This window comes from Cricetulus griseus, chromosome 2 (assembly GCF_003668045.3).
Source record: "Cricetulus griseus strain 17A/GY chromosome 2, alternate assembly CriGri-PICRH-1.0, whole genome shotgun sequence".
NCBI lineage: Eukaryota > Metazoa > Chordata > Mammalia > Rodentia > Cricetidae > Cricetulus > Cricetulus griseus.
In genome coordinates this window covers 67094444-67238622 of record NC_048595.1, presented here as the reverse complement: position 1 = coordinate 67238622, position 144179 = coordinate 67094444, and the positions used below count along the sequence as shown (strand labels likewise).

General features: G+C 37.0%; 1 long non-coding RNA gene across 1 annotated transcript; it reads right to left on the bottom strand.

Annotated features, from left to right (window-relative positions):
• Positions 1–75608: 75608 nt before the first annotated feature.
• Positions 75609–131182, bottom strand: LOC118238216. Its single transcript, XR_004767983.1, has 3 exons — positions 131095–131182; positions 128786–128917; positions 75609–77039 (listed from the first exon to the last, which is right to left on the bottom strand). It is a non-coding gene; the product is annotated as an uncharacterized LOC118238216 (long non-coding RNA).
• Between the last annotated feature and the right edge of the window lie 12997 nt (positions 131183–144179).

Here is a 144179-nt window from a genome sequence, read left to right as displayed (position 1 = left end):
GTGATTAAAAGAAAATCTCACAAGTAATAGCTTGGAACTGTAAAAGTGCAATTTCCAAAGAATCTGCCCAGGGAGGAATTTAGACTATTTCTTCAGCAAGAACAATACACATTTATTATATATTTTGTTTACTCATTTCAGGGAAGTCACTGTTTTACAATGACCCAGTTTATAAATCCACAACATCGATTGGGTACTATTTGGTCTCTGAAAATACCCAGGGCAATTCCACCCCAGGAGTCTGCATTTCCTAAATGCTAGTTCAGATTTTTTTGGGAGGCTCCTACAAGCTCACATATGGAGAGCTAAAAAAAATGCTTTTATTTTCAATGTAATGCAATCAAAAATACCAATTCTTTTCTGAGGCACATTATAAGGGTGCAAGGAAAAACACTGAAAATCAGTTTTGACTACAGTGCCTTCCATTCAATTTTATAATAAGATATCCTATAATCTTCTGTGGTTCTACCACAGAATTATGAATACTGGTCAAAACATTGTTTCTTTCTTTTTTCCTCTTTTGATTCTCTCTAAAAACAAACTTGGATCTTGCACACCTGAGAACATTTAATAATCACCTCCTTTCATTAAGTGTAATTGTGTTATTCATTTCATAAAATGACATTTAAGAGAAATTGTGAAAGCTACAATTATGCAATTATGTTTGCTAAGTTACTGATGCAGTCATGGTGTGTAAAATACAGAGTTGCTCAGGCTTTTAAATTTCTGCTAAACCTGTACAAAATTATCCACATTCATTTAGGTTCCTCTCTTGTCTCCCATTTCTGTGTGATGACTTTAAAACTGTGATGTGATGCTTGTTCATTATGGAACTCCATCCCTTCAGCCCATAAGCTGGTACCTGACACATGACAGTCATTCTCCATTTACACCTGTTACTCCTCAGTTGTCACAATGCTAGGATTGCAGTCAGTAAATAAGACTAAATAAATAAAGTGCAGCATTTAGGAAAGTGGAATATTCAAAAGCATCAAAAGATTCCATGTGATCCCTGTTAGTCTGAGAGTAATGACAATTATATAATCTTATTTCCTTGACTTAAAAATGAAAACCTCAAATTGTAACCAAAAGTTCAAAAAGAAAACTCTTTCAAGGCAAACATTTACATTAATATTATTAATGTTAAAAAGGCAAGAAAATTTGGAGTACCCACATTCTAGTCTTTCCTGTTTCATATCAAAAGCAGGCCATCCTGTCATCCCTAGTCCTTCAGAATTTGATTTTTATTTTTGAGTTACAGTAATCCCTTCTGGTCTGAAATTTACTAGGTAGCCCAAGAAGATATAGAACACAAGGTCCCCCTGCCTCAGTTGTCACAATGCTAGGATTGCAGACATTTGCCATCACACCTGACATCCAACTTAACTTTTAATAAGCCTCAGTGAATTCAGTCACAGAACTGCACACTCCAATGACCCATTATGTGAAAATTTTAAGTGGCCCATTTTGCCATATTTCCAGTGAGAACATCCTCCAAAGATCAAAGGAATATATACTTATACAGGCTTCGACTTATTCCTTCTACTACAGTAAGAGCAGAGTCTGGAAGAAAAGCAGGGATGATTGAAGAATGATTCATAAAATACGGCCTCGGGAATGCTTAGGTAATTGAGTGCTAGTGCTGAATTAGGTGGTATCAGGAAGTGAAGGAATATTGATCATTGAGCAGCATCACAATTTCTACTTATATGATCTGAAGTTCTAGTAGATCTATAGAAGCCATTAAAAAGTAATAATAAATTGTGGTCAGCAGGAGGAGTCATCAGTGGGTCCTCTTATTCTATGTCATAGCTACACCATGTACTGGTCTCTGGTTTGCTGTTCCATGGTTATAGAGTGCCCCTCTATAACTTCTTCTCATGCTCTGCAGTTGTGTATGTGTTTATTTGGAAAGACAACAACCCAAAAGAGGCATAGGGGTATCAGTTTCTGAGGCCATGTTTTGTGTTATTCATGTACTATTTATACCTATTATTTTTATTTTTATTACAGATTCATACTAATAAAGATTTATCCTGCTTTTAGCGCTAATTTTACTGCTACATTTAGTGTTAACGGACTTATGAAGGTAAACTGTTCTTTCTGTGTCTGAGTCCCCTTAGTCCACTTGTTCTGGAGAAACAATCTGGTTCCTGTCACCCTAAGTTTTCAGAATCAGGAGAATGCTCATAGCAGAAGTCTGGGTGGTAGATTATCTGGTAAGCATCTTGGGTAAAATTCAACACTTATCTGACAACAGTTCATTCCAGCCTCACTGGCTGCACATTTGGTTCTGTACTATACACTTATTCATGGTGTGTAACCTTTATATTTGAAAAATAAAAAGTAAAGAGAACACACTAAATATTTTAATTAGTCTACTGGGTATTGACTTTAGCTGCAGACAAACTTAAAGGCCCAAATAATTGTCAAGCACAGTATCGTTTTGGCTTTTTTGTCATTCTGTTTTGCGTTGCACTAGATTTCACTTCAAGAAGGTTGGCTGTGGAGACACCAACAGTAGAAACACAGGTTGCCTCTGCACACAGAGTTCTTCCCTCTAATCCAGTTAAGTAGTAGACTTTCCCAATACCCTGCTTACCATCCATCATATTGTCTTCATTGCTTCCGCACATGTCAGTAGTTATCGACTACCACCACCTGAGATGTTTCTGCCTGGAGACTTTCTCTTGGATTTAGAGGAGAAACAAATTTCAAAATTGGGGAAATTACTCTCCCCTGGACCATTCTTCAATTTGAAGGTGGGTTTTATAACATTCTCCAAAATTGCCAAGAGAATGGGCCCCAAATTCCCAGAGCACTAGCTGTCTTGTTTAATTCATTCTTGTCTGACTCCCTTTCCTGGATCATGGCTCTAGCACTAAATATGCCCTTGTAAAGGGTTTTCCCTGGGGTCAGCTCATGGGAATGCAATTTAATACAGCTTCCCTGAAAAGAAGTCTTATTCATCCAGTAGATACTAGAGCATATTGAGGATACTCTGATAGCTTGTTCTATGTCGTAAATCTTCAATTTTGCTAGGAGAACTAGAATAACTAGCAAGTATATTTTTACATATATGATATGTGTCCTATGTGACAACTTATGCACATGAAGCAGATAAAAAGTGCCACATTTCTACAGCACTTGGATGTATATTAAATTTTTCAGCAGTTCCTTTCGAAAAAAGATTTTAAAAAAGATTAAAAGTATAATAAGACCCTGCTGGAGAAACCCACAGAAACAGTTGACCTGTCGTAGTGAGAGCACAGGGACCCTAGTCATAAAGCTTCAGAACCAGCATTGGACAGAACCAAACCCTCTGGAGGTGGGTGCCAGCTAGGAGGCCTGGACAGTCTATGGGATCTCTAACAGTGGAGCCAGTGTGTATCCTCATGGCACAAATGGACTTTGGGAGCCCATTCTCTATGGAGGGATACTATTGCAACCCAGATACATGGAAGAGGGCCTAGGCCTACCCAAAATGATGTAACAGACTTTGATAAATACCCCATAGAAGGCCTCACTATCCTTAGGGAGTGGGGGGGGGTGGGCTGAGGGGTGGTAGGGTGCATGGGAGGATGGGAAGATGAGGGAATGTGGGATTGATATGTAAAATAAGATTGTTTCTAAAATAAAAAAAAATTAAATGAAACACTGTGGGTCACATTTCAAACGGCAGGCAACAAAGCTAGGCATTTTGTCTGTAAGCACAGTATTTGGATTTCTTAAATTTTAGAGAGATCTGTTATAAATATTTTTAATTTGTTTAAGTTACTAATACTCTAAAAATTCTTTTTACTCATGATGTGAACATGTAAGTTATAAATATTTCTAATGTAACCACATTTACTCAATTTGAATTTCCAGTTAAGCACTAAGTCTCATTTTACTGTTTGCCTGTCTTTCCTGAACTTAGGAATTTTAATGTTTTTGTATCAAACACTGACATGTTTTTCCATGTTGTATTTTGAAATGGTTATCATTTTTGTTGGTTAAATATAATATTATTTTATTTTGCATATAAATATGTTTTTCAGATTAATACAAATCTGAATTTGAATATTAAAATTACTAGGTTGTTTGCTGTTGGTTAAAGATTAAAAACAAAGAAAAGAAATTAAAGTTTCTATTAATTCTAAAAAGAAAACTATCTGACCTTGATAAAAATTAGAAACAATGGTTAAAGCACTAATGAGCTACACGTTTAAATTCTGGTGAATTTCAGGGCAAGCTCCACTAAGCATTTTTGTTTCTATACATAATATTTTGATGGGAAGTACATCAGTAGGGGTTGCTAAATAAGTTCAAGTTCACCCCTGTGTGACTTCAACACTATTAGAGACTTGTGAGAATATATATGGAAGGCAATTTATATTCAGTAACAGAATAAAGATCTGGTTCTCCTGATACTTAATATAATAAGTATAAAAATCCTCCCAGCTAACCAAGTAGATAAATTAAGATGTTCTGATCCAAAAATATGTACATGCTTTATATCTATAGGTCACATAGTCTCAAGTTCTAGCCATTGATAAAGACATCAATAAAGCAGATTTAAGGGGATTTCAACACTCACATTCAAGTAGCCCTCAGTGTGATTAGGTAACCTGCATTCTATTGGTTAGTACAGGGACATATCATCTCTCTGCTGTATACTGTTAAAAAGAAAAAAAATGATCTTTGAATAAAAGGCATAACAAGTGTGCAAAATACAGAATGTTGAAGACTTTTTAATCTACTTACCTGTTTCCTGGGTCCCAGGGATCATTTTCCCAGTCTTTTATGAACCTGTGCTGCTCCAGCTATCTAGTAGTTCATGCTTTCTTCTCATTTAGAAAGAGATCCTGAGGGTGATACATGCATTGTTTGGGGCTTTACAGACACCAATGTTCTGAGTCTTTAAAGAATTGCCAGCATCTTCTTAATAAGCTAAAAAGAAACCAACAAATGTAAAACAATTTTAAAGTTGAAACACAAATGATTCTTTGCCACAGATCTCAGGCCAAGACCCCTGGAATGTCAGGACAGATGTGATCAAAAAGCAGTTTTGAAGAGTTTCAGATTTGATTTTGACTTTCCAAATGTCCACATGGTCACTGCTTGAGTAAATATAAACATAAGAGGAAGTAGCCAAATCATCAAATAGAATGGGAAAGATGGAGGAAGGAAGGGGGAAAGAAGAAGGGAGAAACTGGAGAGACAGAAACTGATTAGAAACTGATTTCATTCTCCTGAAATAGCTGTGACAAGCACTGACATGAGACTCCATGGGGATGAAGGAAATGCCCATGTTGAACTAGTAAGATCATTTACATGGAGCTCATCTGCAACATCATTTGGAAAAAAACTTCAATATTGTTCCTAATTCTTACATTCTTTAACTGTGTGTCCTTCCAAAAATAATCTTATTCTTTAATAGGCTACAGAGAACTTAAAATGAATCTATTCCATGGAGCTGTCCAGTCAAATTATTCATGTCAGAGGTGTAGTGGGAACATGTGCTTAATGCTCTGTTCTTTCTGAGGAAATCAGAAACACCACAGTTTACTTTAGGGGTCTTTCAAGAAGAAAGGTTTTAAATGCAACCAATCATGATAGCGCTTTTCTCTGTGAAATGTCAAAACCAAATGCAATCACAGTGAACTTCAACCAAGCTAGAACAGACTGGAGGTGGTTTTGTGAAGTTAGGGATGGTAAGAAAGACAGAACTCTGTGTCAGGTTACTGACAAACCTTTAGCACAGATTAAAACCACAACTTCAACTAACTTCTGCATCTCTGTATATCAACAACATTTCACAAGAAAATCTGGTATTTATTTAGTATCTTCTATCTTACTTTTTTCTCCATTTTTATTTAAATTAGAAATAAGATTGTTTTACATATCAATCCCAGTTCCCTCTCCCTCTCCTCCTCCCCTGCCCCCCCTTTTAGGTTTTTACCCTACCTATCCCATATCCTTCCTGCTCCCCAGGGAGGGTGAGGCTTTCCATAGGGGGGTCTACAGAGTCTGTCATATTCTTTGGGATAGGGCCTAGGTCCTCCCCTGTGTGTCTAGGCTGAGAGAGTATCCCTCTATATGAAATGGTCCATTTCAAAGTCCATTCCCATGCTAGGGATAAGTATTGATCTACTACAAGAGGCCCCATAGATTTCCGAGACCTCCACACTGACACCCACGATCATGGAGTCTGGATCAATTCCATGCTGGTTTCCCAGTGATTGGTCTGGGGGCCACGAGCTCCCCCTTGTTCAGTTCAGCTGTTTCTGTGGGTTTCACCAGCCTGGCCTTGATCACTTTGCTCATCACTCCTCCTCTGAAACTGGATTCCAGTTCAGATCACTGTTTAGCTGTAGCTGTCTGCTTCTGCTTCCATCAGCTGCTGGATGAAGACTCTCGGATGGCATATAAGTTAGTCATCAATCTCATTATCAGGGGAAGGCATTTAAGGTAGCCTCTCCACTGTTGCTTAGATGGTTAGTTGGTGCCATCCTTGTAGACCTCTGGACATTTCCCTAGTGCCTTTAAACCTATATTGGCTTCCTCCCTGATGGTATCTCTTATTTTGTTCTCCTCTATTCTTCCCCCTACACAAACTTCCTGCTCCTTTATGTCCTCCTCACCCCTCCTCTTCTCCCCTTCTCATTCTCCTAGCTGGAGTATCTTCTATCTTTCACAAGTGTTCCATGGAGATTGGGAAGATGATCTCTGAAGGGCTTTGAGAATTTCTGAGGAAGAGCACAGAACCACTCTGCAGGTGTCACATTGCCATTTATCTGTTCCAAAAGACCCCATTCAGGCATAAACAAAAATCTCTAGCAGTAACAACAAAACAATTTGCCTTTAAAAAGCAGTCCATGCTTCTTTTAGGAAGGCAAGATTGCCTGGTTATACTTTCCTAAAGGTCAATTTTCAGTTGTTTTCTTGTTATGTTTAGCAGAAGAAGCTGTTCAATGTTGTATTTTACTGATTTTATCTCTATCATCTAATCCTCATTGCAATTAAATCTTGTTAAACAACATCAACCATTACTTCTATTCTCAAGTTTCATACAAGATCAATGAAAGGGTAAAAGGAAAATAATGATTAGTATGAAATTGTTTGTCCTGTTTAAGTATCAGCTCTGAGCAGATGGTCAGTCAGGAAACACAACTGCGAAGGTTATTTCTTTGCCATTAAACTATGAAACTAGAAAATTTTTATCTCATAGAATTCTTTTAAAATATTCTTAGCATAAATTTTATTTTTCATTCAGAACATTTGGATAAAGATTATTTTTTTACTGTGTTCACAAGTCACTTGGCAATAACAACAATATCAACCTTTTTATATGCCAGGTAGGTACAGCTTTAATAGAGATTTCTTTATTTGCCAGAAATTTGTATTAACTAATTTAATCTTTACTCAATTCTCAAGTCAAATGTGGTTGTTATCTCATTTTAAATTTTAGAAAATTAGGTCACAGAAAAGTTGACAGGCAATTTCTTACAGTTTTATAGCTGAAGAAGTCACAGCTGGAGTTTGAATGGGTTTATCCTGGAGTAAAGTCCACATGACTACCACAGATGTGCAAATGTCCCTTTCTTGAGAACTTTGTGTGCCTTTGTTCCTTAATAAAAAACAGTGGTGTCATCACTCTTCTTATGTGATAGAAACTGGTCCTATCTAGTGCCTTTATCCTTTACAGAGGACATCAGTGGCAGACTGAAATACCATTTCAGTATTGGTAATCACTCATCTTCTTAATATAATAATTCAATTTAAAATATAAAATCATTTATATTGCTGTGGTATGGCATAGTATGCTGATTCATGTATGCATTATATAATGTCCAAATGTCAGTTAAAAGTATCTAGCTTCACAAAATTTCCTTGTTTATAATGAAACCTTTCAAAATCCTTCCTCCTGACTTTTTAAATATATTTGGTAAATTTTGGTTCTCTATAGTCACTCCTATGTACAACTGAACACCAGAAATTCTAATTGTAGTCCAGTATCCATTGATAAACCACCACATAAAATCTGCTATTGATTCTTCTTCTCTCCATCCTCTGGTAGCATCACTCTACTCTCACTATCTGATAATGACTTGATTGTAAGGCACATATGAATGAGATCATGTGGCAATTGTTTGCTATATAACTTTTTCCTTCAGAGTGAACTCTTACCCCTTCCCCTAAGAGATGACAAAGCTTCTTAAGACTGAGAAAGCTCACAGAAATGAAAAGGCTCAAGTAACTTATGAAGATCTCCAAAGCCAGGAATTTCAGAAGCTCACAAAGCTCCACTACGGAGTAATATTAAAAATTGCTAGGGTTGAAGATACACTACAATAAAGCTGCCTGCAACTTGTGGTACAAATACACCAAGGACACAGGTTTAATGAGTTTAATGGGATGTGGGTGGGACTTTTCGTGATCCATCTATATTTGTGTTATTCATAATCCTGTAAATAATGCCCCCCCCCAAAAAAACCTTACTGGTTCACTAAACTAGAGTCGACTGGAACAATTTCTTTAGTCTGGCATCAGTGTCTTATCCTGGATGAATAAACATTTGTTCATGTGTCTCCAGAAAAGTTACATAACATAATTAAATGCTCCAACCAGCCTCAACAGAACTAGCTTTTAGAGGGGAACAATTTAAAAGTTATTCAGTGGTTGATAAAACATGCAGCTAAGGCTGATACATCTGTGTATGGAACATCTTCGGGAAATGTGAGAATATGGTTGTGTTTCTCACATAGTGAGACTGATATGCTGCCTTATTGTAGTGGCAATTGCATGCTTGCTGTGAACAATGGTAAGACATGCAGCTGAAACCACGCTTCAGAGAGTGGAGCATCAGTGGAGCATCATCAGCAAAATCCTGTATTTTTTTCTTCTGAGGTAGAAGGTGGCACACCTCCTTGGTGAATGGGATCTATACCTTAAGGCTAGGAACACCCCCCAAACAATTGATTGACTATATAATATTCTGTGGTAAAGATTAGAAGCAGCCTATAGTGATAGTTGCATGGCCTATGTTTTAGACAATGAAATAGGACACTGAAGCTCAGCAACATAGCCCAAAAGAGCTTCCCCATATAAAGGAGCAATTACAAAGATGTCTATATTCTGTTTTCCACATTAGCCACTAGTTGGGCGATAAAAGTGGAAAGAGTGAGGATGAGGTGGAAGTGTTGTTTTGTCAGTTTGAATATCTAACAGGGTTCGAAAAGTTAAATCTAAGGTAAAGAACCCATACTAGTTTTCAAAACTGTGGATCCCCTGAAAAGAATGAGTCAATTTAAAGGAAAAGAATGGAGTACAAGTGAGAGATGATACCTCTCAGGTTCCTTTAATAGGGAGGAAGAAAAAAGTCAATGATGCTGCATGCAGACAAGGACGTTAATGTTTCAACACAGAAAACCATTACAGCTGGTATCACTGCATCTAAACCACTGAATGATGAGATATTTTAAATAAGGAATCAAAGAGCCTCTCACAGCCTGATTCCCGATAACAGGGGATTTCTGGAGTTTGTCTGAGTGCTGTGGAAAATGAGATGCTGAATAACATCCTTACCCATTCCTCCTTAAAACAAGGTTTCCATTCTCTGAAACAGCACAGTAGAAATCAGTCCCTGAGAAACTGGCTCATATAAGCCATTTGGCACATACAGTTATCATTGCCTGAGATTCCTGTGAATATCAGGGACTAAAAGACAATAGGAAAAAGAACACATTAGTAAGAGAATTAGATATATGAGAGATGGTGCTCGATGAGAAGTTTATTGGGAGAATAGGACCATGTTCACAGTAGAGTTTTTTTTTTTAAGTAATTCACTAGGAACACTATAACTGATATGGGAACTTAGTGATTTTGTTCTGCCTTTTGGTAGGATGTGATCTCTATAGGAAAGGAGAGACTCTGGTGCATCTTTGTAATTCAGACCAACATAGAAAATGGACTGATAAACCTTCTTTAAGGCAAAGGACACAGTTAGCAAGCAAAACGCCAGCCCACAGACTGTGAAAAGATATTCACTAACCCCACATCTGACAGAGGGCTGATCTCCAAAATACGCAAAGATCTCAAGAAGCTAGTCTCCAAAACACTAAACAATCCAATTAAAAAGTGGGGTACAGAACTAAATAGACAATTCCCAATAGAGGAATCTACAATGGCTGAAAGACACATAAGAAAGTCTTTAACATCCTTAGCCATCAGGGAAATGAATGTCAAAACAACTCTGAGATACGTTCTTACTCCTTTCAGAATAGCTAAAATCAAAAACACCAATGACAGTTTACTGATGGAGAGGATGTGGAGAAAGGGGAACACTTCTCCACTGCTGTGTTGGGAGTGCCAACTTGTACAGTCACTTTGGAAATCAGTATGTCGACTCCTCAGGAAAATGGGAATCATTCTGCCACAGGATCCAGCAATTCCACTCCTAGGCATATACCCAAAAGAAGCACATTCATATAACAAGGACATCTGTTCAGCAATGTTCACAGCAGCACTATTTGTAATAGCCAGAAAATGGAAGCAACCAAATGCCCCTCAACTGAAGAATGGATAGAGAAAATGTGGTACATTTACACAATGGAGTACTACTCAGCAGAAAAAACAATACAATCTTGAAATTTGCAGGAATATGGATGGAACTAGAAGAAATCATTCTGAGTGAGTTAACCCAATCACAAAAAGACAAACATGGTATGTACAAATGATGGGGGAAGTGCTTCTGTGAATGTGTTTTTCTTATTGGATGATAAAGTACTGTTTGGCCAATGGTGTAGCAAGTTAGGTAGGAATAGGAGTCAAGGAGAATTCTGGGAAATGTAGTAAAGAAGTGGTGATCCAGGCAGGAAGTTACATAGCAAGGATACTCATATATAAAAAAGGGCAGGAAGGAAGTGGGCCCCTTCTCTCTTCCTCCAGAGTCACCATGTGAGCCCTGGAAAACAGGACACTTACCAATGGTGTCCAATAAGGTAAGTCTTATAAAATATATAGATTTATGATAACTAAGACTGAGCTAGCAGATGAGAAATCCTAGTCATTGGCCAAGCAGCATTTGCACCTAATATAAGTCTCTGTGTGTTATTTTGGCCATCCATGTGGCAGGCAGACTTCAAGTTGGTGGCAGAAAGATTTATAGTAAATACAGAACTCATGTGTGGATTTTAGACATAGAGTAAAGGATTATCAGCCTACAATCCACACTGCCAGAGAAGCTGGTAAACAAGGAGGACCCTAAGAGAGACATACATATTCCCCTGGAGAAGGGGAAAGGGACAAGATCTCCTGAGAAAATTGGGAGCACGGGAAGGGGGGAGGGAGCTTGGAGAATGAGAAGGGGAGAAGAGGAGGGGTGCAGAGGACATGAGGGAGCAGAAAGGTTGAGTTGGATGAAGAATAGAAGAAAACAAGAAAGGAGACACCATAATAGAGGGAGATATTTTACGTTTACAGAGAAATCAGGCACTAGGGAAATATCTGGAAATCTACAAAGACGACACCAGCTAACAATCTATGCAACAGAGGAGAAGCTATCTTAAATGCTCTCCCCTGATAATGAGATTGATGACTGACTTATATGCCTTCCTATAGCCTTCATCCAGCAGCTGGTGGAAGTAGAAGCAGACATCCACAGCTAATCATTAAACTGAACTGGAATCTAGTTTCAGAGGAAGAGTGAAGAGCACAGTTGCCCAGACCAGGCTGATGAAACCCACAGAAACAGCTGACCTGAAAATGGGGAGCTCTTGGTCCCCAGACTGATAGCTTGGATACCAGTATGGGATTGACCATGTTCCAGACCCCAGGAAGATGCGTTTCAGTGAAGAGACCTCCGAAATCTACAGAACCTCCTGTAGTAGTTCAGTACTTATCCCTAGCATAGTGTGGACATTGGGAGCCCATTCCACACAGAAGGATAATCCCTGATCCAAGACACACAGGGATGGGCCTAGGCCCTATCCCAAAGCATATGATAGACTCTGATGACACCCTATGGAAGGCTTCATCCTCCCTGGGGAGCAGAAAGGATATATGATAGGTAGGGTTTTAGTTGGGGGTCTAGTAGAGGAGGAGGGGAGGGAGACAACTGGGATTGACATGTAAAACACTCTTGTTTCTAATTCAAATAGAAAAATCTGCAAAAAAAAAAAAAAAAAAAAAAAAAAAAAAACAAGTACTGAAGCAATCATGAGGGAATAAGAAAAAGATAAAACAGACAATAGTGGCTGCCCATATCATTTTAAAAAATGTTGCAAGATTCGTGTCAAATCATAGTTCCTAGGGGAAAATATTAGCAAAGATAAATGCTATGCTATTTAGCTTCCAGAAGGTTTTTAAGCCTGGAGGGCAGTTCACAGAAGACATAATTGATAAAATTATTCAGCTTTTCAACTAGAGTACATGCATTCCTGAAAAAAAATTGTATATTGGGGTAAAGGCACTTTGCAGATTGTGACATTTTTCAAATTAGGTATAGACAACAGAAAGATATGAACCATCCTGCTGGACTAGAGCCTTTCAGAACCAGAGACCTGTCTCCAGAAACAGTGAGAACAGCAGAGAATGATCCTTCACCCTTTTAGTCCTCATATTGGTTCAATAGCACAATTCATCACCACTTAGTTGAGGGAAGTACACAGTGGTGCCCAGGTGGCAGCAGCATCCCAGGATGACATGGTCAGGTGGCTCATGGAAACCAGCTGCAGATTATTGAGAAATAAATGTAGTAGTGTCTCCTATCTACTCTGCCATACTCAAGGTTCATCTTTTGTTGAAACCAGTGATCAAGTATTTTGTTGTTGTCATATTAGATCTTGATGCTGTTCCTGCATAGTTCCCCTTAGCTGTCTAAATCCTACTTGAATTTGCTTATTGTGTATGGCTCTTGGCCTCCAGAGATTCTGCCACCCTCTTAAAAAGATGTATATATCAATGATAAACTGTATGTGTTTTACTGCCTTAAATATAGAATAGTTTATATATTATTATCTTGTTTCTGTCTCTGTCTGTCTGTCTGTCGGTCTGTCTCTCTCTCTCTCTCTCTCTCTCTCTCTCTCTCTCTGTGTGTGTGTGTGTGTGTGTGTGTGTGTGTGTGTGTGTGTGATGTGTATTTCGGTACCCATGGTGACCCAAATATCCTATCAGATCCCATGAAAATGGAAATACTGGCTGTTATGAGCTGTCTGATGGAGGCTGGGAACAGAACTCAGGTAACTCTGGTGCTCTTTACCACTGAACCATCGTTCCAGCTCCATATTACAGTTGTTGAGAGTCATTTGGAAGGGCAATATGATTAATAGTTTTAAAAGAAGACAATCTGTGTTACTGGAAAAGGCTCTCCAAAAAGCACTCTCACAAAACTTATGTCAACCACGGGGACATCATTTCATATGCTACAAAAGAAAAGAAGGCATTGTTGTTTACAGGAAAGAATAATATACTACTAATTTTGTTCAAATTGTATAAATAACCATTCAAGTTTTTACAGTGACATTGCCATACTTATTAATTGAATTCTCAAATCTATCAATTAAAATGCATTAAAACCCTTCCATAAGCTTTAGAAACCAGGAAAAACCAAGTGAAATGCTTAACACTACTCATGTTTTCAATATGAAATAATGTCTCAAATAGTTTTAATATCATACAATGCCATTTAACTTTACACTAGTACTATAATTTTATTAAAGTATTTTTAAGGTAAAAATTTTACACTTAATTAGGAATCAATGAATATCATATATGTCCTTGATTACTAGAAAGTATTTTGGGAAACAAATTGAATATGCCAAACATGTAGCTGTGATTCATTAGAAAACAATTGTATTCTTCTATAGAAAAACAAATATAAAATATATAATTTTTAAATAGAAGATCTCATGCACAAATAAAAATTAGGTAGAGTATCTTAAGGACCAAGAATTTATTATGAAAATGTCTTGCTTATCAACCAGATATGTTGTGATATCCTTTCACTGTATGTTATTTCTACCATGTCACATATGTACTATATTGTTGCTAGGATTGAAATTGATTCAATCTATTGCTAGGAAAAGCTCTCAGAGTAGTTAAAGATTGATGTATTTTAATTGATGATATCTTTATTTCTGCTTTGGTGTAGTTTATATGTTACAAGAGAAAACAATGTTAAAATCAAAAGGACCTGGAATTTACTAGAAATTCATCTACCTACCATCTGTATCATGTGAATACAGCCACTATGATGGAACTGTTTAATGGTCACTCAACAATTTCCTGGACTTTCTTCATCATTACCTACTGTCAGATACATTTAAGCTTTGCTAGCCTGCCAAAATTTATCTTCATTCCTTTACTTGATCCATTACCAGTCTCTGGCTCTAGACTTGAGTTATGACTATGCCCAGGCAGAACAGTGCCAATTAAGCCAAAAATCAAATGCTGGAGGGTTACAGATGTTTCATCCTAATCATCAATATGAGTGCTGTGATCTCATTCTGTCAATATGTTCTGCCAAACTTGGGAATCATGCTTGTAAGTCACCATTCTGACTCCTGTATGCCTATTCTTCTCAGTTAACATGGAGAACAGATATGCTTCCCTGGGGCTCTTGGCTGTCAGTCTTGGCAAATCCTACAATATCCTACTTCATCATAATCAGGCAATGGTTCAAAAGGCACAATTTCTAAATGTCTTTGGTAGAGCTTTCTTTCAGAGACTCTGCAAAAGTTTCAAATGTAATTCAAATAGAACAAACCTTTTTACCTCTCTGGTTAACATGCCATTCATAAATTTCATTAATAAATAAGTTCATTTTCTTTCTTTCTTTATATATATATATATATATAATATATATATATATATATATATATTAGTTCTAGTTAGGGAACAAGCTTATTTCAAGTCCCTTCTCCCTCTCCCTCCCCTCACCCCCAACCCTCCTCCCCCACCCCAGCCTACCCCCCACCCCATCCACCCACCACTCCCCAGGCAGGGTAGGGCCCTCAACGGGGGCTCTGCAAAGTCCACCAAATCTTCCTGTGCTGGTCCTGGGCCCTTCCCCATGTGTCCAGGGCCAAAGTGTAACCCTTCATGTGAGATGGGCTCTCAAAGTCCCTTCTTGCACCAGGGAAAAATACTAATCCACCATCAGAGGCTCCCTGGAGTGCAGAGGCCTCCTTATTGACATCCATGTTCAGGGGTCTGGATCAGTCTTGTACTGGTCTCCCCGACAGCATCTGGGGTCCATTGCTCTCCCTTGTTCAGGTCAACTGTTCCTGTGGGTTTTTCCAACCTGGTACAGACCCCTTCGTTCTTCATTCCTCCCTCTCTTCAACTAAATTTCCAATTTCAGCTCAGTGTATATCTGTGGATGTCTGTCTCTGCTTCCATCAGCCACTGGGTGAGGGATCTAGGATGGCATAAAGAGAAGTCATCAATCTCATTTTAGGGGAAGGGCTTTTGGGTTATCATCTCCACGATTGCCTGGATTGTCAGATAGTGTCATCCTTGTAGGTCTCTGGAGATCTCCCTGGTTCCAGATCTTTTCTCAGACCTATAGTGGCTCCCTCTGATATGGTATCTCTCATCCTGCTCTCTTTCCTCTGTTCTTCCCCCAACTTATTGATGACTCTCCCAAAGATGCTCCTGTATCTGTACTCAATTTTAGTATTTTTATATGAGTGTTTTTCTTGGATGTATGTAAATGCACCATGTGTATGCAGAACCAATAGAAATCAGAAGAGGCATCAGATCCCCTGAAATTGGAGTTACACATAGTTGTGAGCCATCATGTTGGTGAGAGGAACTGAACCTGAAAGTGCTTTTAACCTCTGATCCATCTCTCTAAGCCCTGTCCTTAAAAACTAGTGACTTTACTAAGATATAATTTATAAATGGCAAAATGTATCCTTCTAAATTAAAATTCAATTGTTTTTATTGACAGTTATATAATTTTTACCACATTTAATTCCAGAACATTTCATCACCTTAAAAGAAACCCATATCTAATTGTAATAACTTCTGATTTATATTGGTTACTATTTTCATCTCTGTGGAAAATACCTGACAGATTAAATTTAAAGACAGAAGGAAGAAATGAAAGAAGGAAGGAAAGAAGGAAATGTTTTTTTATTTTATTTTTAATATATACTTTTCACAGTTCCCCATCTTTTATCATTCTCCAGAAAATTTAAATAATACTATCTCTTGGCTTTTGGCATAGATCCATCAATGGGAACTTCACAGATAAAACATATGAAAGCAAAGATAAAATGTACTTTTTGCCCTCTAAATGTCATAAATGGACAGAGGCTACATTCATCTGCTGGTGAAGCCTTTACATAGTATCATTTCACACTAGATTATGTAAAATACCATACCTTATTCCTATTCTTTGTTCCTTTTGGTTCCCTTGGTCTATCAATAATTGTGTAAATGATACTACTCCATTATTTTCACTGAATTTGTTAACATTTCTAGCACTGCCCTTATATGTATAGTGTCACAACACAAAGTTTCAGCAAGCAGTAACAACCAATGATCAGCCTCCTTCAGGGAACCATTTGACCCATGGATAGAAATAGACTATGATTTTTCTACTGAGATCTTAAACTGAAATTACTCACATAGTTCAGCAATATTTTATTAGACACAGAAATACCTAAATCACTAAAATTTAACAGAATATTTTATATACTTTGATAATCTTTAAGATTTAATTCTATAAAAAAGGAAATGGCATTAACAATGAAAGAGTGTGTGACATTTTTTTCTACATATTCCATTTCTTTCCACACAAGTTTTCTAATGTCTTTGTCAATAAATTTTGGAAATTCTGTGTTAAACAATGAGGCCTATTATGATCTCAGGAGCCATCTTTTTTGAAGCAGCATCAATAATTCATTTGCTATCTTTTTCTACTCTTTTTCATGCAACTGATAGTAGCAAAGGAGACTTCTAGAAAATCAGATTAGCAGTCACATCAGACTTTCAAAGAAAACACCTGGGCGATTTGCTTGTTAATCTATATGACATGGATTCCTCTTCATGGAGTCCTTCAGTAGTTGTTAAGAGAAATTTACCCTATAATCCAACACCAAATTTCATCTTTACAGGCACTACTAGTTTTGCTATATCATGTTACTTCTAAGATTAGTCTGTAACATTATGCTTTCTTGAAATGTATTCTGACAAACATTAAAATCATCATGGATGGGATAAGATCCAAGACTGGCTTTCCTTTCCCCTTGAACAAAATTCTAGCCTTTGTATATAACTTCTTTCATCAATGTAGTAAGAGCCTAGCTCATGTTGGGTGGTATTGTAGGATATTTGATCACACCGTGAAAAAAATATCTCTGTTATACTTCACCTGCCTAAGGAACCTTCTGAATGTTTTTTTTTTAAAGAGCTGATTGGCTAATAGGTAGGCAAGATAGGATAGGCTGGACATTGAGGGAGAGAGAGTACCTCTGAGGAGGAATCAAAGAGGCAGGGTTTTTGCTAGCAATACGTGTAGGTAATCGGTCATATAGTATAGAAGAGAGATAAAAAGCCACATGACAGAATATAGATTAATATAAATGGGTTAATTTAAGTTATAAGAGCTAGGTGAGAACAAACTTGGGCTAAGGCTAAGATTGTGTACTTAATAAGAAGCCTCTGTGTCATTATTTAGGAGCTGACAGTCCAAATAAAATATGACTTTAATTGGCATCCAATGGGGAGGCACTTATATCCAAGCATCAGACCTGTAAGCAGCTGGCAAGCTACCTAGTGAGAGACTAGACAGAAAATTTTGCTGCAGCTTGACCCAGCAGCTTCCCAGAGCTGGGTTAGGTGAATGTGGCTCCTGGCCGGTGCCCCTGAGTATAAGACTTTTGCTCTCTTTGAGCTGATGTGGATAAATCCAGCCGCCAGTGCCATGTGTGAAGCAGAGACGCAAAAGGAGCCTGCAGCCAGGCAAAAGAGCTTTGCAACACTTTTGCAAAGCTTGCTAGAACCACACCCCATAGAAAGCCAGGTCCAGGCTGAAAAAACCTCTGATCAGGTGCAGCATGCTTGAAAATATGTTTAGTTGTTGAAGAAAGAAAAGAAAATGTGTATAGACTGTCTAAAAATATAGTTTGAAAAAAATAAAGTGAAATCGTCAAGGAGAGAGTAAAGTAATACAAAAAGAATAACCCACATAAGGATGGGAAATATGATAATGCAGGATATTTAGAATCTATACAGTGCTTTATTAATTTTAAATGGATAGTAGGAAAAAATTACTAAATTAAACCAGCCTATATATATTAAGGGTTTCCTAACTTCATAATGGATGTCAAGTAATGTGTTGTGATGGGGGGAGATTATACCTTTGTTTCTACAAGAAACAAAAGCTATGGATTCCTTCAAAATTAATAAAGACCAGATTTGACTCAGGGAGACCTCCTAAAAATCTTGGCTGCAATCATGAAGGAAGAATCAAAGAAAAACTACAAGACACATGATATATAAGCTGATTCCTCCACATGGGAACAGCTCTGAGATGGTGAGACGTAAATCTTGTTTGCTACAGAATATTCATGACTTATTATTATATGCAATCTTTGCATATGGCATGTGTGGAGATTTATATTACAGTTTGGATATGCAACCCAAATTGATTCATAAAGTTGAGCAATGTCTTTTACCTGTGCAAACAGAGAGCAGAGAATCACCTTTAGCCGTCTTTTGCACTCAACACATTCCATATTATGTTAATGCACATATGTACCTTTAAAGTTTGTGTCTTTTCAGAAAAAAATAGGACCAGATACTAATGAAGACAAGTATCCTAGGTGATCTAGTCTCTCAGAATGCCTCCTTTGCAGTTTCTTCAAAAATCATCAGACAGAAATTCTTTGAAGTGGCTAGTACCTAAGATGGTCCAGACTCACCTACTACTCCAGTTAGGACTTCAAATAATCCCAGCAACTTACCATCACACAAAAATTGAACAACAAATGGTACAGCCATCTCTCCCAGGCCTTGACTATTACTAGTTTTCTCAGGTTCCCCTAAAGATGCTACCATCCTCAGACAACAGAAAATGAGTTTTAGAACGCAACATCCATATTCCAATGAGGTAGGGTAAGTTGTTTTTGGTACCTTGGTGGGTTACAGATGTTTGTTATTGTTTAGGTAGGTTAGTTGCAAGTTGTTGTTGGTCATGGACAGGGTGGAAACTAAACAAAGGAGGTTGGACTAAGGAAATTGTTTGTCTGTTTGTTTTTGTTCCTCTATCCTTTCATTCCTATCTAGTGAAGAAAAAAGGGAAGGGAGGCAGCAATGATAGAATAAGAAGTCAGATTATTAAATCTATTAGTCTGAAATATTTTACATTGCCAAGGATGATTATATATCAATACAAATTTAAGGTTATTTTTGTTATAGCATATTGTTTATGTTTCTACTCTTGTTTTAGGTATTTTCCCTATGTAGCTCATTTAAAAAGTTCTAGTCCTTGAAAACTATTATTACAAGCTATTAAGGATAATTAAGAAATGCAGGTTACTAGTTAGTCATCTGTAACAATCAAACTGGTTATCATGTTAGGGATAATTTCAAAGTTAAACAGCTATATTTTGGATAGATATGTAGTCTTTTAAAACTTCAGATAGCTATATAATGGGACATTTAAATAACATAACATGTTTATGTTTTGTTATTTTTATTTTATTATTTATTATTTATTATTTATTATTTAATTATGTTATATTATGTTTTAATAACATAATGCTTTTTGTGACAGTGAGATACATTTGCTCCTCCAATCAACTTTGGAGAAGATAATGGGCATCAAAGGACCTTCATTTGCTTTAAATGTGACAAAGCTAGCCACTAAATAAGGAATGTCCCATGCCTCAACTGCCATCAGTATTCTGACCAAACTGGACAAGCAAAACACAAAGAAAATCAACTGCCGAACTTTGCCAAGACACAGTAGGGCAGTCCTTTAAAGTTCATGCTTCACAGAAAAGTTTGTCAGATATGCTAAGCCTGTAGGCTGAATATAGATGCCCCACTGTGAAGAGGAACCTTGGATGACTGTCTATGCAGTCAGATTTTTCTGTTATCTATACATTTTTGGAATTTGCTTGCTTTGGACTTCTCGTTTACTCAGGTAATATTTTATCCTTCCCAGGTCTCTAATAGGGCTGAAAACTATATAGTTACAGCTTTACAGTTTTCCTTGTTACCAAATTCAAAATAGAAATTTACGAAGGAGATGTAAAATTTATATAAAGGTTGAGAGACGTAAAAGCTTAAGTTGTTTATCTAAGAAACTTTTAATTTCTAAAAAGTTATTTTTTAGGTTGGTAATGCAAATTATGATACAGTGATTCAGTTATAAAAATTTTGACTCACCAAGATAGGATAGATAAAAGAGGACATTCTCCAAAGGTGACAGATGAAATAGATAGGACATTGTGAATGTAATTTTTATCTGATATTTGATTTTATTATATATATGATTACACAGTTAGAGTTAAAACTTTTCCTTTTTATTTAGGTAAAAGGGGGGAAATGTGGGAAATTTGATCACACTGTGTGAAGATGTCTCTGTTTTACCTAATCAGCCTTACTCACCTTATGATTGGTTTAAGAAAGAGCTGATTGCTAATTTCTAGCTAGAGAGGATAGGTGGAACTTCTGGGAGAAAAAGGAATTCAGGGAAAGAATCAGAGAGTTGGGTGATTCAACACCCACACATGGAGAATGTGGCATGTACAGTACTGAGTAGTAGTAACATGGCATGTGGCAGAATGTTGATGAATATTAATGGGTTAAATTAAATTTTAAGAGATCGTTGGGAATGAGCCTAAGCTAAAACCAAGCTTTCATGCTTAATATGAAGTCTCTGAGCTGGGTGTTGGTGGCACACGCTTTTAATCCCTGCACTCAGGAGGCAGAGACAGGCAGATCTCCGTGAGTTAGAGGCCAGCCTGGTCTCCAGAGCGAGTGCCAGGATAGGCTCCAAAGCTACACAGAGAAACCCTGTCTTGGAAAAAAAAAGTCTCTGTGTCATTATTGGGAACTGGTGGTCCAAAGAGAGTCAGAACACAGGGTGACAACCCTGTTTGTGGACAGAAATGTACAAATGCCCAGTCATCGAAGATAGGAACTGATGACAGAGAAAAATAATACCACCAAGGTCCAACTTGGTCAAATGGGAATACTGGTGAAAAGTTATAAGACCATGGATTACTCAAAAGCAGTTGCACATTGAAAGCCAGTCCCAGTATGAGTGATGACTCATAGAAATTGAAAACAAAGAGTTCTCTCTGCACTGCTTACAGGCAGCTTAATGGTTCAGAAAGTCTCCTCTCATTGTAAGCTCTTATTGAATTCACATAAACTTAAGGAAGAGCCTTGTGCATTTGGTAAATTTCATCAACTTCTTTAGACATTTGAGTTGTTTACTTCATAAGTCTAAAAGGTATGCCTGTAGAAATTGCTTGATTTTATCTATTTATTTATTTATTTATTTATTTATTTATTTATTTTACATCCTGATGGCAGCTTCCCCTCCCTCCTCTCCCCCAGTACCAGCCCTCCTTGCTTGTCTGCCCCGACTCAATCCATTCCTGCTTCCTTTCTATTCAGAAAAGTTCTGGCCTCCCATGGTTATATCAAAGCATGGCATATCAAATTGTAGTAAGACTAAGCACCTCCCCTCTAACTAAGGCTGGGCAATGCAGTGTAGTATGGGTAATGGGGTCCCAAAAGTTGGCAAAAGAGTCAGAGACAACCTTTGCTCCCACTGTTAAGGGTCTCAGAAGAAGACCAAGCTAAACAACTGTAACATATAGGCTCAGGGCCTAGGTTAATAGACTATAGGCTCCCTGGTTATCATTTCAGTTTGGGGGAGCTCCTATGAGCCCAAGTTAATTGATTCTGTTGGTTTTCTTGGGTTGCCCTTGACCCAACTGGCTCCTATAATCTTTCCTCCCCTCTTCCGCAGGATTCCCAGAGCTCAACTGAATGATTGGCTGTGGGTCTCAGCATCTGTTTCCGTTAGTTGATAGATAAAGCTTCTCTGATGACAACTGGGCTAGGCACAAATCCATGAGTATAGAAGAATATCATTAAGCTATAATTACATTGATATTTTTGCTAGTCATGTTTGGTTTTATCCTAGGTTTCTGGCCATCCAGCTTCTGGGTCCTGGTACTCCAGGCAGTATCTGGTATGGGCTCCTTTTCATGCTATGGGTCTGAGGCTGTACCAGTAATTGGTTAGCCACTCCCACAATCTCTGTGCCACCATTACCCCAGCACATCCAGTAGCAGGAAAGACTGTAGGTCGAAGGTTATGTGTCTGAGTTGGTATCCCAATCACTCCACTAGAAATATTGCCTGGTCACAGAAGATAGCCAGTCCAGGCTACTTGTCCACTATTGCTAGCTGGGATCATGCTTGTAAATTCATGGGAGTTTCCCTAAAAAGCTCACCCTTACCAGTTGTTTCTTTTAGTACTCTCCTGTTTGGAGCCATACACCTTGGCATGAACCTTTAGGCCAAACTTGGCAAGCCACAGGGTTATAGAACTGTCTTTTGATTATAAATGGCTTCTAGAAGCATGAGAACCCAAACGGAACAACATGACCCAGATGTCAATCCTTCATTCCAACCACAGGCCCACTTACTTAAGCAACCCTTTCTCGCCCCACCACATACCTAGGTAACCCTCCCTCTCCCCACCACCCGTCCCCATTCCCTTCCCTGGATTTCTTGCCCTAGGTTGCTGCCCCACAGGTCAGGACAAGTACACTCTCCCACATACCCTCATGTACCCTTCCCCACATGCCTCCAGTACACCCATGAAATCTCTACTATTTTTACCTTTCCAGGTGTTATTCTTTTGTTGAACTTAGAAAAAGGAAGGCTCAAGATGAGACATGAGAACAAGAGATAGATTAACAATAGTTTATTATATCACTGGAGAGTAAGAAAGAAATAGAACAGAGAAGGACATAGAGTAAGAGAGAAGAGATACAGACAGAGAGAGAGAGAGAGAGAGAGAGAGAGAGAGAGAGAGAGAGAGAGAGAGAGAGAGAGAGTTAATGGCTGACCATCATGGTGGATCACCTGAGAGAGAGAGAGAGAGGAGAGATGTACAGAGAGAGTGTAAGAGAAGAAAACGTAAGTAGACGGGGTCTATTTTTTAAAAGGGTCCTTTACACCTGCATGCAGAATTAGTTCCCATGGAACACTGGGCTGACCAGGGTATTGCCTGAGTGGATTCTGCCAGGTAACAGGAGCAGGTCAATATAATGCCTGAACCTTTCACCAGGGAGATACAAGCATTTCCTCATGAGTTTCATTTGTTGCTAGCCTCTCTGGGTCTTTGGATTGTAGCATGGTTATCCTTTAATTACAATTAATATTGATTTAAAAGTGAATACATACCATATTGGTCTTTTTGGGTATGGTTTATCTTACTCAGGATAATTTTTCTTTTTTTTTTCTAGTATCTTTAAAAATTTTTTTTAATTAGTTCAAATTAGGAACAAGCTTGTTTCACATGTCAATCCCTTCCTCTGCCTCTCCCTCACCCCCACCCCTCCTCCCCCACCCCCAATCTACCCCTCACCCCATCCATCCTCCACTCCCCAGACAGGGTAGAGCCCTCAATAGGGGCTCCGCAAAGTCCACTACATCATCCTGGGCTGGGCCTAGGCCCGTCCCCATGTGTCCAGTGCAAGAGTATATCCCTTGATGTGGGATGGTTTCCCAAAGTCCCCTCCTACAGCAGGGAAAAATATTAATCAACTACCAGGGTCCCCCTAGAGTGCAGAGGCCTCCTCATTGACATCCATGTTCAGGGTTCTGGATCAGTCCTGTACTGGCCTCCCAGACAACATCTGGGGTTGATGGTTTTTTTTTTTTTTTTTTTTTATATAATTTTCCTAGTAACATCCATTTGCCTCAAAATTTCAAGATGACATTATTTATAACAGCTGAATAATACTTTGTGTTGTAAATACACATTTTCTTTATTCACTTTTCAGTTGAGAGACATCTAGGCTGTTTCTAGTTTCTGGTTGTTATTAATAAAACTACTATGAATATAATTGAGCAAATGCCCTCATGATATGATGGAGAATCCTTTGAGTATATGCCCAAGAGTTGTATAGCTGGGTCTTGAGGTATATTTATTTCTAGTTTTCTGAGAAACTGACATCTTGATTCCCACCAGCAATAGGGGACTGTTTTTCTTGCTCCACAATCTTTTCAGCATGAGGTGTCACTTATGTTTTTGATCTGAGTCATTCTAATAATTTAAGATAGAATCTTTACTTTTTCCTGATGGCAAAAGATGTTGAACCTTTAAGTATTTCTCAGCTATTTGAGACTCTTCTGCTGAGAATTCTCTGTTTAAATCTGTAGCTCATTTTTAATTGGATTATTTGATTTTCTGATGTCTATTTTCTTGGGTTCTTTATATGTTTTGGAAATTAGCCCTTGGCCATATGTGGGGTTGGTAAAGATATTTCTCATTATTTATGCCAACATTTTTTTTCTTAATGACAGTGTTCTTTGCCTTACAAAAAATATTTCAGTGTCATAATGTCCCATTTATTAATTGTAAGTCTTAGTGTTTGCAATACTGGTGTTCTGTAGGGAGAAACTCTGATTAAGAGGTACGGCTGACCTGGCCTGCTTGGGCAAGGTTAGAGTTACATAACAAGGGTTTAAGAAGGAGGGAGGCACACACACGGCTCTTTCGCCTGGCTGAGCTGACTAGCAAGCATTTCTGTGTCCCTCCTGCTCAGGTGCAAACCTGGTCATTGGATGGTTTGTGTGAGTACTTTTCCCCAATCAACCACCATTTATCAACCTATCTCTGACTCCACTTTGAAAACATCAATAGTGTTCTGCTCAGGAAGTTGTCTTCTATGCCAATGTGTTCAAGGATATTTCCCACTTTCACTTATATCATGTTCAATATATATATATATATATATATATATATATATATATATAGAGAGAGAGAGAGAGAGAGAGGTCTTTGATCCACTTGGACTTGAGTATAGTGCAAGATGATAGATGTGGATCTATTTGCACTCTTCTACATACTGACATCCAGTTAAAAGAGCACCAGTTATTGAAGATGTCTTATTTTTTCCATTGTATAATTTTTACTACTTATTCAAAACTAGGTGTCATATGTTTGTGTATTTATATCTATCTGAATCTTCAATTTGATTCTTTTGATGAACATGTCTGTGTTTTTATGCCAATACCATGCAATTTATATTATTAAAGCTATATAGTAGAGCTTGAAGTCAGTGATTGGAGATCTTTCCTTCTTCTGATATTTTCTCCAATTTCTTTCTTCAAAGATTTGAAGTTCTTGTCATATGTCTTTCACTTGCATGGTTAGTGTTACACCAAGATATCATTACATTATTTGTGGCTATTGTGAAGAGTGTTGTTTCCCTGTTTTCTTTTTCAGCCTTTTTATCATCTACATATAGGAGGGCTACTGAATTTTTATTATTATTATTTAATCTTGTATCAATCCAATTAACCAAAGATGTTTCTTGACTGTTGGAAACTTGTCCTATGCAAATAGCAATAATTTGATTTCTTCTATAATTTATATCCCCTTGACCTTCTTTGTTAAAAGACTGGAGCCATATGGTTTTAGCACAGAATTATACCAGACTTTCAAAAAAAAAGCTAATAATATTGTTCCTCAAATCATTTCCCAAAATTGAAACAGAAAGAATATTGCCAAATTCTTTTATAAGTCCACAGTTACCCTGATACCCAAATGTCACAAATACTAAACAAAGATAATTACATATGAATTTCCCTCATGAATATTGAGGTAAAAATACTCAATAAAATATTTGCAAACCAAATCCAAGAACACATTAAAATGATCATCCACCACGATGAAAGAGACTTCATTCCAGTGACACAGGGATGATTCAATATAAGAAAGGCTGTCAATGTAATCCATCATTAAATAAACAGAAAGAGCAAAACCACATTACCATCTCATTAGAAGCTGAAAAAGCCTTTGACAAAATCTAACACCCCTTCATGATAAAAGTCTAGATGAGACCAGGGATACAAGGGACATACTTAAACATAATAATGGCAATTTACAGCAAGCCAATATGCATTATCAAATTAAATGGAAAGACTCATAAAACAATTCCATTAAAATCAGGAACATGACAAGGCTGTCTACTCTCTCCATATCTACTGAATATAATACTTGAAGTTCTAGCTAAAATTTAATTTTAATGAACTTTCCTCCAGGATATACCCTTTCAGATGTACCCAAGCACTCACTTAGAAAATATTATTAAGTGTTATTCTAACCATGGTATAGGATAACCTCATCCACAACATCTTCAACCTCTTTCCTTTCTGTGGCTGAGTAATATTGTGACAGGCACTTTTTAACCATGAGAATCATGTGTGGATCTCCTAGGGGATCATGTTGGTGAATATAAGCATGAACTAAATACCATTCTACTTTTCTGTAATTACCTTTCCATGTAATTAAGCAAGAAACAAACACTTGCTTACTTTTCATCTATTTGTGAGAAAAGTTAATCTAACTTCACTTACAAAGATAATATGATCAAACCCATATTCCCTATGGGTTCTTATGATTTCTTTCATTATTGGTAAATAAAGTCACTTAATCCTAAGTTCTATAAATTCCGTATTTGTAGTGCCTTAATCATTGAAGGTTTCAAAAGCAAGTCTGTTTCACAAATACATTTAATAATTAAATTGATCACAAAAAGTTATTTCCATTTTTCTAGGCTCTAAGACCAAGCAAATATCATGAATATTTCTGTCCCATAGATCTTGGTGACTAGTAGAGGAGAGTCTTTAATAAAATAATGGTGTACATAAATGCATATTTATACATGCAAATGATGCGTTGGGGAAATGAATATGAAGCACTGTAAAGGAAATTTGCTTAGTCTGGAGGAGGGGGGAATTTTTCTGTTTCTTTTTTTCTACATTTTTTAATTTAAATTAGAAACAAGATTGTTTTACATACTAATCCCAGTTCAGCTTTCCCTCCCTTCCTCCCCTGCCCCCACTAACACCCTACCTATCCCTGCCATTTCTGCTCCCCAGGGAGTTAAGCTTTTCTTGGGGGGTCTTCAGAGTCTGTCATATCCCTTGGGATAGGGCCTAGGCCCTCCCCCATGTGTTTAGGCTGAGGGAGTATCCCTCTATGTGAAATTGGCTCACAAAGTCCATTCCTATGCTAGGGATAAGTACTGATCTACTACAAGAGGCCCTATAGATTTTTGAGGCCTCCTCTACTGACACCCACATTCATGGGGTCTGCATTAGTTCCATGCTGGTTTCCCAATGATCAGTGTGGAGTCCCAGAGCTCCCCCTTGTGCAGGTCAGCTGTTTCTGTGGGTTTTACCAGCCTGGTCTTGACCAATTTGCTCATAACCCCTCCTTCTCTGCAAAGGGATTCTAGTTCAGTTCAGTGTTTAGCTGTGGGTATCTGGTTCTACTTCCATCAGCTGCTTGATGAAGGCACTAGGATAGCATATAAGTCAGTCATAAATGTCATTATCAGAGGAGGGCATTTAAGGCAGCCACTCCACTGTTGCTTAGCTGGATAGTTGGTGCCATTCTTGTAGATCTCTGGACATTTCCCTAGTGCCTGATTTCTCTTTAAACCTATAATGGCTCCCGCTCTGATGTTATCTCTCATTTTTCTCTCCTCTATTCTTCCCCCTACACAACATTCCTGCTCCCTCATGTCCCCCTCACTCCTCCTCTTCTCCCATTCTCTTTCTCCTAGCTACCTCTCCCCTCCCCTTCATGCTCCCAATTTGCTCAAGAGATCAGAGATCAGGGATAACAGGAACATGCCTTAACATAATGAAAGCAAGATACGGTAAACCAACAGCCAACATCAAACTAAATGGAGAGAAAATCAACACGATTCTTCTAAAATCAGGAACAAAATAAGGCTGTCCACTCTCTCCATATCTCCTCACTATTGAACTTGAAATCCTAGCTAGAGCAATAAGACAACAAAAGGAGATAAAGGGGATACAAATTGGAAAGGAAGAAGTGAAGCTTTCACTGTTTGCAGATGATATGATAGTTTACATAACTGACTCAAAAAAACTACCAGGGAGCTCCTACACTGATAAGCACATTCAACTAAGTGGCACAACTTAACTTAACTTAAAAAAATCAGTAGCCCTACTATATACAGATGATAAGAGGGCTGAGAAAGAAATCAGAGAAACATCACACTTTGCAATAGCCACAAACAACATAAAATATCTTGTGGTAACACTAAACAAACAAGTGAAAGACCTGTGTAGCAAGAACTTTGAGTCTTTGAAGAAAGAAATTAAAGAAGATACCAGAAAATGGAAAGATCTCCCATATTCTTGGATACGTAGGATCAACACAGTAAAAATGGCAATCCTTCTAAAAGCAATTTACAGATTCAATGCAATCCCCATCAAAATAACAGCACAATTCTTCACAGACTTTGAGAGAACAATACTCAACTTTATATGGAGAAACAAATTAGCCAGGACAGCCAAAACAACCCTGTACAATAAAGGATCTTCTGGAGGCATTGCCATCCCTGACTTCAAGATCTATTATAGAGCTATAGTCCTGAAAACATCTTGGTATTAGAACAAAAATAAACAGGCAGACCAATGGAATCGAAGTGAAAACCCTGATATTAACCCATACACCTACAAACACCTCATCATTAATAAAGAAGCTAAAGGTATACAATGAAATAAAGAATGCATCTTCAACAAATGGTGCTGGCATAACTGGATGCTGGCATTTAGAAGACTACCGATAGATCCACGTCTATCACCATGCACAAAACTTAAGTCCAAATGGATCAAAGACCTAAACATAAGTCCAGCCACTGAACCTCTTAGAAGAGAAAGTGGGAAGTACCCTTGAAAGAATTGGCACATGAGACAGCTTCCTGAACATTACACCTGCAGCATAGACACTGAAGTTGACAATTGGTAAATGGGACCTCCTGAAACTGAGAAGCTTCTGTAAGGCAAAGGACACACATAGCAAGACAAAATGGCAGCCCTCAGAATGGGAAAAGATATTCACCAACCCCATATCCCACAGAAGGCTCATCTCCAAAATTTATAAAGAACTCAAGAAGTTAGTTTTCAAAACACCAAATAATCCAGTTAAAATTGGGTACAGATCTAAATAGAGAATTTTCAACAGAGGAATCTAAAATGGCTGAAAGACACATAGGAAAGTGCTCAACATCCCTAGCCATCAGGGATTGTTTTCTAAAGCAATATTTGGACTCAACTCAGTAGGAGGAATTGGATAAACTGGGAAAACAGTGGTGGAAGCTTTTGTCCCAAGCAGTACAAACACAATGCAAAGACATTTGCTATTCAGAGTTTTCTAAAGAAACAGATCATGTGATAGAGTGAAAATATGTGTGTTTTATGTATATCTGTATGTACATGTAAGCATGTATGAATGTATGTGTATTAGCTTATATTATATATATATATATATATATATATATATATATATATATTGTATGTGATATGGCCAATCCAATAATGGCTATTGCATAAGAGAAAGTTTAGTAATTTGGTATTTTCTCAGTTCACAATGCTGGAAATGTCAGTTGTCCTCATCTGGTGATAAAGGCATGGCTGAGGATATACAGAGAGCCACCAGTCTTTAGTCTACTTTTGAAGCCTGAAATATTTAGCTCTAATATTGGCAAAGGAATTATGCAGCAACAAGATGCATGAAATTAGTAAGGCAAGCAGACAAAAGGCTGTTTCCTTTCTTCCATGTCCTTTTATCTGATATTCTACCAAAAAGAGTCACCTACATCTAAAATTGGTCTTCCTGATTTAAATAGTCTTGTCAAAAAACTCCTCACAGGAATTTCCAGCTATTTGTGTCTATCGGATTCCAAATAAAGTCAATTGACATCTAACGTTTGTCATCAAAGATATAGTAGACAAGTTGAGCATACCAATGGAAGATATTGGCAGACCACTGAGTCTGAGGCACAATAATCTGTGGAGTATTAGATCAAGTAAAAAAAAAAAAAACTGGGATGAAGAGAAGGTGAGACTTCTTAACAATCTTCTCCTTTATCACTCACGTCCTCGGTAATAGTGACCTGCCTTCTACAATATATCAAATACTGACTTTTTCAGAAACTACCACTGATTTAATCATCATTATTAAACACCCCATCCATGGAGCTTTTCATTATCCATTGGAAAAGTCATTGATAGTCTTTCAAGTATCTTTGAATATATGGAATTTTGTGTTTTCTAAACATTGGCATAACAATAGATACAGTCCAGTCTGATTTTCCCAGGCCTTCACATTTTAAGAAGTGAAATATGTTTTCCCTTTTCTTGTGAGGGTTGAACCTTGTGGCTACCTTGTTTAATATTTAGAAAACTTGATGCTACACATCTTTCAATGCTTTTTCAGAAAAGACAATGCAGATTCTGACATTCTCTCCTATGATGATTTTATCACAATACAGCTATTATGATATGTCATGTTGTGATAAGTCATATCATGTTATGTTTCACATCACAGAGGGTTTCCACCAGCAGTCATCACAACTGCCATATATCTGAAAGAGCAAACATGCAGAAGACTCAACCTCTCTATTTTAAGTTGGTCAATTAAATAAATACAAATGGTTTCCAGTGAGTCCTTCCTAAACTTCAGACATATAGGCAGAATAAATTTCATTGCTTTCTTTGTCTAGATTTTTAAATATAAGTAGATTATCAGAACAAACAAGCAATCTAATAATCTACTCTTCCTTTCTCTATCACTGTCTCTGTCTCTGTCTCTGTCTCTGTCTGTCTGTCTGTCTCTCTCTCTCTCTCTCTCTCTCTCTCTCTCTCTCTCTCTCTGTGTGTGTGTGTGTGTGTGTATTGTATACATTTAGAAAGTTGTCATCAATGGTTACTTCTTTCCACAGCATGTGATTCCTGTTGCTCAGTAGTTTTCTAAAAAGTGAGTGACTCCCTTAATAGAAGACTTGCTTGTAAAATGAAATGTAAAAAACCCTGAAACTAATGAGACTATGACAAGGCATGAGGAAAAGTTATATTTTGATCAAAATTTTTAATATTAGACAAAGAAAGATTCTTTTACAAGAGGCAAAATGTGAGAAATATGAAGACAAAATATAATTGTCTTGTTTTTAAATACTTAAAACAGCTATGTTAACTGTCTATTTTGAACTTTCAGTGATTGGGCATTTGCTCTTGGCTTTATCTACTAATCGTTCTTACAGAAAAACTTTTAATGGATGGATAAGTCTTAATATTGGGCTGATCATAGTGGGTGCAGTTGATGCTAATAATTTTTAGCTACCTGACAGGACACAGGTAGCTAAAACAAAAAGCAATTCAGCACAAATTGTGCTTACAGACACTTAATATTGTCACATGTTGACTGTGCATCACTTTCTTGGCATAGATTGGTAATTGTTCATATAATTAATGACTCACTTCCTACTACTTTTCTCATTTAACTCTACATTTAAAACAGTATATTGGTGATTTTTAGTTTCAATTGCTTTTATTAAATGGTGAAAAAAAAAAAACACAGAGAAAGGTTGAGCATTTTTTTAGAGCTTCCTAATTACTTGGTGTTGAGAGCTGTGATTCGAACATTAACCATCTGTCTTTGCACCCTGCTTGTCATCTTTGTGCCAAAGGACACTAGAGTGTTCAATACAAGGGCAGTCTGATAAAAATCACAGTTGTAATAATCATCCAGGATATGGCCACAGTCCTTATTGCCTACTTTCCCTCTTTATCCTCTTTGATGCACTGGCTGGGCTCAATTAACATAGAAAAGTAACTGTTTACTAAGCCTGCTCTATTATTCAGTCCTGTCAATGTTTGCCAAATTCTTGCACACAGCAAGTTCTTTCAGTGTCCCATCATTGTGTCTGTTACACCTAAGCAGTGGCTTCTTGGGGATATTTACCTGATCTAGCCTGGTTATGAATCTTAATCCTCACGAAGCATTTTGTTAATCCCTCTTGTACTCATTTCAAGGGTTCTAACCTAACTTTCCTGCTAACTGAATTTGTACATTTCCTGTTCCTACAAAATAATGGATATGAAGCCATAAGCAACTTAGTTATGCCCATTTGAATTACACTGGGCTAATTATTCTCTGAGTGTCTACAATGCCACTAAGATTCTAGGCAATCTTACAGGACCACTGTGATCAGAAACTTGATTTAAACACATTAGCATAGTGGGATGTTTTAGGTGTACATTATGAGAAAAATGACCTTTGAAATTGTTTTATATAGTAAAAGATAAATGAGAATGAGTTTTACAATTATCCAAATACATGACCAAAGATAACATTACCAAAGGCCAAACAGAACCATTCAGGAAGCTGAAGGTTATGATGTTATCTGATTAATCTGAAGTGGTCTTGACATTCAGACAAAATAATTCAATCAGAAGGGAAAAAGATTATGTGTTTTGAGATTGAGTTCTTTTTCTCTGTTCATCATAATTAGGCTCATGTAATCAAACACATTCTTCAAAATAGAGATGTCACAGTACACTCCCTAAAATAGCCTGATAAACATTCATCTCACCACTAATATATCTGTTTTGTGTGCTCTGAACCACAGACTAATACATCTCTATTGTAAATGCTTCATGACAAGGACATTTTCCTCACTTTGTATTTGAATTTTTCCTACATTTAATTCTATGGGAGCATAGGACTTACCTGAACATTCATCAGTCTTGTACTTTCTTTTCACTTTTAGTATGTGAGGAATTTTAATCAGCCATCCCAGTTCTCTGTGATCAGCTCCATTTAATAATCTCTCTGTGCGTACCACTTTGTCTCTTTTCTTCCTTCCATCACTATCTCAACCACAAAATCAATGACCTTTTGTAATTAGGACGTGTATTATTCATTTGATTCCATTAAGATTTTACATTAATCTAATGAAATAGATGATATACAAGAAAACTCCTAATTCTCAAAATCTGAAACTGTTTCCTGCTGTATTGACACAGAACCACTTATGCTAATATTTACAGAAACCAATTACTTTAGTATGAAGAAAATCACTCCCAAAGGCAATAAAATACTTTGTTGCTCAACCATCACAGAGCAGGATTATTTGATTCTGTGTGCTCTTCAGTTGTATGAGCCAGGTAGAACGACTAGGGAGTGCTTTAGGTTAAGCACAGATACAAGATGGATGCAGCTTTCACGGATTTTCTCTGAAGTATTACCCTGTAGTGCATAGTCACATATTTCAATCACTTTAGAGTTATTAGCCAATTCAATTCAAGCAACTTAGGTTTGCATAATGGTGCTTAATAGTTAGACTTTTACAGAAAACATTTTAAGCAAAATATTTCATCAGACAACAGTTTTACAATTCATTTTTCTGGATGCTGGCATGTTTGGAAATCTGACCACTTCAGACAGGCTTCAGTACAGTGAGAGGCTTTCGAATTCTTGCCTGAAAAATGCACCTAGAGCATAGCTACACAGCATCTGCAGGATTACCATTGAAGATGGAAAAAGGCCTCCACCTGCCCCCAGCTGCAACCTGTTCTTAAAACACATTTTCTTCCTTGAGCATCCATCTGCCTTCATGTGTCTGCTTCAAACCATTGGTCATGGCTGGCCCTTAACCTGACATTTGTGACCACTACACATACTCATAACTCATTGGAATTACTAGTCTAATATTTCACTTGCCTTTCTGAAGCTAACAACTCCAATGAAAGCTTTGGCAATTTGACTACAGACCTAGTTAATAGTATCAGAGCATCGAGAATTTTTTTCTTCAATTTTAAAAACAATTATTTTAATTTTTTATATTTTTAATTTTTATTTAAATTACAAACAAGCTTCTTTTGCATGTCAATCCAGTTTCCTCTCCCTTCCCTGTCTGCCCCATCCCTATTCCATCCCCTTTCTGCTCTCCAGAGAGGGTGAGGCCTTCCATGAGGGATCTTCAAAGCCTGTCATATCATTTGAAGTAGCCCTGTGTGTCTAGGCTGAGAGAGTATCCCTCTATGTGGATTGAGCTCCCAAAGTCCATTAGTGTACTTGGGATAAATACTAATCTACTACCAGAGGCCCATAGATTAACCAGACCTCCAAACTTACATCCTCTTTTATGGTGAGCCTCATGTGTACTAAGGAATTACTCCACCAACAAACTATTTAGCTGACTCAGATTTCTAAATTTAAAATAAGAAGGAAGATTTTTTTCATTAGATATAATGAATGGTACAAGCTTTAGTTTATATTTATGAAATTATTGCAGATGTATGGATATTTCTTTGTTCTATCCAAGTAGACAGAATAAATATCTGAGGGGGGATCTCCCTTAATCTTAGTGTCCATGAAGTTTAAGACTAATAAGCAGGACCTCAAACAGAGAAGCTTTTATATCTTGATACCTAAATACAAGTTTCTGGCTCAAGATTTCAACATTTTAGGCTTCATGTTCTAAGTGTTCAAGACAGAAGCCTGCTGCCCATAATGCAAAGTGCCAAAATCTAGCAGCCAGACCCACAGCTTTTGAACTTTAAGCATTGGTGTGAGAACCCAGGTTCTTCATCCTCTGGTGGATTTCTCAAACTCTTCTAGCTGCTGTAGCTCAGGCCCTAATAGTCTTAGCTCTCACCTTCGGCTCTTCACATTCTCTCTTCTTTCATTGTCTCAATTTCACTATTACATTTCACCTTCTCTATACCCTTGCCATCCTTCTTACTCACTTGAAGATGCTGCCCTGGATTACTTTCTGGTATTTTTTAGCCATTTCCCAGGCTTACAGCTCTGATGCCTAAGTATCTGAGATTTTTGATCTCAGTGATTCTTGAAGTTCTCACTTGTTTCTCAGTGTTTCATTTCTGAGCTTTATGAATTGGGACCCTGAGCTCCACTGACTTCACAACTATCCCCCAGCCTTTTACTGCCCCTGCCAGGACTAGAAATCCCAAGTGTTGTCTGTTTTTTACCATCAAGCTCAAATAGCTCTACCCATGACAATGACCAGAAGGTCAAATACCACTGAAGAGCAGCCTCTAATATAGCCTAAAGTTGCAACAGTGAGGAGTTATCCCCTGGGAAGTCTTTCAGATTAAAAGTAGAAGAGTGAAAGCAATTTGCACTTATGACTAGAAAAAGGGTATAGTAGGCCTGTGCTGCAATTATAATTCTAAAATTACAAAGCAACATAGTTCTACGAATGATAGCTGGAAGAACCAACCACAAGTGCATCCTCTTTGTCTCTGTTTTGTTTTCTTGTGGTTCATTGGTTAATTTTGGACTTAACCCAGGGCTTTGGATTTAATCCAAGAAAGTGGATGAAAGCTCAATTGCTGAGAGTTTCTGGTAGGAATGGCTTTAACAGAGGCCACTTCAAATATACAACAAAAGAAAATTAATAATTCAGTTGTCAACCCACCAGATGAATAACTCTCTGGCAGGAAAACCTCATCAAGCAAGGCTTACAGTATCTCAGACTGTGAAAACTGGTTGCTTCTGAATGTATTTTTTCTCATGGGCATATATCCCATCCCTAGTAACAGTTATGGGTATTATTCCTACTGCTTGTGTGTTTATCCTGTGAAAATATTCCATCTACTGTGCACACATATAGCTATGGATAATCATGAAGATGATTTCTACCTAATATATAATTCAGATAAATATAATTAATAATAGGATTTTTTATTACTCAGATAGGCATAGGAAAGTAATAGTATCCTCAGTCAAGAAGACAGCTAATATTAGTTGTCACAACAAATTCAAAGCAAACTGGTTGCCTCTGGAGACAAATACACAAGGTCAAATTCCTAGGTGTATACTGCTGATTCAAGGTCAGGCTTGAAGCAACTTTGGTTGACATTACACCCTGTAGTAATGGACTTTCTGTTTGTATTTCTAACTTCAAGATTCAGCCAAATAACAGTTTATTATTTAAGTCCTGAATTTCAATGTCATTTTCTCTCTGGGAATCCTGACCACATACAGCTCATGCATGGCCAAGCACTACTCACTAGCAGGTAAATCTGACATCACTTCGTGATTAGTAAAGCTCTGTTTTTTGTTGTTGTTGTTTACTCAAGAAGTGCTGTGTGATCCTGAAAATGTTATTCATATTTGTCCAGAGGCTTTTCTGTAGAAACAGAGAAATGTGAGAGAAGTGGGTATGTGCACTGAAAGGGAGATGTAGCTGAGTGTATAGAAGAAGAAGAAGTATGAGAGATGGACAGAGAAGTGTTATGTTGCTGTATGGAAAGAAACATAGCTGTGTGGAGATTGAGAAATTATCTGAAAGACATTTTTTTTGAGATGAAGTAAAAGAGAAAGTTACAATCAGGAAAACATATCTTTGTTCCTTTTTCTTATTACCATCAGAAAGTGTGTGTTCCCTTATTTACCCTCAGATAGAGAAGAATTTTAACCACACACACACACACACACACACACACACACACACACACACACACACTTGGCTTTAAGGGCCCAAAATCTCATCTAGGAGGCACAATGATAAGTCTGAAAAAGTTGCTAATTTTTTTTAAAAGGTATTTTCCTTCCTCCTGACCTACATATGAACTTAGCCATAGGCAAGCTCCTCTGGTGAAATGACATTTGAGGTCATGTCTTCACCTTGCTAAAGTGAAGTTTCGTACTATTGATGGAAGTGACAGAAGCAAGTGAAACATGTATGCTAAAGCAGGTGCTATGGCATCAGCAGCTAACAGTAAGTTTACAGTATTTCTTCAAGCTAGAATAGGTTCCTTGAAGTATCTGTGAAGTGCCAAAGCAGCTATATTATGAAAGTAACCTATAGGCCAAATGTGAAGAAGCAGATTGCTTTGGGAAGTATTCTGCTCCCAGTGTGAAGTAAATATGTGTAGGCTTTTTTGGACAGCCAGCCCCAAATCAGGACATGGAGACATGTTGTTAGTTATAAATGCTTGACCTTGTTTAGGCTTGCCTCACTTGTTCTTATAACTTATATTAACCTGTTTCTGTTAATCTACATTTTGCTTTGGGGATTTTTACCTTTTCCTTTTCATTCTGTACATCCTACTTTCTTGTTTCTTCCATGTCTACTTGGTTGCCGGCTGCCTAACATGCTGATCCTATCTTATCTCTTTACCCTTCATTCTCTCTTGAGCCGAGATTTCTCCTACTTATTCTCTCTACCCACCAACCCCATCTATCCCTCTACTGCTTAGCTATTGGCTGTTTAGCATTTTATTAGACCAATCATGTACCTTCAGCAGGCAAGTAAAATAAATGAAACTCATCTTTGCCTAATTAAGCAAATACATCATAAACAAATGTAAGACATCTTTTCCTAGTTAAATGAATGTAGCCTAAACAAATGTAACACATCTTTGCCAAGATAAACAAAAAATTCTACAACAAATATAACTTCCAATTGGAAACATGTCTGAAGACAAAGAAGCCCCACAGAGTTCATTATGTAGTCTTATTATTAGATGATTTATGTAGCAGCATGAACCATGAAGGATCATGCAAGAGAGATACAGTAATTATGACAGGCAAAGAGAAACTAACAGACAATCAAATTTATAATAGCTTCAAGATCCATAAAATACCTACTAGTAAAATCAATAATGGAAATGAAAAGCATATGCAAAAAAGTTTCAAAATATTGAATAAAGATTTGAAGAAGTCATTAGTAGATGGACTGCTCTCCCATATTCGTAGATCAGCAGAAACAATTTAGTGAAAATAGTGTTAGTACAAAAAACAATCTACTGATGTGCTGCAATAACTTTTAAAATGTTAATTTTATTCACAGAAATAGGCACTGAATTCTACAATTTATATAAAAACAAAAAAAAAAGATTTCAGATACCCAAAGCTATCCTTCCTAAAACAATAATGGTATAACAACCACAATAGCTGATTTCTAAATGTACTACAGAGCCAAAGTACCAAGAACAATATGGAATGGGCACAAAGATAGACATGTATACCAATGAAAAAGAATAGAGAATACAAAAAAATGAACTCCACAGCTCCAACCTACCTTTAATTTTTAAAGTTTCTTTTGACATTAAAATACAATTACAACATTATACCTGTAACTTTTCATCCATCCAATATCTCCTATGTACAGGCTCCTTTGCCCTCTTTCAACTTCATGCCCACTGACCTCTTCATCTTTAATTGTTGTTATATATGTGTGCACAATCTACTCAGTCTTCAAAGCATTGTACATATTTGATCTCAAGGACAACTTGATGATGGATAATCAATTGGTTTACTCCCAGTCACAACATTCCTTACTCCTTACTAGTTTTTTGTCTAGTTTTGGGGATCTTTTGCAATCACCTCCTTGTATGCTACCATCTTCATTGGTGTAGTCCTTGTTTAGATCTTCTTTAGGCAACCAAGTTACTGAGGTTAACCTGACATTTCTAGGAGATTCAATTTTAGAGCAGACTTCTTGTTCCACTGGTTCATATATTCCTCTACTTCTGCCTTTCACAATGTTCCCTGAGCCTGAAGCAAAGGAGTTGTATTATAGATAGATCATCCATGACTGGGAAAGACAGCATTACTTAATCCCTGTCTTTTGGTTAGTCATGTTTTTTTTTTTTTCTGTTGAGAGATGAGAGGTACACTTATCTATGGGTATAAGGATAAATAATTAGAATGCAATTAGAAATTATACTGATTATACTAAATTGGCAGCTTGAGTTTCTCCTCCAAAATTTTTGACCTCACTACCATCAAAGAATGGATGTCATTCTTGGGTACTTATGATTATTCTACCATGCTGTAAATGGGCAGCATTCTTGATTGACTCCCTCCTTTGGAAGCTTTCTTTGTGCCTTCTGGTACAAAGAAGGATGTTTTTTCAGGAAGGAATCTTTCATCTAAATTGTAACATAAAAATAAAAACCCAGAAATAGATATTGGGGGTTCAAGCTAATGGTCAGATAAGCAAAGCAGCTGACTACTAGCTCTTAACTCTATCTCAGGCTGAAAGAGCTGTCCTGTCTTCATCATGGCTGAAAAATAAATCTCACATGAGACTCTTTTATTTTTTCTTTTATAGCTCTCAAATCCTGGGACTAAAAGGCATAGAATCCCTTGTGATGGATCAATTCATGTTGCTCATTGTGTCCTTGAACTGACATAGATCCATCTGGCTGTTTCCTGAATCCTGGGGTTAAAGGTGTGTGCCACCATTGCCTGGCTCTATGGCTTGCTAAAATGGTTGCTGGGATTAAAGACTTGTATCACCACTCCCTGGTTCCATGGCTTATAGCTAGCTTTGCTTTCTACACGTGCAGGTAAGCTTCAATAAATAATAAGTAATATATCACCACATTAAATTCTAACTCAGGAGCCCTGCGGACCACTATCTGAAGTGCATAATGTCCTACAATAGGACAATAGCAAAAGCTGCTCATACTTTAGAAATCTCCTGGGTAATCCTGACTGACAACTAAAAATAAGGCTGGTGTTGGGATTTTTATTAGATGGCCTATGGCTTTTTGAGTGATCATTGTAACTATAAGTGGAAAAATGTATATTTTTTTTCTAATAAATACATTTATATGTGTATGCATGTATGAATGTATGTATGTATTATAGATATTTTGGTTGATAGTGAAAAGTATTATTTACTATGACTTTTTCATATATCTGAACTGTTTTTTGTAACCTCTTTGCCCCCTCCTTCTGTATCCACCTCTCTGTCCACTCCAAATTAATAAACCTCACCCATTTTATGCTTCAAATTATGTTTACCTGCTACTCCCCTTTCTGCTACACCATGACATCTCCCATCCACCATATTTTTAATTAATTAAGTTACTTTCCTGTTTCCTGTATATACTCAAATATGAAAATTTGAAGATTTAGAAATCATAGATCAGAGATAACATGTAATATTTGTCTTTCTGGGCCTGGTTTACCAAACTTAATATGATCATTCATTTACATACAAAGATCATTATTCTATTTACTTTAAAGCTGAAAAGTATGTGAACCATATTTTCATATACTGTGGGTCAGCTGAAAGATTTAAAAGATATGAAGGAAGCAATAGCCTCTTATGGTATGCATTCACCATATATGAGGCAATTAGTAGAGTCATGGACAACAAGAAATAGGGTGACCGCTAAGGATTTGGGTCAATTAATCTCAGCTGTTCTTGAACCTGCATCTCATACTGAATGGCAGGCTTAATGGAGGGAAGAGGCCAAAGCACTTGAACTTCAAAGCCAAAAGAAAGGTTATAAGGCTCCCCAAGGTAAAATTCTTAGTGAGGGTCTTTATGCTGACGCAGAGACTCAAGCTACATATGATGAACACATCTTCACCCTATGCCATAGAGCAGCTCTAAATGTTTGGTATAAGATTCAAGAACCGGGAGGAATAATTGAGTCCTATACTAAAGTGCTACAAGACCTGAAGGAATATTAAAGTACATTTTTGCAAAGATCGACTAGAGCGGTACAAATGGGGATAGCAGATTCAGAAGCTAGGTGAATACTCATAGAATCTCTGGCTTATGAGAATACGAATTCACAATGCAAAAAAAAAATGTGCTTTGGCCCTTAAAGATCAGATTAGCACCATTGGATAAATGGATCCAGCATACAGCCAATATTTAGTCTAATGATTATGACACTGATGCTTGGGTAGGAGAAGCTATCTCCAAAGATATGACAAGACATCAAAATACCAAATGCTTTAATTGTGGTAGAATAGGACATCTGAGAAGAAATTGTAGACAAGGCATTCCTACGAATAATGCTTTTTGTAGGAATAACTCAAACAGAAGGCCCCCAACCTTTTGGATTATGTAAAATTTGCCGCAAAGGGCAACAATGAACCAATGAATGTAGATAAACCAGTAACAAACAAGGAAATCCTTTACCATCAGGAAACTAATTGGGGGGCTCTTTAAAACTATAATGGCTCCCTCTATTAAGGTATCTGATGGGAATGTACTGTGTATGTTTATCTTATTGATAAATAAAATACTGTTTAGCCAATGAGACAGGAAGTTAGAGAGGACTAGGAAGTTAGACAGGATTCTGGGAAATGTAATAGAAAAGTGCTGATCCAGGCAGGAAGTGACATAGCAAGGAGACTCATATTTAAGCAAAGGAGAAACAGGAAGGGCCCTTTTTCTTCTTCCTCCTCCAGCAGCAGGATGTGATCCACCAGCAAGGAGGGACGCCAATAAGGCATCTGATAAGTATTATAACACATATAGATTTATGATAGTTAAGACTGAGCTAACCGATGAGGAATCCTAGTCATTGGCCAAGCAGCTTTGAACCTAATACAAGTTTCTGTGTATTCATTTGGGCCTAACTTGGGCAGGCAGCTGGCGTAAAGCTCACACGTGGCGGTGGGGCTCAGGCAGGATTGGCAGAATGATTTATCGTAACAGGTATCTCTTTTCTTGATCTCCCTCCAACTCAAAGGGTCAAGACCAGGCTGGGAAAACCCACAGAAACACCTGACCTGAACAAAGGGTAGCTCATGGACCCCAGACTGACAGCCAGGAAACCAGCATAAGACCTAACCAGGTCCTGTGAATGTGGCTGTCACTTATCCCTAGTGTGTGAATGGACTTTGAGAGCCCATTCCTCATAGAGTGATACTCTTTCAGCCTAGAAACATGCAAGAGGCCTTAGGCCCCACCCCAAGTCATGTGACAGACGTTTTTGATCCCTCGTGGAAGGCCTCACCCTCCTTGGAGAACAGAAATGAGATTATATGGGCAGTTGGTTGGAACATGGGAGGATGGGAGGGAGAGAGAATTGAGATATGTAAAATAAGATTTTTTTTTATTTAAATTAAAAAAAGGTTTTGGAGTGTTCTTTCTATTTCCTTTTTAAGAATAACTTTAAAAAAAGATGGACCACCCAGAGAAAGGCCACACCATAGTCTTGTGGCCCACACACATACACCCCATACTTGAGTCCAGTGTGGGCTAAGCTGGGGCCCAACTCCAGCCATCCCCCTTGGAAATTTATTTATTTATTTATTTATTTATTTATTTATTCCTTGACCCAGGAGTAGTGCAATTGCACATTGGTCAATTTTCATCAGTTTGTATGGTTTCTGCAATTTGTGTTATTGTTGAATTCTAACTTTAAAACATGGTGATCTTATCTGGGTGTTGGTGGCACATGCCAATCTTATGTAAAATAAGATTGTTTCTAAAATAAAAGAGTAATTCAAAGATTATGTGTAGATCATGTAGAAACTTTTACAGAATTCTAATGCAAATCGATATTGTTCTGGATTTTTTATCAGAAAATTTTTATTACTATTTGAAGCTTCATTTATTATGTCTGTTTAGGTTCTTGATCTCTTTTTGACTTAAGAGTGTTAATTTGGATGAATACATAAATTCATCCATTTCTTTAAGATTTACTAACATACGAAGTACAGGTTTTTAAGCATCCCCTCATAACCTTCTGAATTTTGTTAGTGTTTGTTGTAATGTCTTCCTGCTCATTTGTGACCCTAAATTTGAGCTCTGTCTTTCTTTTGGCCTGTCAGTCCCCTTTACTTTCTCAAAGAACCAGCTCTTAGATTCATTGATTTTTTGAATTGTTTTCTTTGTTTATACCTTGTTAATTTCATCTCTGATATTTATTATCTCTTACTAGCTAGTGGGTTTTGGGTTTGGTTTGTTCTTTTCCAAACTTTTTAGTTGCATCACTAAGTAATTTACTTGTGTTCTTTCTGGTACATTAAAGTATACATTTAGGAATATTAATTTCCCCCATAGAAATGCTTTGATGTGCCCCATAGGGGTTTGGGCATGTGTTGTGCTTTCATTTTCATTTAGTTCAAGGAATTATTTTTATTTCTTCTTTGACCCATTCATTATTTATTAATGGATTATTAAATTTCCATGACTTCTTGTAGTTACTAGAGATTTGTTTGATGTTGGTTTAAGTTTTATTGCATTGGGTCAAATAGAATACAGGGAGTGAGTTCAGTCTTTCTGAACTTGCTAAGATTTTTTTTGTTTCCCAGAATGCAATCCAATTTAGAGAAGCTTCTGCGGCATTCAGAATAGAATGTATATATTTGGTGTTTGAGTGGAATATTCTGTAGATAACTGTTAAGTCCATATGATTTGTGTTGTTATTTAATTCTTATATTTCTCTATTTTTGTCAGTGTGATCTCCATATTGGAAAAATTGGAGTACTAGGATAATTTACTATTTTTGAATTGATGTTAATCTATGTTTTTAATTCCAATTATAGAGTGTAGTATTCTTGCCTATGGAAAATTATTTTTCTTCTTTGTTTTACCTTTATTTTTAATATTTTTGATTGAAATAGAATTTCATGTTTTCTCCCCTTTCTTTACTCCCTCCAGGCACTTCCAGTTACCTTCTTTTAACTGCCTCTCCTCTCTTGAGTTGATAGCCCCTTTTTTTGTATGCATGTTTGTGTATCTGTTCTGGTCCCACCAGTAGAACTACAGCAAACTAATGACTTCTTGGAGAATGAGAATCAACCTCTCCCAGGGATAAGCCAACCTTATTAGTCTACTTTGAAAAATTATTATATATATACATATATATATGTATATTTATATATAGTATTTAAATGGACATATTAATATACACCTTATAAAACTGGATGCACCAAACTTTGATTTGTATGGTTTTGTATTGTAACATCTTATTGGTTAATTGGTATATTTGGTTAGAATGAAATATCCTTCTTCATCATTTTGGTTGTGTTTTAGTTTGAAGTATATTTTGTCAGCATGCTTGCTTCCTGACGCCATTTGATTTGTATAAATTTTACTAGAATATTATCACTCTAATATAGTACCTATATTTAAAGCTGAGTTTCTTGTAGACAACCAATATACAAATTTTGTCTTGATTCTATCAGCTAGCTGTGTGTGTGTGTGTGTGTGTGTGTGTGTGTGTTTTAGAAAATTAGGGCTGCGTGTTGGTGGTGCACGCCTTTAATTCCAGCCCTCGGGAGGCAGAAGCAGATGGATCTCTGTGAGTTCAAGGCCAGCCTGGTCTGCAGAGCAAGTGCCAGGATAAGGCTCCAAAGCTACACAGAGAAACCCTGTCTCAAAAAAAAAAAAAGAAAGAAAGAAAAAAGAAAAAGAAAATTAGGCCAACAATATATGTTATTATTAAAAAAGTGTATGTTAGTTCCAATCACTGACCTGTTGATGAGTCTTGTTAGCAGGGTATCGTGTGCCTTAAAAGTTGTTTTCTTTTTACAACTATTTGTCTATGTTTAGTCCTGTATGCAGTCCAAAGTATTACTTCTTATATTTTGATTAAGCACGGTCTGTTAGTTATAAATATTTTAGGTTGTTTGTATCTTGGGGAGCTTTTCTTTCTTCTCTGGCTGCAGGCACCAACTTTTTGACAAAGATGTCAAAAACTTACATTTGAAAAGGAAAGATAGACTCTTCAATAAAGAATGCTAGGAAACCTAGAGTTCCATAGGAAGAATTTAATTGTATTCATATCTTTTAACCTGACTCAAGATCAATTCAAAATTGAATTATTTGAAGAACGTAATTTAAGACATGAAACTGCTAGAGCAAAATAAAGGAAAAGCACTTTAAAATATAGGCATAGGCAATAACTTTCTGAAAAAGCCCCCAGTAGCCTAGGAAATAACTCCAATAAGTAACAGATGGAACTTTATGAAATGTAAGAGTTTAGTCCTTCAAAGGGAAGTAATGTCAGAGTGAAGAGACATGTCTCAGAATGGAAAAAAAAGTCTTTGCTACTTGTATCTGAAAGATTATTATCACAAATAAATGAAGTACTCAACTTTTGGTGGAAGAGATGGTATGGTGACTGAAAGTATGTAATCATAAAGACCAGAATTCACACCCAGCACTGAAACAAAACTGTAAGTGATTCACATATACCTATAAGTCCAGCTCTGAGAGGGAAGACATGAAGTTCATAGGGCTTACTGAATTCTCACTTAGCTGAGAAAATGTGAGGCTCTGGTTCAGAGGGAAAAATATCCTCCAAGAAATCATCAGAAAATAAAAAAAGGAAGATAACTGACACCCTTTTGTGGCATCTCTGTGGGAACACCTGTGCAACATATGTACATATACACAGGAGAGCACGTGAGCACACACACACATAAATACATAAATCTTAAGTGATAAATAAACCTCCTACTGAAAAACCTCAATATCCCAATCAGTAAATACACTGATTAAAAGAAAGTTCCCAAAATATGAAATAAAAATATCCAATAAAAATACAAAAATATTTTCAATGAGATTCATCAGTGGGGAAATGTAATTTAAAACCTATATTGATCTCCTTTTCATCCCAGCCACAAAGACAATAATAGCAAATAACAACCAATTCTGGAAAAGATGCAGGGAAACACTAGGCATATATAATCTTTGTGACAATGTAAACTGTTCTAGTCACTATAGCAATTCAAATAGAGATTCTGCAAAAACCTAAAAATAGAACAACTGTACCAAAGAACTTTAAAAAAAAATGTACCATAGAGGCAAGTATCTGTATTTATTACCACACCAATCACCATGGCCAAGTTATGATATCAACCTAGGTGTGGTTCAATAGATGAATGGATAAAGAGTTACATTCTGCAACAGAAGAACAAAACTATGCCCTTTGTTAAAAATCTTAAGAACCTGGAAATTATCTTATTAATAAAAGTAAGTCAGACTCATAAAAAAATAGCACATGTTTTATGTTACTCATGGATGTCCCTAGATTGTATACATAAACATGAAGACACATATAAGACAAGGAAACAAAAGGGTTCTAAAAGGAAAGAGATGAACAGAAGAAGTGTGTACCCAGAGGTTTTTTGTCCTAACTGGTCCCACAGCCACTTTTAAAATAACCACCCAGAGGGTTGCTCAGGCTTATTACTAGTTAGCTCTTACATTTAAATTAACCCATTTCTGTTAATCTGAACATTGCCACGGGTGTGGCAATACCAGTCTTTTGGCATGTTGTTACTTGGGAAATCAGATGTTGTCTCTCCTCACTCTGCTTTCTTTCTTCCTGTATCTTTGCTTGGATTTCCTGCCTAGCTATATTCTGCCCTGCCATATGCCAAAGCAAATTTATTCATCAACCAATTTATGATATGGAAGGATATCACAAAAGAAGGTATAGGGGTTGAAAATGTTCAAAGTATATAATATACTTAAACAATTGTCATCACCATAGATATATAAAATAAATACAGTTCACATCTCAAGGTACCCTGGCATGAAAGAATGTCTATCAGCTGTCATTCAAGCAAGCAAATAGACTCTACCCTTGAAAGATTTGCTAGTTCATAGGCAAAAAAAAAAAAAAAAAAAAAAAAAAAAAAAAAAAAAAAAAAACACCATCAACAAAGAAAGCACAATGAATGGTGCTTACAATAAATTCTTGGAAATTAACATTCTTAAAGTATTCAAAAATTGGCAGAATCAGCCTCTGTCTTTAGACAGAGGTGAAACCCTCTCCTCTGTCTCAGAATGTTGTGTAAGGTGGTTTTAACAATAGATGGAAATGATACTTTTCTTGGGCTTATAGAGGGTCTGAATTTAAATCACACATCTGCAAAACAAAAGGGTGATCTGCTTTGGACTTACATGTAACTCCTGTGTTAAACACATTCATAAACTCGAATGTTAAAGATGGAGGTTGCTGACTTAACTAGGTAGTTTTATCAACTATTGTAAATAATTATCTTAAAGCATTCCTTAGACTATACTGGGGGATCAATACAGTACAAACTTAAAAATAAATAGTAGTTTGTAACATACTCCAAATGAAGTTTCGAAGCATTCATGAGAGTCCTTGATTAACTTCCGTACTGCTCTCACTCAATATAAACATGGCCTGTGGCTGTGTGCATTTTATAGATTATTTGAACTACTTAATAGCATCAGAAGAATATTAATCAGGCCAAAATCAGGGATAGGAGCCTGAAGAAATGTAATACAACCATGTAGCAGAGTGAACTCACTGACCTATCTTTGTTAACATGACAACCCCCACTACTTAGAACTTGGCAGCAGGTACATAGGTGTACAGAAAGGATGTGCCACAGGCTGATCAGATTTCAAAACATGGCTGATCAGATTTCAAAACAATCACTGACAATGATGGACTCCTGTTGTGAATTTAAGAGCTGAGTTTAAATTAAGATGAAATGGGCTAGATTAGTCTCAGATAAAGATGCCCATTATATTATTAATTTTAATTAGACTCTTTGCCATCTTCTTTTCTTTGATCTGAGCTAAGTAATTAAGCCCATTTTACCCTCTAATTGGATCATAGTGCATGTCTTGCACAACTGAATGATGAGAAACTATGAAGGACCTAAATATATCAGCTTTGTTGTAGATGTCCTGTCTGAAGAATGATCCTCTGGGGATATAAGAATGCATGTTAAAATTTATTTGTTTGAACACAATAAAAATTGATCCTCCTAAGCATATTGTAAATTTTTTTTCTATAATTGGTGTTAGGTATCCTGCTGAGTCCTTACTTTTCAAAACAGGGGTTTTTCCAAACCTAAAGAAGAGATTTTGTAGTGGGGGAATATAGATGATTCTGGTAAGTAAAAATAATGAAGCATTCAGGAAAAGAAACATACACTTGGAGAAAGTTTCTAGATGAAGAGAAGCACACAGGTCAATGGATTATGGCTATTGAACCAAATGTTTAATTTGATAGTATAGCTTTATTTGTGTAAGAACCCCCAGAAGCTCAGGCCTCCAGAATCTTTTCCCAGGACTTCGGACACCCCACTCACCATGAGGAGGCAGAAACTTGATGCAAACAGCAAGAGGCTTTAATGAAAGGTGGACGTTTATACAAACGGGCTCTCTCAGCATGCAGGCTAGAGAGCAGCCCCGTCCCCCAGGCACAGGCGTTTTTAAAGGCAAAAACCATAAGCTTAGGGAGGGGCCTCGACTCTCTGTCTGTGAATACGTGACCAGTCATGGGTTCCTAGGAAGCCCTTTGTCTTGAGGGGAGGCCTCGGAATCAGATGGCCTCCTGACCCCACCAGTTGTAAAACCTGCAGACCTCAGGATGTGCTAACACTAATGGTAGCTATCTCTTTGTTTCATAGGGACCCTTAATTGTTAATGATTGACACATTGGCCAGTGAGGCAATCTGTTTCCTTCATGAGCCCCTCAGAGAGGGTGGCCATCTGGGAATTCTTGGTACCCAGTTATCTTATGGCCTTGTAAGGGAGTAATTGCTGGTGGCTGGTAAATTCCAGGCACTAAGTCATAGTAGTAGCCTTGGTCAGATTCTGGGCTATATTTCTTTGCTAATTTTTAAGTCTTTCAATTTGGAACCAAGTCTCAGACTGTTGAGAACTTTGAATTTCATATTGAAGTTGATTTAGAGTTTTGAAAAGAAAATTTTAGCTAAATTAGAGTATTTATTACAATCCAGCACCTATGGTGAATAATTCACTTTAACTGTCTGTTTTAACATTTACATCTACTCAATGAAGTAGATATTTCATTTAACTATGCTTTACGTAACAGCAAATTGCACTTTAGAGACTTAAGAGAACTTGACCCAGCAAGAATGCATCAGCCTTGACCTTTGGGTCAGTTTTTGCATGACTTCAATATAGTTGGATTTACCTATTCAGTCTTATGTCTCTCTTTGGCAAATCAAATACAGTTATGGGTGTCAGTCAGTCTGACTCCATCTTCCCATCTGAGGGGCCTTAAAAGCTTACAGCTCTCAATGTTCATGTCTAGATCTAAATGACACATGTATAAAGAGTGAATGTGCTATCAGTATTTCTTTTTCCTTAAGTCACAACTAGAAGGAGAAATAAACTGCATGAGCCCACTAGCATTTACTCAGTATCAGGTAGCTCTTAAGTGGCTTCTCTTGTTTCTGCCTCCGTGTACATTTTGCCATGGCTTATTTCCATCCATCAGACACTTGCTAGCTAAAATGTTATCAAGCCAACATAGTCCTTTCCTTAACACCTACAATGGCCTCTAGAAAATAAAATTCAGTTACTGCCCTTTATATGGTCTATTAGTCAGGTTCCTCTAGAGTAAGAGTATTTGTGGAATGAATGTAGATAGATGACAGAATATATATATATATATATATATATATATATATATATATATATATGATAGATAGATAGATAGATAGATAGATAGATAGATAGATAGATAGATAGATAGATAGATAGTTCATAGATAAGGGGATTCTTTAGAATGACTTACAGGCTGCAGTTCAGCTAATTCACCAACGGCTAGCTTTGAACGGAAAGTCCAAAAATCCAGTAGTTGCTCAATCCACAGGCTGGATGTCTCAGGAGCTCTTCAGCATGTGCTGGAATTCTGCAGTAGGCTCTAACACTAGTGAAAGAATTGTCTTGCTAAAAAATACCTGTCATAGCCTGGCATGTCTCAGCCCCAAACCACAGAAGCTACAAACTTCGGCCTGAATGGGGGAGTGTGGACTTGGAAACTCCTAGCAACCCAACAGCAATAAAGACCAGACATAGGCATCTTGTCATTTTTAGAGAGCTCTCAGTTCCATGCTGCAAAACTGAAGTTTCTTCTTTATTCAGCATCTTCCTGGCTGTTATCTAACCGTGCTTCCCTGAACCTGAGACCACTTCTCTCACAACTTTCTAGACCCTATCAGGAGATCTCTCTCAACCATCTCTCCTCTGTCCTCATTTGCCACATACACCTAGCCCTCGGCCCTGGTGCAGGCCTATTCAAATGCTTAGTTCTGGAGAGATACAAACTCAGGAACATTCTCCACTGAGGATATGCCATTCATCAGCAGATTAGCTAGCATCTGCAATACAAAATTGTAGACCTGAGCTCCTGGTTACTGGAACCGGTTACTGGAGGTTTTTTGGACCCCAAGACACTTTCTAATTGAATCGTTCTCGGCTCCCTACAAGTACCTTTACAGGCTGAGCCATCTTGTTAACCCAGAATATCAGTTTTGTTGCTGACTTTGGCATTTCCTGATATCCCTAAGGCTGAGCCATCTGCAGGAATATATGCTGACCCAGTCTCTCCCTACCTTTGGCACTTCCACATTTGTCCCTCTGTCTAATGTTTACCACATTGACTCCTGGATTTCCCCTAATACTTGAAGTAAGAACGTTGCTTGTTTGTCTGCCCCTATGATGTTTTATAGCAAGCAGTCTTCACGTTTCTCATTTTTCCTCTCAAATTATGACATTTCTTTAACTCAAAAAGTTGGGGAATGTTTTAACTAGTACAAATTATCAGGACCAATGCTATTGATAAATGGGATAGCACACCAAGTGTATCTAATATCAACTTGGTCTACATAGAGTATACTTGCATGGCTGAAGTACAACAGCATGCTGTGGTGAGTTGTCTGGAAAAGAAAAATGGGAACATTTTTCTTTCAGTCAGGAACATGAAATAGTATAAAAATAGAATTAGTGCATACCAGGTCATTCTACCTTAAACTACTAAAGTAGTTGGTTTTATTATTGATTTGAAAAATTGTATTAGTCATGACAGCAAATTGTTATAAAATGAACATATATTATAAAAGGACTGAATCTACTAATTAGCTTCTGCTTCCCCATATAATCACAGTTTTGTTTCTCAGATTCCACAAATGAATGGATTTGTCTTCAGTGCATGGCTTATTTCACTTATCATAATATCCTTCATTTCCATCCATAGTTTGCCAATGATAAGAGTTCCATATTAATCCCTGAGGAGAAAACAGTGTAAAGGATTTGGTAAGCTGTCAATTTTGTATTTGAGTTATAACTGATTATAACATATAATTCAAAGTATACAAGAATTTTCAAATTATGACACTGACTTTTGTATAATATTTACATAACTGGAAGTTTGCTATGTATTATAAATGAGATAAGGTGTTTTGTGCTTTGTACAGCACCTGCCTGAGATTTTATTTTCCTTGAACACTAACAATCTCTATTTCAGAACACAGAGAGAAACAAAGAATTAATTAAATTTATTTTCACAGGGAAAAACAGAAAACTTTTAATATCTGATTTAAAATGTCACATTGTAATTAAAAATAGATAACTGACATATGCACCATGTTCAAGAAGAACACGGCAGGATCAAGCCAGATGTCTGTGCAGTGCATTTCTGGAAGATCCAGCTCCCAGCATCCATGTCAACGAGCACAAATATCTTGTAACTCTAGATCTCAGAGATTCTCTTGCCTTTTCTGGCCCCCCAAAGGATACCAACACTCAGGTGGCTTGTGCACTTGCATACACACACACACACACACACACACACACACACACACACACACACAGAAGGGGGAGACAGAAAGACTCTAAATAAATAAATAAGTATACAAATAAACAGAAAATATTTTAAAGAAGAAAATAATACCATTTTAAAATATTTTAAAGAAGAAAAATACCATTTAATAGGTATTTTTAATACCTATTAAAAATAATAGGCCAAACTATCCTGTCTATTTTAAGACAGTGGTAGGTACAGCATTTGTCAGACTGTGTCAACTTATTTGGGTATCCATTCAAATGAAGATGGAAACTCTGACACTATGTTTTTCTCCTCACATACTTCTGCAGCTTCCTCCTCATGTACAACCTATCCTCATCCCTATTTTCCTATTCTTGGGGTAACTTGAATGTCATGTCTCCCATAATCTCAGTCATTTTATACTTGATCCCATTTGGTAAAGCTGTTCGAGGAGTCTTATAAGATATAGCCTATTTAGAGTTATGAGAGTTTAAAGTCTCCCACCACTTTGATTTCAGTCTCTATTTTTCCCACTTAGAGTGAAAAATGTGAGCTCTCTTTATAGTGTTTCTACTGCCACAGCTGCTGGTTTCACACCATTGTGAACTCTAACCCTCTGTAACCATAAGCTCAAACATACTTTATTCTGTAAGTTGCCTTAGTCATTATGGCATTTTATCACAGCATTAGAAAAACAACTCATACTGGAGACATTTCAGAGAATGGGTTACTACTGTAGAGAACACAACCATGCTAATTTTTGAGGAAATTGAAAGATTTAGGAATATCAGACTAGAAGATAAGCTGAAAGCTGAGCTGTAAGCAGAACTCAATGGACCATTCTAGAAGGAGCTTAAGAGACAAAAGTGCTAGGAACTATATGGACTTGGAAGGCCTAGTTCAAGAGGTTTCAGAGGGAAACAATTTTAGCAACTAAACTAGAGATGATACTGTGATATTGTAACAAAAATTATGACTTCTTTCCTCTCCTGTCCTAAGAACTTTGCTGAAGCTAAGCTTGAAAGAGATGAACTGATTTCTTTGGTGGAGGAGACTTAAAAACAGCCTAATAGTGACTCTGTTTTGTGGTTAATAACAATATACACTTACACAAGTCTGCAGTGAGAAATAGCAAATGGAACAGAAAGAAAAAGATGTACAACTTGTAGTTAAAGGGCCCTGTGATGACTGACAGTTACTACATACAAGTAACCTGGAAATGAGATTGGGGGTCAGTTATTTACTTCATCTCAAGTCCGCTTTTGTGTAATGATTTTCCCCCTTGAGTATAACCAGATTATTTCTAACAATTCCTGAGTGATTCATAGAAATAAGAAATTTTCTTAAAGCTATACAATAAACTGTCTGTTTTACACCGAGAATGTTGAGTGCCCTATCATAGCCCTATATATCTATTTCAGCTAATGAATCTACCTCTTGGTTCTAACAGGTACCTTTCCTGGTATGCCAATAGGCATTATAGGTAGCTATTTAGCTTCTATGCCAGGGAGTTTCTTTTTGATCCAGTATTCCAGCCTGTGGAGGGACAAGGGTGACATACTTGGTTCTGTAACTACTTCCTACTGAGACTAGGACACTGTTGTCAAGGCTCAGGAAGGCTGAAATGTTAGTCAAAGGCAAGGAGGGAATTCAGGCAATGATGCATTCATCAAAAGCAATTGGATCACTGATCCAACTGAAGAGACAGAGAAGGTTAACATCAGTTTAACTGGTCCACAACAGCCTTGAACATATCCAAGGTTCACAGGCATTTGAAGAAAATTGTGGTCAGCTGAAGCATGGATGTGTCTGTCAGCCAAGTAAGAATATGCTGTAACAGATGTAAACGAGGGACAGAAGTTAACATTTAGGAACTTAATGTTAGCTTTCAGACCCATATTCATAGTAACTGGGGAAGGGGAAGAGTCCCAAGATGAGGACACAGAGAGAAATACCATCATCAGGAAAAGGCAGGTGGAGAAACTTAGGCTATAATTATCTGGAGTACTTTTGACTTATAAGAAGTAGATCCAATAGTTATGACACCCTCAATTTTCGGTGGCTTCTATGATACTTTTAGTTTACAAAAAGACATAAACATTTTAGATATAACAGCATTACCAATCTGTCCTGAAATCCACATTATACAAAAAGCAGGTAGCAGGTGTCTGTAAAAGAGCGGGAATAGTCTCACACCTTTGAGGCCTAGCAAAAGCTATAAATTTGGGTTTAAAAAAGCATGAACATTTTTTTCTTCTGTCCAGAGTGCTAGATACAGTTTGGACAGAAATGTCTTTAGTTCAATAAGAAGTATCTTTAAGTCTATACTTAGAAGACAAAGAAAATAAATCTAAAAGTCATAAGGTTTTTGACCAAACTAAGTAGCCAGTGCTCTATCAGCTTATCAAAGCTCCATTGATCAATGTTAGACTCTGAGCTTTTGAAATCCTAGTGTAACAATAGCATAGAAGGGGAAAGAATTCTGAAACATTTCCCATTTTCATATATTTTAAATCATTTATTTATACCTGTATAATTCATATTGACTTCTTAAATCACTTTCTGAGACCCTCAAAACTTACCTAAGTTTTCACATCTCAGACCTTCATATATCTTAGACCCTCAGAACTTCTATAAATTTTACCATTTTTTCTTTCCATCTAATCATTTATCAGAGACATAAGCAGTTATTTCTTGAAATTCTTGTTCCTTTAGTGGGAAGTCATACCTGAACCCAGTTTGTCTTTTATTATGAAGTCTGTTAACAGGACAAACCTGTGTACCTTTTCTCTATAGGAGAACTAGTATCTCTAAAAAGCAAGGCTTTGCTTTTACAGATAAAATAAGCTACAAAGGTAGCTGTAGCCATGGTGAAGAATCTGTTTGCCTGCTGCTGCTAAGCTGACAAAGCCATAGTTAGCCTAGCCATCAATACCATCAGAGATCTGAGAAGGATAAATTATAGCATGAACAATAATCCAAATGACCCCTTTGTGAATTAAAATGGTAGAGACTGGTTCATTACCTTGATACCCATCCCAGGCTCCTGTGGTTTTTATGACTTTGTGGGCAGAGGTACTAGGACATCAGTCTTCATTTTTCAGGCTGAAAAGCATCTAGGTTGCTTCCAGCTTCTGACTATTACAAATAATGCTCCTATGAACATTGTTGAACAGATGTCCTTGTTGTATGAATGTGCTTCTTTTGGATATATGCCTAAGAGTGGAATTGCTGGATTTTATGGTAAACTGAATCCTATTTTCCTGAGGAATTGTCATACTTATTGCCAAAGTGGCTGTACAAGTTAGCACTACCACCAGCAGTGGAGGAGTATTCTACGTTCTCCATATCATCTCCAGCATAAACACTCATTGGTGTTTTGAAAGCCTGTACTCCACAAAATTAGAAAATTTAAAGGAAATGGACAAGTTTCTGGATAGATATCACTTCCCAAATTGAATCAAGAATAGATAAGAAACTTAAACAGACCTATAACACTAATAAAATAGAAGCAATCATCAAAAGTCTCCCAACCAAAAAAAGCCCAGGACCAGAATGCTTCAGTGCAGAATTCTACCAGAAATTCAAAGAAAAGTTAACACCAATACTCCTCAAATTGTTCTACACAATACAAGCAGAAGGTTCATTGCCAAACTCTTTTTATGAGGCTACAATTACCTTGGCCCCCAAGCCACACAAAGACACAACTAGCAAAGAAAACTACAGACCAATATTCCTCATGAACATTTGTTAGACCCCCAAAAACTCAAGTATCCGGGGTCTCAGGCCAGGTTCGCGGTCACCCCAATCACCAGGCGGATTCGAGAGCTTGCTGCAAACTGCACGAGGCTTTATTGTAATTTAACGAACTAACCCCATGTTAGCTCGGGTCTTTCACCCACCCGCCATGGCAGACGGCTAGAAAAAGACGGCTCCTTGGGTCTCCCAAAAGATCTTATAGGGCAGCGTAAGGGGAGTGTCTAGGGGTACGCACAGGCTCACGATTGGTGTCCCTCCAGGCTTGGAGGGCTTGCCCTGTGTTGATTGGTCAACTGGTTGTTATGGCCCATAGGCCCTCCCAGGGTGGTTGCTATGCTCTCTACGTCATTGCTGTGTGCTTGTCCGTAAAGCACACCCAGGGTCGTAAAGCCTAGCACCACCAGCTAACCTCTGATTGGCTCCTTGTCACGAGTCAGGCATCTGACTTTAGTGACTAGGTCAAGGTCATAGAAGCACATGTTCGACCATTATGGCTGCCAAAAGGGAAACCGGTTCCTTCACATTAATGCAAAAATGCTTGCAAACCAAATCAAAGAACATGTCAGAGAAATCATTCACCATGATTAATTAGGCTTCATCCCCAGAATGCAGGGTTGGTTCAATAAACAAAAATCTAACAATGTAATCCACCATGTAAATAAATTGCAAAAGAAAAACCACATGGTCATCTCACTAGATGCTGAAAATATCTTTGCCAAAGTCCAACACTCATTCATGATAAAGGTCCTAGAGAAATCAGGGATAACAGGAACATACCTGAACATATAAAAGCAGTATTCAGTAAACCAACAGCCAACATAAAACAAAATGGAGAGAAACTCAAAGTGATTCCTTTGAAATCAGGAACAAGTCAAGTCTGTCCACTCTCTCCATATCTCTTCAATATTGTCCTTGAAGTGCTAGCTAGAGCAATAAGACAACAAAAGGAGATCAAGGGAATTCAAATTGGAAAGGAAGAAGCCAAACTTTCACTGTTTGCAGATGATATGATGGTTTAAATGACTGATACAAAAAAATCTACCAGGGAGCTCCTACAGCTGACAAACACATTCAGCAAAATGGCAGGATACAAGTTTAACTCAAAAAAAAAATTAGTAGTCCTACTATATACAGATGATAAGAGGGCTGAGAAAGAAATCAGAGAAACATCACCCTTTACAATAGCCACAAACAACATAAAATATCTTGGGGTAACACTAGCCAAACAAGTGAAAGACCTGTATGACAAGAACTTTGAGTCTTTAAAGAAAGAAATTAAAAAAGATATCAGAAAATGGAAAGATCTTCCATGCCTTTGGATAGGTAGGATCAATATAGTAAAAATGGCAATCTTGTCAAAAGCAATCTACAGATTCAAAGGAATCACCATCAAAACAGCAGCACAATTCTTCAGAGATCTTGAAAAAACAATTCTCAACTTTATTTGGAGAAACAAAAGAGAAATAGTCTTAAGCATGAATACACCTTAGTTAAGGAGATACATTCTCTGAGCCAGTGAGTGGTTCAACTTTCCCAATACTTTTGACTCTTCAGTACAGTTTCCCATGTTGTGGTGACTCCCACCCAACATGAAATCATTCCCATTGCTATTTCCCAATTATAATTTTGCCACTGTTATGATCTCAATGCAAATATGGAGCAGCCAGGTGGTCCCAGGCTACCCCTGTAAAAAGTCTTTCAACTCCACTAGGGTAGAGACATTTATATTGAAAAGGTGCAACATAAGACAGGAACATGCCAATTTCTGGGGTTTCGTGTTTGGTGCCCATAGCTGTGGCTTCAATGTTTAACCTTTTGTTTATTTCTTAGTTTAAATATTAACAACATAAATAGTTTATAAACTTAAAATGTCCAATAGCATTATAAATTTAAATATTTAAATTTTTCCTTAAAAAAACCCAGTTTTTTAATTTTTCCTCCAAGAAATCTAAACTTTTCTTTTTAAAAAAGTTTAAAAACTGCAAGATCCTACACTATCAAAAATAATGTAGCCTCTTTTACTTCAAGAGACAGGAAACAGTGCATAAGTAAAATCTGCACAAGGAAAAACTGAGCTCCAAAAGTGCAAACAATCCAAAGCTCAATATCTGGTATTTGTTCATCCATTTGGCTTTCTTGAGAGGCTTGGATCACCTCTTTGTTTCCACCCTCAGCAGCATATACATGGCCTGCCTTCTGGATCTCACCCTGCTCTAACTCATTATGGCCGGTAATTCTGATACTATCACATGGTAACAGTAATTCCAACCTAATAAGGTCTATCATTGCAATAGGCTCACCTTAGGAACTCTAGCCTTGTCACATGTTTGTAAACCTCAGCTGTTTCCCCATGATCCCCTCATGTCTTTAAAACCATTATCACCTGGGTGACTCTTAAATAAGGAAGTTCAGTGCCAAAGAAGTACATTTGCCCATATAAAAGCATGGAGATACAGCTTTAGTACCTTATTAAATCCTGTCTTTTATTGTATCTTTCATAAACCTTGTTTTCAGGATAGGACAGGAATTATCATGTAAATGTCCACCCAAATCCAAAATATCTTGGAGACAGGTAATTGGTTCCTTGGTAAGCCCATTCTTTGTGGTCACCTTTAATCAAGATGATGGTGAACTCAAATGATATAAATCTTCTCCAACCCCAGCAAAGATGGTTGCCAACCTGTGGCTGCCCAAATATGGTGAAGTCACATGACATCCACCTTCTCCAACCTTAGCAAAGATTGAAATAAGCCATGTGGCTGCCTAAAGATGGTGGTAATCCAAAATGGAATCGTGCCACACGATTCATTTAAAATTACCCATGCATAGATTTGCAACTATCAACTCCCATTGTTATTAGTTTTAAGTTAACTTTTTTTAAAATTTATTTATTAGTTCAAGTTAGGGAACAAGCTTATTTCACATGTAAGTCCCTTCTCCCTCTCCCTCACCTCACCCTCATCCCTCCTCCCCCACCCCCAACCTACCCCCACCCCATCCCCCCACCAATCCCCAGGCAGGGAAGGGCCCTCAACGGGGGCAAAGTCCACCAAATCTTCCTGTGCTGGCCTGGGCCCTTCCCCATGTGTCCAGGGCCACAGTGTAACCCTTCACATGGGATGGGCTCTCAAAGTCCCTTCTTGCACCAGGGAAAAATACTAATCCACCACCAGAGGCTCCCTGGAGTGCAGAGGCCTCCTTATTGACATCCATGTTCAGGGGTCTGGATCAGTCTTGTACTGGGCCTCCCCCACAGCATCTGGGGTCGATGTGCTCTCCCTTGTTCAGGCCAACTGTTCCTGTGGGTTTCTCCAACCTGGTACAGACCCCTTAGTTCTTCATTCCTCCCTCTCTTCAACTAAATTACAGATTTCAGCTGTGGATGTCTGTCTCTGCTTCCATCAGCCACTGGATGAGGGCTCTAGGATGGCATAAATAGTAGTCATCAATCTCATTTTAGGGGAAGGGCTTTTAGGTTATCCTCCCCACCATTGCCTGGATTGTCAGATTGTGTCATCCTTATAGGTCTCTGGAGAGCTTCCTAGTTCCAGATCTCTTCTCGGATCTATAGTGGCTTCCTCTGATATGGTATCTCTCATCCTGCTCTCTCTCCTCTATTCTTCCCCCAACTCAGTATTTCTGTTCCTCCATTTCCTCTCCACTACTCGTGTTCTCTTGTTCTTATTGTGGCAGCTCCCACTCCCCTACCTTCATGCTCCTAATTAGCTCAGGAGGTTATGCCACTTCCCATTCCTGGGGACCTTAGAGTCTTTCATGTTTCCTAGTTTCTTTGGTGAAGAGGATTATAGTCTGGTGATCCTTTGCTCTATGTCTAAAATTCATATATGAGTGAGTACATACCATGTTTGTCTTTTTGTGACTGGGTTACCTCACTCAGGATGGTTTCTACTAGTTCCATTCATTTGCCTGTGAATTTCAAGATCTTGACTGATCCCACATCTGACAGAGGACTGATTTCCAAAATATAAAACCCAAATCCACTGACTAGAGAGCTCAGAGTTAAAATCTAAGCCCTGGCCATAAATGCAGATATGTGGTCACTGTGGAGTAGAACACAGAAACAGCAAAAATATCTAACCTATTTGTGTATTAAGTCCATGCTTGCAACAAAATTTATGAGCATGCCAGAAAACACAGAAAACTTTCCAAGGAGCTCAAGAAGCTAGCCACCAAAACACCAAACAATGAAATTAAAAAGTGGGGTACAGAACTAAATAGAGAATTCTCAACAGAGGAATCTGAAATGGCTCAAAGACACTTAAGAAAGTGCTCAAAATCCTTGGCCATCAGAGAAAGGCAACTCAAAACAACTCTGAGATACTACCTCACACCTGTCAGAATGGCTAAAATCAAAAATACCAATGACAATCTATGCTGGAGAGGATGTGGATAAAAATAAACACTCCTCCATTGCTGGTGGGAGTGTGAACTTGTAAGACCACTCTGGAAATCAGTATGGAGGTTGCTCAGAAAAATGGGAATCAATCTATCTCAAGATCTAGCCATTCCTCTCTTGGGTATATACCCAAATAGTGCATGTTCATATAACAAGGACATATGTTCAATCATGTTCATAGCAGCATTGTTTGTAATAGCCAGAACCTAGAAGCAACCTAGATGCCCCTCAACTGAAGAATGGATTGAGAAAATGTGGTACATTCATACAATGGAGTACTACTCAGCAGAAAAAAAGCAATGGAATCTAACATTTTTTTAGATTTTAATTTATGTTTTTAAATCTTACAGATTTTTAATCATATTCAACAAAATAAACTTATAAAACTTGAGGTACAGAATGTTCTCATAAAACAAGTTTATTTATCTATTTTAGTTGTTTTGCTTTGGTTCCTTTTCCCTGTCACTGTGTTAGGTGGTTCAGACTGACACAGGACATAAAGGAAACTTTTAAATAAGCATGCTTGGGTCTAGCAAAGGAAAAGTCATAATACAAATCTAAAGTGAGGTTTCCAATAGAGAACAGCATAAAAAAATTTTAACGTTACCTACACCATAAAAGATACCCACACTCCTGATAACCCAAATCCACTGACTAAAGAGCTCAGAGGTAAATTCTAAGCCCTGGCCATAAATGCAGATATGTGGTCACTGTGGAGTAGAACAAAGAAACAGCAAAAATATCTAACCTATTTGTGTATTAGGTCCATGCTTGCAACAAAATTTATGAGCACGCCAGAAAACACAGAAAAATTTTCAACAAAACAGACAGACACATCTTTTTAGAGAAACCAACAGACAAAAGTTTCCAGGAAGACAAACAATGCAAAAAACTCGTGGATACAACAGATAACCCAAAGAGACAAAAGTTTCCAGCAAACAAGCATACACTACTTCCTTGAGAAATAAACAAAACTTTCCGTAGGAAACAAAAATGTTCCAACAAGATTCAGATCCAGAACCAGATAGGCAATCAATGTATTATTATATGCCCTAGACAGGAGAATATCAGGGACCTGTTGAACTCCCTCCATGTTCTACATAGGGATCCCACAAAACAGAACCACCTATGACTCACCAGAGAGCCTGAGGAGATGCTTGTTGCATTTCTCTGCATGGCAGCTCACTCTAATAGTCTGCTAACTGAAGGCAACCTTGGAAACCTGAAACTCCTTGAAGCATGTCGTGGCCCCTCAGCCCTGGAATTCCAGAATGAAGGTGCAACTTTAGAATTTAGATGGGTGGTCTGAATCTCACTGGGGCCTCCAAAAAGTGTCAATCACACCGATAGGAAATAAGATCAATGTATTCCAGCCCCCACAGAGTACAGAGAGTGCAGAGGTGAGCTGGTTTGGCCACTACCTTGGGCCCAACTTTTGTCTACGACAAAACCAGATTTAAACAATATGTAACCACTAATCCAGCCATACAGAAAGTACTGGAAGGAAAACTCCAACCTAAGGAAATTAACTACACTCACACAAACATAGACAATAGATAATCCCACTCTACAAAAACACAAAATAAAAGGCAGGGTATTTCCACATACAATACCAGTACCAACAACAAACCAAAAAAAAAAAGAATAAACACTCAATGAACCTTAATTTCCCTCAATATTAATGGTCTTAACTCGCCTATAAAAGACACAGGTTAACAGATTGGATACGGAGACAGAATCCATCCTTCTTCTGCATACAAGAAACACACCTTGAATTCAAAGACAGACATTACATCAGAGTAAAGGGTTGGGATAAGATACTCCAATCAAATGGACCCAAGAAATGAGCTGGGGTAGCTATCCTAGTATCTAACATGATAGACTTCAAACTAAAATCAATTAAAAGAGATGAAAGTCATTTCATATTCATCACAGGAAAAATCCATCAGGAAGAAGTCTCAAATCTAAACATCTATGCCCCAAATACAAAGGCACCAACATTCATAAAAGAAACATTATTAAAACTCAAGTCACAAATAAGGCCTCACACAGTTATAGTGGGAGACTTCAACACCCCACTCTCACCACTGGACAGGACCACCAGATAGAAACTTAACAAAGAGACAAAGGAACTAACAGAAGTTATGAACCAATTGGGATTAACAGACATTTATAGAACTTTCTATCCAAACACAAAAGAATATACCTTCTTTTCAGCATCACATGGAACCTTCTCAAAAATCGACCACTTTCTTGGCAACAGCAAACCTCAACAGATATAAAAAAAAAATTGGAATAATCCCCTGTGTCTTATCTGACCACCATACTGCTTTAAAGTTAGAAATCAAAAACAAAACAAATTGTAGAACCCCTACCAACTCACAGAAATTTAACAACATGCAATTGCACCATTCCTGGGTCAAGGAAAAAATAAAGAAAGAAATTAAAGACTATCTAGAATTCAACGAAAATGTTGACACAACATACCCAAACTTATTGGACACTTTGAAAGTACTAAGAGGAAAGTTCATAGCTCTAAGTGCTCACATGAAGAAACTAGAGAATAGCCACACCAGAGATTTGGCATCACAGCTGAAAGCTCTAGAAAAACTGGAAGCAAATTCACCCCGGAGGAGCAGACGCCAGGAAATAATCAAACTGAGGGCAGAAAACAATAGAGTCAAAACAAAGAAAATAATTCAAAGAATCAATGTAACAAAGAGTTGGTTCTTTGAGAAAATCAACAAGATAGACAAACCGTTATCCAAACTAACCAAAAGGCAGAGAGAGAACATGCAAATTAACAAAATCAGAAATGATAAGGGGGACATAACAACAGACACTGAGGAAATCCAGAGATTCTTCAGGTCATACTTTGAAAACCTGTACTCCACAAAATTTGAAAATTTAAAGGAAATGGACAATTTTCTGGACAGTTATCACTTACCAAAATTGAATTAAGAATAGATAAGCAACTTAAACAGACCTATAACCTCTAAGGAAATAGAAGCAGTCATCAAAAGTCTCCCAACCAAAAAAAAAAGCCTGGGGCCAGATGGATTCACTGCAGAATTCTACCAGAAATTCAAAGAAGTGCTAATACCAATACTCCTCAGGTTGTTCCACAAAATAGAAGCAGAAGGGACATTGCCAAACTATTTTTAAGAGGCAGCAATAACCTTGATACCCAAGCCACACAAAGACACAAATAAGAAAGATAACTACAGACGAATATCACTCATGAACATTGATGCAAAAATTCTCAATAAAATCCTGGCAAATTGAATACATGATCATATCAGAAAATCATCCACCATGATCAAGTAGGCTTCATCCCAGGGATGCAAGAATGGTTCAACATACAAAAATCCATCAATGTAATCCACCATATAAACAGACTGAGGAAAAAAAAAAACCCACATGATCATCTCCCTAGATGCTGAAAAAGCCTTTGACAAAATACAATAACCCTTCATGAAAAATGTCTAGGAGAAATCAGGGATAACAGGAACATACCTCAACATAAAAGCAATATACAGCAAGCCAACAGCCAACATCAAATTAAATGGAGAGAAACTCAATCCAATTCTAAAATCGGGGACAAGACAAGGCTATCCACTCTCTCCATACCTCTTCAATATTGTCCTTGAAGTCCTAGCTAGAGCAATAAGACAACAAAAGGAGATCAAGGGAAATCAAATCAGAAAGGAAGAAGTCAAACTCTCACTATTTGCAGACGATATGATACTCTACATTAGTGACCCGAAAAACTCTGCCAGGGAACTCCTACAGCTTATAAACACCTTCAGAAGGTGGTAGGATACAAGATTAACTCAAAAAAAAAATCTGTAGCCCTACTATATACAAATGACACATTGTTGGAGAAAGAAATCAGAGAAACATCACCCTTTACAATTGCCACAAACAACATAAAATACCTTGGGGTAACACTAACCAAAAATGTGAAATACCTGTACCATAAGAATTTTGAGTCTTTAAAGAAAGAAATTAAAAAAGACCCCAGAAAATGGAAAGCTGCCATGCTCTTGCATAGGTAGGATCAACATAGTAAAAATGGCAATCTTTCCAAAAGCAATCTACAGATTCAATGCAATTCCCATCAAAATCCCAACACAATTCTTCACAGTCCTTGAAAGAACAATTCTCAACTTTATATGGAGAAACAATAGACCCAGGATAGCCAAAACATCCCTGTACAATAAAGGAACTTCTGGAACCATCACCATCCCTGACTTCAAGTTCAGTTACAGAGCTTTAGTCCTATAAATAGCTTGTTATTGGCACAAAAATATACAGGTATACCAATGGAATAGAATTGAAAACCCTGATATTACCCCACACACCTATGAACACCTGATTTTTGACAAACAATCCAAATTTATACGATGGAACAAAGAGAATATCTTCAACAACTAGTTGCAGACATGTAGAAGACTACAGTTAGACCCAAGCCTATTGCCTTGCACAAAATTTAAGTCAAAATTGATCAAAGATCTCAACATAAATCCAGCTACTCTGAAACTATTAGAAGACAAAGTGGGAAATACCCTTGAATTAATTGGTCATGTAAAGCAATCCTGTTTCTAATTCAAATAAAAAAAGTTGAAAAAAAAAAAGAAAATAAGATCACTATCACAGTTTAAAGGCAGATATGAAGCAAGCTTTAATGACATACTGGCTGGTAGATGAGTTCTGGCAAGGTTCATACCCTTTTTCCTTGGAAATGACTCAGAATCACAGTTTGCAGTGGCTTAACAAGGGAAAACAATAATTCATTGCATTTTTCCATTAGATCCAATTAATGGGTCCTAATTAATTGGACCCAGTTCCCTTCTCCCACCCATCCTCCCCCCCTCCCCCAACTAAAACCTTATCTGTCACATATCTTTTCTTTTCCCCCTGGATGGTGAGGCCTTCCATAGGGTGTCATACATACATAGGGGCAAGCATACATAAACATATCCTGATTTACCTTCAACCTCTCCAACCTACATCCAATCAGGAGCAAGTGTATATCTTGATGTATTTCCTGCCTGTGAACCTCCCACCCACATGTGGTCAAGTACATCTGGTGAATATCTGTCAAACAAACTTTTTAGGGGAATAAAAGACATGTGGCTTCTTAGCTCCCATACGTAATAATCTCCAGCATTTCTGGAACTATCTGTCCTTGAAGAAGAGGTATGCACATCAGAGACAGTTTCATTTCAAGTATCTCTAAGGCAGAGTAACTAAAGCTTAAAATGTAACTTTGGTTCTTAGATTAGGAGTTATTGCCATTTTGGAGAAGGTTTATTACTGGATGCAAGTTTTGAGAATTTAAAGACATGTCATTTTGAGTTCATTTTCTCTACTTGCTGCTTACAGCTTGAGATGTAAACTTTCACCTAATGTGAACTTTCAGACCTACCAGGTTTGCTGCCATCATGGACTCCATAATTCTGGAACCACAAGTATAGATTTAACTCCTTTATTAGTTACTTTAATCATGGCCTTTTATTACAGAAGTTCAAAAGTAACTAATATTTTGGGGATTTTTTCCATTTAAAAAATAGTAATTACAAACAACAATAATTTTTAGTGAAAATCAAATTTTAATTTAATTAAATGTTTTTTAAGGTAAATGTTACATGTCTTTTATAGAGGTATATAATCTTTCAAAGCAATGAGTTATGTTTTATTCAATTGTAATTGCAATAATTAACTTGATCTTTAGTTTAGGAAACTATTGTTTGTACAAAAATTAAAAGAACCAACACAAGCACTTTTACTACTCAACGGCCTTAAATACATTATCTAGAACTCAGATAGGGTTTGGGCAATAAAATTTTATTTAGCAATTACATTATATTAAGAAAAATAGAAGATGTATTAAGAAATATTATTTATTAAACAATGAAAAAATCGCAATGTGGTGGCTTCTCCTCTTTAGAGAATTCCAATGACTATCCTTACTTCATAAATGTCATTGTGGAGACTGGTTCCAAAAACATTATAGTACATCCACTGCTATAAAATACATCAATGCCAACATCCAGAGCAAGCTGGAGGTGTCGACAGGATCAATGTGTAGAAGTTGACGAATTTCACTTTTAAATACATAATGAGGGCTTTTAAGTGTTCTCCCCTCCTTCCTCCACTTTGCAAGCAATTAACATGAGAATCAATTTTCCCAGATACCTTATATCATAACTTCCTACAACAGAGCTGTGAGGAGCACAATAGAGAAAGCATACAGAACAACTGATGCCCACTCAATGATCAATTTTTGGTTTTCTCTTACCTCTGTATAATGATAAAACCAAAATTTGATAAATCTCTTAAACTCAAGAAAGCAATATCTCTCCATTGAATGATCTGAAGGTCTCATTCTTTATGTCATATTTCCTCTCAACAAATTTAATTCCTTAAACCTGCTTGTCTTGCTCTATAATGATGTATTGGTCATGCAATTTTTTATTGAAACTCTGATCCTTAAGCATAAATTTAATCTGACACGTTTACTTTTTCTTCTTCATAGAAGCAAAACACATGTCTTGAGGAATTCCTATTTCCAGGTGGACATCAAACATTCCCCTATGGTTTGGGGGAATTTTCTTCTATCTTTGAATACTTTTCATATAGTCAATGACACTGATTGTCAATATCTACCCCCCCCTCTCTCTCTCTCTCTCTCAGCTCTCTTCCCTTTCTCCTCATGTAAGGGTGGAAGCAGTAGTTTATCTTAGTTTTCTACAGTAACTATCCCCACTCCAAAAGTGTTGTAAGAAAATATAAATTAACAAATTGCTGGACTTTCATTTAAAATCTGCAATATGAAATCTTTTATAGCAGCACAAGGTGTGAAGTGTTTGAAAGCCAATGTTTTTTTCAGCTTAGATAAGAAAATGAAGTAGTTTGTGTTAGTGTCCTTTTGTTAGAAAATTTCTATAAAAATGTTAAGTCAAACTGTTTGATAAACTCAGTTTTAGTAATTTATGCTTTGTGCCTTTTATGCAATATTCTATTGCTTTCATATTAAAATAATTTATCTCTCACTTCCCTGGCCTGCTTTTAAACCAGTGACAAAAAAATGTACAGCCTGTCCTTGAGGCTGTGCATAACATGACTGATAAAACATTTGCAGTTGTCATTTTGACAATTGGATTTAATTAAATGGTTGCATACTATATTATTATTGTCTTCTTTCATTGCAGTTCAGATTTTAGATGCCATATGGAGAGTAATTGTTAAATGATTTTTTTCAATGTATTCTTTTATCCACACAGTCAGTCTTCCCAAGTTCCTATCAGTTGGTTCTATTTCCTTTGGAAACTCAGAATATGTCATATCTGATTTTATGTTCTTGAAGACATGCATTGCTTACTACATCCCCTTTGTTAAAATGTGTCTCTGACATTACTAGCAGGTTCTTGTTGATTTTCTTACTGATGAGACAGACCAATTGCCTTCTATTATCTTCATAGATAGCTGGCCTTTCTAAGTAGTAATTGAAAATCTGCTATCACTCACTTAATAGATATGAATTCTTCTCTATGACACTTCCCTATCTCTTCTCATTATGTAGTAACTTCTGATAATTTATAGAAACTTCTTATTTCAATCATTTAGCACATTTCAGTTGAATTTTGCTATGCTTCTATAAAATATTTTATGATAAGGAATGTAAATTTAATATTGATATACATTATTCTCAGATTTGCTTCAGTGTATACAATGTAGGGTTATGTAGAGGCTGGTTTATGTAGAGGGTAGATGGAAAGGCTTCATGATAATCTTTTTCTCTGCTTAATAATGTGAAATTTTCTGTAGTAAGTTGTGCAAAAATATGTATGATATGATATTATACTTTTTCCAAACTGCTAGTTATATAGATCTGGTACAGTTTAAAGATATAACACAAAAACTGTTTATTTGTGGCTCAGCCAAAAAAAAGTGTCATCTCTGAAAGGAGGTGTACCTTGTATTACTAGTTTGTCATTTACTAATAGCTAGTTCTGTAAATATAACCAAGATTGGAGTTCTGGGTTCCTCTAAATAAATGTTGGAATAACAATTATGGAAAGTTACAATTCCAAGACATATTTCTTCAAAGTAGTAAAACCAGCCAACAATTACTGGGGATGAGCAGACTCTGGTGAAAGCTGCTTTCAAGTTGGCCAGAGAGCTGCATGGGTGCATTTGTGATTTGTCACCCAGGTTCAGGTGAACTCTTCAGTGATAAAGCTGCCTTGAATTACCCATTCTTGTTAGTATACCCTCAGTCATACATCTATATAGAACCTCCTTGTTTCACCAGACTTTAGTAGATTGTTTCTTTGGCCTGTCATTCATGCTCTCTCTGAAGTAAATAGATGATTACTCACATCTCCCCAGAAAATGTCAATCACAGCAAAAGTAATACATAACATATGGTTTACTTCCTACTCAAAAATCACAAACTATGACACTGGTATTATAAATGAAATTAATTATCTCTCACTCTACTAAAATCTTTCATTTTTAATGCTTCTAATATCATTCAGCTATCTATTGAAAGTGGTTTTAATGAATTTCTTGAGAATATAGATGGTTTAAACAATCTTGAATTTGAAATACTGCAAAACTTGCAGCATTTAACATATATTCAATGAAATTTAACTGGAATCAGCATGATTTATCCAGTTCCTATTATTTTCCTATTTTGTGCTAAAAAATTGTTTTATGAATACACTGTATTTATGAAACAATGGTACAGCATTGTCACAATTCTTTTTGGAATGTAACCTCTATGGATCTCCTAGGTATGGAAATTATAACATGTAATTCATGTAAATTAACCTCCTTTTTAAAAACTGGAGCCCCAACAACTGTTTCATTGTAGAAAACATTTTGTATGCTGTGGAATCCTCAGCAATGAGTTTCCCCTTTTTATTCTCCATACCCGAACATTTTCTTCAAACTTCCTCCCTAGATAAAACTTTGTAAAACACTCTTTCCAATTTCTTAATGTAAAAATAATGTTTTTACTGTGAGTTTTCCATTATACATGTAAATTAATAACATGTTAATTTAAATAAATGAGTAATTTATTAAATTATGGAATTTATTTCTTATACCAAGTGATAGAATCTGCTAATCCATAGATCTTCTCATGAATGACTTTTCCAATGTTTGTTGCTTATCTAGAAAAAACAACTTGTAACTATTAATGCTTCAATTAAAAAGATAATTTTGAGTTTCAAACAAACGATTCATATGTAGACAATGAATTTCTAATTAAAATATTGCCTTTTGGTATAATTGTTCAAAGTAAACATATAGTCATGAAATGAGAGAAGATTGAAAATGTATTGGAAATGCTTTATTTTAAATTACTAAAATTAAAAACAGAAAGTCAAAAGATGAATATAGGTGACATAAATTTGCTTCCGTAATTACATCTATAGTAAGAGAAATCTAGAAGGAATATCTATTTTGAAAATTTCCCAATGTAAAAAATCATTTAACATTATACAACATTCTTGAAAAGTAAAAAGAGCAAGCCTGACCAGGAATTATATCTGTGTTTTAGTGAAGGAAACCTGTGCTCTAAATAATTAGAAAACTTTTTCATTTTCACCAGACATCTGGAAAATGTCCTCTTGAACAGTATTTTTTAAATCTTCAATGCATCTTACAGCTGAAATTTTGGTTGATCCGAGAAAACAAATGCCCATTCATACTCATGTTTATATACCATTTGCATGTTGAAGAAGACAGATACTGCCTTGTTGAAAATAAGTATAGTTTGAATGAGGCAGTAGATGCTATTGATTTGTTTTGATACAAACTTGCTTCTTGTGAATTATGCAATTGCTCTTGGCAACTATCTGCAGCAGAATTTATATGCTCTGTTAAGCATCCAATCATCAGGACGGCTCCTGCTACCCCTGCCATCAGAAAACTGTGTTTCCCTCTCTTCACATTTAGTATGTGCTTTAAAACTCACATTTATTCAAGCTTGCTCAGGCCAAGTTTTATATCTCTTCTTAGTATTGCACTGATTATTCACCCATGTAACTACACTGAGAATTAGCATCAAAACGGAAATATGAGGACAGACCATAATAAAGATGTTATGAATACTCAAATCTTCAGATCTGAAAGTTTCTACTTTAAGAGTGTAGCACATAAATGTCAGAGAAAAGCACTAACCCTTAGATTTATGAAGAGAACTCTAATGCCATCCGGTGGGAAGTGAAGGAAAATTTTATTTTCCTTTTACTAGTGCAGTTATATTTGATGGCATGCAGACTAAAATGACAAAGGTATATAAAGATTTCATAAATACACTGCCCCAGTACAAACATGTAGTGTCTGTAATATGTATTTCATATGAAAAGTCATTACACAATATATATATATATATATATGATTTCAAATATGCATACACACATATACTAAGAAGACTGAAAATTTAAAAAGGTAAATCAAAAAATGCTAACAATGGTTAAATCCTAATGATAGTTTAAAAAGTGAATATCTACAATGAGTGAAATGATTTCTAGTTTCCATGTAAAGCTGGCAAAACACAGATTTGGCAATGATTTTTTTTTTACTTTAAATGGAGGTGGGTTAACTAGGTGTCTATTTCTATATTTTCTAGTAAAACTAGATGTATTTAAGAAAAAAATACATTTCTTACAGGGTAAGAACAATAGAGATACTTATGTGCTGTAAATTCTTAAAACTTTGTCATCTTGTATACACTAAGTTGCAAGAATCTATTGGACACTGATAGGTACTGGAAACATATAAATTAAATTCAAAAGTTGTCACTTAGCAGCCCACGATATCACACAAAGACACCCACAGGAAGTAAGTACCATGGTGGTAGGTCATGTTAGATGCAGGCTGGCACAGACAAAGCACCAAATTCAGGCCAGATGGAGGCACACAGCAATGAGTCAAGTGTCTCCAAAGGACATATTTCCTGAACAAATTTTAGTAATCTAAAGTTCTAAAATTAAAGATTAATTATCAAAACTACAGATAGGATAAAGCCAATCAGAACAAATTTTAGTAATCTAGTGGAAGTTATAGATTAATTATCAAAACTACAAATAAGATAAAGACAAAGCCTCTTTAGACAGAGGACATAGACACAAGCTCTATGAAATAGATACTTCACAGTGTTGTAATAATCTCTATGCTTTTGGTCACAGCCAATGACCCTTTTCCATATTGGCTCTTTCAATTTCTGTGATAAATTAAATGTCAAACCAGTTGAATCAAAGACTTAAAAGCTTTTATATTAACAGCATGTTTCTAGAACTCATAGGAGCAAAGTGGTGATGCCTATTCTTGGGGAAAAAATTTCTCAAAATCAGCACAAGGAAAGAGATGACTTCTCCTTCTTCATTAATCACTTTCCAATTTCAAAAACCCCACAAACAACTTATTCTCTAATTCTGAGACTTACTCAAATTATTACTAATGGGAAATGGTTTGTTTTTGGTGTGGGCATCATATGGCTTCTAATTTAAAAATTGAATATTCAAATGTTTCCATAAAGAATTGTATCAATAAATTAAACTTTTTATAAACACTGGAAAAATCTAACCTGGGGTTTAACTGGTCAGACTTGTAGAGCTAGAGAAGTGGCTCACTGGTTGAAACACTTGATGCAAAAACAAGAGGAACAGAGTTTTGATTCCTGGAACCCATATGAATGTCCAGTGAGAATGGTGACCAATTTGAAACTTCAGCATCTGAAGATTGATATGGGGTCCTTTAAAGCAAGTAGGTTAGTCTGACTAGCCCTGTCAGTGAGTTCTGGGTGTGATTGTATGAGGTGGAGGATCAATCGACAAAGAATCTTCCCTGATACCATCCTTAGGTCTCCTCACACATACAACCACGGGTGTGCCCACATGCATACCACATACACATGAAAAGGAAAATAAAGATACAAATCATACACACATTCACACACACACAGGAAAGGACAGAAATACACACAGAGAAACAAAGAAAGAAAAAAAGGAACTTATCTTCTCTTACAACAAAAAGCATGGTAGCACAGTATAACACAGTTCTCACATTTTCAGCCTAACTACAAGTATTACCCAATTTTTTTATTATAAAAGACAAAATAAAGAAAGGGCAAACTTTACTGTGCATAGTATTACATGCCTTAAATCTCAGAATTTTGTGAGTCAAAGGTAGTCTGATGTCTGTAAATTCAAGGCAAGCCTGCTCTACATAGCAGGACAGCCAAAGCAACATAGTTAGACCCTGTATCTAAAACAAACAAGCACACAGAAAAAAGAATAAAAGGAAGAGGAAATTTTATTGATTATTTCAATCAAAGGGAATATTAGCAGCCTACTCAATATCAAACAGAAAGGTATCTCAACCACAGAAACTCAAAGAACAAGCACTTTCTATGCTGTTAGATGCTACATTTCCAGCTGCACATTGTATATTCTTATACTGTAAAACTTATGTTACTACATATAGAAGGATAATGATCACCAATTTTTCTAGAAGGTAAGCCGTGTATGCAATAGCGAATATGTTTAGAATAACTAGTCTTACTACCCTGTAACAGAAGCAAATGTAAGGTACTCAGCCTTAGATAATCGCATGTTCTTATTAAATATTCTATTGCTGTGGCAAGACACCATAACAAAGAGACACATAAAAGAAAGTATTTCATTTGGAGGCTTACTGTTCCATAGTGTTAGAATCCATGACAATCATGGTAGGAGAAAGTCAGGCATGGTACTTGAGTAGTAGCAGAGAGCTTACATCACATCTATAAACAGGATGCAGAAAGAAAGCCAACTAAAATGGAGTAGCTCTTGAAACTACAATATCCACCAATAGTGACACACCTCCTTCAACAAGGCCACACCTGCTAATTCTTCCCAAACAGTTTCACTATCTTTAGAAACAAGCATTCAAACATATGGGTGCCATTCTCATTCAAACCACAACAATTGTGTAAAAATTCAAGGCTAGGATTGGGATAGTGGCTTTCATATCTTTATGAGAACATGCAATGTTTTAGCTGATCTACTTAATTTTTTTGTCTCAGATTTCCCTTCTATAAAAAGAAAACTACTACGACTAGAAGCCTAAGTGTGAAAATACTATGCAAATGAGTAATTCTCCATAATAATAAATGTTATAGGCATATAAATGTTAATGCTTTGAGCATTTCCATTATTTCGTTTTAAAGGGAACCCTTCTAGAGATATCTTTTATCCCAAAGTTGTAGAAACTTCTGACAAGTAGGAAAGTTTGCTTGACCTTTTAGTGATTTTGTAGTCTCCAGAGGAAATTTCTTACAAGCTTCTGTGAAAGCCTGTCCTGGTTATAGGAGGTTAAATTTACACACCTCACTAAGGTAGAGGCCCAATTATCTAGAAGTAGATTTTCAACCAAGAAAAGCAACCTACGAGCTAACACAAGCAGGTTGTGAACCTTCAAAGTAACAGAAGAATGCAATACTACCTACTTCTTTCTTAATATTTAACTTTTTAGATGGGGCTCTCACTATGTACATCAAACTGTCCTCAACTCACAGAGAGATCCATCTGCTTTTGTTACCTACAGGCTGTGACTACAAGCAACCACCACCAAATTTGGCTTTAACCAATTTATTTATTTATTTATTTATTTATTTATTTATTTATTCATTCATTCATATAATGTGTTAGATTATAACACTTTATCATTCTCCATTAAATTTCTTCTTTCATGACTGTTAGACATGTGGTGGGCATTTCTAAATATATGAATACCACCTGCTCAGTACATAGTGTTATTTATATGTATATATTTTTAGTGCTGACCATTTATTATTAATTAATTAGCTGCTATGCTCTTCTCATGGGAACACTGTTTCTCCTCCTCTCAACTACCTTAGTTACCTATAAAACTTACTCTAGGGTTGAGGCCTAATGAGCTTTTCCTCTCCCATGTTAGCATATTTACTGGTATCACCTTTGTTCAGGCCATACTTTGCAGCCATGTAGATTAGAATGCATGGGAGTAGATCTCTCACATTTCTTGGATACAGACACTCACAGCAAAATTCATTTTTGTGTGGCTTTTATGATTTTTACATTCCTGGTCCTTAAGTACAGGAGTTGGACTGCTGATCTGTCAGTTGGGGCTGGATTCTACAATGCTATTTTTGATCAATCATGATGTCCTGCAATGGTCTCTTTATTGTAAAGAGAAATTTCCTTCACGAGGCTGAGAACTATGTTTATATGTGGATATAATGCAAAATATTTAGAATGTGTTTAGGGATTATGTTGGTTTAATAAAGTTGTAGATTAATGACTTCACTAGGTTTAAGAAATTGGCTAGGTTTCCAGTACTGGGTATAGTCCCCCCTATTGTGTCCAAGGCATACGGCCACTGTTTTACCTTTATTCTTATTGTGATATGTTGGACATTGTTATGATTCATAAGCATCATGGCTGAGAAGTAATATTGGTTGCTTTCCTCTATTGTAAGCTTACATGGAAGCTTCTAGTACTATGAAAGCTAGTTCTAGGAAATGGGACTTCCAGGTCAGATCACAGTTGACATTCTGATCCTCAGGATAATCTTTCATCCCCTCTTCCCATGAGCCTCAGTGCATGGCTTGAACTGGAGATGTACTATGGTTACTTAGTATTTTCACATTTTTACCATGTATGAATCCCTGTAATAATTTTTAGCTGTTGCAAAGAGAAACTTCTTTGTTGAGGGGTAACAGTTACATTTATCTGTGGGCATAAGGATAAAAATTTAGAATACAATTAAAAATTATGTTGGCTAAGGAAAATAGCTGTAGTGAGTTATTCTCTAAGGTACATGACCTTGCCAGCCATGGTTAGTTGTATAGGTTTACATTACCAGGCATGAAATCCCCAGACTTTCAAGACCAGTTAAAAAGCTGTGGTTACCTCCAAAATGAAAATGTCATTACTGTACCACTGGAGATATTTTGCCATGCTAGTCATTTTTGTGGTTTATAGGCTTTGCCTCTGGGTTGTACTACTGATGGCTTTTCTCCCTTGGCAAATTACCTTCTGCTACTATGAAAGCAATTTTGCAGGAAGGAAGCTTCCAGGCCAGCTCCCACTCAAATTTCCCAAGGCCTGCTTCTGAAATCTATGGCATCTTCAGTATTAGGGACCTACCTTCAAGTTCTGAGAGACCACAAAGAGCAAAAATAGCCTAATATTGCTTGGGGGTGCCTGTTGGAATTCCTTGACCAAATGATTGACTGGAAGTTTTAAATCCCTAGCACTGGAGTTTTTGCTAGATAGTTTATTACTCCTTGGGGAAGAATTACCACTGCATATGGCATAACTGTATTTTATACACACACACACACACACACACACAGAGAGAGAGAGAGAGAGAGAGAGAGAGAGAGAGAGAGAGAGAGAAAGACCCACTCACACACAGTAAGTTAAAGTATGCTTATAAAAAACCATCACCTTTGTTTCTTTCCTCCACTCCTCATCCTCTATATCACTCTGCCATCATTCCCCAGTTAAATTCCCCACATTTTCCCAATTTTCCCCTTTATATCATGCACCTGTATTCAATTTTGATAGAAATTTTGACCTAAGAATCTATACAAAAAAATCTCTATAAACTAGATAACAAATCTGTCAAGGAAACCAAAGGTTCTGTTACATAGATTTGGAAGAGTAGAGATCTATTTGGCCATAACTTTTAACCTTTTAGTCCAGTAGCAGCCTTGAGCTATTACAGAAGGGATGTAGCAAATAGAGATTACACCACCTATGTGAGATACAACTCTTCTAGCTCCAAATTTCTTCATAATGATAATAGATGTTTCTGATAAATTATATGTTACTGTGCATATAATCAATTTTTCTTTGTGCACATCTTCATTTTGGAGAATAACTATGAGTATACTAAATAACTTTATAGAAATAACTTTCTATAGAACCTAAGAGTTTCTACCTAGCAGATGAAGGTTTTGCACATTATGACAACATAATTAACAATCCTTTACTCTTGAATGGATTGGTCTGGTATGTAGCAGAAGTGAGCTTTTATTGTGTAGGCAGATGATAGATCCAACGGTAAGCATTAAAAGATGGAAACACAGACACAATGTAAAAGTTAAATGATCATTCACATACAATGGCATATTTTTCCAATCAGAAAACAGCATACAAAGTTTAGAACATAGAATTGTGAGGATTTTAGGTGCATTGTTAGGAAAATGATAAGGAAAATTGTGAATAGTAAAACAGTTTGTGTATATTATGGATGTAGTCTAACAGTGGTCTCGTACAGAGACAAAAAAGCTTGAATGGACAAGTATCTTTCATTTGCAGTTTTCTTTGGTGTTGAACACAAACTTGCCTTCAGCAATACATCACTTCTTTGTTTTGACTGACACTCTTCAGCTACCCATGTGTAGTAGCAGTTATGCTTGTGGAATAGAAAGACAAGGTATCATTCATAAACTTAAAAACTATTACCATGGAATCAGTGACTGTAAATTTTGCATATCTAAAATTATTTTACATAAATCAGGATTCTTCATTTTGGGAACCAATTAAATTCTAGTTTCTCATGGGCTTTCTAGCAGCTATCCATATTAATCACACATTACATACATGTGTGCATGTATGCTAGTCTGGGCCAAGAGGTGAACAAAACAGACTAATTCTACGAACATACTTCAATACAGCAGGATTGTGTTTCACAATGTAAGCTGGCTTAACTATTTCAGCTCACAGAACCAGCACCATAAGGGATACAGACAGTTCCTCCTGAGGCACCAGTATTAGGGCTATCATAGTTTATGCTGTCTTTTGGAGTTTTACTATTTACAGCTGTATTGTTAAAGGTTTTTTTTTTCATTTTTCTCCTTTATAAGTTAAGAAAAACTGATTTACTATTTTCACATTAGCTTTTGATATTGGCTTTTCTCCATATTTGTTTTTGAAGTCATCAATATCATTGTAGTCATGGGACAAGAAGACTAATCAGTAAATACCTGGTAGCACTTCAAAAAGTTGCATTGTAAATAGAAACTCAGAATTTACAAAAAAGACTGGTTGCCCTTGGCAACTGGATGAGAAGGTGTTGGGTTTTCTTTCCTTCTGTGTTAATCTTCCAAATCAGAGTAAGTCTACTTCTACTTAGGAGTTGGCTAACACAGCCCAAATGTACTTTTTCCATTTTTGTTATCCTTTGAGGATGAAGGACATATATTCCAGGGTTTGTACTGCACTGCCAGCTGGCTTTTAGTTCAACTCACTGGCAAGAATGAACACTGTGAAACATAAGCCTGGAAGCAAACTTTGAAGTAGGTCTCCTTGCTCTGGAGGGCAAATATCAAAGCTGATTTAGTTGGCAAACCAAAGGTAGAAAATTTCACAAAGGTTCCCACATATGGATGAGTTCTAGTTTGTATGATGTCGCTTTGCTCCTTTGGCCTGAAAGAAAAGTACAGAGATTAGTGACAAATATCATCAGTATAAATCTATGTTAATATTTATTAAAAGCTGATGTTAAAAGAATCTCTCCCATACCCTCTCTTTAAGTATCCAGGCATTTCAAGTTTTGATACAAGAAATTTTCTCCTGAAGTTATGCCATGTTAGAAGATTTCTGTAATGGGTAAACCAGTTTTACATCACTATTATGGATATAGGAAATACTAAAACATAGTCAATGTATTTTCCTCTCTGATAAGGAGATGTGTCAGACATGAATACTAGAAATGAGATTTGAAATTGAAAAGATCAGCAAATTCTAAGTTTTCTTTAAATTAGTTTCTGATTTTTCCTTTTATGTTGTTTTTATCTAATTTCCTAAGTAGCAAGCCATTTTATTTTTATTAATCATTTATTATATTTATTAATCATTTATGTGAATTGTGACATGATTACCTAAAAGAGGCAAAATAATAAAACTAATCATGAACCCACCTCCAGTTGCTCTATACAGAGCCTTCTGAGGTCTGGGGAACTGCGTTGGATGGGGGGACCCCATCCCAGTAAACCAGCCAATCCAGAGTCTGCCAGCTTCCCAGTGCTACTCCCACCTCCACACATGGAAGAGGAGGAGGAGAGACATCAGAGTATTGTACCTACTTGCACCCATCAGAAGAGAACCTTGGACCTTGGACCCCTACCCACCAGGAGGGGGAGAGACCCCACCAGTACCCACTGGAAGGAGGGATGGGAAGATGACAGAATAAGAACATATTCAACAACAGAAAGATCAATATGATACCAGCAGAATCTAGTGACACCACACAACCAAGAACTGAACATCCCAACACAGATGACACAGAAGAGAACTTTAAAAACACTAAAAACATGTTTATGAAGATGATAGAGACATTCAAGAGGAAATGGGAAAAGAAATGGGAGACATAACAAAAAATTAAAGAGATGGAGGAAAAGGCATACCAAAAATTGCAAGAAATAAACAAATCACTAAAAGAAAACAAGGAAAGCCAAGAAAAAAAACAGGCAATGGAAGGAAACAATTGAAACAATGCAAGGCTTGAAAGCTGAAATAGAAACAATAAAATAAACACATCATGGGGAATGCTGGTAATAGAAAAGCTGGGCAAACGATCAGGAACTACAGATGCAATCATAACCAACAGAATACAAGAGATGGAAGAGAGAATTTCAGGCATTGAAGATACATTAGAAGAAATAGTTTCACAGACCAAAGAAAATCTTAAGGACAACAAATCCCTAACACAAAATATCCAGGAAATATGAGAATCCATGAAAAGGTAAACCTAAGAATGATAGGTATAGAAGAAGGCAAAGAAGCCCACCTCAAAGGAACAGAACACATATTCAACAAAATCATAGGAGAAAACTTTTCCATCATAAACAAAGACATGCGAATGAAAGTACAAAAACATACTGAACAACAAATAGAGTGGACCACAAACAATTCCCCTCACAACATAATAATTAAAACACCAACCATACAAAATAAAGAAAGAATATTAAGAGCAGCAAAGGAAAAAGGACAAGTAACATATAAAGACAAACATATAGGAATTGTACCTGAATTCTCCCTGAAAACTCTGAAAGCCACAAGGTACTAGACAGATATTCTTCCAACATTAAGAGACCATGGATGCCAACCTAGACTATTATACCCTGCAAAACTTTCAATCACTATAGATGGAGAAAACAAGATATCCCCTGACGAATCCAGATTTAAACAATACATATCCACTAATAGAGATTTACAGAAAGTACTGGAAGGAAGACTACAAACCAATGAAGTTAACTACACCCACAAATAACTAGGCAATAGATAATTCCACTTTACCAACAGCAAAAAGAAAAAGTGGTGGGGGAAAATATACACATAATAGCAGCACTACCACCAAATCCAAAACAAACAAGAATTAAGAATCAGTGGTTATTAATATCCCTCAACATTAATGGTCTTAACTAGGCTATAAAAAGAGAGGCTAACAGAATGGGTAAGAATCCATGCTTCTGCTGTATACAAGAAGCATGCCTCAATTTCAAAGACAGAAGGTACCTCAGAGTTAAGGCTTGAGAAAATATTTTCCAATAAAGTGAATTGAAAAAACAAGCTAGTGTAGCAATATCTAACAAACTAGACTTTAAACTAAAATCAATCAAAAGAGATGGAGAAGGTCATTTCATATTTGCCACAAATCAAGGTGAAGTCTCAATTCTGAACATCTATTCCCCAAATAAAAAGACATACACATTTGTAAAAGAAACATTACTAAAACTCAAATCACGCATAAGACCTCACATACTTATAGTGGGAGACTTCAACACCCAACTCTCACCACTAGACAGAACCAACAGACAGAAACTTAACAAAAAAAAAAGGAAATAACATAAGCTATGAGCCAATTAGGTTTAAGAGACATCTATAGAACATTGCATCAAAACAAAAAAGATTATACATTCTCAGCACCACATGGAACCTTCTCTAAAATCAAACATATACAGTGCAAAATAGCAAACCTCAACAGATAACAAAAAATAGAAATAACCCCTGTATCTTATGGGACCACCATGATTTAAAGTTAGAATTCAACAACCACACAAATTGTAGAAACACTAAAACTCATGGCAATTGAAGAGTGCACAATTGCCCCATTCTTAGGTCAAGGGAGAAATAAAAAAAAAAATTAAAACTTCCTAGAATTAAATGAGAATGAAGACACAACATACCCAAACTTATGGGACACTTTGAAAGCAATGCTAAGATGAAAGTTCATAACACTAAGTGCACACATGAAGAAACTGGAGAATTGTTACACTAGAGAATTAACAGCACAACTGAAAGCTCTACAACAAAGGAAGCAAACTCACAAAGGAGGAGTAGATGCCAGGAAAAAATCAAATAGAGGGCTGAAATCAATAAAGTAGATACAAAGAAAACAACACAAAGAATCAAAGAACTCAACATAAATCCAGCCACACTGAACCTCTGAGAAGTGTGGGGGGTACCCTTGAATAAATTGGTACAGGAGGCTACTTCATGAACACAACATCAGTAGCATAGACACTGAGATCAGCAATTAATTAATGGGAACTCATGAAACTGAGAAGCATCTGTAATGCAAGGGAGACAGTCAACAAGACAAAACAGCAGCCCACAGAGTGGGAGATGATCTTCACCAACCCCAAAACTGACAGAGGGATGATTTCCCAAATATACAAAAAACTCATGAAGCTAGTCACCAAAACATCAAATAATCCAATTAAAAATTTAGGTACAGAACTAAATAGACAAATCACAATAGAGGAATCTAAAATGGCTGAAAGACACTTAAGAAAGGGCTCAACATCCTTAGCCATCAGGGAAATGCAAATAAAAACAACTCTGAGATACCATCTTTCTCTTGTCAGAATGGCTAAAATAAAAAAACACAGTTTATGATGGAGAGGATGTGGAGAAAGGGGAACACTCCTCTACTGATAATGGGAGTGCAAACTCATATAGCCACTTTGGAAATCAGTTTGGCAACTCCTCAGGAAAATGGAAATCAGTCTACCACAAGATCCAGCAAGATTCCACTCTTAGGCATATACCCAAAAGATGCACATTCATATAACAAGGACATCTGTTCAACTATGTTCATAGCAGCAATATTTGTAATAGCCAGAACCTGGAAGCAACCTAGATGCCCTTCAACTGAAGAATGGATAAAGAAAATGTGATACACTTACACAATGGAGTACTACTCAGGGGAAAAGCACAATGGAAACTTAAAATTCCAAGGAAAATGGATTGAACTAGAAGAAATCATCCTGACTGAAGTAACCCAATCAGAACAAGACAAAAATGGTATGTCCTAACTCATATACGGATTTTAGACATAGAGCAAAGGATTACCAGCCCATAATCTACACTGCCAGAGAAGCTAGGAAACATGGAGGACCCTAAGAGAGACATATGTGGTCCCCTGGAAAAGTTGAAAGGGTTGGGGAGGGGAGAGGGAGTTAGTAGAAAGAGAAGGGGAGAAGAGTAGGTGTGAGGAGGACATAAGGGAGAAGGAAGATTGAGTCTGGGAAGAGTAGAGGAGAACAAGAAAAGAGATACCATTATAGAAGGAGGCGTGAACAAATGTCTGTTTACCCCAGAAAGAGCACACATGACAGACAAAAAGCAAGAGTTCTACTACAGTCCAAATTGAAGAATCAATGATTCATTGAATGAACTTACTGAATATAGGTGAAGGGTTATTTAAAACAAGAGTGATCCCAAAACAGCCACACCTCTGGAACATGCCACCCCATCATGGATGATGACCTCATAGAAGGTGCCTCACAGAGTCTCACTCCCAGTGAATCTTCTACTACTAATATAGTCTAGAATCTCCCAAGAGTATTTGGAACTCGGGGAGTGTAGAAGGTAATAATGGTTGGAAAACCAGGAAAGAGCTTTTGGAGACATGTCTCTTTCCTTCTCCTAGGAAGAGACAATAGCTTTATCACTAATCCCATTGATCTAGTCACCTATCTCTATACTCTTTTTTATTTAGTTGCCATAGATGCTGTAATTACTAAAATAAAAGAGCAATGAATGTTTTTTTTTATTCCCCAGGAAATCAGCTATATTACAGTATGTGTCTCTTTTCAACTTCAGACTATCCCATCCATCAGACAGATTTTTCAACAAATGTTTAATGGATGTTTCCCAACCATGAATCATATATTGTATTTTATATTTATTAAACATTATTATACAAAAACACTGGCAGTAAATAAAATAGACCCATGTCTTTGCACTGAACAAACAATCAGCATGTTATTGCTTGTTTTCACTGTTGTTATAATAAAATTTTCTGACAAAGTGCAACTTGGGAAGTAAATGATTTATTTCAGCTTATGGTCAATGATTTAGGGAATATAATACAGTCTACTCTTGAGAGAAGCCAAGGCAGGAGTTCAAGCAGAAACACGGAGGAACACTGCTTTCACCAGCTTGTTTCTGTCTTGCTCAGTTATATTTCTTACACATCCTTTCAGTACCCACCTAGAGTTGTCACTGTCCACAGTGAACTCCACCCTCTACACCAACAAGTAATGATGAAAATGTCTGCATAGACATGCCCACATGTCAATATGATGGGAGGCAATTCCTCAGCTGAGGTTCCTTTTTCCCAGGTGTGTCAAGTTGAGAACCAAAATTAGGGACATCAAAGTGATGTAGTCATGGTATGGAAACTTTTCAGGCAGTCTTAAGCAGAAATATCTAAATCCTTATCCTTTGCCAGCATCCAGAAATGTCTTTTGTATTGTTCTGTCCATAGGACAGAAATACCAAATGTGTTTAGGGTTCTAGTTTCTGGATTTGGTGTATGTGTGTGTGTGTGTGTGTGTGTGTGTGTGTGTGTGTAATTTATTCTTCAGTGTCCTGCTGACATAGGCACTGTATGGGTCAACCAACTGAAGAGACTCTGGCCAACTTAGCTCCCATGTCTCAGGCCAGATTATTTCCTAGGTCCTATAAAAATCAAAAGTAAAACCTGAACTGACTTCCTGATGGAACCCATTTCTGTGGAATGACTCTTACTGTATAGAACCTCTGCTTGCTTCTCGTTTCACAAGCTCTCACTAAGAATCTAAAATGAACTCCATTCCAAAAGTCACTGCTAACGTTGTCTGGCTAAGTCCTTTTTTGAATCTATGAGACAAAATACACAAAAGCCCCAGGACTTCGAAAGTCACTGATTTGTCTAGAACACAAACCCCTTGAGCGCCTTCCCCCTTGAGGTAAGCAAGGCTCCATGTTCTCCCAAGGGCTCTGCTTCCAACCCTATACTGAAAGGACAAACTATAACCATAATATATGCTTTATTGGATTATTGTAATTGTCCAATGAAGCACAGGTGAATTAAAGAGTTACCATGTAACAACGAAAATAACTTTAAAATTTGAAAATAGCATGCCTGTTTTCTTCTTCCAATCTTTTCATTTTATTACTATTTCTAGTTAAACACTATCTATTTTCTTTTACGTTAAATACTTACTATTTCTTCCATCTATTTAGAAAACATTACTTTTTGGAAAAAATAAGAGATTTTTCCTTGTTCTACAGCATTGATATATGATGAAAATCCCAGAGAAAATGGCGTATAACTTCGCAAATGGGTCTGCAATCTCTATGTGATAATTTTATGTTGTTTTATTGTCATTGATGTACTGATTGTTTGTATTGCTGTGTTCTCCTCCTCTGCCAATTAGAAAAGAAATATTGGATTCATAATGATTCTAATCTTCCTAGCCTGGGGATGTTTTAATCTTTATTTGTTTTCTTTTTCTCCAGTGTGACATTTCCCCCACAGGTTTAGTTATCATTTTTAAAGTGCAATAAAATTGTAAATAGAAAATTTTAAGCCTCTATTTTTTCAAAGAAATAAACTAAATTTCTCTAAACCCTGATAGACAAATCTTTACACTGCACTGAGTTCTATCTAAAGGGAATGAACTCTATACAGAGATTGAAAGTTTTAGTACCTTCTGATAGGGCTCAGAACATTAAGATTGCAGCTTATTATAAATTTCACATAACATGGTAAGTGATCATACTGATTTTATGTGAAACAAATGTAACATTAGTTTTATCATTCAAAGGTGAGCCCAAGGAGTGATAAAAATGCTACTCTGCAGAGACAGGCAAAGAAAGCACTGGGGATTTGAAGGTTTGTTTTCATTTTAGGATAAATTTCTATTGCTGGTATAGCCAGATATTAAATCAACAATGAAATGCACAAAAGCTACAAATATTTTGGTTGTATTGAAATTTTTCTTATGTATTTTGCATCACAAGTTGTGAAAAACACCAGAATTAATGCATATGTATACCATCCTTCCATGAGGTAACAGTGAGTGTTGCTATTGTTAAGGGGGAAAAGCTTTCCATGCTCTCCAGTTATTTTCAGAGATTCTTAGGACTAAAACTTATAGAAGACAGAATTCCCTGTTGGCATACAGCACTCTGCTTTCTATTCCATATTTCTTCACACCAAGATTGGGAAGCCTAAGAACAAATTCTATTGCTGTGACTTTGGCTAAATAAAAATAAGAAAGCCTTTAAGAAGTCAGTAATAGGAAGGGGGCAGCTTAGTTACCATTCTGCTGCTGGCACAAAAAAACAAGGCAACAACAAAAGCACATGACCAAGGAAACTTATAAAAGAAAACATTTATCAGAGGCTTGTTTACAGTTTCATAGAATGAATCCTTGACTGTCATGGGAGGGGGCATGGCAGTAGGCAAGCAGACATAGTGATAGAGCAGTATGTAAATGCTCACATTTTCTCTACAATCATAAGGCTCAAAGAGAGAGCTAAGTGGGAATGGAATGGGCCTTTAAAAACTAAAATCCAATTCCCAGTGACACACCTCCTCCCAAAACCAAAGTGCTTAATCCTTCCCAAACAGTTCCAGGAAGTATTCAAATATATAACCTCATGAGGGCTATTCTCATTCGAAGCAACACACACACACACACACACACACACACACACACACACACACACACACACACCAAAAAACAAACAAATATAAGCATACAAATACTTTAAAACAAATATAAGCATACAAATACTTTTATATTAAAAGAAGGATTTCATTTTTTAGTTTTTTATTTTTTATATGTTTGAATTACAAACAGTATTGAATTACATGATGATCCCAGTTCCCTTCTCCTTCCCTTCCTCCTCTACCACACCTCCCAACTAAAATCCTACCTATCATATGTCCTTTCTTCTAATCTACACCTGACTCAAAATTTCTGCTTCCTCATGACTTCTGCATCCTTCCTTTTCTTCCTTCTCACTCTTGGAGTTTCCTCCCCCCTATTCCCATGTTCTCAATTTTATCAGGGGATGGTGACCCTTTCCCCTTCTCCGGGGGACAAAGTTTGCTTCTTTTAGGGTCTTCCTTGTTTACTATTTTCTCTGGCAGTGTAGATTGCAGGATGGTAATCCCTTAATCTATGTCTAAAATCCACATATGATCAAGTACATATCATGTTTGTCTTTTTGTGATTGGGTTACCTCACTCAGAATGGTTTCTTCGAGTTCCATCCATTTTCCTGCAAATTTCAAGATTCCATTGTTTTTTTTTTCTGCTTAGTAGTACTCCATTGTGTAAATGTACCACATTTTCTCCAGAAAGATTTCATTTTTAACTAAAATGGCTAAATGATATCTCAAGACCTCTCTAGTAGCAAAGGAAAGATGTCCTGAACTTAACACCTTCATTTGTTGTGCCATCATGTAAGAGAAATGACCTCTCCAGAAAGTGAATATGAATAAGTAAGGGTCTCCCTTCAATATTCCAAACAACTTACAAAGCTCAGCAGGAACTTTATGTTGTATTTGGAGGAGGGAAAAGGTTAGTATACTAACCTCTAATACTTTATCCTTAACTTTTCCAATAAAAAAATCATTTTTTCTCTTCTTACAAATATTAGACAATACAGATATGTAACTTAAAACACTAAGAATGTTCAGCTTTCATTACCTAAGATTATGACATTTACTCAAAATATGTGCTTGCTTTCTCCCTTATAAATAGAAAGTAAACCCTAAAGAAAAGTTTGTAGGGAGACATTGTAGCCCCACCTCCTAGTAGCCCCAACCGGTGTTCCTGGCCACGTCCGTGAGGGCATGGTCAGGGGACGTCAAAGATGACGTGGGGACAATTCTTAAGAGACCTCGAACACTTGGATTCTTTTCTTTTTTTCTTTTATTAGTATGTAACTCTGTAGCCTGGTAGGGAATAAGTTTGCTGCATACCTGAGCCTCATTATATGACCACCCACCTTAAACTGTAGTAACTATAGATTTGTCAGAAAACATGGTTTGGGAAATCCTTTATTGTATACCAGGTTTAACAAAATGACAAAAGAAGGATAAGTGCATATCTTATCCTTAAATATTTACTTCTCAGAAATCGGCATGTCACTCCTTCATAGACACAAATACAAAACAAAAGTCTAGAATTTTGCTACAGCATGGATACTGAGTGTTAACAAAGACCCACAAGAAAGTTGTGCCGTGGACCTAGGCAGGGTTAGAAATAATAAAAGACTTCATGTCATTGCAGAATTGCTATGGAGTAGGTTTTGGAACCTTTGTTCTATCCTGCCTCATGCTTCACTTCCTGATTTATGAGGTGAGTAGCACGCTCTTATAAATGCTTCTGCAGTATTATGATGCCTTTGCAAATGGCCAAAGCAAATGTGACAATTTGTCCTGGGATTCCAAGACCCAGAACCAGAAACCAGAACAACCCATTTATCCTTATAAATAATTGTGTCAGACATTTCATTATGGCAATGGGAAAGTGGTTAGCAAATGATCTCTTAAATATTAAAACATAATTAGAACATGCTATCACCCAGAGGCCCCTTCTGCAGGACATTCAACCTTTCTATTCAGCCAGTCCTTCCACATCCTTCTTCAAAGTCTAGCCTGGTAAGGTTTCCTGAACCTTGCCATCCACACATCCATTACAGTTAAGCAGGTGTGACCAGATTTAGGTCATGCCACTGGATATGGGACCCAGGCTAGATCCAGCATATTGGAAAGGGTTCTTCCAGAAGGAGGGCCACCAGGATGGACTGAAGATGTATGTGGGACTTTGGTCAAGTGGAGATGTTTTATTTGGTATGGAAAGGATCTTTGCTTTGTGGCATTTAGGCTAGACCCTGGACAAAGATATTGGAAATCTGGCATTTGGAGAGGGTATGTGTGACACAGAGGGATCTGTGGTTAATGGTAAGTAAGGGAGGGTCCTGGAATAATATTTCAGCTAAGTTTTGGCATAAGCATAACTGGCCATACTAGGTTGGACAGTGAAATCTGTATGTTGTACCTGGGCTAGATCTGGATGTTGGGAAAAAGACAAGGGTGGAGATAGTCAGGGAAACACACTGAGCAAGACTCGGCAGAAAGATGTGGTGGGATATGTTTTCATTATCTTAATAGTTCCAATACTATTCAAAAGCCCAAAGTCTTTTCTGAGACACAGCAAAAACTCTTAGCTGTGAGTACTGATAAAATAAATCCATAATAGCATGCTTATACTATGCAATGGCATTCATATTCCAAAAAGGATGATCAAGAGGCTAGCAAGAAAAGATTCATAGAAATTTCTAACTTTCACAGTTGGTAATTCTGAATACCCTTCTATGTTCACTGTGCTCTGCTGGCTTTTAGAAATATTCTTATGAGTCTATCACAGAAATATGCTTTTTGACTGAATCCTGCTTCTTTACTTTTTGCTCAATTAGAGACTTTGACATAAATCTCTGATATATTTTCTAAATTCTAATTTCCATCAAAATACTGCATAAGAACAGCTGAGACATTCAGGTACTCACCCAAAAGGAAGGTGTTGAATCACTATATATTCATTCATTTCTTTTGTCTAAAGCTTTACAATTTATAATAGACATGTATTATCTCATAAAGTTTTTAAACATCAGAAATACAGACACAGACAGACCCCTATATGGCTTTGCTTAGGGTCTCTCATCACATTGCAGTCAAACTGTCAGACTAAAGACAAAAGCTCCATTTCAAAAGTTTACCTATAGGGTTGTTAGGTGATCTCAAGGTCTCATTGACTGGCTAGAGAACTTGGTTTCTTATCACACATTTCTTCCACAGAACTTGATCATGAAACCATGACAATTACCATGAAGCAAATACCCAAAGAAAATAGAGATAGCAATTGTTTGAGGAATGAAAATGAGAGGTCGAGGGTGAAGCAACACAGTTTCATAATCCAGTGTAAGCAGTGACACCTTCATTTCTGCTAGATATTGTGAATCTCAGACAATCTCTTGACAATACAGGAACAAATTAGGTAAGGATGTAAATAATAGAAGGCAGAAATGTTGTAGGCCTCCCTGGGGAGCAGAAAAGATATGTGATAGGTAGAATTTTAGTTGGGGGGGTAGGGGAGGAGGGGAGGGAGAAGGAACTGGGATTGACATGTAAAACAAGCTTGTTTCTAATTCAAATAAAAAAAAAGAAATGTTGTAGGGCAATCTTGAAGACATTTTATAATTTCTCAACTCAAATTTGCCATATTAACTAGCCATTGCTGTGTAGCAAATTACTCCAAAGTTTAGTGGCTCCAATTGCAATATTTGTTATTGAACAATGTAAATTTGATCTTTTTGGCCACAATGTATGTGAACCCTCAATCTTGGAGTCACTAAAGAAGTTGATGTTAACTTAAATCCCAAGAGAAAAAGAAATTTACTTTCAAGTTGAAACATATTTTTGTGGACAAGATTTGGTTCCATAGAACTTGGTGAACTAAGATTTTGGCTTCTTACGGGCTGAGAACTAATCATATTCTTTATTTCTTTTCTATACCATGTGGGTTTTGTCTGTGTATGATAACAGAGCACCCAAAGGTAAATGCCAACTAAACTAAACTCCTGATCTTCCATAACTGAATCATTGAAGTGGTACCCACTATTTTATTATAATGATAAAACCAAGTGATAACTTCACTTGACTTTAGATGTAGAGGATTATGCAAATGCATGAATACTTAAGAGATTGGCATTGTGATGAGCCTCATTAGAGCACGATATTTGTACTTGATGCTATAAAGCCTTCTTGGAAAAGGTAGCTGCCAGTACAAGATGACCGTGCCATGGTTGAAGCTTGCTGCTGGTGAACTAGAAAGCACATTTGCAGAAGGAAACATGTCAGTCCTCCAAAGTTCAAGCATTAAATGCTTACTCCTCAATGAAACTGTATTGGAAAGTGGAGTCTAAAAGTGATTAGGTCATGAAGGCTTTAGCTTCTCAAGGGGTGAAGGTAATAACTGGCATGTGTTAGTGATGGAGAAGTAGATGGTAGCCTAAGCAAATTCTGGTCTCATTTCTTTCATTGTCTTGCTATGTGCATTGTGAAGCGATTATACAGAGCTAGGTCCCTCACCCAGTGCTGCTGCCATGCACTTAGACTTCCGAGTCTCTGGACAGTAAGATAAGTACATTTCTGTTCATTATAAATTACTCAGTCTTGGGAAATTCTGTTACAGAGTAGAGTCAGACTATGACATGAGTATCAATCAAACATTTGAAACATATGCAGTATATAGATATGGTAATTATAAAATAACAGAAATAAATGATTGCTACTGCATACAATTGAGTATAATTGATGCTTCAGAGAACTGAAGTATAGGACTAAAAATTATTAACTATCAATTAAGGCTAATTGGGAGGCTAGTATGCCTGCTTGGCAGCATGCAAGTAATATTGTCTGCAGCTAAAGGGCAAAAATCTATATTGCCGCTCAGGCCCATGACATAGTCACAACAGTAACAGCTCCAAAGATGCTCAAGTCTATAACCTAGGCAGGTTTATTAAGTCAAGTTCAGCACCTTGATAGGAAAATTATTGAGCAGTGAAAATACTGCTTGTGTTGAATGGTGTTCAAGGTGAGCTTGTAATTTAATATAGAAAATCTTGAGCAGTGTCTTCTAAGGGGCAACATTTCCATTGAGTGCTACTCCAACAGAGCATTTTTAATTGTCTCAATAGTAAGTTGTCTTTTCCAGTGCATGGTCCTGGCTTGCATATCATCTTCAGTAACTCCTAATCAGCAAGCAGCAGATTTGTTGCTCAGAACTTAGGAGTGTTTGGTGTATCATCAACTGAGAGCAAGACATTTTTCTCAAGAAGGAAAATGGAGCAGAAATTCAAGGAAAAATAAATGGAATTTCATCGAAGGCAAACTGTGTCAACTTTCACCATAATCTTTGCAGCGACTACTAACATGTAAGGACTAATAGGTATCTGATGTCAAGTTCATAAACGTGAACAAATGTTACCCTGAAAAATGGCTATTTTTTGGGTCTCCGTGACCTTGTACTTAACACAGGATAATACAACTTTCATCATAAGCACTGTAGAGAAGACCATAAAAAAGTTCTAGTCTCAGTGTAAGGGTGAGGAAAAATATTGCTCAAATGTTGACTTGCAAAAAAAAAAAATAGGGGCATGTGTCAGAGGAAACTGTCTTTGAGACAAGTTTTGGGAATAGCTAAAATAAAAGTGGGCAAAGGTTACAGAATGTAGAGAAAGGGCAAAACTCTGAAGACTATGGATGTCAACTTTTATTGCCTGCCCACTTGGAAGATTCTTTCACATTGTTGCTACTTGTATGATTTTTTTTTCCTTAATAGAAGAAAAATGTGTGCAGAAATGTAAGCTCCAATAATCAGTTCTTCCCATCTTATAGAAGCAGGCCCTGGAGCAATTCTCCAACTGTATTCTTTGAGTTGGACAATGAGTCCCCTTGACACCCCTCTGTTTACTCCTACAAGGTCAGAAAATCTTAACCTCACAAGAGAGCCTTGCCCTCAGGCCTCTCCTCAGGATTTCTGGCTCAGGAATGCATGCAGTTGCACCTTGGGTCACTCTGCTCTTTCCAGACCCTGTTTCTCATGAATCCTCCAACTCATCTTCCCACTCTCGGCCATGTACAGTTAACTATTTCCTCTGAAATAAATCAACCTGTGACAATTTCCTGCCAAGCTTTCTTGTGTTTGTGGTGGTGGTAAAAATAAAACGCTATGACAATTTCCATAGTACAGCGATTTACATTACCCGAGGTTCTAATAGCTGTTCCGATCACATCCATTCACACTGTTAAATGACTCACAATTCTGTCTATCCTAGATCCTATACAAATCTCATACCATTTTGTAATCATTGATTGGATACATATGCAGATTAATTAATGTACATGGGTTAATTATTGGTACTTAAAGAAACAAATATCTCTTGTGGGTTTTTTGTTTGTTTGTTTGTTTTTGAGACAAATTCTGCAGCTAAGAGGCCTTTGAACTTGCTGTGTGACTGAAGATGACCTTGAATTACTGATCCTCCTGCCTCTACTTCTGAAGGACTACGAATATAGACAAGAGCCACTACACCTTACAAAAAGAAAACTTCTGAAAGGTATCTTATTTCTTAGGTTATCTCCCCATTCTTCCCTCTATGACAGGAGCAGCATGAAAGGTCTTTTTGTCCATCCAATGAATTTCAGCAGTCCTTTGAGTGTAAGAAGGAAACTTTTGGCTAGCTGCTTCCTTGAAGGCATCTCTTCTAGTTATTCTATTACTCTGTTAAGGTTTTCAAGAAAATTAAGTATAGTTAACTAGGGTTCTTTATTAATAGAATCTCATCATCTCAGAGTTCTTGAAAGAAGATACCCCAAAACCAATTAGTGTTATTGTATACTGAGTCTGGAGGGAATGCTTTGTTCTAAGGCTTTCATAAGAGCTGTCATCTTCCTATGTTTCTGTCTTATCTTCCATGTGCATCTGCCTTTGTGTTCACATTTCCTCCTTTTACAAGGACACAGGTCATATTGATAGGAAGCCATCTTACTCTTATATGACCTCATCCAAACTTAATCAGTTGCATTTGTAATGACATTATCTTCCAAATGTCAAGTCTGGAGGCAGTAATGGTTAGAATTTCACAAGAGACACTTTAACCCTTAAAATGATATTAAGATTTTTATGTTACTTTAAAAATTCTCATTGATGAGAATGACAAAGTATAGATTAAAGCATATTGCTAAGTAAATAAATTTCTAACTATTATTTTGAATCTCTACGTTGACAACTTTATAAAACTCATAAAAACAAGTGTTACATAATTCAAATAGCATAAATTTTATGTAACTGCTGTGGTTTGATTTGTGAATGTCTTCAATAGTCTCTTATACTTTAAGATGTTTCCCAGAGCAGGTGGTATTATTTTGGAAGGTTGTGGAATCTTTTATTTATTTATTTATTTATTTATTTATTTATTTATTTATTTATTTATTTGAAATAGAGTTTCTCGGTAGTCCTAGCTATCCTGGAACTCACTCTGTAGACCAGGCTGGATTTGAACCCAGGTATCTGCCTGCCTCTGCCTCCTTACTGTTGGGATTAAGGTGTATGCCATCTCCTCCCAGGTAAGGTTATGGAATCTTTAAGAGCTAAATCTTTACTAAAAAATAGAGTCTCTGGAGGGAGCATAAGGTTTGGTAGCCTAATCCCAGTTTCTGTGCACTACTATAACCAGCTGCTTTGTGATTCTGCCACCACATCTTTCCCACCATGAGGGCTATTCTCTCAAACTGTGCATCAAAGGAAACACATCCTCTCTTAATTGGCTTATTGTCAGATATTTGGTAATTACCATGAGAAAAGTAACTCATCACAATATCTTTCTATGCAGTCTGGGATGTAAAATGTATCAATCATTTAGCAGTTCAAAAAAATGTGAGAGTCACCAAAGTGTTTATGAAATGCTTTGTAATTCTTGTATTTCTTTGGGTTAATTAATTTTCCAGTTTATTTTTATTTTGTACACATAACAATTATCCAGTAATTTATAGGACACGTTGTGATGTTTTGATTCATGTGTATATTAGATATTGATCAAATCAGGGTGATTAGCACATCCATCAGCTGAACTGTTATTATTTATTTATGGTTCATAGTTTCAAAATGCTTTTATTCAGCTCTTTTGAGATGCACAGAGCCCCACTGTGCTGTGGAAAGTTAGCTTTCCATAAAATCAGACAAAAAGTGTCTAGTTACTACATTAAAGCAGATCAATGATGGTGACAGCAAAAAACCATTCAATATTATCAAATGGATCTTCTATCTCTCAATGACAAAATCTAATGACCTCTCATAGATTGTTTCTATGGAACACATGAAGAAGGCTACAATCACATCTTTTATTGCTTACAGGTTTATTTGAACATTTGATGAGGGTTGACATTTTTATCCCTTATGCTCATGTAAACAAAATTTGTAAAGGTAAAGCCACTTAGAAGTGCAATTTGATGATTAAAGAAATGAAGAAAAAAAACCTATCCACTTGCACTTGTATCTATTCCGTGCAAATTGTAGAAAGAAAATCAGGGACAGGCTGACAGACATCTGAGTTGAGTGTTATTAGGTGAAGTGAAGAGTTGTTTTCAATTTAGGTGATATCTTAATGATACTAATCACAGTTTCTTTGGGCTGAAAGTATCTGTAAATTAAATGGCATTATGAGGAGGTCATCTCAGGCTCCCATCACATTACTTGAGAAAGGAACTCTGTTTTCTTTTCCCCTTCTATGTGTTTAAATTCATTCTGATAATAGACATATTATCTATCATAAACCCCCATTTTATTTCCTAACTTCTCTGCTACACAAAATTGATTCTTTTTAAATGCTCCAGTCAACATGTTTTCTAGAATGTAGTTCTTAGCATGATGACAACTGAACCAAATCCAGCTTGTTTCTATGAAGGCTCAAACAAGCATATTAGGTTAAAAATAGTGTGCTTCCCAAACTACATGTCATGAGTAACTAGAATATTATTGAGCTAATATCCTCTATGTTATTTCTTTGTGTGGATACTATAGTTATAGAAGAATTCTACTAAATTAAGAGTGATATTTCCCATTCATGATGCAGCTATTTTACATTCAGCTTTATGGGTTGTTCTTTAATCTTTAAAATAAACCAATGAGTTAGCTCTTTAATTAAACAAGCAATAATTTACTTAATAGGTGTCTCTAAATAAGCTAACAATGTGCAAACTAATTGGTTTGTGTACATGAAACATTTATAGGTGGATATGACTTTAGGTCAGTTAAAGATTTCAATTTTCCATGATCTTCTCACTTCCATACATTTCCATGTGATGTTTTCATTTATACTCTGGTTCTATGTGGTGTACAAATCATTCCTGTAGATCTCCCAGAGTTTATGTGAGGCATAAAATACTATGTGTCATAATCTGGAGGACAAGCAATATCTCTCCATGTTAAATGAAAGAAAAAGAGATGTCTTTCCCAGATTCGGCACACTGTCTTCTCTTTCTTCTTCATGAAAATACAATCACATTCTCTCCTTCAAAGGGATGAGTAAAATATTTAAAGTAGCCCGATCTCCAGCACAACCAATGAGAGACTCGGTAAAGCTCGAGAATAAGGCAAGGGACACAATAGAATTATAAACACTAATGGTGAAATTAAACTAAATATTCAAGCAAAAAAATGTGCCTGAAGATGGAGGATATAGTGATCTCCATACAGTAGATAAAATGGAGATGAAAAGAGATATACTTTGCTTAAGTCAAGGTTCTATAACTACTAAGCAACACTGTTCTAGGTAACACATATTTCTAGGATACGAAAAGAGTTTCAATTAAAAAATCACTTTCTTATATACTACATTGCAAAGATTAACTTTTACTTTGCTAATATAAACTTGGATCAACCACAGCCCACCTACTATAGCTTTAAAATTTATATATGTTGAAATATCTACTCTACACAACTTTTGTAGCCATTTCATAGTTTTTGCTGATTCTACTGTCCTTACAGCCTTGGAGACATCAAGTTAAAAGTAATATCTACTATTTTTTTTACCACAAACCTCATTTCTACTGGTTCATAATTTTAAAGATACTAACATGTGCCACCTTGCCACTGGAAACCTTCAAAACACAAAGAGGAAGCTGTTTGAAATACAAATGAGAAATTTATTTCATTAAATAATTCAAACCAGTTGAGCAACATAAAATTAAATGCACACTTTTTAAAGGTAACAATTAATGCCATCCACTCTGCTTTATCCACTTGATGTTCTGGAACAGTTGAGAAACCCCAGAGGAAGGAACATCACTGGTTGATTAATGATAAGCAGATTGTAGAATGTAGGCACAACCAAGATGAAATGGAACTTGCTGTGCCTTGTCTCCTGCTTTAAGAATTGAGAAACTGTAACTATAACTAGCTCAAACCATTGTTGAAAGAAAAGCTTACGGATTACTGATCAGTGGGAAAAGAGTTAACTCACCCTCATGAAACAGAAAGCAGCCCACTCTGGTTGCTTTTCTCATTCCTTGTCAGAATGTACCAAGGGCACTGAAATCACATGAGAAGATTTTTACTAAATTTCATGAAGATGTATAGGGGTTAAATTACTATATTTAATATGTTTTCTAAGCCAGGTATGCACACTCCTTTAATTCCAGCACTCCTGAGGCAGAGGCAGGAGGACTCTCAGCTTGAAGCCAGAATGATCTACATAGCAAGCTTCAGGACATCCATTAATAAATAGAGAAAATATAACTTACAAAACAAACAAAGCAAATATATAATATATAATATATATATATATATATATATATATATATATATATTCATCTAAGGAGTAGAAGAAATACTTCTGCCTTTAAAAATTATGCACATGGCCTTCCAAATGGCACATGTTGTATGCAGATCAATGGATTTTTCTCTTCCTAAGAAAACCCCATGTAGCTCTCTTCTGAGGACAGACATTCTTCATGGTGTACCATCCCATGAATTTTTATCCATGTTCTTATAAGCAACCCTGCATCCATGTTCCTGTAAGGAAGCCAGATCCAGCAAAAAGGCTCCCCAAGCTAGAGTTGAATGAAGTAATTACTTTAGACTTTCCCTGGAGATACTTGTTCACTTCTCCCCAAGAAAACTCCTCAACCCTATGTCAGCAGATAAGCTGAACAAAGAGCACAGCTTACTTTTTATGTTTTCTCAGGTTGGGGAATAAAGAAAACGTGGGTGCCTGTAAAAGGGGGAACCTGCTTAAAGTTAGATCAGGACAATGCAGGGACTATAAGATATGGACCTTATGGAAACTTGCTCACCTCCTAAGCTCCAGACATTTGGAGTCTTCCTGTCCCACAAGCTCCTTGCTTATACAAGTGTAATCACGGATACAATTATTCACTGGTTCCTCCTGCACTTGTGGCAGCTATACTGAAAAGAATACCTACTGAGATTCCTACTGGAATGCAATGGACAAACAATTGCACAGAACCAGTGCCTGCTGCACTTGGTTGAAAATGGTAAACTTCTGTAAAGTGTACCTATTTCAAGCAATGCCTTGTGAGACATGAAAAAGGGAAACAACCTGTCTTTACCCAAAGGAGCCCTGTAACAACCTACTTCCTTTTCTGATTTCTTTAAGGATCTCCTTAATATACTTTCCTCCTCTCTTTTGGGATTTTCCTGTGTCATCTCTAGGATATAGCTATGGAAGAAATAGCATAGTGGATTCCAAATGCAGGAGATCTCTTTTTTCTTATATCTTTAGGAAAGAATCTCTCACTGTAGCAAATAACATCATTCATTTGAGGAACTCTTCACACAGACAGTGGCCGCATAGCAAATGATAAGGAAACTCAGAGCCGCAGAGTTCAGATGACCAAATCAAATAATGCAGCTAATGGTCAATGATTACCAGACAGGTTTCTTGATTTTTGGCCTGATTTCTAATTCATCAATTCAAGGACAAAGAGAAATAGTTAAATCTGATCTCTATACCAGCTGCTCAATTCTAGCATACTTGATTCTAATCAGTCTGTATTTAAATTGCTGAATCTATAAAAACATTTATTGGACAATTTCAGAAATTGGTAAGAAATCTTGTTTTATTCAGAAGTATTCATTGCTAGAAGTCAGAGGGATTTCCAAGCACTGGAGTGAGCTAACAAAAAAATCTAGAAGACTTTGGAGGAGAGGCAGGTCAATGTGATTAGACCATAATCAGCTATGGAAATAAAAATCCTATTGGCACACTGGAAGACATAGGCTCCAGTCAATTTGGTGTTACATTTTAAAGATTTTCCTACCATGTTCTCAGAAAGAATTTTTTTCTCTGGTTACAAACAGTTTACTTCTTGAAGGAGCAGAGAGAATTTCTAATTTCAGATTTTCTGGGCATGTGTTCTAAGAAAAAAGGAAGTCAGGAATACTGTCAAGAAGAGACAGCAAGGCAATGGTAGTGCATGCATTTAATCCCAGCACTCAGGAGGCAGAGTCAGGAGGGTCTCTGTGAGTTCAAGGTCAGCCTGGTCTACAGAGTGAGTGTCAGGAAAAGCTCCAGAGCTACACAGAGAAACCCTGTCTTGAAAAACAACAACAACAACAAAAAAAAAAAAAAACAAAAAGAAGACATATACCCAAAGTTTAGTCAAGTCTAAACTTGGACTTGGAGCTGTCTTAAGACCACAAAGTGGAGGGCACAGCTGAGAAAAGAGCTCTTCTCTTCTCTTCTCTTCTCTTCTCTTCTCTTCTCTTCTCTTCTCTTCTCTTCTCTTCTCTTCTCTTCTCTTCTCCTCTCCTCTCCTCTCCTCTCCTCTCCTCTCCTATCTCTTCTGTTTTCTTCCCTCCTCTCTACCTCACCACCCCGAACTCCTCTCCCTCTCCCCATCTCTTTTTCCCTTCGTTTCCCATAGCTTCAATATCCTCATGTTTTTCAACCTCAAGTGAACACAAGTGATTGTGATGGCTTTATAGCTACATCAAGTTACAAGCAAGGGATTCCCGGTTTTCTTTTCAGTAGTTGTCAGTTTCTATCACTTAGTTTTACAGGAGAATAATATCTTGATAGATCACTTTAGGTATAGTGACTATAGGAGTTAAAAATAAATACACGATAGGTTTCAGAACAAATTTTTCACTTAGAGTTCATAAAGAAGGTCATTGAAAATATTTGGTGAGTAAGAGGTAAAAGTGCTTGATATGAAGCCTGAAGATGTAAGTTTTAGCTCCAGAAAACACATAAAGGTGGAAAGTGAGAAGTGACTCTATGAAATTGTCCTCTGACTTCTATACCTGTGCTGTGGCACAAATGGCACTCCATACACACATATAATGATGAAAAAGTTTGAAGTTAAAAATTCATAAAAGTTTAAATTAAAATTCATACAGAAGGCACTCTATTGAATTATAAATAAGGAAATACTGTTTCTATATATTTCTGTTGGGGACTTGTGAATTTCTTCCATTAACTCCTTGTTTTGTTTTTTTGTTTGTTTGTTTGTTTGTTTAGTTAAAGGATACTTTGAATTTTCTACAGCTTAGGCTAGCTTCAAATTCTTATCTCCCTGACTAATCCTCCTGAATACTGGAATTACAAGCAGGTACTTGCACCAGCTATAACTGTGAATTTTGATCCATATTCCTATGTTCATGTGTGGGCACACGCGCGTGCGCACACACACACACATTCCTACAAAACACAAATAAATATAGGAACTATTAAATGTAAACTAACAGTGATATAAAGGTAATATAGAGTGTAGCAATGGTGGGTCATAAAACTTGAAATGGGCTGCTAGGTTTTTAGGAAGGAGACAAAATTTGAGTAATAATGGTAAAGAGTATGAGTCATGCAGCCATCTTAGAGAATATTATCTGAAACACTGAGTGTGTGTGCTGTTTAGAGAAAAAAAAACAAAATGTATGAAGATTAAGAACATTAGAGAAGAAAGGGAGCTTAGGGACTTACTTTCAACTCTTATATGTGGTCCTTTACTTTAATTCAGCACAGATTGAAATGGGTAGCATGGGAGAGGTATAAGAGGTGAGTGGGGTCACAGACAGTGGGATGAAGAAGAGTCAGTGGTCTGATAGGAAAAGACCTACTAATGGAAGTGGAAATACTGGGAGAAATAACAGATGATTTTGAGCAAACTAATCACTACACAAATCTCATGATATTTGAAAGACATGCCGAAGCAGAACATCTGCTTTCTCTCAGGGTTGGTCTGTGACAGATGCTGAAGATAGCCTCTAACCAACCACTAAGGAGCAGGTAAGGTCAGGTTGGTCAGCATGGGCTACCTGAGTCCTCTATGGGGCCTTATCAGACAGAGCCACACAAAAGCCCCAGCTGCAGGGAGAACCAGTGCTGATTATAGGCCTTCCAGCTCCCTGAATGACTTGGGGGCTGACCTCTGTGAAGGCCTCTTGTTGTGACAGTTGTAAACAATGCTTTAAGCTCCTCTCCTCTCTAATGTTTCTCTAATCTTGATAAATTTTCAACAAGCCTTGTGAAAATTTTAAGCTTAATTCTGCTGAAATGAATCAGAGGAGAGCTGCCAAGAGAGAAGCCCTTACAAAGAAAACACTTTCGGGTGGCTTATGTGGGATTATGTGCAAAGGGTAGTATAGATTCCTCTGGAAGGGACAGGATCAAAATTCTGCAGGAGCCTGGGGTACAAAGCCCATTATGGCATTCTTTGTGCTACTATTAACATAACAAAGTCAATCAATGCATTTTGGTCAATAATCCTCTGGGCTATTAACAGGGAAAAATGTGAGCTTCTAAATGAAATATCTTGAGCTAGATAAGGTGCTCATTACACTGAGAGGAGCAATTTGCATGTTAGCACTAGAAAAAGATAGGGATTCTAAAACCCTCTTCACTCTTTCAGCCATCTTAATTATAAAGGATATAATCATTGCCTCTTTTCTGTAAATTGCATTTAGTAATTTTGCATTTTTTCCTCATCGCTACCAGAAAAAGAAGATAAATGATTTTAAAACATTAAAGGCAGCAAAGGATTTTTCCAATTGAAAATTTTGTCAGTGTTTCAGAAATACATAAGGCAATGGTGATAATAGAAGGTCATAAAATTCAGTGAAATCTCAAAGGTCAATAATAAACTAAAAGTCTCAGAAAAAGATAAAACTGCTTACAGCTATGTTCAAAGCCAAAACTGTACAATTAAAGTCACAGAGAAGAAAATATATTCACAGCAGCTGTCCCTCTCACCAGCGAAGATCTAATAGGTTTACAGCAGAGGAGAAGAGAGAGGGGGTGGGGAAAGCGGCAATGGCTGTTACTCTTGTAATCGGAGCCTAATTTTATGACATTATCTGTTTGATGGCTTAAATGAAACAAAGAGACACTGGTCTGGAAATGAGCAAGAATGGAGTCGATCAAATGAGAGTGTAAGGGGACTAGACTAACTCAGGTATCCCTGACACTCCGCCAAGAATTCATTTGCCCAGTTTCCTGTGATGATTTCTTAAATGTAAATCTTAGTTAATAGTGATTGCCCCCACCCTAAAAGTCTAAAAGAGAACCGTTAAATCCGGAGTAAATTTTCTTTTTAAAATTATAGAGTTTTTTTTAAATAAATTAAATTTCTACATGATTAGACGGGGATTGTGGGCTTTCCTCGGTTGTTCCTACAATAATAGTCAATATTCATCAGCAACGCTGCCCAATGAATGTTTGCTTGTCTGCAAAGGGGTCAAGCCGCTTAATGAACAGATGAACGTTTTCAATTAGATTTTACATGAGAGAACACCGTACATGACAGAACACATTACATGAGAGAACCTTTAAACTTTTAAGCAAAATCTTCCAGAAGAGAAAAGAGGCCAAGATTTAAAACAAGAAAGATCAAAGCACAATAAAAAAAATGTACGAGCGCCATCTGGTGTCAGAAATAAAAATATTCAGCCTGAAGCCCTCGAGCAGGTATCCCTTTGTGGGCTCAGAACAGTGCAAAGGAGAGGTTGTGCTATAATGAAGCAGTCATTCTTGAAATAGAATTCATGGCTAATACTAAGATGTGACTATTTACCATTTGTCCTGGGGCTCTATGAGTCTACAAGTGAGGCTGACTGTGACTGTGAGCTCACCTTTCCACCATTTATATTTGAATACTTCACACCCAAAAACTGTATATTTCAACTCAAGGATTAACACGATTGCCTCAGTTTTCCAGTCCTTTCAAGTGAAACGCCTCAAAATAGGAAAAGCATTCCCATGCATTTGGAGGCAATTTCTGCATAAAAATACAGCAGAAGCAGATGGGGAGCACAGTTTTAAAGAAGAAACTTGAGGATTATAATGCTAGTGTGCCAAGATGAAATTAGCAATATATTAAAAAGAGCTATCTAAGGAGTGGTAGTTAAGTGGTAGTTAAGTGAAACTTGTGCACCAGTCTATTAATAGAGCTTGAAAAACACTGCACTCTGTCTCCCGATCAGCAAGCGACTTTTCCCACAGCAATAAGATAAGTCAGGAACTCACACTATGTCCATCTATCCTTAGGATAGTTTAGCTACACTGGCTGCTGATGCTTAGGAAGACCAATAGAGTAGTCCAGCAATGATGGCATTTTCTAGACGGGAGCAAACATCATCAGAGGTCACAAGGCTTCATTCAGGCTTTAGGTCTGGTTGGGTTTGTTTTAATGACTCCTAAACAGCATTACATTTATTTCTAGAATAAATGCCCAATCCAGCATTTCAGCCATGCTCCTCCTGTGCAGGTAGCTAACTAAAATGCAGCATACAATGTAGCCATAAAAACAGAAAAGCAAGTAACCCTTCCCTGCACACTAGAAGAAGAAATCTGTATAATATAAGCTGCTGCGTCCCTTTAGTTTCTTTTTATAGACTTTCATTGCAAACATTCAAACAGTAAAAAGTTTGGTCTTTGTAATAGCATATTTTAAACATCTAACAGGTAACTGAGATTATCACTTGGAAATAAAACTGTTTCACGAGATTTCAGCCAGTTGTTGGCACCTAATTTTCAAGCAATGGTGAGAAATTACACATGCTTTCCATCTGCAGCCCCAAGCAATTATCCCTACCAGAGAGAAACAGGACAAAGAGACTCTGGGGCACCAGGCACTTTGCTTCCTTGTATCCCAGGAGAGAGCTGAAAATGTGGCAGAGGAAGGGATGGCAGGACCCAGGTGTTTTAGCACCTGACAACCTACTGTCTCCTGCTGTGATGGCTAGCTTGGCACAGCAGGTTCCAGGGAGGGGGGGAACTTTAATACATTACTGGTACCCAAAAAGCTTCAGAGAATGACAGTATTCACATCATGAATTTCCAGAGTCCTCTTGGGGGGAGGTAAGTCTTGACTTACAGGAAGATGAGAACAAAATTTGTTCTGAAGCATAAGAATAATTGCTAGCCATAGTGCACTAAACATCTGTGTTTTAAGGGACTCTTTGGGACAGAACAGATAGAACATAAATAAAAAACCCACACATGTCAAGACAGTAATCAGCAAAAAGCACCAAAAATAGCCTCTTGGAGTATACATATTTGCAAAAATGTAATATAATTTTTAGCTATGAAACATGCATTCATTTCTTAATTAAAAGCTTTTGTCTAGTTTTTTCCATTTCTATTTTTCTCAAACACAATATATGTAACTTCACACAAAACCTTTAATGGCTTGGATGTTACTTAACCATGGAAACATGTTGTGGCAGCAACCATTTTCAGTCATCTCACAAAATTACAAACTTTTCCATCACTTCTCTTTTGAAAATTTACAAACCTTAAAGACGATTTGTTTAGTCTTTCTTCTGTCTCCTGGGAGTAGGGTCTGTTGTGTGAGAGCTAGCCCAGAGGTCATAAGGGTCAGGAGAACTAGCCATGCCCCTCAGCGGCTGCTGCACTCAGGAGAATGGCCTCTACTCCATGCCTGAGCAACACAGTGGTATGGCCCCTGAAGGTGTAAATGTAGACCTGACCTTAAGGACCCGAAAGCAGGAGAACTGGCCTCAGCCCTTGCTCCTCAATGCAAAGTGTGAACTTGCCAAGGCAATGCGGTAGAGCTCCCCCTGGTGGTGAGACGACAAGGGATAGCTGGTGGACTGGGGTTATGAGTTGGTCCACCCCAATATCCACTGAATCTGTGATCTACTGTGGCATGTAAATGGATGTCCACTTACATACGGCACCAACGCAAGGTGCACACATCCACATAAAGCCTGAGAAAGCTTGAAAAAAAAAGGATTCTAGACACACACAAACAGACTCAGAAACAGCTTCTTACTAGCTGTCTTTTTTTTCAGATAGGCTCTGTTTGCTGGCAGCAAGCAGATGTGCAGCTCCTTTAAGAGAGCTTAAGCTTCCTGGGTCGCATGGATGGCTCTTTTGGGAGGTCCTGTTATAGAGCACTTGAATAGGGTTTGTGGGAAACATGGTGCAAGTTACTTGATCATGGTAGAGACACACTGCTTCCCAGAGTTGGAAAAGAGGCTGTTCTTTTGTTTCCACAGATGGACTGAATATTGTACCTGTAAGTCTTGCTTGATGCCTGTACTGTTGTGTACAGTTTTGTAGTGTTGAAGCTGAGACCTTCATTTTGATTGGATGGAAAGGGGGAGATAATGTGGGAAATCATTCTGTATGCTGTGAATATGTTTTATTACCATTGGTTAAAGAAGAAACTATTTTGGCCAACAGCAGGGGAGAATAGAGTCAGGCGGGAAATCCAAGCAAAGATACAGGGAAAAAGAGAGTGGAGTCTGAGAGACACCAGCAGCTGCCAGAGAAGCAAGATGTGAGTTAACAAACCATGAGCCTTGTGGTTAAATATAGACTAGTAGAAATGAGCTAATTTAAGTTATAAGAGATACTTAATAATAAGCCTGGGCTAATACTCCAAACAGTTTGTAATTAATATTAAGCCTCAGAGTGGTTATTTGGGAACTGGCAGGCAGGAGTGAAATCTCAAGTTACACCTGCAAACAATGCTTCAATTGTGTTCATGCATGCATCCATTGAAACTCATTGGGTCATCTCAAACAAGTCATTAAAGTATAAGTCAGATGATTGAGAAGATGAAGAGGATCTGCAGAGGTAGAAGGGGAGCAAGACAGGAAAGTGGGAGCTGAATATAAGAAAAATATGTCATATTGTTGGAAGAACAAAGGTCCTTGAGCATGCATATCACCAGGGGAATCAGAAATGTTAATCACATAGAGTTGTCTTCTCAAAGGAGTAAATGAATACATGTTTTCCAACCATAAGGCTGGGGGTGGATGCTATTAATGACCTGGTAATCTTGCTATCTATAGAGCCAAATCTCATTCAAATCTCTCAGGATGTTTACTCTAGAATTTTCCTCCCTAGACCTTTAGCTTTAGCTTTGTTTCTCAGGCAATAGAACCCAACCTTGGGGATGTCTTAGTTAGAGATTCAATAGCTGCTAAGAGACACCACGACCATAGCAACTTTTATAAAAGAAAACATTTAATTGGGGTGGCTTACAATTTCAGAGGTTTAGTCCGTTATTATCATGGCAAGAAACATGGCAGCACACAGGTAGACACGGTGCTGAGGAAGGAGTTGTGAGTTCTACATCTTGATCCACAGCAAGAGGAAGCGGACTATGAAATAGGCATAGCTTGAGCATATATGAGATCGCAAAGCACACCCCACAGTGAAACACTTCCTACAATAAAGCCACATGTACTCCAACAAAGCCACACCTCCAAAAGATGCCACAACCTATGGGCTAAACATTCAAACACATGAATTTATGAAGGCCATTCCTATTAAATCCAACACAGAGATGTCACATGTACTATATAGCTTTCTGCCTTCTATGATATTTCAGTCACAGGCTATATCAGATCCTAGGCCCTTAAGCTATAAAACCCATCTTCCTGGTGACATGTTCTCTGAGTTGAGTGTCAGTGTAATTACACCTACCTCCTTGAGCATTGTGGCAATGTCTTCTCAGTGCTATAGATAAGAGAATCACAAATGTGATCACCAGAATAACATCTTTCTTAAAAAAAAAACTATATAACACATGACTTAGAGTGTTTTAAAGTTAATAATTTGCTAGAATGAGGAGAAATATTTGCTAATGGCATACTATTTGATGGGTTAATAGCCAAGTTACATTAAAAGTCTGACTAATAGTAGAAATAAAAATCTTTAGAAAATCAAATCATAACAATATGAATATTAAACTAAATATTAATATTAATAAGAAAAATACTTAAACAAAGCAGTGTCTTTCAGAATCAAAAAAGTAATCACTTCATATGTTGACTATTAGGTAATGCTATGGCAGTGGAAAGTAGACAATGTGAAGTCACTGGCTGTGGTTAAAGTATATATTGGTAAACCATGTTTGGGCCTCAATGAGTGAAATTCCAATCTTGCGTGTTATTTCATCCAGTTCTCTCATTTGAATATATTTTCATGAGCAAATGTACTATGGAGAAATGTCATCATTTTCAAATATGCTCTATGATCTCTTTCCTACATCACACAGGAAACATTGTAGAAGTAGCTCCTCTGTGCTGTGGATGAGTACTTCTGAGTACTTACAAAGTGAGATTTGCATTTAAAAGATTTACTAAATATGAAGCCCTGCATCTGAATTAGGAGACTCCAGGACACAAATATCTGATTTCCCTGTGTGTTTGTTGGCTCTCCATTGGACAGTGATCTCTACATTTCATTGAGTCATATATGACATTCACTTTCTCGACGTCATTGCCTGGCATTCAGGCAGGGGCCACAGACTTAGGCCAGTGAATCTTCTCCTGATGCCTCTAGGGAGAATGTCAAACATTAACACTAAACATGTACTAAGCATTTATTAATGTACATTTAATACAAAGACCTGAATACCAACTTTAGCAAAAGGCAGGATTCAACTGGAAACAAGAACTAAAGATTGTCATCAAATAAAAGTTAGTTATGAACATTGAATGAGAGGAAAGGGGCTTCCACCATGTGCTACAGACAAATAATTGAAAGTTCTACAAGGGATTGTAACGTGTTACAATGGATCAGGCCTTCACCGAGCTTGCGGGTTTGATCAAACCACTGGAATATATATGACAGAAGAAAATAGCTGACTCTCAGACACTGAATGCACACACACACACACACACAGAGAGAGAGAGAGAGAGAGAGAGAGAGAGAGAGAGAGAGAGAGAAAGAGAGAGAGAAAGAGAGAGAGAAAGAGAGAGGATGCTAAATGCAATTTTTAATAAAATGTAATTTTTTAAAAAAATTGTGCAACTTAGGACAAATTCTTTTGCATTTCTCAATTTCAGGACTCATGGGTTTAAAACATCTTGTGGTGAACCATTATAATAACTCCTAAATATCTGCATTCATGCTGCCTCCTACCATAAATAACTAAGCTGTGAGCAATAAATATAAAGCTATATAAAGAGTTCAAGGAATATAAGCAAATGCTACTGCAAAGTGAAATTTGGCAATGGAAAATTCAAATAGATTGGAACCATGGCTCACAACACAGTCGTAGTGTTCTCATAACAAAAATTATCACTTAGACTTCTGTTGATTTGTGTTGCTTTTTCATTCTTTCTTCCTATTTTCATTTATTTATTTTTGCTGTTATTTTTATAGTTTCTGTTCATAGGACTAGCAATGATAAAAAGCATATCTTGATCTACGAAGCAAAAATGCAAGGTGGTTGTGTGTTCAGGATCAATGCAGACTGCCAAAGAAGGAATTGGGAACACAACCACACTAGATTTGTGACACTGATCTCACTCGCTTCTTACTTATAGAAAGAAATTGATAATGGTACTGGGAGGACTGAATGTGTCACTTTGTAAAAATAAAATCATGGGAAATGCATAGATAATTTGGCACCAACAAGTTTAAATAGTTGTTGAATTATTTTTTTCTTGGAGATTAAAAATTTAGAGGCACCACTGTATTATCTGTCAAAAGGCCTGGCAGATAGTAGTAATATAATAAATGTGATATATAACTAGCTTAGAGGGTACTTACATATATGATACTGCACTAAGTTACTGCACTGATATAATTCTATGTTCCCTCTTCTCATTGCCAAATTTCAATATCAAAATAATATATACCTACATTGTGTGAATACATTGTATATATAGAGCATCTGCATGTATTTTAAAAATCTGAAGCAAATCTATGCTCGGCACATTAAAATTAACCACTGGGAAACCATTAGCAGAGTGAAGACATGAAGAGGCTTCTCTAACTTACAGATAAAAGTCTGGCTTTTCCTAGGAGGTTTGAATTGCTATTTCTGTGATTCAGCTGATGTTGCAGCCATTATCCTTCCATAAACAAGCATATAAAGAAACCAATCAAGGAGTAGAACTTAAGAGGGCCTCTGAAATGGAAGACAGAAAGAGCACTAACAAATTGATCAAAATTAGTTCCTTTATTAAGTGTCCATTGTGAAAGACAGTTGCCTTGTCTAGGATAACTGTAATTCCTGATTGCCCACTCTTTGTTATCTGCATCAAATTCTATCCTGAAACACTTTCCTCACATCACTATCCTTATCACCTTAGCTGTGGTATTAATGTAGATGCCCTCATTGAAGATATATTCAATGAATTGAATATACACACACAGATTGCCAAAACATACCTTGACTAACAGCCTAAAATCAAACAAAAAGCATTAGATTTGGTTTTCATAGTAGCTCAGTATCTTTGAAAAGATAAATTGCATCTGAATGAATAATAAATGTATGTGTATGGAAAAATCAGACATTAATAAAACTGGACTTCAATATTTATACATGCTAGTCTTGCATGCCCTGTGTAAGTGTTTCTACATAAAAGTATATGATTTTAAAAAGGAGTAGGAGTCCACACATTGGTGGCTCATGCCTTTAATCCCAGCACTTGGGAGCCAGAGGCAGGCGGATCTCTGTGAGTTGGAGGCCAGCCTGGTCTACAAACGCTAGTTCCAGGACAGCCTCCAAAGCTACACAGAGAAACACTGTCTCAAAAGAAAGAAAGAAAGGAAGAAAGAAAGAAAGAAAGAAAGAAAGAAAGAAAGAAAGAAAGAAAGAAAGAAAGAAAGGAGTATGATGCAGTGCAGTATTGTATGATGTGCTATCAGTTACATATGCAAACAGGACTTGTTTGATAGCTCTTTTAAAGAATTATATCTGTCTTTCATTTCCTCCCTTATAAAAAGAATCTTTGACTTGGTTGGGAGCAATGGTGGCATATAACTTTACTCCCAACAGAGGAAAGCAGATCACAGAGGTGAGTCCAAGTGCATCCTGTCCTACATAGCAAGTTCAAGGCCAGCCAGAACTCTATAATGAGACTGTGTATCAGAAATTAAACAAAATTCTTTATCCTTAATATAATTCACTCAGGCTTTGCAGGTTCCTCAGAACTCCCCATATGTAAATTATCCTATGCAGAGACCCTTTGTAGACACATAAAAAAAAGAAGTAACTCTTCTCTTATGTAGAGGATGAATTAGGCTGTTATACTCTCAAGAGTGTTGGGAATTCAATAGAAAAAGAGATCTAACAACATCTGTAACGAATTCCCTTATTTTAATAGACAATCAAAGAGAAACACCTTTACTAAACCTTTTACTTTTCCTTCATAAGCAGAAATTTTATTTTCCCCAATTACAAAAGCTGTTTTCTTTTTAGTCTCTTATTTTACCTTTATGTGTAAGAATGTTTTGCTTGTGTTTTGCTTGTGTTTTACATGTGTCCCTGGTGCCTGTATTGGCCAGAGGGCATCCAATTCCCTGGATCTGGCATTATAGACAGTTGGGATCTGTCATATGGGTACAATGAAATGAACCTGAGTCCTCTGTATGAGCATCCAGTGCTCTCTTAACCACTGAGCCATCTCTCCAGCCTCAGATGTCTTCATTTTCTAAAGGAATATTTTTCAGATAATTTAATTAGCATGTAAAGTAATGGGCTTCATAAGGCATTCCCATACATTGCATTATTGAGCTTCCATCTCATCTCCCTTCCCTAGACCCCTTTCCTCTTCCCATCTTCCCTGCTTTCTCCCCATCCCTCCCTGCCCATGCGTGCTCCTGCCAGTCCTCATCTTCCTCCTAGTACCTATTGTCTGCTTTCAAGTCATATGTAACCCCCTTTTATTAAAAATAGATTCTATTTTTATACAACATATTTTGATTACAGTTTTCCCTCCCTCTACCCCTCCCAGTTCCTCCATATCCCCCTTCCCATTCATATCCACTCACTTTCTGTCTCCATTAGAAAAGATCCAGGTCCTCTCTATATATATTATGGCTTCCAGTTTATTGTTTTTGTAGGACTCCGGAACATGTGAACACCTGGGTCTTTCATTCTTCTGCATTTATTTCTTGGGCTCCTTTCCTTTTGTTCTTTTGCCTTGTCTAGGCTAACTTCAATGTGATGGGTTTTGTTTTATCATGTATTTCATTGTATTATGTTTTGTTGGTATCCTATAGAAGCCTGTGGTTGCTGCTTCAATCTCTCTGTCAGTTCATATTAACCTTGCTAAGGTGATTTAGAGGGTGTACTGGGTGGTTTTGTGTGTCAACCTGACAGGAGCTATATAGAGTCATCATAGGAAGGAGTCTCAGCTGAGGAAGTGCTTTCTTGAGATCCAGCTGCAAGGCATTCTTTAGTGATTAATGGGGGAGGATCCAGCCCATGGTGGGTGGTGCCATACCTAGGCTGCTGGTCCTGGGTTCTATAAGAAGTTAGATTGAGCAAGCCATGGGAAGCAAGCAAGTGAATGGTACCCCTCTATGGCCCCTGCACCTGCTTCTGGGATCCTGCCTTGTTTGAGTTCCTGTCCAAACTTCCTTCAATGATGAACCACAATGCTGAAGTGTAAGCCTAATAAATCCTTTTTCTCACAAACTTGCTTTACGGTAATGGTGTTTTTGTCATAGCAATAGAAATCCTAAGTAAAGCAAAGGGCCTTGTTCTCCTAATGTCCTGCATTACCTGTGGCTCTTGAACTATTTCTGACTACTCTTTCTTGGGGTTTCTTCAGCTCTGAGGGGAGGGATTTGATGAGGAAATAATATTCAAGACTTTGCATTCTAAGATCTGGTTGTGGGTCTCTGTATTTGTTCCCATCTGCTGCAGAAGTAAGCTTCTCTGATGATATCTGAATAAAGCACTAATCTACAAGTATGTCTGAATATCACAATGAGTCATTTTATCACTATTGTCTTATAAGGCCAGAAGTATTTGGTCCCTGGGCTATCAGGTCTCTGGTTCTTAGTCACCAAAGTAGTATTGGGTATGGGTTCCATCTTGTGAACCTTAATTCAAGTGAGATATTGGTTGGTTATTCCCATAAGCTTTGTTCCAGAATTGTCATAGCATATTTTGCAGGCTGGCCTTCATTGTAGGCCAAAAGTTTTGTGTCTGGGTTGGAGCTTTTCTCTTTTTGTAGCCAGCAGAGTACTTTCCTATACCAAATACACCAGAACATAGGGGTAAATGTTTGATGTACATACCAGCTCATCCTCTCCATGTCCAAAGTTTTGTGTGGGTATTGTTCTAAATTATGGATTCTTTCTGTCAGTTTGTGGACAACAGCCTATTGTCTTGGTAACAGCCTGTGTTATTTGGATAATTCCATGGTATCCTTTGACCAAAACTCAAGTGGATATAATCCAGTTGCAGTACCAGAATCTATTTTGACCACTTGGCTCTCACACATTGCAGTTAGGTCTCAGTCTCCTTTGTTATTTGGAGACTTTGTTAGATCACATTTATGTATGTTAGGAAGTTTCCAGTGCTCTAACTTTTCTTACCACCCCTCAAATGCTCCTCAATTCTAATTGTCCCTCCCGCTTCCTACCTGGTCCTCCAGTTCTTGTTCAGCCCATCCATAAAATCTACTTTGTTTCCTATTCTCATGGGAGATCTATGTGCTCCCTCTAGTCCTTCTATAACTAAGCTCTCTAGGTCTAGGAATTTTAGCTTGGTTATCATTATTTTAAAGCTAATATCCAGATACAGTAAATTAATACAATGTTTCTCTTTCTGGATCTGGATTAACTCACTCAGGATGAATTTTTCTAGCTCCATCTATTTGTCTGAAAACTTCATGATGTCCTTATTATTTTAAATGGGATAATACTTCCATTGTGCAAATATACCACATTTTCTTTACCCATTATTCATATTGAGGAACATCTAGGTTGTTTCCAATACTGGATATTGTGACTACTGCAACAATGAGTGGGTGGCCTTCTGGTAGGGTGAAGAGTCTTTGGGGTATGTATTCAAAGGTGGTATAGCTGGGTCTTGAGGTAGAATAATTCCCATCTTTCTCAGGAAATGCCATACTGATTTCCATAGTGAAGTATGAGTTTGGACTTCTGTCAGCAGTGGATGAGTATTTCCCTTATTCTAAATCCTTGTCATCATGAACTGTCACTGGTATTAATTGTGAATAGAATCTCAAAGTACTTTTGATTTGAAATTCCCTAATGGCTAAGGATGTTGAATATTTTTTAAAGTATTTTTCAGCTATTTGAGAATCCTCTATTAAGAATCTCTGTTTTAGGTCTGTTGTCATTTTAAGTTGGATTTAGGGCAGAGGGGTTGTTATCCAGTATCTTGAGTCTTTTTTTTATATATTTTGGATATTACTCTTCTATCATATGTGGATTTGGTAACAGTCTTTTCCCATTCTGTTGGCCACAGCTTTGTCCAACTGATATTGGCCTTTACCTTACAGAAGGTTTTCAATTTCATTAGGTCCAATTTATTAATTATTGATCTTAGTGCCTGCATTAATGGTGCCAATTAATGCAGGTCAAGGTTGTTCCCTGCTTTCTCTTCTACAGGTTTGGTGTATCTGGTTTCATGTTGACATCTTTGATCCATTTGGAGTTGAGTGTTTTTCAGGATAATAAGTATGGATCCATTTCTTTTTTCTGATTTTTAATTAGAAAGAAAATTATTTTACATGTCAACCCCAGGTCCCTCTACACCCCCCCAACTAATGCCCTACCTATCCCATACTGTGTCTGCTCCACAGGGAGGGTGAAGCCTTCCATAGGGGTCTTCAAAGACTGTCATATTCTTTGGGATAGGGCCTAGGCCAACCCCTTTTTGTCTAGGCTCAGAGAGTATCCCTCCATGTGGGATGGGCTCCTAAAGTCCACTCCTATGGTAGCGATAAGTACTTATCCACCACAAGAGGCCCCATAGATTTGCAAGGTATCCTCACTGACACCCACATCCAGGGGGGTCTGCATCAGTTCCATGCTGGTTTCCCAGATATCAGTCTGGGGACCAAGAGTTTTCCCTTGTTCAGGTCAGCTGTTTCTGACCTGGTATGGATCCCTTTGCTCATCAGTCCTCCTTCTCTGCATTTGGATTTCAGTTCAGTGCAAGGTTTAGCTGTGGGTGTCTGTTTCTACTTCCACCAGCTGCTAGATGAAGGCTATAGGATGGCATATAAGTCAGTCATCAATCTCATTATCAGGAGAGGGCATTTAAGGTAGCCTCTGCTCTGTTGCTTAGATTGTTAGCTGGTGTCATCTTTGTAGATATCCAGACATTTCCCTAGTGTTTGAACTTATAATGTCTCCCTCTCTTATATTATCTCTTATCTTGCTCTCTTCTGTTCTTCCCCCAACTCAACCTCCCTGCCCCATCATGTCTTCCTCACCCCTACTTTTCCCCCCTTCTCATTCTCCTAGTTCCCTCTCCCCTCCCCCCATGCTCCCAATTTGCTCAGGAGATCTTGTCCCTTTCCCCTTCTCCACGGGATCATGTATGTGTCTCTGAGGGTCCTCCTTGTTTACCAGCCTCTCCAGCAGCCTGGGCTGCAGGCTGGCAATCCTTACTCTATGTCTAAAATCCACATATGAGTGAGCAAATACAATGCCAGTCTTTTTGTGACTGGGTTACCTCTCTCAGAATGGCTTATTCTAGTTCAATCCATTTGCCTGTGAATTTCAATATTTCATTGCCTTTTTTTCCCTCTGAGTAGTACTCCATTGTTTAAATGTACCACATTTTTTCTATCCATTCTTCAGTTGAGGGACATCTAGGTTGTTTCCAGGTTCTGGCTATTACAAATAATGCTGCTATGAACATCATTGATCAGATGTCCTTGTTGTAGGAATGTGCTTCTTTTGGGTATATGCCTAAGAGTGGAATTGCTGGATCTTGTGTTAGACTGATTCCCATTTTCTTGAGGAATCCCCATACAGATTTCCAAAGTGGCTGTATGAGTTGACACTCCCACCAGCAGTGGAGGAGTGTTCCACTTTCTCCACATCCTCTCCAGCATAAACTGTCATTGGTGTTTTTAATTTTAGCCATTCTGACAGGTGTAAGATGGTATCTCAGAGTTGTTTAGATTTGCATTTAGTGTGGATCTATTTTATTCTTCTATTTGCAGACATCTATTTTAACCAGTACCATTTGTTGAAAATGATTTCTTTATTACACTGTGTATTTCTTGTTTCTTTATTCTAAAAAGAAAATGTGTCCATAGGTGTGGAGATTTACATTTGGCTAAGAATTGTCCTTTCATAATATGTAAAGAATTGTATTGGAATTTCGATGGGGATTGCCTTGAATCCGTAGATTGCTTTTGGTAGGATGGCCATTTTCACTGTTAATCCTACTGATCTATGAGCATGGGAGATCTTTTCATCTTTTGAGATTTTCTTCAATTCTTTTCTTCAAAAACTTGAAGGTTTTAACATATAATCATTTCATTTGCTTGGTTAGAGTTATTACAAGATATTTTATATTTGTAGCTATTGTGAAAGGTGTTATTTAACTGATATCTTTCTCACTCTGTTTTTCATATGTACACAGATATTTTTGTGAGTTAATTTTTTATCCAGCAACTTTGCTCAATGTGTTTGTCAGTTGTAGGATTTCCTGGGTAGAATTTTTAGTGTAACTATAGAATCATATCATCTTACTATCATATTATCTGCAAATAAAGATACTGTGATTTCTTCCTTTCCAATTTATATCCCTTTGATCACCTTCAGGTGTCTTATTTTTCTAGCTAAGACTTCAAGTACTACTCTAACTAGGTATGGATAGATTTGACAACCTTGTCTTATTCCTGATTTTAGTGAAATTGTTTTGAGTTTCTCTCAATCTAAGTTGAGGTTAACTATGGATTTCCTGTAAACTGCCTTTACTATATTGAATTATGTTATCTTAATCATTCATTTTAAAAATAATGTTCTTTATGCTTGAAAATATCCTATCATTTAAAAACCTGTTATTTGTCATAATCTTGGAGTTTTATTCTTCCCCTTCTCATGGCCCATTTTTAGTAACATTTGCTACACACACACACACACACACACACACACACACACACACACACACACACACATCCAGGATCGGCATATGGGTGAAAATATGCAATATTTTTCTTTCTTAGTCTGAATTACTTCATTTAATATAATAATTTTCAATTCCTTGTCTTTTCTTGGAACATTTTTTATTTCAAGTGGAATAAAATTCCATTATGTAGATGCAGTGCATGTCTTTATCACCCCCATTTCAATAGATGTCTAGGGTGGTTCCATTTTCTAAATAGTATAGATATTTAGCAAAAGAACATATATGCAAGTATATATGAAGTAGACTTAAAGTTCTTTGAGTAAATAGTTAAAAATTATAGAGCTGGATCAGATGGTAGTTCTGCCTTTAGTTTGTCAGGAAATCACCTGACTGATTTCCATAGTGACAACACCAGGTTTCACTCCCATAACAGTGAATAAGAATGACTCTTTACACATTTGTTGTCATTTGTTTTCTTGATGAGAGCCATTCTGATTAGAGTGAGAGAGAATCTCAAATTAGTTGCAATTTTAATTTCACTCATAACGAAGAATGTTGGATATTTAAAACATATTTATTGAACATACACATTTCTTCTTTTGAGAACTGTTTGTTCAGTTGGTTACCCCATTTATTTGAATTTTTTGATGTTTATTATAGTTCATTATTTATCATGATGTCCAACCCTTGTGTGACATACTGCTATAAAGCACTTTGTCCTACCAGTAGGTTTCACTATATAGTTTCCATTATGTGGCAAAAGCTTCATTATTATTGTTATCGTTATTATTATTATTATTATTATTATTATTATTATTATTATTCTCTCACATATTACATCCCAACTGCAGTTTCCCTTCCTTCTCTTGCCTCCAGTTTCTCCTGCCCCATTCTCCCTTTTCCTGAGATTCACCCCATCCCCTTGACCAGCCTTTCTTCAGAAAAGAACAGACCTCCCTGGGACATCAATCAAATTTCACATAACTAACTATAGTAAGACCAGGCACATCACATCAAGTCTGGACAAGGCAACCCAGTAGGAAGAGGTTCCCACAAGTATGCAAAAGAGTCAGAGACAGCCCCTGAAGCCTCTGTTAGGAATCCCACAAGAACATCAAGCTACTCAGCTACAACATAGATGGAGAGGACTTAGGTTAGACTCCTGCAGACTCCCTGATCTCTGTGAGCCTCCATAATCCATGTTTCCTTCTACTTCATATCCAGATTTTCCAAGACTCATTAATAAAGAAGTTGTACTTTTTCCAAAGTATGTTCATTTTTGTCAAAACTTTGGTTTCTGCTCCTATATGGATGTATATCTTAATCCTCTATTCTATTCCATTGATCTATGTCTGTTTTTTGTCAAGACTATGCTATCTTTGTCACTATGGCTATATAACATAACTTGAGGCCATGAATTATACCTTTAATAATTGATCTTTAAATAAATTTTGTCTTATTCATGCTATTTACTAACTTACCTTTTTAAAGTCAATATATAATTTTTTTCATTTTGCTTTTTAAATATAGCTGTCTTTTGAATTAGATTTTTCTTTCAGATGAGAGTAAAGCATTTTCAAATGTTTTCATGTATTTTCAATATGCTAATAAGCATTCTGAAATCAAATTAGATATTTCTCTGGACTGAGATATGAGAACATGTCTAGAAAAAATCATCTGAGGGGAGAAGAGTTCCACCAGAGTGTATAGCAGCTCAATGCAGCAGCCTAGATATAAAGCGGTCCAAAGCAAAATCTGTGCTGCTTTTTCATGTCAGCCATTGTCTCTTGTTGGTGGATACTGTGACTATCCTTTTGTTATTGTTAGCATAGTAAGCATCCACCACTGACATCAGAATCCTCCTTCTTTGGACTTCTAATATGGACTGAAATAAGTCAATCTCCAGGAATCCATACGGCCTCAGCATCAGTTTAGGACTTCTGAGATACCCAGCCTTGAAGTCTGATCGGATAGTGGGTTCTCAGTCCCTATCTAGTATAGACAACCTTTGTTGAACTACCTATATTTAATAAAACTTTTCCATTAGTTATGTTCCTCTGAATTAACTTAATACATTTTCTTTGCTGTTGTTTTAAGTGGGAAATTAAATATAAAGTGGCATTCTCTATCTGCTGGTACAATATCTATGAGTTCAACCTGTAGGTGGGGGTTTTCATTGAAAAGTCTGGATCCCCAAATAACCACACAGAGATTTTTTAATAATTATAAATGCTCAGTCAATAGTTTAGCCTTGTTACTAAATAGCTCTCACATCCTAAATTAACGCATATTTCTTATCTACACTACCACATTGCAGTTATTTTTTCAGTACCACATTTGCATATCCTGCTTCTTCTGGGTCTACTGGTGGTTCAGCCCTCCTTCATGCCAGTGTTTTCTCAGTGTGGCTCTCTGGCCTAACCTTTCTCTGTTTAGCTATTGGACAGTTGGCTCTTTATTAAACCAATGAGAATAATACATATTCACAGTATGCAAAAAGATTATTCCACAGTATCAAACAACAATGAGATAATAACATTTGAGGAAAAAAAATAGTCTGCGCTGAACATTTACAAGGTTTTTCTCTTGTTACTGTTGCACATACAATTATTTATATAGCATTTACATTGTTAATTTAATGATTCCTTAGCAGTCTCCCATTATTTAATCTGCTTCCATTATAATTGTAAGCCACTATGGCAACTGCTTTTCACATATAGATAAAGAATCATGTCTTCTCTGAAGTCAACTCTTGTGGTTTTCTTGCCCTACTCAATTCTTTACCCTTGTTCAAATCCAGTGACTTCAGGTATGTCCAGAAGATAAAGGTGCTCTCTGTACTCTCAGGGGCATCTGGAGATGGTTAGGGTGTCTTGGCTATGCACTGTAGTGTTTATACAGGCAGATTTTGTGTTTGCCCCAGTTTTATGTTACTTTTATAGCTTCCACATGATGAAAGGTGGCAATCAGTGCCCCCACCTGTCTTGGATATTAACCAAGCATAAAATAAATCAAAACAGCTCTGCTCCCTTTTGAAAATTAACATTCATTGCCAAGGCAATAAAGAATAGGCATGCTAATATCATGTAAGTCATTAACTCTGTGGATGTCACTTTTGTACCACCTAAATTATAAGACACATTATTTTCTGTCTTTGTGGATATTAATTATAATCGACACTAGTTTAAAAAATGAGAGAAATTCGTGGGCCCGAAGAACAATGTGAAAAATTTTAGAAAGATCTTGATACTTAATGTCATCATGGCCAAAAGAGTGTTAGAGAACCACAGAATAAAGACAGAGTGGCAGGCTTTCTGCAATCTGGAAGTTATGAGACAAAAGGAAACCTAATTTCTACACTCCCTTATGAGACTAGATGAGCAAGCAAGGGAAAAAAACTGCAATGGCCTCCCCCTAAAATGTCAACTTACAGTTTACTATCCTCAAAATCCAAACATTTGTAACTTGCAGTGCTGTTTTCTGTTTGTGTGTTTTAATTGCCAAATTCCTTTAATCTTGGCCTGAACTTACACTGGTCCCTTATACTTGAAAGGAGATAAGGAATATGTAGGGGAAACAAGGAGACCCGTCCAATATCGTGCTAGCAATTCAGACTTGATATGTTCATTATGGTAGAGAAATGAATTGTAAATACTCTAAGACAATTTTCAATTTAACCTTCTGAGAAGGCAATTTCCTGGAAGAAACAAACGAATACACTCTGTCTAGACCTAATTCTCTCTCCCCCTTAGGGCTCATGCACTGTCTCTCAGAGCATTTTTAGCAGTTTATGATAATTACAGCACTAGATCAGTTTGGGTTCTGCCTAGCCCTTTTGTCATCTCACATTCTGATATGATTGCTAACAAGCAGTGTAAAGGCAGAAATGAGCTGACAGGAAGTCAGACAAGCAACTCACGTTTTTAAAGCAGGCATTTGAAGAAGCAAAGTGACAATAGGCATATGTCACTGGATTTAAAATGTGAGTGCTATGATAGGTACTGCTACTTCACATAAGGGAAATAACTATAAAAATAGTGAGAGCAACTTTGTAATGCTAGAAACTAAGTTGGATACTTTTTATATATGAGCATGTGGTACTTATAATAATTAGTATATTCATAAATATGTGTGTATATTATTTTAAATTTTTGAAGGGTTTATGCTAAGGCTTGAGTTTAGAAATATATTCATGTAAGTCAAATACAATATCGATCAATATGTTTCCAGATCATACTCAAAAACTTTTGCCTATATATTTGCTATGATTACACTTAAATATTTTTGACACATCTTGAATCAGGAGCAGAAACCTCTTTCTGACTTTATGAAAGGGTAGAAGAAACCAGTTTAACTGCATTTTGGTTCTGATAGGAAATCAATGTGAGCAAGATTGAGAGAAAAATTCCCCAGGAACCCTGTTCATTTGAGAGCCCATGGTTTTTTTTCCAAGAACCCATGTACTCCCCGGAAATGGTATAGGCAAATCCCTTATGATTCTTGCAAGGTTAGTGTTAAGGACAGTGGGACCCTAAGGAATTATATCAGAGTACTCTGTCTTAAAATTCCTGATGTCAGGAGCATCTGTCTACATGGTTAAAGTATTATCAGGCTCCTCTGACTTCACAAGACCATCTAAATATTCTGTTCCACACATGGGTAAAAAATATGAAGCACTGGTGAGGGAATTTAGACTCATCAAGAATAACAGCAAATCTAGGTTGTAAAATGCACTCTCAAGCCTCCCCACTACACCTACAGTCCTTCACTTAGTACATCATGTCTGACTATCAAAACAGGGCTTACTAAAGAGGAAAAGAAAAGGGATTGGTTTCAAAAGCAGGAACAGGCATGAAAGTCAGAATTAGACATGGTGGTACTGTTGGCATTATCAGACTAGTATTTTCAAAAAATCCTGATAAGTAAACTATGAGCTTTAACAAAAGAAAGTAAGAGATAGAAAGGATGGGGGGGATTTGGTGGGGTGTTTTAGGCACACCCCTTTAATACCAACACTCGGGAGGCAGAGGCAGGTAGATCTCTGTCAGTTTGAAGCCAGCATGTCTAAAGTACAAGTGCCAGGATAGGCTCCAAAGCTATACAAAGAAACCCTGTCTCAAAAAAACAACAAAAAAATGGGGGGGAGAAGAAGGAGGAGGAGGAGGAGGAGGAGGAGGAGGAGGAGAAGGAGGAGGAGGAAGAAAGGATTGGGTAGAAAGTGGAAAAAAAAGAAATCAGAAATAAATGAAAATGAAAAAACAGGAAGTTTGTCAGGAAGGAATGAGAGAAGGAAAACGGCAGACAATATAAAGTGATGAGTAGTGTAAAGATATAATTTCTAAATGAACGTTAAAAGCAATACTAAAGATCAAAGAAGAAACCAAACAGAACAACAAAAAAGGGCTGTAGAGATGGCTCAGTAGATGAGAGCAATAGTTACATTTCCAGAAATGGGTCCAAGTGCCAGCACCACATGGTAGCTTATAACTGTTTGTTATCTCTAGTCTAGGGATATCTAATGCCCTTTTCTGGCTCTTTGGGGTACCAGATACACACATGGTACACAGACTTTCATTCAGTCACAATGCCCATACACATAAAATAAATAAGTAAAAAATATTTAAATATTAAAAGAAATAAAAAATATCTTTAATGGATTCATTAAAATAGCAACAGCAATTTTTCCAATAAGAAAAGTAAGACATCTGGGACATCTACAGTTGGTACAGCATGTGATGGTGGGAAGAACGGGGAAAGAAATAGGAAAAGAGAGGAGAGGGAATGACTAAAGGAATATTCCTAAAGGAATAATGACTGACATTCTCTAATGTTAACAAAAATTTAGAAAACTCAAAGGACACCAGTCAATGTGAAATCAGTGACAGAAACTGAGAAGCTTCTGTAAGTCAAAGGACACATTCAGCAAGATAAAACAGCATCCCAGAGAATGGGAAAAGATATTCACCAACCCCACATCAGACAGAGGACTGATTTCCAAAATATACAAAGAACTCAAGAAGCTAGTCACCAAAACACCAACTAACCCAATTAAAAAGTGGGATACAGAACTAAGTAGAGAATTCTCAATAAAGGAATCTAAAATGTCTGAAAGACATAAGAAAGTGCTCAGCATCCTTAGCCATCAGGAAATGCAAATCAACGCAACTCTGAGATACTATATTACTCCTGTCAGAATGGCTAAAATCAAAAACACCAGTAACAGTTTATGCTGGAGAGGATGTGGAGAAAGGGGAACACTCCTCCACTGCTGGTGGGAGTGCATACTTGTGGGGTCACTTTGGAAGTCAGTATGGTGGTTTCTCATGAAAATGGGAATCAGTCTACCTCAAAATCCAGCAATTCCACTCTTAGGCATATACCCAAAAGATGCACATTCATACAAGGACATCTTTTCCACTATGTTCATAGCAGCATTATTTGTAATAGGCCAGAACCTGGAAGCAAACTAGATGCCCCTCAACCAAAGAATGGATGGAGACAATGTGGTACATTTACCCAATTGGGGAAAAAAACAATGAAATTTTGAAGCTTGTAGGCAAATGGATAGAACTGGAAGAAACCATCCTGAGTTAGGTAGCCTAGTCACAGAAAGACAAGCATGGCATTTACTCACTCATATATGGATATTACACATAGAGCAGAGGAGCCTAAGAGAGACATAAATGGTCCCAATAGAAGGGGAAAGGGACAAGAGCTCCTGAGCAAATTGGCAGCATGGGGGGCAGAGGGGAGGGAAGTAGGATAAAGAGAAGGGAGAAGAGGAGGGGGGAGAACATGAGGGGTCAGAAAGATTGAGTCGGGGGAAGAATATAGGAGAACAAGCAAAGAGATACCTTGATACAGGGAGCCATTATAGGTTTATAGAGAAATCTGGCACTAGGGAATGTCCAGAGATCCACAAGAATGACCCCAACTAACAATCTAAGCAATAGTGAAGAGGCTACATTAAATGCCTTTTCCCTATAATGGGACTACCTTAAATGCAACCCTAGAGCCTTCATCCAGTAGCTGATGGAAGTGGAAGGAGATACCCACAGCTAAGCACTGAGACATACTCCTGGAATCTGGTTGTAGAGAGGGAGGAGTGATGAGCAAAAGGGGTCAAGACCATGCTGGAGAAACCCACATAAACAGATGACCTGACCAAATGAGAACACAGAGGCCCCAGTCATAAAGCTGGTGAACCAACATTGGGCCAAACCAAGCCCTCTGAATGTGGATACCAGTTAGGAGGTCTGGGCAATCTATGAGAACTCTGACAGTGGAACCAAAATTTATCCCTAGTGCATGAATAGACTTTGGAAGCCCATTCCCTATGGAGGGATAGTCTCTCAGCCTAGGCCTACCCCAAATATGACAGACTTTCAAGATCCCCCATGGAAGATCTCATCCTCCCTGGGGAACGAATGTGGGATGGGATGGGGGGGGTCGGTGAGGGGAATTGGAAGATGGGAGGGAGAAGAAACTGGGATTGATATCTAAAATAAGATTGATTCTAGATTAAATGAATAAAAAAAGAAATATGAGGCAGAAACAGAGAGAAGAAAAAGAGGCCCAAGAGAGGGATTCAGAGCTGTTCTCCTTAACCAGACTGAGGAGCAGTTGCTGGCTGCCAGGTCTTGGATAAACTCCAATAAAAAAAAATTGAAGCTTGCTTATAAAAAAAGAAAATAAGAAATAATATAAAAATTGACTTAGGCCAAGTATTACTGTAAAATTTTACAGTTAATAAGACTTTATCAAGAGTTACCAAGAAAAACAAGATACAAGTTACTAATACCACCAAAGACAAAGAAAGTGTCACAACTGACCTCATGAACATTAAAAAAATAGTACATGAACATTGTAAATAATTTTAAATCTAAATATTTAATGCTGTAATGTAAGTTCAGTGAATATTTTTCTTTTTCTGTGGTTTTTTTTTTCAGAATATTTGAAGAAAAAGAAAAATATTCACTGAACTTACATATCAAAAAATTAAATTATTTATAAATAAGATTTAAAAACAGAAAACTCTAGGTCCATATGGGTTCAATTGATTAATTTTACAGAATATATTGAAATGAAAGGAGTTATCAGAAGAAATAGCAGGGGAAAAATATCAACTTATTCCTAAGTCAGCAATGTTCTAATTTTAAAACCAGATAGGCATTACAAAAAATTTTTAAAAAATAAAATACATGAAAATAAGATGAACAGAGGCAATAACACCAAAACTACAGCTGACATAATGCTGGTGGTTGGATTTCCCTACTGAGACCAAGAGCAATGCAGTATGTTCCCCTCCCTTGTCTATTCAGCATTATTCTAAAAAAAAACACCTAAAGCAATACCACAGAGGATGAAATAAAAGTGTAGAGTTTTTAAAGGAAAACATTAAACAGACTGTACCACATCTTTGTAGTAAATCATAAAATCAAAAGTCCTAATTCTAGAACTAATAAGAAAATAAAACAAGATTGTAGAACACAAAGTTAATACCAATTTCCTAAACAAGAAATGAGACAGAAATTCATTTTAAAAGAAATTTACAAATTTGTAGCAAAACATCCCCAAAATAAATTCCCAGACCTGATCTGACAAAATATTTCTGAGAGCCATCTGAGAAATGATACAAAAATCTGGTGGAAAAAATCAAAGATAAGTCAGATAAAAGAAGAAACATAAAGTGTTCATGGGTAAGGAGACCCAGCGTTCTTAACATATTAGTTCCTCTACACTTTGTGAATAGATTTAATACAATCCAAAATGCAGCATAATGTTATGGGACTAGTAATAAATTGGCTGTCAAGCATACATTAAAAGACAAAATACATTTAACAGCCAATAAAATCCATTAAAACAACAAATTTAGAATACTGATACTACCTAGCTTCAAGAATTATGAAAAATAACAGCAATTAAACTGTATGAAGACTCCCTATAGAAGGCCTGACCCTCCCTGGGGAGCAGAAAGGGTATAGGATAGGTAGGGTGTTAGTTGGGGGGGGGCAGGGGAAGAGATGAGGCAGAGGGAACTGGAATTGACATGTAAAATAATCTTATTTCTAATTTAAATAAAAAATGGAGAGAAATAAAGAAAAGGTATGGTAGTGACAAAGGAATCAACAACTAGATCAATGAAACAAAATTTATTTCTATAAAAAGACCCACAGAAATATATTCAGCTGATCTTTACAAAATATGCTGAAATAACACAATGGGACAAAAAATTCATTTATTCAACTAATGGTAATAGAGATCCACATATAAAGAAACTAAGGAAGATAGATATAACAAGTATTCACAGAAATTGTCTAAGGCATTGGTTCTCAACCTATAGATAAAGACCCCTTTGGGGTTTCCATATCAGATATCAGGTATTTACATTAGAATTCATAACAGCAGCACAACTACAGTTATGAAGAAGCGATAAAATAATTTTACAGTTGGTGTCAAAACAAACAGGAATGGTATTAAAGAGTCACAGAATTAGGAAGATTAAGAACCACTGGTCAAAAGATATGATAGACTCTGATGACCTGCCATGAAGGCCTCACCCTCCCTGGGGAGCAGAAAGGATATGAGATAGGTAGGGTTTTAGTTGGGGGGAGGGTAGTAGGGAAGGAGGGGAGGGAAAGGGAACTGGGACATGTAAAACAATCTTGTTTTTTTAATTCAAATAAAAAAACATCAGAGACACAAACAAACAAAAATAACCACTGGTCAAAAGGGCTGGAGCTGAAGAGATGGCCCAATGGGTAAGAGCACTGCCTGTGACTCCCAGCACACATGGCAGTTTATAACCTTCTGTAACTCCAGTTCCTGGGGAATTCATCACCATTTTCTGACTTCTGCAAAGAGCAAGTATGCATGTGATGCACATACGTAAAGACAAAATGCACATAGTAAAATAAAATGAATATTTTATTTGTATAGAGGGATTAAAAGCAAAAAAGTAATTCACAAAACCATAAAGTGACAAAAACAATGACATAAAAGTGAACCTCACCTGCCTTGGTTATGGTTATGACATTTTTAGGTAAAACACAAGAGGTACCTTACATGTCAATAGTATTTAATATGATGAAGTTCTTCAATTAAAAAATTCTTCCTGCTCAGAGAATGGGAAGACATGCCACAGACTAGAAGAAAATATTTACAAAAGACATGTTTTATAAAGTATTGTTGTTCCAAGTACACATACTAAGGTATATAAAGGTTTCTTAGACTGTAATAATAAAAATCAAATGACCACATTTAAAAATCAACTAAAGACTTGAACAGACAACTCATGAAATGTGACATGCAAATGATTAGTAACCATGTAAATGAACTTCTGGCATTTGTTACAGTTGCAAATCATAATTTTGAGATGGCCACTGTTCATACACTGAGATGAACACATTGACATCAAGTGCCAGAAGGAAGTGAAGAAGAGAAATTTTGTCCATTGCTGAAACAGACAAAAAATTATATTTTCTATATTTTAGGGGAGTATTAGCACACTTTACATAGTCCTGGCTGTCCTGGAACTATCTACATGGACCAAGCTGGCCCCAAATTTACAGAGACCATCTTGCCTCTGCCTCACAAGTGCTAGGATTAAAGGCATGAGGCACAATGCCCAGCCCATATTCACTTTTTAAATGGTTTGTTGTTCCTTGCAAAACTAAATGTGTTAGAGAATATAGTAATTAAGCGTCTTTAATGAAACAATGGGAAAGTTTTCTCACATACGTTTTAAAAGACCTTATTACCAATTTTCAAAAATGGCCTATGATATCTCTTTTCTTGCTCAATCTTCCTGTTCCCTCATATCCTAGGGAGCCATTGTAGGTTTAAAGAGAAATCTGTCACTAAGGAAATGTCCAGAGATCTATAAGGATGAACCTCACTAATAATCCAAGCAATAGTGGAGAGGCTACCTTAAATAACCTTCCCTGATAATGAGATTGATGACTACTTTATATGCCATCCTAGAGCCTTCATCCAGTAGCTAATGGAGCAGAAGCAGAGACCCACAACTAAGCACTGAGCCAAACTCCTGGAATCCAGTTGCAAAGAGGGAGGAGTGATGAGCAAAGGGGTGATGACCAGCCTGGAGAAACCCACAGAAACAACTGACCTGAACAAAGGGGAGCTCATGGACCCCAGACTGATAGCTAGGAAACCAGAATAGAACGGATTCAGACCCCCTGAACATGGATGTCAGTTAGGAGGCCTGGGCAATCGATGGGGCCTCTGTTAGTGGGTCAGTATTCATCCCTAGTACAGGAATGGACTTTGGGAGCCCATCCCACATGGAGGGATACTCTCTCGGCCTAGACAAATGGGGGAGGGTCTAGGCCCTGCTCCAGATGATATGACAGAATTTGAAGATCCCCATGGAAGGCCTCACCCTCCTGGGTAGCAGAAAGGGGATCTGTTGTGGGGGGGCAGGGGGAGAGCAGAGGGAGAGAGAACTGGTATTGACATGGCAAAAAAGCTTGTTTCTAATTTAAATAAAAAAATCACCACAAAAAATGGCCTATAATAGGTAAATGCATAAATCAACTCCTGCAAGTTCACAGAAAGGTATGTTACTTAACAACAAAAAGAAGTCATTTATTAAGCTATGTAAAGACATACAGAAACCTTGTGTGTGTTACTAAGTGAAAACAAGTCAATCTGGACTGGTTTTCACACAGTTTTCAATTTTAAAACAACCACAAAACTGGAGATAGAAGCATCAGCAGGTGTGCAGGAGTGATTAGGCTGAGACAGCAGGATGCAGGAGTTAATTAGTTGGATGGTGCGAATAGGTGAAACACATAGTTTCTGAGGAAGTCAAAGTACTGTTATGATAGCACAATGATGGACACATGTTACCGTGCATTCACCATAGTGCCTAAATATCTTCTGAAACCTAATAGAGACCTCGACGTTTGGATGATAACCTTGCCAACATAGGTTCACTGATGATAGGACATGCATTCTGGTGCACAACTTTAGAAGAGAGGTTGTACATGGGTGGACACAGTGTATATGAGAACTCTGTGCTACCATTTGTTCCAAACTAAGGTTGATTGTTTCTAAAAGTTTAAGCCATCTCCCAAGTGAGTCACCTATCAAAAGGGCCTAATTAGCAGTGGTATATTTGGGCTTGAAATAAAATTTGTCTTATTCTAGCATTCCTTTACAATGCCATAAACTCCATCTGCACTTGGAAAATGAAAAAATGATATGGAGTAGACATCAGAGAATATTTTGTCTATCTGATTTAGGCTGTGAAGTTGTTCTAAGTAAAATAAGTTACAGGTCAGGCTGAGGGATAAAATAAATGGAAATGAATTTGAGTGTATGAGATATACATAAAGAGTTATGTATAAACACTCAAAGGAAGAAGGAAACAATCCAGTTAAAAGACTTGAAAAACCAAGGCAATTGAGAGAAGCAGTGAAGATGAAACTCACCACAAGTGTGGCTAAGTGAGAAGTGCCTAGTTTAGTGGGAGATGCAATTTAAACAGGATCCCAGAAAATTAAGAATAAGAAGGAAAAACTAATCATAATTTGAATTATCCAAAGCTATGTTAATGAGAATAATCAAGTTTCAATACCCGAAAGATTTAAAACAACAGGAAAATTTCAAAAAGGTGGGTAAAAATGATCATGTTTACAGAGAAATTAAGGGTCATGACAACACAACATCAAATCTCTCCTGAACTTGCGGTTATTTTTGCGTATCCAGTGTGTCACTAGTTATTCTTAATTTCTATTTATATAAAATAACTTTTCAAGCATCTGCCTTTGATAATTTACATAAACATTCAATTTTCTTTTTTGTATCTTTTTTATCTTAATGTCTTTTACTAAACTAATGGTGATAGATTAATGACACATACATGTGTAGATTATAGATAGATGATAGATAGATAGATGGTAGATAGATGATAAGTGAAAAAGAGATATGGTAGGTGATATGTTGATAGAGACAGTCAAAGATGGAGAAATAGAGATGTAATGAAAGAGACAGATAGATGACAGTGACACATGGAAAGATGAATGGTAGATCATTGATAGATAGGCATGACCTACAGATACATATCAGTGTTGTTTATGTACCATAATTAAGGTTCCACTAGCAAGTTTGTGTCCGTTTTACCTATACTCATCTTATTCTTTTCTCGTATTAGCTTCAATCATATGCTGTCATTGTTTACATATTTACTTTCTTTTCATATTAGAGGGCAATCTATTTCACCATTACCCTTTTAACTAGAAATCTCTATTTATGTCTACTCTTACTCATTTTCAGTATTCAGTCACTCTACAAGTTATGAAATGTGAATCTTTGGTACATGCAGAAACCATTTTTACAGTGTCTTGTCCTCATTCCACTCACTCAGGATTGCTCCATCACAACCACACTCATAAACTGCCCCAACAAGAAAACAACACCCATGCAACTTGCTGAGGTGAATTGCTGTCTGGATTCAAGAAATGTCAATATCTGCAAGTATCTGCCATATCAAGTTCTGGGTTTACTTTCCTGTCTGCTTCTTGCTTTCAAAACTCATAGGCACAGATAAGGCACAGATTTTCGCCTTGTTTTTCAAGAAACCAAAACTAGAATAGAGCCAGAGAAGCTAGGAAACAAGGAGGACTTTAAGAGAGACATACATGGTCCAGTGGAGAAGGGGAAAGGACAAGATCTCCTGAGCAAATTGGGAGCATGGGGGGAGGGGAGAAGGGAGCTAGGAGAATGAGAAGGGGAGAAGATAAGGGGTGAGGAGGGCATAAGGGAGCAGGAAGGTTGAATGGGGGGAAGAATAGAGGAGAGCAAAATAAGAGATACCATCAGAGAGGGAGCCAGTATAGGTTTAAAGAGAAACCAGGCACTAGGGAAATGTCCAGAGATATACACGGATGACCCCAACTAACAATCTAAGCAACAGAGGAGAGGCTACCTTAAATGCCCTCCCCTGATAATGTGATTGATGTCTTACTTATATGCTATCATAGAGCCTTTATCCAGTAGCTAATGGAAGTAGACCCACAGCTAAATACTGAATTGTAATCCAGTTGCAGAGAAGGATGAGTGATGAGCAAAGGGGTCAAGACCAGGCTGGTGAAACCCACAGAAACAACTGACCTGAACAAGGCAGAGCTCTTGCTCCCCAGACTGGGAAACCAGCATGGAACTGATCAAGACCCCATAAATGTGGGTGTCAGTGAGGATACCTTGGAAATATATGGGGCCCCTTGTAGTGGATCAGTACTTATCCCTAGGAGAGGAATGGACTTTGGGAGCCCATTCCACATAAAGGGATATTCTCTGAGCCTAGACACATGGAGGTGGGCCTAGGCCCTATCCCAAAGGATATGACAAACTCTGAAGACACCCCCATGGAAGGCCTCAACCTCCCTGGAGAGCAGAAAGTGTATGGAATAGGTAGGGTGTTAGTGGGGGGGGGGCAGCAGAGGAGGAGGGTAAGGAGAGGGAACTGGGATTGACATGTAAAACAATCATGTTTCTAATTTAAATGAAAATGGAGGAAAAAGAAAAAGAAACCAGGGTAGAAGCTACACTGCTAACTTTGCAAGATCATACATCTCTAGGAGAGAAGCCTGTATGACAATGAGGCTATGTTTAGTGAGTCATGATTCCAGTCATTTTTTTTAATTTATTAGAACTTTCCAATTGAAAATAACCTAACACAGATAAGTTGCACAATTTGAGCCTATCTACCTTCTGTTTCCTCCATCCAATTTCTCCTGGGGTATTCCTCCCACAACACATCAACCTCCTAAATTAATGTTCTCCTTTTGTATTTATCTATGTTTCCCCAATGATCTGATTAGTGCTGTGCATATGTACATAGATGTGAGGTTACCTGTAGGGGTATAGATAACATACAAATGGCCACACCTCCCAAGAAAAGCAACTTTCCCACCCTAGCAACCACCAACTACCAAAAGCTCCTTAGCTTGGGCTGAGGCCTCTGTAGTTCCTTCCGTATTCTTGCTGGAATTTGTAACTGGCATCATCTTGTGTATGTCTTATGTAGTTAATCCCAGGGGCTGTTTACCTTGGGCAGGAATTACCTTGGATAAGAGAAATATTTTTAGCATAGTTGTTATTTTGTCATGTTTTGCTTATCTAGTTCTTAAGTTATGAACTCTTTCTCTAAAGAATCATTGTATAGAAGAATGGCATGGATCATCTTCTCATACATGTTTCTTCTTTATTCAAACCTGGGGTTTTGAGACATTTCTGAAGAATGGTTCATCCCAGTTGTTCCATAATCTATAATGTATGTCAATACACATGCACACACACACACACACACACACACACACACACACACACACACACACACACATAATCATCAACACATACACTTTCACATACAAATATACATACACAGTAAAAGATAGATACATGCATATATATACACATTCATTCATAATATACTCATATACACATATATACACATACATATACATACACAAACACTTAGAGGTAGTTACATACATACAAATACACAAATAAAAAAACAGTGCCTCGGGAATTCTGTATTCAAACCTGGTTAGGGCATCAATGGCATCATAACAGCTTATACATGATTGTATATCACTTCACACCTAGGCATAGTTTTTCATATAGCCTCCCTTGGTCATCACAGCTCTCTACATGGGCAAGTGAGAAACCAGTATTTTCAGGCTTTAAAGATTGAGACAGAAGTGTTAATGAATAATAAAAACACGAATATGAATATATATGTACATATATACATATATAATGAGATTACTTTTTCTCCTTCCCCATAAGCAGTTGTAGTGAAGGATAAATGTCACACAATTAAAAACTCATTTATTTAATATGTGCAATTTGATAAGGTTTGCTATATGCTTAAATACACAAAACTGTCACATAAATTAAAACAATTATGATGATTAGTGTTATCAATTTGATGGAATCTATAACCTTCTAAGAGATGGGCCATTGGACATCAAGGTGGAGATTCATCTTTAGTGTTTAAATGAACTGAGAAAAACTGCCCCTGCTGGGTGACACCATTCTCAGTCTAGGATGCCAGATTATTTGAATAGAGAAACAGAACTGGTCAGCAGAAGCATTCATCACTCCTGATTCTTGGTGTGGATGATTTGACCGGCTGTTTTGTGCTCCTTCTTCCTTGATTTCCCTCTTATGATTTACTATCAACTGTGTGGGCCAGAATAAACTCTTTCTCTCTGAAGTTGTTTTTATAGGAGTATTTTTATCACAGCAAAAGAAAAAAAGAAACAAAGACAAGAATAGATTGACATATTATTCTCGTGTTCCTTCACGCCCTTTGCAACCCTCCTCCTTTGCTTTCATCTTCGGGTACTACTGGTTTGATTTCTGCAACTGCACTTTAATTGCATCATCTATGTTTCTTTCAATAAATGGAAACATGTCATTCTCTTTTCCAGATGTGTTTACTTAGAATATTACTTAGAATATTATATGTCTTCTCCAAGTATAAGTTGCTGGATATTATTTGGGTACTACAGATTTGGAGAAGACAGACACCACCCCAGATTCTGGGCATCTTGGTCTTATTAGCTCCTGCCTCTTTTACTGAAACTACAGATGATAGATGATGTTGGGAGATAACAAAATATATACAAACTGAACAGTTAACTAAAAAGGGAACTCCATGTTGAAGATTTGATGTGGTCATCAACAATCATGATGGGATGTGATTTTGCAGCAATACAGCTATTCCTCTCTATTATATGTTAGTAAACCAAATAAGCTCATTGGCTCACTAATGTAACCTGAAAGAGGATAGAATTGCAAAAACAAGAAAATATGTGGTAGGGCATGAGAAAAGAGAGAAACCTTCCCAGAAGGGAATTCATTTAAAGCCTCTTGTTAGTACAGAATCAAGGAATGCCACACAATTAACAACTACTCTATAATTTCATTTGGTTTTTCTCCCTTCCCAGCTGTAAACTTCAATTTTCTAGTAATCTCACCAAAGTCTATGTATAAGGAAAGAACCTGTACTAAATCCCTTGGTAAACACGGGCACTTTTGGTTTTACTGTCTCAGGCATTTTACTTCTGATATTACTCTATTAACCTCATTCCAGGCACCTCCGAGCCTATCTATAATCACACTTATCAGAAAAGAGGGGGAGATAGTTTCCTTAGCAACTTTTTGAGATATAACCCGAGAACCACCAAAAGAGCTACACAGATGGCTAATATTAGGGCAATGAATTACTTACTCTCCCTCCATGTGATTGTTCCCACACTTGAGTATGTCTTACTTTTCCTTACTCTCCTGGGAAGCATACAACCCTGAAGGGAGACACTGTAGCCCCGCCTCCTAGGAGCCGCTAAAGGCGTGGTCAGGGGAGTTTCAGGATGAGACATGGGGAATTCTTAAAGAGAGGACAGACATGGGAGGCTCTCTTTTTTCTGGGCTCCCTAGCCTACTGCCTGAGCACTCTCTCCGGCAGCTTGTGTTTATCTGAATAAAGACATCCTTATATCAATACAGCCCTCCTATTTTTTGTTTATCCTTCCTCTAAGCAGCTTGTCTTTCGTGCACTATACATAATGAATGAGAAAAGTTAACCCTCATACCAGTAAGTGTTGGTATTTCGAATTTTCATGTGAACTCAACTGACATTTACATTGGTAGACATGGAGTTTTATTTGGAATACTCTTAATTTGATTTATATCTGTCTCATTTAGTGAACAGTATTTGTGCATTTCAATAACCCCTATATGTAAATATACATTTGTTAGGACACTTAAGGAACAAAGAAAACACTATTTCCCCAAAGTAAGCATTATAAACAAGGAAGCAGCAGTATTAGTAAAATAAAAAAACTAAAAAATAATGAAAATGATTAAAACCAAACATGAATTTCTTAAGATATTCAATTACAAATATGCTAAATACTGCTGCTCTCAGTAATCAAAAAAATGGGAAGAGCACCTTAATTATTACAATCAGGCAAAACAATATGAATGAACCTTTTTAAAAGTAAAAGTAAATGGTTGAAAAATATGCCAGTTATTTTGAAAAGTTATGTGACAGTCTCCAGCTATATTTTAAGTGAGTAAATATAAAAGAATAAAACTCTTTAAAAGACAGGAATGTACAGCACAACATCTGAACCTAAGGCTCAGGGGTCATTGCCCAAAATGGGGAAGAAAGACTGTAAAAGAGAAGAATAAGGTTTGCTGTGAGATCGTGTGCTAATAACACTAATACCCCTGGTTTTTTTATGGATGCAACTTTGAGTACATATAATTAACCTACAAGGACTGTTCTGGAAAACATATTAATGAAAGGTGGAGTGCCATAGAAAACTGTGCTTTTTGAAATATTTACTTGAATAAATAAAAAAAAGATGATTTTGTTTCTAGAAGGAATCAAACTCCAGCACTTTGTCTTTGAGTGCAAGTTTGTGTTCACAACAGGGAGAGTGCCCAAGAAAGATCCTGTGTCTGCACTTTCTGGAGAAAGCAGAACTTTTACAAACAGAGTCTTCATTCATGTGCTCTGAATTGATATGACATTCATTATTCACTCAACAGTCAATTACAAGTATTCTTTGCATAACAAGCAAGTGAAATCCAAGTACCCAAAATGTTTGCTGCATTTTACACAGAAGTCAAATGGGGATTGCACTCTGAAACAAGAGCTTTGCAGAAAATGGTTCTAGTTTACACACTGAGAGGCAATAAGAAGACACCACATTAAAAATATTTTCCATCTTGTTCTTTGAATATGTACATTTGTGCTGAAGAATGTAAAATGATATTTCAGAGAGGTTATATGTGTCAGCAAATTATCTTAAATTTTCATTTTCATTTCAAGTACTAACAAACTCAAACTTTGTCATATTTAAAACACTCTGCTTTCTACAATTAGCTGTTAATCTTGTGAGCCTAAAATTGCCTGTATTTTGAAAGGCATTTTAAATTTGTCATCATAGATAGTTAGATGATAGATAGATAGATAGATAGATAGATAGATATGATAGATATGATGGATGGATATGATAAATGATTGATTGATGTTAGATAGGTAAGATAAATAGATATAGACAGATGATTAATAGATGATAGATATTAGAAAAGATAAATAGGTGTAGATAGATGCTACATATGTGGATGATAGACAGATGGTAAGGATACATGATGATGATGATGAATATAGATAGATGGATAGATAGATAGATAGATAGATAGATGGATAGATAGATAGATAAAGATAATCCACCACAATATGCTAACCTTGCTTGACTAATCATTAAGTTATTTAAATTGTATGCGGAATAAATTCTTATGCTTTTAAAGCACAAATTCAAGAGAGTTTTTGCATGGAGGCTAGGAATATTCATGAATAGGATGAAGCAAGAGCTGTCTGTGCTCCTGTTTGTGAGGAAGAAATAATATGGAAGTGTCTCAGTGTGTTTACATAAGGAGAAAAAGAAGAAAATAGTTGGCAAAATCTGGTTAGTAATCTAATTATAGACACTAAAGTCATAAAACGCTATCTACACCTGGCATTCCTCTTCCCGGGTGTCATAATTAGGTCCTCTACATTCTTTGTAAGAGCAAGTGTATCAAAAGAAAATAAAAATTCATTTGCAAGCCATATGATTTCCAGCCAGGCAAGGAATAAGCAAAATGATTGATGTTTTATTCTAGTAATAAAAAATATGTTTTCCTGAAAATTTCTTCAAGAATTGTATATTGCATTTGCTGATAGATGACTTGGTGGTTCATATTTTCATAACAGATTAGGTTTCAGAATGGATTTCATTTTTATGATTATATTATCTTGCAATTTTTCTTGTAGTTTGCCCATCCTCAGTACTTGTGGAACCAAAAAATGATAAATATTAAATATATCTAAATACTTTACAGGAATATATTCAAAATTTATACCATTATTACTGAAAATACATCACAGAACATGATATGTTGATTTTAATGAATAGACTTCAAACAAAGAAGCCAGTTATCTTCCAGAAAGTGGCAAGAATCTCTTTCAGTGCCAGTATCCAGCAACTCAAAGGCAATTCTGAACAAGGAACACAATTTTCCTATAGGCTCATCTTCGCTAGGGGTTTAAATGCCATGCAAAAGGAAAGCCACTATTCACATTTTGGGGGAAGTGTTTTGCCAAGCAAAAATTTACATTTTTTCTAAATTTATATATATTTTAAGCTTAAAGAAATTTATCAGCCATATATTACTGTATTTCCAAAACTGCTACGTTTCTCCAGTGCCAATGCAAACAAAGGAAATATTACCAATGTTTTAGGATTGTATATATGCACAACAGATATTAGTAAAAGAACCCTTATTTTTTTAACTCAATGGAAGAATGTAAATAAATTGAGAGACATACTTACGTTTAATATAATGTTTGCACAATCACAATTAGTGTGGGAATATATTCACCACACAATGTTAAAGACAAAACCATACATTCAGAATAATGATGAAAGAAAAAGACATCTATGGTGTGTATATTTGTACACACATATTTTAATGAAATGTGTTTATATATCACAAATAACTATAAAAGCATTAAAGTATAAATAATGACAATTCAGTTAGCTCAATAATAAGCAAATAGCATCACTGGTCATTTGGAAGAGTTCTTTTTTTATTAGTTCAAATTAGGAACAAGTTTGTTAAACATGTCAATACCTTCTCCCTCATTCACTCCCTTGCCTCATCCTCACCCCTCCTACCCCATCCCAGACCTTCTCCCCACCCCATCTGCCCTCCACTCCGAAGGCAGAATAGGGCCCTCAACAGGGGCTCTGAAAAGTCCACCACATCATCCTGGGCTGGGGCTAGGCCCTTCCCCATGTGTCCAGGCCAAGAGTGCATCCCTTCACATAGGATGGGCTCTCAAAGTCCCTTCTTATATGAGGGAAAAATCCTGATCCAATACCAGGGCCCCCCTAGAGTGCCGAGGCCTCCTCATTGACATCCATGTTCAGGTTTCTGGATCAGTCCTGTACTGGCCTCCCAGACAACATCTGAGGTCGATGTGTTCCCCTTATTCAGGCCAGCTGTTTCTGTGGGTTTCACCAGCCTGTTACCAACCCCTTCGATTTTCATTCCTCCCTCTCTGCAACTAAGTTCCAGAGTTCAGTTCAATGTATATCTGTCGATGTCTGCCTCTGCTTCCATCAGCTACTGGATGAGGACTCTAAGATGGCATAAAAAGTAGTCATCAATCTCATTTTAGGGGAAGGGCATTTAGGTTATCCTCTCCACCATGCCTGGATTGTCAGTTCATGCCATCCTTGTAGGTCTCTGGAAATCTCCCTAGTGTCAGATCTCTCCTTGGCCCTAAAATGTCTCCCTCTAATATGGTATCTCTCATCCTGCTCTACTCTATTCTTCCCCCACCTCAATATTTCTGCTCCTCCATTCCCTCCTCTCCGCTCCTCTTCTCATGCTCTCATTCTGGCAGCTCCCTCTCCCCTAACCTCATGCTCCAAATAAGCTCAGGAGTTCCTGCCCCTTCCTGTTCATGGGGTCCATGCATCTATCCCCTAGAGTCCTTTATGTTTCCTAATTTCTTTGGTGAAGAGGATTGTAGGCTGGTAATATTTTGCTCTATGTCTAAAATTCATAAATGAGTGAGTACATATCATGTTTGTCTTTTGTGACTGGGTTACCTCACTCAAGATGGTTTCTTCTAGTTCCATCCATTTGCCTACAAATTTCAAGATTCCATTGCTTTTTTCTGCTGAGTAGTAGTCCATTGTGTAAATGTACCACATTTTCTCTATCCATTCTTCAGTTGAGGAACATCTAGGTTGCTTCCAGATTCTAGCTATTACAAACAATGCTGCCATGAACATGGTAGAACATATGTCCTTGTTGTATGGACATGCATTATTTGGATATATACCCAAGAGAGGAATTGCTGGATCTTGAGATAGATTAATTCCCATTTTTCTGAACAACTGCCATACTGATTTCCAGAGTGTTCTTACAAGTTTGCACTCCCACCAGCAATGGAGGACTGTTCCTTTTTCTCCACATCCTCTCCAGCATGGATTGTTATTGGTATTTTTGATTTTAGCTATTCTGAAAGGTGTGAGGTGGTATCTCAGAGTTGTTTTGATTTGTATTTCTCTGATGGCCAAGGATTTTGAGCAATTCCTTAAGAGTCTTTCAGCAATTTCAGATTCTTTGTTGAAAATTCTATATTTAGTTCTGAACCCCACTTTTTAATTTCATTGTTTCATGTTTTGGTGGCTAGCTTCTTAAGTTCATTGTATATTTTGGAAATCATCCCTCTGTCAGATGTGAGATTGGTGCAGATCTTTTCCCATTCTGTGGGCTGTCGTTTTGTCTTACTGTGTCCTTTGCTTTACAGAACTTCTCAGTTTCAGAAGGTCCCATTCATTAATTGAAGATCTCAATGTCTGTGCTACTGTTGTAATGTTCAGGAAGCAGTCTCCTGAGCCAATTCCTTCAAGGGTATCTCCCACTTTCTCTTCTAGAAGATTCAGTGTGGCTGGATTTATGGTGAGATCTTAGATCCATTTGCACTTAAATTTTGTGCATGGTGAGAGATATGGATCTATCTGCAATCTTCTGGATCTCTGAATCCAGTTATGCCAGCACCATTTGTTGAAGATGCTATCTTTTTTCCATTGTATAGATTTAGCATCTTTGTCAAAAATAAGTTGTTCATAGGTGTGTGGGATAATATCAGGGTTTTCAATTCCATTCCATTGGTCTATCTGTCTATTTTTGTGCCAATACCAAGTTGTTTTCAGAACTATGGCTCTATAATGTAGCTTGAAGTCAGGGATGGTGATGCCACCAGAAGACACTTTATTGGACAGCATTGTTTTGACTATACTGGGTTTTTTGTTTTTCCATCTAAAGTTGAGAATTGTTCTTTCAAGGTCTGTGAAGAACTGTGTTGGGATTTTGATGGGGATTGCATGGACTCTGTAGATTACTTTTGGCAACACTGCCATTTTTACTATGTTGATTCTATCTATCCAATAGCATGGGAGATCTTTCCATTTTCTGGTATCTTCTTTAATTTCTTTCATTAATGAATCAAAGTTCTTACTGTACAGGTCTTTCACTTTTTTGGTTAGCGTTACCCCAATATATTTTACATTGCTTGTGGAAATTGTGAAGGGTGATGTTTCTCTGATTTCTTTCTCATTGCATTTATCATCTGTATAAAGTATAGCTAATGACTTTTTTGAGTTAATTTTGTATCCTGCTACTTTACAGAAGGTGTTTATCAGCTGTAGGATTTCTCTGGTAGAGTTTTTCTGGTCACTTATATAGACTATCATATCATCTGCAAATAGTGAGAGTTTGACTTCTTCCTTTCCAATTCGTATACCTTTTATCTCCTTTTTTTGTCTTACTGCTTTAGATAGAACTTCAAGTACAATATTGAAGAGATATGGAGAGAGTGGACATCCTTGTCTTATTCCTGATTTTAGAGGAATAGCGTTGAGTTTCTCTTCATTCAGTTTGATGTTGGCTGTTGGTTTGGTGTATATTGCTTTTATCATGTTTAGATATGTTCTTGTTATTCCTATTCTCTCCAAGATCTTTATCATTAAGGGGTGTTGGATTTTGTCTAAGGCTTTTTCAGCATCTAGTGTGAGGATCATGTGGTTTTTCTCTTTCAGTTTGTTCATAAGTTGGATTACATTGATGGATTTTTTATGTTGAACCATCCTTGCATCAGTGGTATAAAGCCTACTTGATCATATTGGATGATTTTTCTGATGTGTTCTTGGATTCGATTCACCAATATTTTGTTGAGTATTTTTGCATCAATGTTCATGAGGGATATCAGTCTGTAGTTCTCTTTTTTACTTGTATCTTTGTGTGGCTTGGGTATCAAAGTGATTGTAGCTTCATAAAAAGAGTTTGGCAATATCCCTTCTGCTTCTATTATGTGCAACAACTTGTACAGTACTGGTATTAGCTCTTGTATGAATTTCTGGTAGAATTCTGCACTGAAGCCATCTGGCCCTGAGATTTTTTGGTTGGAAGGCTTTTGATGACTGCTTCTATTTCAATAGGGGTTACAGGTCGATTTAAACTGCTTATCTATTCTTGGTTTAATTTTGGTAAGTGATATTTATCCAGGAAACTGTCCATTTCCTTTAGATTTTCGAATTTTGTGGAGTATAGGTTTTCAAAGTATAACCTGATGATTCTCTGGATTTCCTCAGTGTCCGTTGTTATATCCCTCTTTTCATTTCTGATTATGTTAATTAGCATTCTCACTCTGCCTTTTGGATAGTTTGGATAGAGGTTTGTCTATCTTATTGATCTTCTCAAAGAACGAACTCATTGTCTCATTGATTCTTTGTAATGTTTTCCTAGTTTCTACTTTATTGATTTCAGACCTCAGTTTGATTATTTCCTGGCATCTACTCCTCCATGGTGAGTTTGCTTCTTTTTGCTCTAAAGCTTTCAGTTGTTCTGTCAATTCTCTCATGTGACTATTCTCCAGTTTCTTCATATGAGCACTTAGTGTTATGAACTTTCCTCTTAGCACTGTTTTCAAAGTGTCCCAAAAGTTTGGGTATGTTGTGTCTACATTCTCATTAAATTCTAGGAAGTCTTTAATTTCTTTTTTTTTTCTTCCTCAACCCAGGAATGGTATAATTGTGTGTTATTCAATTTCCATGAGTTTGTAGGTTTTCTGCAATTTGTATTGCTGTTGAATTCTAGTTTTAAAGCATGGTGATCTAATAAGATAGAGAGGGTTGTTTCAATTATTTTCTATCTGTTGAAGTTTGTTTTGTTTCAACTATGTGGTCAATTTTAGAGAAGGTGTCATGTGTCGCTGAGAAGAAGGTATATTCTTTTGTGTTTGGATGGAATATTCTATAGATATCTGTTAAACCCAGTAGGGTCATAAGTTGTGTTAGATCCTTTGATTTTTGTTGTGTTTCTGTCTGGTGGTACTGTCTAGTGGTGAAAGCAGGCTGTTGAAGTCTCCGACTATAAGTGTGTGTGGTTTTATGTGTGGTTTGAGCTTTAGTAATGTTTCTTTTACAAATGTGGGTTCCTTCATATTTGCGGCACAGATTTTCAGGATTGAGACTTCATCGTGATGGGCTTTTCTTGTGACGAGTATGAAATGTCCTTCCTCATCTCTATTGATTGATTTTAGTTTCATGTCTAATTTGTTAGATATTAGGATTGATACACCAGCTTGTTACTTGGGCCCATTTGATTGGAAAATCTTTTCCCAACCCTTTACTCTGAGGTAATGCCTGTCTTTGAAGTTGAGGTGTGTTTCTTGTATACAGCAGAAGGATGGATTCGGTCTTCATATCCATTCTGTTAGCCTGTGGGCAGGTTAAGACCATTGACATTGAGGCATATTAATGTCCATTGATTATTTGTACTTGTTTGTTTTGGATTTATTGTTGGTGGTGTCATGGTGTGTGGATTTCTTCCTCCTGTTTATTTTTGTGTTTAGTATAATTGGATTATCTATTGCCTATATTTTGGGGAGTGTAGTTATCTTGGTTGGCTTGGAATTTTCCTTCTAGATTTTTCTGTAGTGATGGATTTGTGGAAATGTATTGTTTAATCTGGTTTTGTCATGGAACATCTTGTTTTCGCCATCTATAGTGATAAAAGTTTTTCTGGGTACAGTAGTCTGGGTTAGCATCCATGTTCCCTTAGTGTTTGTAGGATATCTATCCAGAACCTTCTGGCTTTCAATGTTTCCATTGAAAAGTTGGGTGTGATTCTAATAGGTCTGCCTTTATATGTTACTTGGCCTTTTTCCTTTGCTGCTCTTAATATTTTCTCTTTATTCTGAAGGTTTGGTGTTTTGTTTATTATGTGTTGAGGGGACTTCTTTTTGTGGTCCAGTCTGTTTGGTGTTCTGCAAGCTTCTTGTACTTTCATAGGCATATCCTTCTGTAGGTTGGGGAAGTTTTCTTCTATGATTTAGTGGAATATGTTTTATGTTCCTTTGAGCCATATTTCTTCACTTCTTCTATACCTATTTTTCTTAGGTTTGGCCTTTTCATGGTGTCCAATATTTCCTGGATATTTTGTGTTAAGGATTTGTTGGACTTAGATTTTCTTTGGTCGATGACTGTATATCCTCTAGAGAGTCTTCAACAACTGAGATTCTGTCTTCCATCTCTTAAATTCTATTTGTTATACTCATATCTTTAGTTCCTGAGTGTTTATCCAGCCTTTCTATATCCAGCATCCCCTCATTTTGTGTTTTCTTTATTGTTTCTATTTCAGCTTTCATGCCTTGAACTGTTTCGAGTGCTTCCTTCACTTGTTTGGTTGTTTTTTCTTGGCTTTCTTTATATTCTCTAAGAGATTTGTTTACTTCTTGAATTCTTTGGTTTGACTTTTCCTCCATCTCAAGTAATATTTTGCTTCTTTTTTCTTCTATTTCTTTAAGTGATTTTCTTGTTTCCTCTTTAAAGGACTCTATCATCTTCCTAAGATAATTTTTGAGGTCCATCTCTTCTTCATGATCTGTGTTGGACTTTTCAGATCTTGCTGCTGTGGAGTCCCTAGATTCTGGTGGTGTCATATTGGTTTTTCTGTTGTTGAGTGTGTTTTTGCTTTGTCTTCTTCCCATTAATTCTTCCAGTGAGTGCAGGTGGGTTCTCTCCCTCTCTCAGGTGGCTGGTGGAGGGCTCAGCCTCTGGCAGCAGTGGGATCACAGAGGGTAGTGGGTGAACAAGGGTGGGTTGTATCCAGATTCAGGGTGGACCTTCCTGGACTGGGGAGGTCCACTCTTGTCCGGATGGGGTCAGGCAGAATGGAGCAATGTTGATGGAGGAAGTTGGGGGAGCGGGCATAGCAGCGCCCAGACTCACCTGAGGCTAGGGCACCCGCCACAGGACAGAGGGCAGTGTGTAGACAGGGGTGAGGTATGTCTGGACTTAAGGTGCGCCTTCCGGTCTTGGCTGGTCCACTCTTGTCCGGATGGGCTCAGTCAGAAGTGAGCAAGTGTTGATGGAGGAGGTTGGGGGGTGGGCAGAGCAGCACCCAAACTCACCTGATGCTAGGGCACCTGCCTCAGGATGGAAGAGTTGTTGAACACAACAATATTATGTGAAAATATTCTACCAGGTTTAGGTCTTACCCTCCATTTCCAACTATTATTATATCTTAAATCCTAAAGTATATAAATATTCTGCTTTGGATTACATAGAGAGGAATGTTCTCAGATCTACTGAAATTAGAGAAGTGTCCATATCAAACATATGAAAACTTATGATTTTGTATACGTAAGAAGTTTACAATTTTTTGTAGGTATTTTATAAAATGTTGAACTCCAGAACTAAAGGACAAGCACAGAGCATGTTAGCATCTATGACACTAGGAGATCCACCCTGCAGCCCTTTTGTAAAACATTTTGGCATTTGCTATTAAGTTTTATTCTTAATATTAGACCATGTGGTATATAGTTCAGATCCTTTAAAAACAATCTATTATGAAATGACAATGCTCATGAGATAAACAAACAAAAGTGATATACTGAATAAATAATTCTGGAAGCATACCAGAATTTATTTCATATGAAAACAAAATTATATCTCATTCACATTTAATAAATTTATCAATATTCTATTTGTAAATTTACAACACAAGATGAGGGAAAATCATTAATAATGTAATTTTCCTTTTTCCTTTTTTACAAAATGCTAATGTATCAAGTATTTTATTGTAACCCAGAAATCTACCAAAAATTAAGACGTTATTGTATTTAATGTTGTTTTAAGAGAACACCAGGATTAAAAGTGATGAACTTGGGCTGGAGGATATTTCATTGGATAAAGAACTTGGCACACAAAATAATGACTTGATTGTGGATTGCCAGAATTCATGTAAAGCAAGACACTATAGTGCCAGTCTCTAACTCAGCAATCCCAAGAGGAGATGGGATAAAGAAACGCAAGACATTCCACAAGCTCATAGGCCAGCTACCGAAGCACATGCAAGAGACCCTCTCAGACAAGATGCAAGTGAGGACAAGCACTGAGTTTGTCATCTGCTCTCCACATGTGTGCTGTGGCTCACAAGGCATACAGAGACTCTACAAACAAACACACACATGCACGCATATGCATGTTCTCAAAGAGAGACAGAGACTGAGAAAAAGAGACCAAGAGACAGAGGAAGAGAGAGAAAGTGGTAAACTGGTTTATTCAAAGCATCAGAAAACAAGGTAGGACACATGTCTTCATGCTGATTGCAAAGCACTTCCTTAATACTTTTACCTGTCTTTCGGACTCATCCTGTCGAATAAGATTACATATAAAGCTCATTTGTCTTTCCCTTATGACCCTCCATAACCCTTTGTCTGGCAACTCTTTTGTCTGGGGGCTCTGTTTATAATCACTTTTATGATTCTTTGCTCCACTCCACTCCATATCATGTAAAAGATGAAATGCAAACTACTAGGAAAAGGTACAAATCATACTCAGCATACATACCCATCTCTGTGTTTAACACTAGCTGTCTGCAATATTTGTGTTCACCAAGGAACCAAAAACCCATTAAAGCAATGGAATTGGAAGAATTTTAATAAGCAGCTTAATAGTTAAACTAAAAATCACAGTAGAAAGAGGTCTCAAATATAAAACGAGCAAAGTATTGATCACAGTGGCTTTTCAGATCTGGCTTGTGAGGAAAAACAATCCTAGGAATGGCTGCCACAGAACTGTAGTCTGTCAACCAATGATTTTTCAATACCAGAAATGCTAATTTACCAGAGCTACATCATCAATTGTGGAAGCAGCTCCCTTAGGAATGATGTCACTGCATAGCAAGTTGGCGATTACTTGAGGAGTTATTTCAATAACTGCTCAGTTCTGTGTCTGATTAATGAAAGTTCCAATGGATTTACAACTCCTGTTATGGAAATGTATCATTGGAGATTTGCTGAATAGTGTGACATAAATTCCAGACACCTGAGGTATTATGGCAGAATTTGATTAGAACGGCTATTTTCATCTCTGTTTTTTCACTAAATCCACTTCTCATTATCCACTGCCAGCACTGCATGTTCTAGGAAGACAGAGGAGTGGGCTATTTGTGATGAATACTTTGCTTGCTAAAGTTATCCCTTCTTTCACCATCCACACAATCCAATTTTTCTTCTGGTCAACATTTAAACATACCTGTGAAAATTAAAGTAGAAACACTGTCAGAGAAAAAAAAATTTCTTAGGGATCTTGGATGTTTTGGAAACTGGGGGTGATCCAAAACATATTGAGAAACAAAGCAATAAGACTCAGTAGGACATAAGTTATGGTGCAAGGCTGCAGGCTGAATGTCATCAATGTTAAGGACATAAGTTACTGTCCCGTAATTCAAACTTCAAGACATCCAGATACTATTACAGAAGTCCAGGTATCTCTGCTGTTCCCCTTTAGTAAGACAACATTTTCAAATGAATAAAAAAGAAAGCTGCTTAGTGTCTCCAAATTCATGCAAGTATTCCCTTCCAACAAATATTAGGAAATTAACTATATTGAGAACAAACACACACAGATTAGCAAAAACACAAATTTTACATACAATTCACTATTTGAAGAAATAAGCATTTTCTTCCAAGATGAAAATCACTTGAGAAATGTAAGAGGTTGGTAAGGTTCTTAATGATCATAAAATTGTTCATGGAAGCAAAATAATATAATATTAAGAATGCAAAGACAATTCACTTTATACTGTGGTCTCCTTTGCTCAAATTAAGCAAAAACAAACCATTCTCAAAAAAAAAGGAACAAAGATCATTTCGTGGCAATAGAATTAAATTATCCAAATAATTTCTTATTCTATATAAATAAAAAAAACTAGAGACAGATTCTAGGATAAATTGATTTTCCTTCCTTCATCTCAGACCATTAAACCAACTACATTTCAGAAAGCACTAGAGTCAGACAGAGAAGATACAGGAGAGAAATACAGGAAGAAACACAACTCTGGCAGTTATGGATTCAAGTCCAAGACCTGCACTCAGCCTCTTGCAAAAATGGTGTTCATAAATATGTATTTATCCTATACTGCATCGGCTTTGCACACACCAATCTCCCTGATACTCATGACATGCCTATAACTCAAGTCCTAATAGCATCCTTGTTTCACAGTGAAGGAAGCAAGGAAACAAATATTACTCAGTTGACATGTGCTCAGCCAGGGATTTAAGGCCTGGCTGCATGGCTTCAGAGTCTGCATGTTTTGCCCTCTGGGATGCAGAACACAGGGGTATCATTCTTCAGTTGTGCCTGTTCAGAAGCTAGCCAATAATGCATCTCAGTTAAA